This window comes from Rosa rugosa, chromosome 2, assembly GCF_958449725.1.
Source record: "Rosa rugosa chromosome 2, drRosRugo1.1, whole genome shotgun sequence".
NCBI classification, from domain to species: domain Eukaryota; kingdom Viridiplantae; phylum Streptophyta; class Magnoliopsida; order Rosales; family Rosaceae; genus Rosa; species Rosa rugosa.
Genome location: NC_084821.1, coordinates 50,536,644 through 50,662,312, shown reverse-complemented (window position 1 = coordinate 50,662,312; position 125,669 = coordinate 50,536,644). Strand labels below are relative to the sequence as shown.

At 38.5% G+C, this 125,669-nt stretch overlaps 13 protein-coding genes, 1 long non-coding RNA gene and 1 pseudogene across 37 annotated transcripts; 10 read left to right on the top strand and 5 right to left on the bottom strand.

Annotated features, from left to right (window-relative positions):
* The first annotated feature begins 16,588 nt into the window (after positions 1-16,588).
* Positions 16,589-23,600, top strand: LOC133730930 (putative B3 domain-containing protein At5g66980). The gene is made up of 5 exons (XM_062158429.1): positions 16,589-16,657; positions 16,941-17,337; positions 17,408-17,544; positions 17,784-18,077; positions 23,295-23,600. The coding sequence occupies exons 1-5, from the start codon at positions 16,589-16,591 to the stop codon at positions 23,598-23,600; spliced, it is 1,203 nt and encodes a 400-aa protein (XP_062014413.1).
* Positions 23,601-23,824: 224 nt separating this feature from the next.
* On the bottom strand, positions 23,825-26,949 carry LOC133732588 (protein DETOXIFICATION 18-like). 3 transcript variants are annotated; one of them, XM_062160170.1, is made up of 9 exons: positions 26,672-26,949; positions 26,122-26,364; positions 25,466-26,010; positions 25,126-25,212; positions 24,977-25,033; positions 24,627-24,877; positions 24,411-24,529; positions 24,159-24,326; positions 23,825-24,059 (listed from the first exon to the last, which is right to left on the bottom strand). In XM_062160170.1, the coding sequence occupies exons 1-8, from the start codon at positions 26,744-26,746 to the stop codon at positions 24,177-24,179; spliced, it is 1,527 nt and encodes a 508-aa protein (XP_062016154.1). In that variant the 5' UTR covers positions 26,747-26,949; the 3' UTR covers positions 23,825-24,059; positions 24,159-24,176. The 3 variants fall into 3 exon arrangements, with proteins under 3 accessions (XP_062016154.1, XP_062016153.1, XP_062016155.1); XM_062160169.1 differs by lacking the exon at positions 23,825-24,059 and having other exon boundaries at positions 24,104-24,326; XM_062160171.1 differs by lacking the exon at positions 23,825-24,059 and having other exon boundaries at positions 24,104-24,326; positions 26,122-26,360.
* A 2,983-nt stretch (positions 26,950-29,932) lies between these two features.
* Positions 29,933-33,061, top strand: LOC133728029 (probable tetraacyldisaccharide 4'-kinase, mitochondrial). Its single transcript, XM_062155448.1, has 8 exons — positions 29,933-30,174; positions 30,387-30,510; positions 30,652-30,873; positions 31,282-31,431; positions 31,540-31,749; positions 31,927-31,986; positions 32,270-32,350; positions 32,591-33,061. Exons 1-8 carry the CDS (start codon positions 29,963-29,965, stop codon positions 32,729-32,731), a joined length of 1,200 nt encoding a protein of 399 aa, XP_062011432.1. The 5' UTR covers positions 29,933-29,962; the 3' UTR covers positions 32,732-33,061.
* Positions 33,062-33,064: 3 nt separating this feature from the next.
* Positions 33,065-35,924, bottom strand: LOC133728030 (lactoylglutathione lyase GLX1-like). Of its 7 annotated transcripts, none has more exons than XM_062155454.1 (9): positions 35,702-35,924; positions 35,114-35,239; positions 34,876-35,003; positions 34,691-34,755; positions 34,384-34,599; positions 34,212-34,262; positions 33,998-34,108; positions 33,696-33,848; positions 33,067-33,352 (listed from the first exon to the last, which is right to left on the bottom strand). In XM_062155454.1, the coding sequence occupies exons 2-9, from the start codon at positions 35,221-35,223 to the stop codon at positions 33,296-33,298; spliced, it is 891 nt and encodes a 296-aa protein (XP_062011438.1). In that variant the 5' UTR covers positions 35,224-35,239; positions 35,702-35,924; the 3' UTR covers positions 33,067-33,295. The 7 variants fall into 7 exon arrangements, with proteins under 7 accessions (XP_062011439.1, XP_062011438.1, XP_062011436.1 ...); XM_062155452.1 differs by having other exon boundaries at positions 35,114-35,251; positions 35,702-35,923; XM_062155453.1 differs by having other exon boundaries at positions 35,746-35,923.
* Positions 35,925-36,854: 930 nt separating this feature from the next.
* Positions 36,855-41,702, top strand: LOC133728028 (uncharacterized). Of its 14 annotated transcripts, none has more exons than XR_009855521.1 (10): positions 36,855-37,155; positions 37,357-37,575; positions 37,696-38,248; positions 38,512-38,589; positions 38,692-38,745; positions 38,874-38,952; positions 39,060-39,136; positions 39,251-39,354; positions 39,878-40,685; positions 41,121-41,425. It is a non-coding gene; the product is annotated as an uncharacterized LOC133728028 (long non-coding RNA). The 14 variants fall into 14 exon arrangements; XR_009855517.1 differs by lacking the exon at positions 37,357-37,575 and adding an exon at positions 41,520-41,702 and having other exon boundaries at positions 36,860-37,155; positions 41,121-41,342; XR_009855527.1 differs by lacking the exon at positions 37,357-37,575 and having other exon boundaries at positions 36,860-37,155; positions 37,696-37,839; positions 38,196-38,248; positions 41,121-41,424.
* Positions 41,703-42,804: 1,102 nt separating this feature from the next.
* On the top strand, positions 42,805-45,545 carry LOC133728027 (GDSL esterase/lipase At5g55050-like). The gene is made up of 5 exons (XM_062155447.1): positions 42,805-43,194; positions 44,114-44,253; positions 44,490-44,714; positions 44,811-45,060; positions 45,173-45,545. Exons 1-5 carry the CDS (start codon positions 42,939-42,941, stop codon positions 45,391-45,393), a joined length of 1,092 nt encoding a protein of 363 aa, XP_062011431.1. The 5' UTR covers positions 42,805-42,938; the 3' UTR covers positions 45,394-45,545.
* Positions 45,546-47,335: 1,790 nt separating this feature from the next.
* Positions 47,336-49,400, top strand: LOC133732072 (GDSL esterase/lipase At5g55050-like). Its single transcript, XM_062159532.1, has 5 exons — positions 47,336-47,644; positions 48,049-48,188; positions 48,292-48,525; positions 48,630-48,873; positions 49,103-49,400. The coding sequence occupies exons 1-5, from the start codon at positions 47,383-47,385 to the stop codon at positions 49,318-49,320; spliced, it is 1,098 nt and encodes a 365-aa protein (XP_062015516.1). The 5' UTR covers positions 47,336-47,382; the 3' UTR covers positions 49,321-49,400.
* Positions 49,401-52,404: 3,004 nt separating this feature from the next.
* Positions 52,405-59,243, top strand: LOC133728026 (uncharacterized). Its single transcript, XM_062155446.1, has 10 exons — positions 52,405-52,645; positions 53,178-53,334; positions 53,427-53,610; positions 54,643-54,713; positions 55,402-55,539; positions 55,628-55,719; positions 56,938-57,209; positions 57,451-57,536; positions 57,713-57,814; positions 58,814-59,243. The coding sequence occupies exons 1-10, from the start codon at positions 52,536-52,538 to the stop codon at positions 58,976-58,978; spliced, it is 1,377 nt and encodes a 458-aa protein (XP_062011430.1). The 5' UTR covers positions 52,405-52,535; the 3' UTR covers positions 58,979-59,243.
* Positions 59,244-60,154: 911 nt separating this feature from the next.
* On the top strand, positions 60,155-61,604 carry LOC133732071 (early nodulin-like protein 4). The gene is made up of 2 exons (XM_062159531.1): positions 60,155-60,458; positions 60,709-61,604. The coding sequence occupies exons 1-2, from the start codon at positions 60,287-60,289 to the stop codon at positions 61,410-61,412; spliced, it is 876 nt and encodes a 291-aa protein (XP_062015515.1). The 5' UTR covers positions 60,155-60,286; the 3' UTR covers positions 61,413-61,604.
* A 2,102-nt stretch (positions 61,605-63,706) lies between these two features.
* Positions 63,707-71,521, bottom strand: LOC133728025 (uncharacterized). The gene is made up of 12 exons (XM_062155445.1): positions 71,226-71,521; positions 70,771-70,835; positions 70,111-70,209; positions 69,345-69,477; positions 68,829-68,888; positions 67,831-67,890; positions 67,203-67,325; positions 66,797-66,868; positions 66,134-66,271; positions 65,857-66,012; positions 65,235-65,339; positions 63,707-64,446 (listed from the first exon to the last, which is right to left on the bottom strand). Exons 1-12 carry the CDS (start codon positions 71,442-71,444, stop codon positions 64,414-64,416), a joined length of 1,263 nt encoding a protein of 420 aa, XP_062011429.1. The 5' UTR covers positions 71,445-71,521; the 3' UTR covers positions 63,707-64,413.
* Positions 71,522-81,556: 10,035 nt separating this feature from the next.
* On the top strand, positions 81,557-91,419 carry LOC133732668 (uncharacterized). Its single transcript, XM_062160248.1, has 8 exons — positions 81,557-82,379; positions 82,940-83,166; positions 83,440-83,517; positions 84,491-84,518; positions 85,156-85,268; positions 90,910-90,951; positions 91,032-91,109; positions 91,200-91,419. The coding sequence occupies exons 1-8, from the start codon at positions 82,256-82,258 to the stop codon at positions 91,254-91,256; spliced, it is 747 nt and encodes a 248-aa protein (XP_062016232.1). The 5' UTR covers positions 81,557-82,255; the 3' UTR covers positions 91,257-91,419.
* Positions 91,420-92,286: 867 nt separating this feature from the next.
* Positions 92,287-94,807, bottom strand: LOC133734334 (early nodulin-like protein 4; annotated as a pseudogene).
* A 4,331-nt stretch (positions 94,808-99,138) lies between these two features.
* On the top strand, positions 99,139-100,642 carry LOC133732452 (MDIS1-interacting receptor like kinase 2-like). The gene is made up of 2 exons (XM_062160003.1): positions 99,139-100,040; positions 100,134-100,642. Exons 1-2 carry the CDS (start codon positions 99,317-99,319, stop codon positions 100,559-100,561), a joined length of 1,152 nt encoding a protein of 383 aa, XP_062015987.1. The 5' UTR covers positions 99,139-99,316; the 3' UTR covers positions 100,562-100,642.
* A 12,112-nt stretch (positions 100,643-112,754) lies between these two features.
* LOC133728024 (probable bifunctional methylthioribulose-1-phosphate dehydratase/enolase-phosphatase E1 1) lies at positions 112,755-119,349 on the top strand. 2 transcript variants are annotated; one of them, XM_062155443.1, is made up of 13 exons: positions 112,755-113,100; positions 113,617-113,753; positions 114,248-114,307; positions 115,114-115,209; positions 115,843-115,962; positions 116,424-116,513; positions 116,908-117,075; positions 117,257-117,412; positions 117,989-118,138; positions 118,216-118,317; positions 118,461-118,570; positions 118,689-118,807; positions 119,166-119,349. In XM_062155443.1, exons 1-13 carry the CDS (start codon positions 112,884-112,886, stop codon positions 119,255-119,257), a joined length of 1,617 nt encoding a protein of 538 aa, XP_062011427.1. In that variant the 5' UTR covers positions 112,755-112,883; the 3' UTR covers positions 119,258-119,349. The 2 variants fall into 2 exon arrangements, with proteins under 2 accessions (XP_062011427.1, XP_062011428.1); XM_062155444.1 differs by lacking the exon at positions 114,248-114,307 and having other exon boundaries at positions 112,757-113,100.
* A 2,881-nt stretch (positions 119,350-122,230) lies between these two features.
* On the bottom strand, positions 122,231-124,337 carry LOC133728021 (VQ motif-containing protein 4-like). 2 transcript variants are annotated; one of them, XR_009855511.1, is made up of 2 exons: positions 122,976-124,337; positions 122,231-122,765 (listed from the first exon to the last, which is right to left on the bottom strand). XR_009855511.1 is itself a non-coding variant. In XM_062155442.1 (1 exon), the coding sequence occupies exon 1, from the start codon at positions 123,842-123,844 to the stop codon at positions 123,083-123,085; it is 762 nt and encodes a 253-aa protein (XP_062011426.1). In that variant the 5' UTR covers positions 123,845-124,337; the 3' UTR covers positions 122,888-123,082. The 2 variants fall into 2 exon arrangements, 1 of the variants encoding a protein (XP_062011426.1); XM_062155442.1 differs by lacking the exon at positions 122,231-122,765 and having other exon boundaries at positions 122,888-124,337.
* Positions 124,338-125,669: the final 1,332 nt, after the last annotated feature.

Here is a 125,669-nt window from a genome sequence, read left to right as displayed (position 1 = left end):
TACCCGAATCTTATAAGGGCTCGTTTTCCTTATGGACTCTGGAATGGGCGAAGCTGTAACCCAAAACCAGGTAGGCTTTTGGAACCAAAAGTAATTCACTTTCCCTGCGTTTTCATGACAAGTTCTGGATTTGCAATTGTCACGGTTTATGTTGATAAACATAATTGGAACCCTTGAGAGTTAAGGGAAACCGCTGAACACCTGAAATCCGAGTTTGAGATGAAGGACCTTGGGAGAACACGGTTTTGTCTAGATTTAGAACTTGTATACCGTGTCAATAAATGCTTTGCATTTTGATAAAGTCAAAGATGCACTCCCATGGTCGTCCGTAGTCTTGACCCTAAGAGCGATATGTTTCATCCCAGGGATGATGACAAAGACGTATTAATTGGCAGAAGTGTCTTACCTAAGTGCAATAGGCGCATTATTGTACTTAACACAATACAAGACCGGACACCTCATTTTTTATGAACTTGTTGGCTAGATGTAGCTCTGCGCCAACGCAACGCCATTGGACTGGTATAAAGACAATCTTTCGTTACTTAAAATGTACGATAGATATGGGCTTGTTCTATCCCTGCAGAGAGAAAAGAATGACGGAAGAATGAGAACGGATCTCATTAGCCCAAGTGGCACCGTCCAAGACGCCGTGATCGGCAAAGCCGCCGGCCACCCATCCTCCTCCCTTACATCAAAACGATGATGATGTTTTGATGGATTTTGCTGATGTAGGGTATCTCTCTGACCCTCACAAAGGTCGCTCCCAAACGGGTTATGTCTTTACCATGGGAAGCACTGCGATATCTTGGAGGTCTACAAAGCAGACCTTTGTTGCTACTTCCTCAAATCATGCAGAGATCATTGCTCTACATGAAGCCGTGCAAGAATGCATATGGCTAAGGTCTATAGTTAGACACATTCGAGGAACTTGTGGTTTGAAGTCTACCACATATGAACCTACATGCATTTATGAAGATAATGCAGCTTGTATTGAACGAATGAAATTAGGTTTCATCAAGGGCGACAATACCAATCATATATCGCCTAAGTTCTTTTACAATCAGCAACAACAGGCACTTCTAAATATTGAAGTGAACCAAATCCGATCTGAGGATAATGTAGCGGACTTATTTACTAAGTCGTTACCTAAATCCACCTTCAAGAAACATGTGAAGAGCATCGGATTAAGAAAGTTATCCGAACTCCCATGATTGTAGCAATCAGGGGGAGATATTGACATCAGGGGGAGGTATGATGTCTACATGTTCGATCTCGAAGAGTGAATGACGTGTTGTGCTCTTTTTGTCCTTCGACCAGGGTTATTTTTATCCCACAGGGTTTTTGTTACCTGGCAAGGTTTTTAGTGAGGCAACAATCAAAGCGTCATCACCAAGTTTGAGCGGCACAAGGGGGAGTGTTGAAGGATGTCGACATAATGTGTGCCTCTACAAACTAAGGTTTAGAGGTGTAATAGGAGAAGGTTCTAGGTATTCAATGTATTCGGATTCTATTACCTTTTGTGTACTTTGTAACTCCATATATAAAGGGCTCCTATTATCAATAATAAACACACAATTCCCTACAACACTTTTTTTTTTTTTATCAAATAAGAACTTCATTAATAATGAACTGCTTACAACGAGTTTTTGGCGACATCTCTGACTCAGAAATGGCCACTAGACATCCCACTGGAAACCTATATACAGACTCTAAACTTGCACTACAACTGTATGACAAAGACAACAAGGGCAGGAGCAGTAAATCCTTGACATCTCATCTCTCGTCCAGCTAGTAAGAACTCTAAAACTAGAAAACTCACTTGTGTCGACACTAACTCACCAACCAGAGTCCTCCTAACCAGCTTTTGATCGACCAAGCCAACACTCGTTGTGACCTAAACTTGACCAAAAGGATTGCCGGACATTCAAACCTGGGACTAAAACACCAACACCATCACCTCCCTATTATCAACACCATCCATCCACCAGACAGGAAGGACCCACTAGAAGGCCAAGGATGATTGTCTATGCCAGACTTTTCGCCACCGCTGCTAACCCAACTCCAGAACAGGAACGACCCCCAAGACTGCGAAAAGAAGATTGTCTCTGCCACACCTTTAGTAGCGACATATTACCGACAATAAAATAAAACCAAACCCTAAACTAACAAACAAACCAAAAAACAAACCCTAAATTAAAACTGGATCAAAAAACTAGAGAGCCCAGTCCTGGCCCAAAAAGATGGACCAAACCCGAGCTTTGACCCAGGAGAGAGGACGACCCCAAGAAGCCTGCCATGCCTCGCATCCCCGCCCCAGCCTCCGTCGCCAGACCACCGCACCACACCGCATTCGCAGGACCGCCGACTTGAACCCACTGCCTTTCCCGACGAACCATGAATAATCACCGCCCCAAGCAGACGAACCCAATCCCAGGCCGGATCCAAGGGTTCCAACCCAGAACGGATTGATCCGATTGGCAGAAAGCTGTACCTCCAAGCCATGCCACCACCGACCAACCTCCGAACGGTACGACAACACGCCACCACAAGCATGTCACCGTCAGACCTCCGATCCCCCAACACCGAACTAGTCCGCCGCTGAAACCATCGAATGGTGAAACCAAGCCTGAGAACTACTGTGATCTCCTCCTTCCCCATTGCAGCAACTGCTACCTCGACCCACACTCAGTCAACTAAAGCCCGTCCGACGACGGCGCCAGGGCTCGCCGCCGGACAGGGATGGAACGCGAGAGAGAGAGAGAGAGAGAGAGAGAGAGAGAGAGAGAGAGAGAGAGAGAGAGAGAGAGAGAGAGAGAGTTTTTAGAGTTAGGTCTAGAATCAATCCTAAACTACAGTAATTCCCTACAACATTTGGTGACTTTTCTAAGCATCTGGTAATAAATTAACATCGATCCTGCTTTTTTATTTTTTATTTGCATAGTATTCTTAGTTTTCTCTGCATGTTGATCTGTAAGTTAAATCAATCAATATTCATGTATACATGTTTGATTTGTTGTTCTTAATAAGTATATCTGCAAAATTGTGGTGATAAGTCGAAGAAAAAGTAAAAACTCTATTAGTTTCACTGACATTTGAGAGGTGTTTCCAAAGATTTGATTCAATTGTTTCCAACTTAATTTGAAAGTATTTGCTCCTAGTTATGTCGATCTATAAGTACGTCTATGTATTGAAGATTAAATACCGTGTTCAAGGTTAATGCATGTTTGGATGTAATCCGCTAGTTTTTCAGAGAAACTGGGGTTTGGTTTGTTCTTAGAAGTATATATGTTTGTGGAAAGTTTATTGATCTTCCACCAACAAGTAATGGGAAATAAAATCACCTAATCCTCTATTTATTAAAAAAAAAAAAACTAAAATACGTGTTTTAAAAAAATGAATTGCAAGTGTTAAATCTTGTACTTTGATATATAAATATATATATATATATATATATATATATATATATATATATATATATATATATATACAGATTTTATCCAGAGCGGAGCTCCGCTTTGAAATTAACGTGTGAAGTTCGAGTTTTGGGTCACTTTTCGGTCGCATATCCACATCTCGACCGTTCAGTTTTTAGGTACTACTGTGTAGATCATCTCTGCAAATTTTCAGTCAAATTGATTATCGTTAAGGTATCTAACTCACTTAAACCAATGGATGGACTGAATCTGTCAACATGAACCGTACTAGCTTTAAGGAAGTTACCAATGCCTTAACGATCATCATTTTGGCTGAAAATTTGCAGAGATGATCTATACACTAGTACCTAAAAAATGAACGGTCGAGATGTGGATGTGCGACCGAAAAGTGACCCAAAACTCGAACTTCACACCGTTAATTTCAAAGCGGAGCTCCGCTCTGGATAGGATCTGTATATATATATATATATATATATATATATATATATATATATATATATATTATAAAGCATGTTAGACAATCTAAAATCTGTACATTATAAAAAAAACCCTAGAGAGAGAAAAAGTGAGCGTTCCCGTCCCTGTCCGGTGGCGAGCCTTGCGCCATCGTCGGACGGGTTTTGTCCACTCTGTGTGAGTCTGGTGTGTTCGAGGTGGCTATTTGGAAGAGGAAGGCCGAGTTGGGAGTCGGAGTTTGGTTCTGGACTTGCGGTGCTTGTCGACGGCGTGGATCGGTGGGGGGTTGTTGGCTTCGATCAATGGGGTTTGGATCGATGCGGAGTGGATTGGAACGAGTTGGATCGGCGCGATATCGGAGATTGACTGGAGGCCTCGAATCCGTGGCGGCGCGGGGTAGTTCGGATCAGATCTGGTTCTTCATGGATCAGATCTGGGATGCGCGATGGGCGATCTATCGTTGGAGGCGGCCGTGATGAGGCTGGTGCGAGGTGGTGGAGGGGGTGGGGCTTGTATTTTGTCGGGGCTTGGCCGACGATGCCTGGTTGATGGTAGTCGGGGTCTGATGGCGGGGGTGGGCAGTGACAGAACCTCCTCCTCGCTTATGTCGGGTGTAGTGGTACACCGGTGGAGGCGCTGCGGTCGTGGTGGAACGATGGTAGGGACGAAAGGGCAGAGCAGGTTTTGCTAATGGGCTGGAGCAGTCCGTATGGGGTCTGGGCTTGGTCTTGGGCCTGGATTCAGGTATTGGGCTGCTTTTTGTTTGATTGGTTGTTAGGTGGGTATCGTGGTGGATGGGGCGCCGCTGGTGGTGGTGCGATGGTGGATCGGGTTTGCTATGGTGGCGGGCTTGGCTGTTAGTAGTGTTTTCGGGTCTGGTTTTATTTTATTGTTGGTAATAAGACACTACTAAAGGTGTGGCAAAGACGATCTTCTCTGTCGCGGTCTCGGGGATCGTTCCAGTTCTGGAGTTGGGTCAGCAGCGATGGCAACAATCATCCTTGGCCTTCTAGTGGGTCCTTCCTATCTGGGATCGGGTCAGAGGCGATGGCGTTTTGGAGCAGTGGTGGATGGATGGTGTCGACAATATGGTGGTGATGGTGTTGGGTTTTCTTTAGTCCCAGGTCTGTAAGTCCGGCAATCCTTTTGGTTGAGTTTAGGTCACAATGAGTGTTGGCTTGGTCGATCAAAAGCTGGTCAGGAGAACTCTGGTGGGTGAGTTTAGTGTCGACACAAGTGAGTTGTCTAGTTTTAGAGTTCTTACTGGCTGGACGAGAGGTGAGATGTCAAGGGCTCACTGCTCCTGCGCTTTTTGTCTTGTCATACAGTTGTAGTGCAAGTTTAGAGTCAGTATTTAGAGTTCTAGTGGGAAGTCTAGAGGCCATTTTTGGGTAAGAGATGTATCCTAAAACTCGGTGTAAGCAATTCATTATTAATGAAGTTCTTATTTGATCAAAAAAAAAAATCTGTACATTATTGAACAATGTTATAGAGGATACCACCTAAGTTTTCCAAGAACCACATTCGACCATCACTTGGAAAATGTGGTCTTAGAGGCCCTAGTGGAAAATGCTGGAATGTGGAACTGGAAAGAACAGAGAATGGCTTGTTCTTCCTCAATGATGGTTGGCAGACTTTTGTGAAGGATCACCTTTTACAAGTTGGGGACTTTTTGGTTTTCCGTTACGACGGTGAATCAAATTTTGAGGTTACATTATATGATAGAACTTGTTGTGAGAAAGATGTTGAAGTACCCAAGAGGAGAAGGGGACGTCCTGCGGCGAATGAAAGAAACTCAGCTCAAATTAGTAACCTTGAAACCGAAAACTACAACAAAAAAGCTGGAAAGAAAACCAGCATTGATGGCAGAAGAAGTCGTAAGTCACCAAGTTGTACTAAATACGTTTTGGCTTGTTAATTTGCTCTTTTCTTCTTAAATTATGTCTAATGTATTTGGCACTTCATAGGAAATTATGTCATGCCAGGGAAGGGGATTAGATGTGAGGGTGTGAATCAAACATCAAATGGATCCATCTTGTTCAAATCGGAGAATTCATATTTGAAACTAACTTTGAAGAGAAAGGCTCAACAATATGTGGTGGTAAGGATGACTTGGCTACCCATAATTACTTACTTTCTTAGAGTTAAACCAATTATGTTTGAAATTCTTTTCTTACTTCACCGGCCGAGGAATATGTAAATGACATATTTCCAATACCTATGGATGCCTGAAGAATATAAAACGTAATAGGGAGTGAACTGTAAGTACATTAAACTTCGTTTTAGTCTAGGCAATTGAGTACAAGTTTTGGATTTATTCATGTGAAATATATATATATATGATTATCTTAGATTTTGCTCAGTTTCGTCCTCTTGATATACTTGATGGTCCAAATCGCAGGCAATTCCAAAGGAAGTAGCCATAACTGAAGGTCTTATGCATAAGAAGACTGTAGAAATTCAAGACCCAACTGGCAGATCATGGCCTACTAAACTTGTGACAGTTACATGTAAACAACAGTACCGTTGGAGTAATGATCGCTTGGACATGTCAACTGGTTGGAGTGAATGTTGTAAAGCTAACAAGATTTCTGTTGGGGACACTGTCATTTTTGAGTTTGTCAAGCAAGGTGTGATGCGACTTCATATTTTCAGAAAAGGCCTGGGAAGAAGGTAATAGGCCGGCCTTCTATGGTAATTGATGCCCCCAACATCAAGAATTAAGGCTAGACCACTCTATAGTTTTAGGCTCGATCACTGATCAGGCGTTTGATGAAGATGGTGTGGCGGTAAAACCACTTTTGCCTCTTACTTCTTGCGTAAGTTCTTGAGAAGTCAAAAATGGTGGCTATTTTTCCAGCATATGATAGTTGTAATGCTGCAATTACAACTCACCTATAGCTAAGATTCTTAGGCTTTAAGAAGCTAGTTGTAACCGCCTCTATCTAGTATAAATAGAGGACCTATGTTATAGAGTGGTGATTCCATGTTGTGAGTGAAAACAGAGAAAGAGAGAGAGGAGTTTAGAGAGAAAATAGAGATTTCTCCTAAAACTCAATTGTCTTTCCTTTGTTAGAGTGTATTTCCTCCTGTTATAAGAGAGAGGGTATTGTCAATTGTGCTCTCCTTATTGCAGAATAGAAATTGTTGTATCCTTTTGCTATAGTAAAATCCTTCTACAATTTGCCTATCATCTTGTGCTCCACTCATTTTCATAGTTTCTACTTCAATTGAAATTAGGTGCCCCATACCACAACATATCAGAGCGCCGGATTTATAGCCGGTTTTTGTGCTACAGTCAGATCCAATTAGTGGAAAGGAGACATCTTCAACAATGGCGACGAAGTACGAAATAGAAAAGTTCAATGGGAACAATTTCTCATTGTGGAAAATGAGAATTAAAGCATTTTTGAGAAAAGATAACTGCTTGGCAGCAATTGGAGATAGGCCTGAGGAGATCACTGACGATGGCAAGTGGAACAAGAAGGATGGCAATGCTATTGCTAATCTGCACCTAGCACTAGCCAATGAAGTATTGTCAAGTGTGGCAAAGAAGAAGACGGCAAAAGAGATATGAGATACACTAACAAAATTGTACGAGGCCAAATCACTACACAACAAAATCTTCTTGAAGAGAAAGATTTACACCCTTCAAATGATGGAGTCGACTATGATGACAAACCACATCAACACCCTCAACACCTTATTTTCACAGCTCACAGCAATGGGGCATAACATAGAGACGAGTGAACGTGCTAAAATTCTACTTCAAAGTCTACCTGATTCGTATCAACTCATCATCAACTTAACCAACAATTTAGAAATACTAGTCTTCGATGATATTGCAGTTGCGGTTCTTGAAGAAGAAAGTCGGTGCAAGAGTAAAGAAGATAGATTTGAAGGCTCACAGCACGCCGAAGCTTTGATGATAACGAAAGGGAGATCAATAGAACGTGGCCCCAGTGGGAGTCAAAATCAGAGTAGATCGACCAAAATCCAGAAGTAAGACGAATGTCAAGTGTCATCACTGTGGCAAGAAAGGGCACTATAAACTGGAGTGTTGGCATCTCAAGAAGAAAGAAGAAACCAAAGGAAAAGGTCCTGAGTCGTCAAAAGCTCAGGTTTGTGTAGCAAGCACCTCAGATGATGGTGAAATTTTATACAGCGAGGCAACAATAGTTACTGAAGGCAGGAGAAAATTTAATGATACCTGGCTTATGGACTCAAGAGCAACATGGCATATGAGCCCCCGGAGAGAATGGTTCCACCAATATGAACCTATCTCAAGAGGATATGTGTTCATGAGAGATGATTATCCCTATGAGATTGCTGGTATTGGTACCATCAAAGTGAAGATGTATGATGATACAGTTCCCACTATTCAGGAGGTATGGCATGTGAAAGGCCTGAAGAAAAATCTATTGTCTTTGGGACAATTAGATAGTGGTGGGTACAAAATCTATGGTCAACATGGGATCATGAAAATAGTTAAAGGTGTGCTTGTGGTGATGAAAGCGGAAAAGTAGCTGCAAATCTGTACATGCTTAAAGGAGAAACACAACAAGAAGGAGAAGTGTCTATTGCGTCAATAAGTTCTTTAGAAGAATCAACGATTATGTGGCACCGTAAGCTTGGCCACATGTCGAAACGGGGTTTGAAGATTCTCACTGAACAAAAGGTTCTTCTAGGGCTCAAAAAGGTTTCATTACCCTTTTGTGATCATTGTGTTACTGGTAAGCAGCACAGATTAAAGTTCAACAGATCTATTGCTAAAAGCAAACCTATCTTAGAACTGATCCATTCCGATGTTTGGCAAGCACCACTTCTATCCCTAAGAGGTGCAAGATACTTTGTGTCTTTTATTGATGATTACTCCAGGAGATGTTGGGTATATCCAATCAAGAGGAAGGCGAACGTGTTCCCAGTTTTCAAAATATTCAAAGCGCTTGTGGAGCTTGAATTTGAAAAGAAGATCAAGTGTTTAAGGATGGATAATGGAGGAGAATATAACTGTAATAAATCTGATAACTTCTGTTTGGACCCAAAATGAACATTTTGGCCTGACAAGGCATGTGTTGGAGAAATTGAGCCAATGTCAGTGGCTCAAACTATATATTGTCGACAAGTTCGAAATATATATTTAGAGGCTAAATAAAGCCTACTATGAAAGCATGGAAGCATGGAAACATGAAAAGTCAACTTTAGCACATTTTCCTACTTCGGCTAGGAGAAACCGAGCTAAACAAGGAAGGAGGGGCGGCAGACTGACCAAATGAACTTGAAATGAGCTGAAACTCTGCATATCCATTCTAGACATCCCAAGGATCATTTCTTATGAAGAGTTCCAGAGATTTTTTTGAGTGGAAGGCCTTCAAACAATCAGTCCAATTTTCTACAGAAGCAAAACTGGAAAACTGGACCTGTAAGAGGTCCAGCAGCATTTCCAGCCCAACCGCATGGAATAAAGCTCTGAAAATTTGTCAGGATGATCTACACTCATAGTGAAACATTTCATATGAAGAAGTCGAAGGCATATAATGAAGTCTTGTTGGAGAAATAATTGAAGGAATAAAGGGGCAGAAACTGACCTAAAACCAGCTCAATATTCACATGTTCATGTTTCCTACCCACATGAAGAAAGCTAGATGCTTTTCTCTTTTTCCTTGGATATATTTTTCTTCTACAATCTCTTTAATAGATCATCACCACTTCCATGTTGCTGCACCTTCATGCTTTGCTTTCATTTCATCTTTTCTCTATCTTTTTCATATTTTACAAGTGAACTTAGATCTACTTTCATTATTTTTCTTCCACTCATCATTTCACTCTTCTTTTTCTTCCCTATATAAACACCTTCTCCTCTCATTCTAAGACACATTCACATTCAACAACAACATCTCTAAGATGATCTAAGTTCTCTCTAGAGCAAACCTCTCTAAGAGCAACTCCTCTCCCTCTCTTTCTCTTTCTCTTACCGGTGATCACACTCCTAGTCCTAGTCTTCTCAGAAGCCGACTTTCAGTGCCACCAAACCCTCTGTCAACGTGCTTCGGTTCTAGTCTCCTCGGGAGCCGACGGTAGTGCCGCGACCACAACGGTTACAGAACCAGCCAAGCAAGGGTAACGCCCTAGCAACCCAGCCAAGCTAAAGTCACGCTTTAGCAAGATCTCAACATTTCCCGGTGATTGTCGCTCTGCTCGATCTACAATATTGAGTATCGATTGTGTTAACAAGAAGAAACTTCAACAAAGTCCTCACCACGAGGCACAAAGAATCCCGCGACGAGGTTGGTGCTCTCCTAGTCTACAATCGCTTGAAAGAAGTCAGGTCAAGGGACACCCCCGACGACCGCACCCGAACGGTGCTGGCACGCCCGCGCAAGAAAAGAGACTGTTGACCAGCTGCAGCAAAATTGGAGCCAAACATTTTGGCACGCCCAGTGGGACCACATTAGAAGTTTTTTCTCTTGAAGCACATTCAACCACCGGGCTTCAAAACAAACATTTTGGCACGCCCAGTGGGACAAGGTTAGAATTTTTTTTCTTTTCTTAAAGACATTCAACCACCGGGCTTCAAAACAAACATTTTGGCACACCCGGTGGGACCTACTGTAGAAGTTTTTCTCTTGAAGCACATTCAACCACCGGGCTTCAAAACAAACATTTTGGCACGCCCAGTGGGACAAGGTTAGAATTTTTTTTTCTTTTCTTGAAGACATTCAACCACCGGGCTTCAAAACAAACATTTTGGCACGCCCAGTGGGACTACATCAGAATTTTTTTTCTTGAAGCACATTCAACCACCGGCCTTCAAAACAAACATTTTGGCACACCCGGTGGGACTACATTAGAAGTTTTTTCTCTTAAAGCACATTCAACCACCGGGCTTCAAAACAAACATTTTGGCACGCCCAGTGGGACAAGGTTAGAATTTTTTTTTTCTTTTTTCTTGAAGACATTCAACCACCGGGCTTCAAAACAAACATTTTGGCACGCCCAGTGGGACAAGAGGAAAATCTTTACCAAAAGAAATTCCTGAAATCATGCCTGTCTTCGTGCGCATACCTGTCCCGGAGAATGCGAGCATAGAGGAGCGACTTGCTATCTTTCAACAGAACACTACTTCGTATTATGCGAATTTGAAAAAGGTCCTGGCGGCACAGCAGAAGAGGATGGATGAACTTTTTCAATCGGCCCAACAAGGGCCGTGGCAGACTTGGGAGCAGCTGGCCGACGTGACCCAACCAGCCCAAGAAAACCACCAGCAGTCGATGAATGTCGTCGCGACCCAGCACAAACAGACCTCATCGGAGTCCGCGACCATGCACAAGAATGACGCCAATCTGACTGCAACTCATGTGGATTCGCAACATGGGGAGGTTGACGCCATCAACACAAAGCAAGAGAGCTCCTTGAAAAGTCAAGAAGCGGCGCGCGAAGATGGTGTTACCAAAATTGAATTGCCTATAAGAGGCGATCAATTTAAAAGCAAAAACCTTCCTCTCGACCAGCCCATCGCAGAAGAAGAAAGTAGCTTGCCCATTGTTGAATCACAGCCTTACATAGAGGCTGCTTATGGAGAAGATGGTCCACAAGATTGTTCTTCTGACAAGAAAATTGTCTCTGAACAAATATGTGATTTCTCCACTGATCAAGCCAAATACGTGGCCACTGATCAGATGCATGGGGGGCAAGATATGGCCCATGATCATCCCTTTGATCAAAAGAAGCAAGTTCATGATCATTTTAATTGTGACTCTGCTACTGGACGTCTTGGTGAAGGTGATCAAAATCAGAGCCAACTTAATTATCAATTAAGTTGTGGTCTACAGAAGCCAATTTGTGGCTTTATTAATCAATTCAACTTGAAGTTCTTCATATATTCTTCAAAGCCAAGCGGTGGCTTTGATATATGTGGAGGGCACATCTATAACCCACGTTGCATGAATGGCCAGAACAATTATTCTAGTGGCCAAGTTGTCATTCGCAACTGTAAATTTGAGTATCATCAATACAAGTTAACTCTTGTTTATAATTATCCAACAAGTGAAGCTCTTGATGTGGAGAATTCAGACCAGCAAGTGGTCGTCTATAATGGCCAATCTGTGGCTAATCCTGAAGACACCATGTTCTATGACATGGTAGTTGGCAACAAAGCCGATCTTGGAACATCTTCATCGCCAAAGGTGCAATTGAAGATCATGTTTCGCCAACCAACAAAGATACTTGGGGGGCAAGATTACTCCTCCTATGAGCCAAATTTTTCCCAAGTTTTCGATGAGAAGTATCTTTGTTCTTTTCCTACAAGCTCTCACAGGAGGGATTTTTACCCTACAAATTTTGATACATCGGAGCTTGGAATGAAGCATAGATGGCCTCCCCCGTGGTTTTCTAGAGGTTAGCCAAACATGGTGTTGCTAGCTTCTTTCTTTCTTTGCTTTTATTTTTCTGTTACTTTTTCGTTTTCTTTTCATTAAAAAAAAAAAAAAAAAAGGTTGAATTTGGTAAAGGGGTTGTGAATCATAACGGAATAGGTGAAGTCTCTTTTGTTAATATTGGCCTAAACTCCTTATTGGTGCCTAGTTCAGGTCCCTTAAGGTTAAGGGCGGCTTTTATTAACACTTGTTGAACTGTCTTCACACTTATGACCTTTCTCATCTTAGTAAGTATAGCCTATGTGAAATGGTGTCTAGAAAGGGGACAACGTTCATGACAGGTTCTTGAATCCAAAAGTGCATGCAAATGGGCCTAAACCACTATGTGGGAGTAGCTCATGCCAAAATGGATTCTGCCTCTCTTGTTCGCCCTCCCCCATCTGGCCATTTCAGTAAGGTTGCCCAAAGGATTTGAAAGAAAATTTGTGTCTAGACGACTATAATTGGGCCGCATGTCTAAACCTTGATTCACAATGTCTTATTAAAAAATATATATATATATATATATATATATATATATATATATATATATATATATATATATATATATATACAAAAATACAAAAAGAGTTTCAAATTTGTGCGTCGCGGAGGATGCAAAAAATTGTGTTCTTGCCTAATAGCGGCTGGAACTTGCTAATATACTTAAGAGGCCATTGGTATTGGTTTGGGCACATATACAAGAGGCATTTAATATGCCTAGTATGGTATTAGCAGTGGAGGAGGTCAAATCAATATTTTTGCCAATAATTGTGGCGAAAGCTGGGTTGCGAATTGTTGGCAGCGAAGTGGTTTTAATTACATGGCCTCGCAAAGGATGGTTTGCGAAGGAAGACTGGCGATTAATATATGTATGCTCACTATGTATAATTAAGAGGGAGAGAGGCTACTGTTCAAGTAATTTTAGTCAAGCCAATACAAGTGGCTTTGGAGCAATGACATTATAAGAGCAGTGCTGATTCAAGACCTCTTCAGTCAAGACGAAGACCTTTTGACTTCGAGGTCTGGGGGGCAATGTTTGGACCCAAAATGAACATTTTGGCCTGACAAGGCATGTGTTGGAGAAATTGAGCCAATGTCAGTGGCTCAAGCTATATATTGTCGACAAGTTCGAAATATATATTTAGAGGCTAAATAAAGCCTACTATGAAAGCATGGAAGCATGGAAACATGAAAAGTCAACTTTAGCACATTTTCCTACTTCGGCTAGGAGAAACCGAGCTAAACAAGGAAGGAGGGGCGGAAGACTGACCAAATGAACCTGAAATGAGCTGAAACTCTGCAGATCCATTCTAGACAGCCCAAGGATCATTTCTTATGAAGAGTGCCAGAGATGTTTTTGAGTGGAAGGCCTTCAAACAATCAGTCCAATTTTCTACAGAAGCAAAACTGGAAAACTGGACCTGTAAGAGGTCCAGCAGCATTTCCAGCCCAACCGCATGGAATAAAGCTCTGAAAATTTGTCAGGATGATCTACACTCATAGTGGAACATTTCATATGAAGAAGTCGAAGGCATATAATGAAGTCTTGTTGGAGAAATAATTGAAGGAATAAAGGGGCAGAAACTGACCTAAAACCAGCTCAATATTCACATGTTCATGTTTCCTACCCACATGAAGAAAGCTAGATGCTTTTCTCTTTTTCCTTGGATATATTTTTCTTCTACAATCTCTTTAATAGATCATCACCACTTCCATGTTGCTGCACCTTCATGCTTTGCTTTCATTTCATCTTTTCTCTATCTTTTCCATATTTTACAAGTGAACTTAGATCTACTTTCATTATTTTTCTTCCACTCATCATTTCACTCTTCTTTTTCTTCCCTATATAAACACCTTCTCCTCTCATTCTAAGACACATTCACATTCAACAACAACATCTCTAAGATGATCTAAGTTCTCCCTAGAGCAAACCTCTCTAAGAGCAACTCCTCTCCCTCTCTTTCTCTTTCTCTTACCGGTGATCACACTCCTAGTCCTAGTCTTCTCAGAAGCCGACTTTTAGTGCCACCAAACCCTCTGTCAACGTGCTTCGGTCCTAGTCTCCTCGGGAGCCGACGGTAGTGCCGCGACCACAACGGTTACAGAACCAGCCAAGCAAGGGTAACGCCCTAGCAACCCAGCCAAGCTAAAGTCACGCTTTAGCAAGATCTCAACATTTCCCGGTGATTGTCGCTCTGCTCGATCTACAATATTGAGTATCGATTGTGTTAACAAGAAGAAACTTCAACAAAGTCCTCATCACGAGGCACAAAGAATCCCGCGACGAGGTTGGTGCTCTCCTCGTCTACAATCGCTTGAAAGAAGTCAGGTCAAGGGACACCCCCGACGACCGCACCCGAACGGTGCTGGCACGCCCGCGCAAGAAAAGAGACTGTTGACCAGCTGCAGCAAAATTGGAGCCAAACAACTTCTGTCAAAAAGAAGATATCAAGAGGCAGTTCACAGTGGCATACACTCCACAACAAAATGGAGTAGCAGAGCGGATGAACAGAATCTTGTTAGAACGTACAAGAGCGATGTTGAGAATTGCGGGGATGGCCAAGTCATTTTGGGCAGAAGCAGTAAAGACCGCCTGTTTTGTGATCAATAAATCACCATCAACCACAATTGATCTAAAGACACTGATGGAGAAGTGGACTAGTAAGCCAGCTGATTATTCTCGCTTACATACATTTGGAAGTCCTGTATATGTTATGTACAATGCCAAGAAACATAAAAACTGGATTCAAAATCTAGAAAATGCATTTTCTTAGGGTATATTGATGGAGTTAAGGGGTACCGCATGTGGGATTCCACTACCCACAAGGTGATAATCAGCAGAGATGTAATATTTATAGAAGACAAGGTACAAGGAAAAGAACATGATAACACTTCAAAAGAGAAACCAGAAACTATTACAGTTCAAGTTGAAGATATACAAGAACAAAAAGTTCCAGATTCTTCTGAAGCTTAAGATCGACTTCTAGTCTCCGTCCGGCAAGAGCCGCGCCGCAGTCGGAGCCTAATCACGGCAGAAGCATGGACGTCCGCACTTTTGCGGCACTGCAGACGTCCGCTTCTAATCCTCTCTAGGTCTCGCTCTAAAATTAAAGTGCGCTTTTAGAGTTTATGGTCACTTTTCGGTCACATATCCACATCTCGACAGTTCAATTTTTAGGTACTAATGTATAGATCATCTTTGCAAAATTTTTGCCAAATTGATGGTCGTTAAGGCATTGATAACTGCCTTAAAGCTAGTACATTTCAGGTTGGACAGATTCAGTTTGTCCATTGATTTAAGCGAGTTAGATACATTAACGATCATCAATTTTGCTAAAAATTTGCAGAGATGATCTATACATTAGTACCTAAAAACTGAACGGTCAAGATGTGGAATGAGACCGAAAAGTTACCCTAAACTCTAACATCGCTCTTTAATTTCAGAGCGAGGCCTCGCTCTGGATAACTATTATATATATATATATATATATATATATAGATTCTACCCAAAGCGGAGCTCCGAAATTAAAGTGAGGATTTAGAGTTTATGGTCATTTTTCGGTCGCATATCCACATCTCGACCGTTTAGTTTTTAGGTATTAATGTATAGATCATCTCTGCAAATTTTTAGCCAAATTGATGATCGTTAATGTATCTAACTTGCTTAAACCAATGGACGACCTGAATTTGTCCAACCTGAACCGTTTTAGCTTTAAGGCAGTTATCAATGCCTTAATGATCATCAATTTAGCTGAAAATTTGTAGAGATGATCTATACATTAGTATCTAAAAACTGAACGGTCAAGATGTGGATATGCGACCGAAAAGTGATCTAAACTCATCCGCACTCTAATTTCAAAGCAGAGCTCCGCTCTAGATAGAATATGTGTGTGTGTATATATTTATAAAAAAACTTATTCATATATATATTTTTGGTCAAAACTGGAATTTATGGTTTTCTTCTCAAACTGGCTTAAGCATTAACTCTATAATTCATTAATGGATGTTACACCACATGGCAGACAAACCAAGCTGAATTTGTATTCCCAAACTAGCTGACTTTATTACGTTCTCTTTGCTTTAGTCAAATGAAGTCAGACGATTTCATTTTCTCAGAGAAAAGCTGACCTGGACTTGTAAGTTCCTGCATGTAACACAGATGGAAGCATTTAACTGAGAAAAGCAGAAAGTCTAGCACTGAATTCTGTTCATTGTTTCCCCTACCCCTAAACTTACAAAGGTTCGACTTTGGACATTATTCAAGTTAAGCAGAAGGTAGCAATGGGTAGGAAGCCAACTAAGAAAAAATCCTTTTTCAAGGTCCTGCTTGGTGACTTCTCTAATCATCTGGTAACACCACCCCATTTTGACAACTGTATAAGATCTTAATTTTCTGCCTGTCAATCTATAATTGAAGTACTACAGTTCATCTCAGTTGAGGGCTAGTAATACTCCTGTTCATCGTTCATGCGTGTTTGAATACTTAATTTTTGATTTGACAACAACTGCTTTGATTCAATTAGTTTCAAATTTCAAGTGTTGGATCGATATATTTTGATTATTTTCTGTAAGTTGTATTATGATGCATGCATGTTATAGAAGCTAAATTTTGTATGTTGAATACTTTTTGTAGCGTATACCGCCCAAGTTTACCAAGAACCACATCCAACCATCACTTTGCAAATGTGTTCTTAGAGGCCCTAGTGGACAACGATGTGATGTGGAACTGGAAAGGAGAGAGAATGGCTTGTTCTTCCACAATCATGGTTGGCATCGCTTTGTGAAGGATCATCGTCTACAATTTGGGGACTTTCTGGTTTTCCGTTATGATGGTGAATCGAAGTTTAAGGTTAAAATATATGATAGAACTTGTTGTGAGATAGATGTTGAAGTAGCCAAGAGGAGAAATGGCCTTCCTGCTGCTCCCTCGGCGAATGAAGGCTACCAATTAGCTTGGGTAAAAGATGAAATTGTTGACCTGAAAACCGAATACTACAACAGAGACGATACTGAAAATGCTGACAAGAGAAGTAGTACTCAATTTTTACTTGTTTAGTTGTTTCTTCTAAAATTGTGTCTCATCTATATGGCAATGTATAGGAAATAATCATATGTCTGGAAAGCCGCCGAGAGTTGAGGATGGTAATAAAGAAACATCAACTGGATCCATCATCTTCAAATCGGAGTATTCATGTTTTAAAGCAACTTTGAAGACAAGGTGTTCACGATATAGGATGGTGAGTACTTGCTTAATTGATTAATCAGCAGTTAATGAAGCCCATTATGACATGCATTCGATCGGATACCTCTGGATGACGTACTCAAATTGAGGGACTCGGTCGACTGAGAATCAATTGTCTTACCCTTTAAAAGAAAATGTAATCAGTCTTCTAATCATTATAGATGTTTTTCTTTGAATTGATTAATTTTTTGTCAGTTTTTGCTCTCTTGATGTACTTGATGTTCCAAAATGCAGACGATTCCAAAGGATCTAGCCGTGACCAAAGGTCTTATGAGTAAGAAGACTATAGAAATTGAAGACTCAACTGGGAGATTGTGGCCTGCTAAACTTGTGAGTCTCACGTCTAAAGAGAACAATAAGACTTGCAGCTTGGCCATGTCAACAGGTTGGGGAGAATGTTCTAAAGCCAACAAGATTGCAGTTGGGGACACCGTTGTTTTTGAGTTTGTTAAACAAAGTGTAATTGGACTTCATATTTTTAGAAAAGGTCTAGGAACAAGAGGAGGCAATAATAGGCCTAACTCTGTGGTACTTGATGCCCCCAACATCAAGAACTAAAGCTAGCTTGGCGACTCTATGCATATTTTGAGAGTCGATTCGATCTAATTAAAGCTAGGCGTTCTGTATTGGCATTACTATCTTCTTGAAGATATTTTGACTAGTCCTCCTTCATTTTGGGTAAATATATGGTCCTCTTGTACAATATAATGTTACTTTTCAGTCTCCTGCAGCCGCTCCTGTGTTAATTACTGTTTAGCCCTAGTGAAATGTTTACTACCGTTTTGTAGTAGCTTGACTATTATGTGATTCTGATGACTTGAACTGAGAGACTGAGTTTATTGAAGTTGACTCAAACAGTGTGTATTGAAGGTCTTATGTTGTTGTTGATGTGATTTAAATATATATTTCAAGAAGCAAACTTCACTACACACTGTTTGGTCAAGACTGTCTTGAGATTGCCTTTGGTTTGGCTAGAAACTTATGTTAATTCTTCAAACTACGTACTCAAAAGATAGCTTAATTTGTTTCCTTTCCGAAAAAAAAAAAAATGCTAGCTTTGTGTTTCCGGTTTCTCAAACATAACATATCCAAAGTCCTAATGCACGCACTATACACAAAACAAGCTGAACTAACCTGTTAACTAATTTGTATTTCCCAAACAATATATTTTATGCTCTTTTGTTCTGGTCAAATGAATGCATGCATGCTATTGAGAAAGCTTACTATTGACTATTGACTATTGACTTTAAGGTGCATGTTATACAGATGGAAGCATCAGACTGAGAAAAGTAGAAAGAGCAGTCACTCCTTTAAAGCTCTGAAGCATAAACAGAAGGTCCATGCAAGTTTAGATTTTTTTTTCTTTTTTTTTTCCCTCAAGTTAATTAACACAAGGTTCATATGGGTTGGAAGCCAATAAAGCGTTTTCCAAAGAAACAATCATTTTTCAAGGTTCTGCTCGGTGACTTCTCTAAGCATGTGGTAAAATCCTATCATGTTTTGGACTTTGATTGCATTGCTTCTTTCTGTTTAGGTCATATGGTTGAGTAAGATCGTATTTGATCAATACATAAGATTCTGATTGATGCCCAAGAATTTCATGAGCTGACAGTGAATAATACCCTCTTCACAGTTTATGCACGTCTATTAATGGTCTAATCAATATGCCTAATTAGTATTTCTTGTTCTTAAGAGAAAAGCGGATGATTCTCAAGGCAAGATGTGATCATCATATTAGTCTTAATCTTACATTTGTAAAAGTATTTAATTATATTTTTTTAAATAAAGGGTGCGGCTGCCCTCAAGTCTTGATTAATGAAACTATCGAAAACAAAATGGGGACATTGAGCCTAAACTCCTTATTACAATAAGCATCTAGAGATCGTCCCAAAATAATATCATGAGACAAAATTCTCTACAAAATACATGTATTCTAACAAGCACCAATTAGCAAAGAGTGCACTACTGGCTACTCCATTTGCTTTGACATGACGGTGACATACCGGAAAGATAACTCGATTACAACGAAGATAATTACTAAAATCACAGCTTTCCTAGTCTGTTGCTGTCAGAAAGTAATTCCAACGACACTCGGTTTCACCCTGCCACCAGGAAGTTGTGACAATTTAACAATGGATCGACGCCTCTTTAGACCAAACAAAGCACTTAGAGTGCATACACAAGCATTTAGCCCGACTAGCCCTACAAGATATATGTAGAGACTTATTAGTTATTACACGCCAAAAGTGTGACAATACTAACCAGCTAAAATAAATAAAAACAACCAGCCCAGGCAGGGCCCAAGCCCAATCCTCATCTGTGGTCTCTTCCTTAATTTATGAAGGAAGCAATTTTTACGATTCGGGCCCAAAGCCCGTTTTACATCCAATAGGGACCGACCCGTTTCATTTTGGGCCGGGTTTCCGGGCTTTTGGGCCCAAAATACATGTGTTTTTTTTTCTTTTCTTTTTCTTTTTCTTTCTAGATCTCAGCCCTCTTCCAGCCTTCCTCTTGCTCTTTGGTGGTCTGGGAGGACGAGCACATGTCGGAGTCGACCTTCCCATCAGCAGCCATGGTACGATCTTAACAGGGAGAAGAAAAAATTATATCAGAAACACCCAAATGAACTGAAAATTCTATATCAATTTCGTGAAGACGAAGATGTGAACTGAAAACGAAGACAAACTCATCTGAGATGAAGTATGGAGATGAAGACGATGCAATTCAATTTACATCGTCACTTACCCATCTGAGATGAAGACAAAATTAGACGAATACGATGTGAACTCTCTCCGGTGAAGACGAAGACGAAGAGTCGAAGACGATGCGAACTCAGATGAAGATGAACTCGGACTAAATTCTCTCCGGTCGGCAACGGTCTTAGTCCCCCCGGTCGGCACCTTCGAACTCAGACTCGGACGAACTCGGACTAAACTCTCTCTGAGACTCGAACGAACTCGGACTAAACTCTCTCAGAGACTCGGACGAACTCGGACTAAACTCTCTCTGGTCGGCAATGATCTTAGCCTCTCCGGTCGGCGTCTTCGATTTTGGGAATTAAGGATTTAGGGCTAATTGTGAATTGGGAATTAAGAATTTGAGTCGCGGATTCTGATTTGGGAGCTAAATGGATGTTGTATGAAACTTCGATTCACTGTGATCAAGTATATGAAAAGGGTTTTGAGCCCTTCACTACTGCCAATCATATGAAAACACATGGCTCTTGTTAATCAATACGGGCCTGACAGGCTTTTTTCTTTGTAAATTTCAAGGTCTGGGCCCGAACCGTTTTTTGAATACCAAGGCCTGGGCCCGAACCGTTTAACAAAAAAAAATTTGGACCCGGACCGTACGGGCCGGTGCGGGCTTTCGGGATAAAATGCCCAGCCCTACTTTTAGAGGTCGGGGATTTTTTTGGTTTTCAGTTATGATGGTAAATCGAAATTCGAAGTCAAAATCTATGATAGAACTGGTTGCGAGAATTTGGTGTGTTTGGGGAGCTTTTATGCTCCTGTGCTTATAAGCAAAGCACCATGCCATCAGGTGTTTGGTAAAGCATGAAATGACCGGCTTTGCTTAAAAGCAACGGCTTTTTCAGAGCAAAAGCAGAAGTCAGACATTCGTTACTTTTAGAAGCAGAAGTCGCGGTGTTCACTGTAGCGGAGATCTCTGTAGATTAAAAATCTTTCAAAATATCAATTTTTATCCTTCCTTCCTTGAAGAAATTACATAAAGCCAGACGCACTCTTCCTGTCTTCTCCCTCAACTCTCTCTCTCTCTCTTTTTGGATCATTGGCCATAGTTCGTACTCTTCACACACAGACGCCCTAGCTCGCACCTCCGAACAAATCGACCCCAAATTGAAATTCGGAGGTAACGTTTTTTGGGGTGAATTGCCTAATCGTATTGCTTCGGCTCTGTTGTTGCGCTCTTTCTATGTTTTGTGGTCTGATTTTGTGTAATTCAGCTCGGTTTGACTAAAAAGAACATTGCTTTTTGTTCGGTTTGATCCCTCTGCTATTAAAGGAAATCATGCTCGAGTGTAAGAAAAGATTATTGACCTTGAAACTGAAAACTGCAACAAAGACAATGCAAATTAACAAAAGCACCATCTCTGACAGAAGAAGTCTCAAGTTATTATTATTATTTTTTTAATAAAGGGCTGGTGCGGCTGCCCTCAAGCCTTGATTAATGAAACTGTTGAATACAAGGGGGGACATTGAGCCTAAACCTCTGATTACAATAAGCATCTAGAGTTTTTTCCGAAATAATATCAGAAATCTCTACAGGAGACTTGTATTCTAACAAGCACCAACTAGCAAAGAGTGGACAATTAGCTACTCCATTTACTTTAACATAGCAGTGACATAGCGGAAAGATAACTTGATATGTAACCCGATTACAACATAGCATAATTACCAGCTTTCCTCTGATGTTGCCGCCGAAAAATAAATCCGACGACACTTAGTCTCATCCTGCCACTAGGCAGTAGCGACCATTTGACAAAGCAAAAAAACTGCCGCCTACCTAGAGCAGACAAACCTACCTAGAGCAGACAAGGCACATTGAGTGCATACACAGGCACAAGACCCGACTAGTCCTACACAACAAGTGTAGAGATTTATTGCACGCCAAAGACGCAACATAATGAAACAGCTGCTGCAAATAAAGCTAACAACAAAAATAAAATAGGTAGCCCAGACCGGGCCCAGAAAGGGAGCCCTAGCCCAAGCCTTAATACAGGAAGCAAGAGAATTGCACATTGCTAGCCAAGCCTGGCCCAATCCACCACCGGCCGCCGCCGGCAAATGACCACCAGCGCCGCCTCGCCGGAAACTCCAGACTGCCACCACCAGCATGCCGGAAACACCCTTGCGCCATGGATGCACACTACTATCAACCAGCCCTTTCACCAGATCAAATCCAATAGATCCGATCCAGATCGAACCAGATCGATCAGTGCAACGTCGCGCCGCCACAAGCCCTCCACCACCCAGCAGCCTCCGGAGTCGCGCCGCCCATCCCCTCCGCTGACGAGGCCAGCGATGAACAGCCCAAATCTCGACAGCCACCGTGATTTCCCCTTGCCCCAATCTGCACACTACCACCAAAGACCCCCGATACAGACAAGGATGTCGATCGAGAGATCCGGCTTACTCCAGACCCTCAAGGGCTGACGAGGCCCGTCCGACGACGACGAGAAGGCACGCCGCCAGACAGGGATGGAAGATCGACTCGTGCTCTCAGACGGCTATTGTCGCTCGTGCTCTCAGTTATATCAATACAATTTTTATTTCTAGGCGAAATGCCTAGAAAATGTTCTCTAAGAAATTAAAACACGAAAAAAAAAAATCAATCCCTTGTTCGAAGTCGCAAGTTAATTTAGTTGTACTAAGAATTACTTCATCACTTATTTACAGCATTGGAAATTTTTGTATGTTTTCACTGTTTTATTCTAATAATTGTGTCTCATTCTCATCAGTTCGGCGCTGTAAATACAGGTGACTGTAGTATGGAAAGAGACCGGCAATTGTTGATGTGAAAGAAACATCGACAACGGGATCCATTTTGTTCAAATCTGCGAATTCATGTTTTAAATAAGAAAAAAAAATGTTTTAAAGTAATTTTCAATCAGTCTTTAGGATATTGGGTGGTACTTCACTTTTCAAACCAATGGTTTACCTATTACAAAGTCTTCCCCTGTTGCATGAAATGCTGATCTTTAAAGTACGTTTTAAATTGCAGAGGATTCCAAACAAATTAGTCATGGTTAAAGGACTTACGAGTAAGAAGACTGAGAAGATTCAAGATCCCACCGGGAGATCATGGCTCGTTAAACTTCCTCTAGAAAGGTATGAATCCAAAGGGTACAGATCTAGTTACGATCGCTATCACATGGGAAGAGGTTGGAAAGATTGTCGCAAAGCCAACCAGATATATCGCATGGGAACAACCTCATTTTTTGAGTTTGTCAAGAACAGCATAGTGCAACTTCATATCTTCAAGAATTGGCATTCTGTGGTACTTGATGCTCCCAACTTCAAAGCATAATGCTTACTAAGGACCCCCTCATTTTTAAGTTTCAGATTGCATTGCTTTGTGAAATGTCTTGACGTACTGGAAATATTCGATGTGCATCTTGTACTTTAGGGTATAATGTTACTTTTCAGTCTCTAGAGCCATGTCTTGTACATATAGTTGGTTACTTCCATCTAAACCTTTGACCTTCGCTCTTCATAATAACATTATTCTTTGCTTGATTATTTCATATTTTATTTTACAATTTGATGAATGCTCTACATTTGAGGGACTTTTAAGGCATAGTATCCCAACATTTTACGATTTATGATGTATAGATCTATGCCACACTTATCTAGCTAGGCTCCAAAATTGGTATTTTGTTTCTTTAGGATTTTGAGAGAAATCATATGTCCATTTCTTGAGCTGTATAATCAACAACAGTGTGCTTGCTTGACAGGAGAGACCACAGACTAAACCAATCCACAAGCCCTGCACCCAAATTAAACCAAAAAAGCAACCAAAAAAATATTGAATTGAACTGTGAACTAAAAAAAACAACTTTTAAAGCATAGTAACTCAACATTTTACAATTTATGAGGCATAGATCTATGCCACACTTATGTAGCTAGGCTCCAAAATTGGTTCTCTTTCTTTGGGATTTTGAGAGAAATCAGATGTCCATTTCTTGAGCTGTGTAATCAACAACAGTGTGCTTGCTTGACAGAAGAGACCACAGATTAAACCAATCCATAAGCCCTGCACCCCAATTAAACCACAAAAAAAAAATGAATTGAACTCTGAAACAAAAGAAGAATGAACTTGCTATATAAATTTGATTACCTTGGCATAAAGTTTGAACTCAAATCCAAGAAGACCAGCAATTGTCATGCCAATAAAGTAGAATGTTCCCAAGTTCACATACACAGCCAAGTGCTGCCACCCACATCCTCTTGCCACACCTGAATATAACCATAACCACTAAATCTACACCAAGAAATAACCAGAAAACTAAAGAAAACAAAGCTCAAATAGAAAATCTCGAATGTTGATCTTCACCTGAAAAGACACCTTGCAAGGAATCAAGAATTATTGAAACTGCAAGAAGTGGTGTCATAGAAGCAAAGTCCTCTATCAGTACTGAATAATTTGAACTGCTGTCAATGAAGAAGCGTGCCCAGATATTGTGACCAAATGTCAAAGCCAGAACAATTGTGAAAGAAAGAATCAGTGAGAGCTTAAGAGTCACAAGCATTGCATTCTTTGCTCGACCCGGGTTGCCTGCCCCCAATTCATTTGACACCCTTGTACTGCTACCACAATATGTGAACTCTGTTATATCTGGAAAACAATGTATATATCGTAAAACTGGAAGGAATTGAAGAACTTGGGAGTTTTACTCCACTTACCTAGCAGTAACACTGAGGCCATATGTAACCATGTAACCAATTTCTTGTGTGTTCACACTGACGAATAATAAAAAAGTGGCTATTTGAGTTAGACAGAACTAACAGGCTGAAGCAATAAAAACCTACAGAAAAATGTAATTGAAGCTGACCACATTGCAAGTAGTGAAGTTGTTCTCGTCGAGTTTGGCATCAATCCTCCCATAAACACAAGAATCTCGAAAGCCCACTCCTCCAAACTAAAGAGATAAAAGAACAGAAAATGTAATCTTATTTAAACGTCAAGCACTAGTAACAGATGCAATGTTCACAAACAGATACAGTTTCAAATGTTATGTTGCTATACTATCAATAGGCTTTATTGATGATCATGTAGAATCTTGTTTGCATTTCCAATTTTGAATCCCAATACTTGTCATATATGATATAGTGAAATCGAGTTTATTACTCGATCAAGATAAAGTAATGAAACATATAAGGAGGTGCACTTACCATTCCATTGTTGCAGAGGGAAGGGCAAGTTTCAAACCAGTCATGATATATTGGAATGGTTCTAATGAAAATCCTTCCCATGTATGCTCAAAATTCTTTGCAAAACTAACATGGAAGGCCAACATAAGAACCGATATCCACAGAGTAACTGAAGCTGCTAGTGGAGCTCCCTTGAAACCAAGAGATGTCCAATGTACTAAACCATAAGTGATGGCAATATGAATTACAATGGAGATCATGGAGAAGACCATTGGTATGACATAGATGGATTGTGTCTGAAGAAATCTCAAGATGTTTTGCAGGAGGCCATATGCAAATAATCCGGGAATTAGAAATTTCAAGAAAAGCGCTGCAGATTTTGCAATTTGAGGATCTTGATGGAGGAAAATAAGTATTGGTTCTGTATACAACCAAATTACAGATATGATGGAGCAGAATAGCAAAGATATGATACAAGAAGCTTGCAGATAAATCCCCAACATTCTATATGACTTTGCACCAAACCCTTGCCCACAAAGTGTCTCAAGAGCTCCACTTAATCCAACCTACACCAAGAAGTGATACACAAATAAAAATAGGTATGTCTCTTGCTAAACGTTGTGTCATGTTAAGTGGTCAAACTGTCTAGCAAGAGAACATTTCAACTGAGAATTTACCACAAATGCAAAACCTGTAACATTGGCCCATGAATTGGCCAAGGTTGCACCAGCTAAGGGAAGCTCACCAAGGTGGCCAGCAAACATGACAGACACCAATGTGATCAAGGAGAAGAATAAATTGGTGAGAATTGCTGGCAACGAAAACAAGACCTGTTCCTTAGCCTCCTCAACGTCTAATAGTATCTTACAACATGTTCCTGTTGATGTTCCTTCTCCTTGGCCTTCTTCGTTGACACCTGCCTATAGTATAGGTGCATTAGTAATGTCTTCAAATTGAAACTTTTGCATACGAATTCCCAGAATACAAAAATTCGTCATTTTCCAATTTCCAATTTTTATTTGAACATATTGGTGCAGCAATTCAAAAACAACAATGCCGACCATGTATTTTTACCCAACTAGGGTTTCGATGTGTATGTCTATAGGATGCATGCAATTACGTGCAACGGTTGTAGTTGGGTCACAAAAACCAACTCAAATACTTGAAAAGACAAAAAGCAAACAAACAGAGTTAGAAGATGGCTCAGATTTTGTGGGGAAGTCTCACTAGTTTAGTATAACGAACTCCATGCAGAAACTGGAAAACTTCCCCGATCATCGATGAAATCAGAAGAGGCGCCATGTTGTTCGATCAAGTCTCCTGGGAATGGATTCTCCGTGTAGCGAATTGAGATGCTCACGAAGCGGCCGCGCTTGCCAATCGGATGGCGGGTCTTAACAGATGGGACAATAGGCCATCACCGTCCGTGACTCTGGTGCTCCGGAACGATGGCCTTCCTTGTCCTATTGAGCTGGGGAACCAGCTGTTTTTATTTCTGTTTTTGGTTGTTATTATAGATGGTGTCACGGTGATAAAACAAAACCTTTCTATTTGCTTCGTTGTATCTGGGCCTTTGTAGTGTTGGGCTCTATTTGGGCTTTGCCCTTTAATGAAATGCTTCTTTCATCCAAAAAAAACTCCATGCATCAACGCAGCTATAGCCGACTAATATGTATGGAGTTTATTTTTTATTTTTATTTTTTTCCTTCTTTTTCTGCTACAAACATATAAGGAGATTTCGATAATATCATCCTTACAGATCATATCCTAAATATACCGAGTATATGTAGGATAGCAACGCTTAATCTATTGCCAGAGGTCCTTTTGTTTCATGGTGATTGTGACGTGATTAACAATACAAAAAAAAAAAAAATTAAAAAAAAAACAAATAAGGAGATGATTTACCAGTTAACAGTATAAACATATATGGGTGGAAATTTTTTAAGAGTTCTGAAATTGAAAGACGATTAGAGAGAGAGAAAGAGAGCTTTGGGTTGTCTATGGAGCATAAAACTCTAGAAACAATGGCACAATATTTGCACAAAAATACATGCGCCACTCTTAAATCGTATGATTAATTTCTCTACATGTATAGTCTTTTACCATTAAACTTCGTCACATATCTGCAGTAATAGTACTTACAGAACTTCATAGACTTTAAATGTGATAAACAATCACAAAACCTTTGGCAAGCCAAAGAGGCAGCGGTGGATTTCTTTCCCTAGTATATGTTATGCAAAAATTTCCAATGCTATTCTGTAAGCTTTTTGAATTTTGAGAAAAATAATTTAAAGCTGATTAATGAATAATAATTTAAATCTTTTGATAGCAAAAAAAATGCTTAAATCTTCTTGGCACAATATAGCTAGCAATAGTACCTATAGTTGTATTATGCACTTGGTCTAAATGCTAGAATAGAAAAGGTGGTAATATAGAACAAAGAAGTACCAAAGCAAAGGCTGGAATCTCACTTACATCAGGAATCATTTTCTTCCACTTAATTAGAAATTTCAATAGAAATATGATAAAAGTTACTAATAATTTAATAAAACAGCGGAGTTGCGGACGAAAATCGAGAAGGTAATATTGTTGATACAAACTAAATAGTCGAAATGGGGAGGAAGAGGTTCTTCAACTATAGACTTTTGATTGCTACTTAATAATCTCGTCATATACCCTTGTTTTTGTAGGGAGTTTAACAGTCGACTTTAATTTGGTAAGAACTTCAATCACAAACTTTCTTTATTTCCGGTACAAATATATACTTCAATCAAGATTGTCCTTTTTTTTTCTTTTGGCGAAAGGGATACACAGAAAGAAAACAGAAATAGAACAAAGGAAACTACTGAGCACTAGCAGATCTACACCCTGCACATCAAAACCAAAAGAAGCTAATCCTTCAAAAAAAAAAAAAAAAAGAAGAAGAAGAAGCTAAGGGAGCCGGGACAGGGAGCCCATCATACAATAGAACACTTAGGAAAGAGGAAGGAGGGTTAACCTCTCTAGACGACAACCAACATTGTGATTTTGGGTACACATTTCAATCCTAGAGTATTTTGATTATATAAACTATGGTATTCCTAGACTCTTTTTTCTTGGGTACATACATCAATCCCATACTCTTTTCTTTTTCGGTACATTCTCCGCTCCTAGACATTTTGCTATACATAGTTGAATAGAAGAATTTGGTCCTAATGTTTGGCAAAGCATGATGTTACGTCTGTGCCATTGGTGAGAGGCTAGGAGAGAAGGAAGTCGATTATTGTGGATAGCCAATGGGTACCTATTAGACACTTTTATCATCTTACCAATATACCAAAATAAAGTTTATACAATTATACCTAATAACCATGCAATTATATATCTTTTCAATAACTATATTGTTATGGAATTTTATGACACGTTTACTTACTTGAAATTGAAAAAATTATGAATAAGAAACAACTGGAATTAGAGAAGGAAAGAATCGGTATGAGAATATCTCATTTCCATTAAGCTGTTTGTTACCATATGGAATTAGAATACAAATGCAACTGATTATAATTGATGTTTACTAATGTTCATGAATCGAAATTAAAACTAGTTCTATTACTAAAATATCTCTACAAAAATAAATGTTCATGAGAGAGAACAGAGAGGTATATATATTTCTAGAGTTATTGGTAATTTGGAGTTATTGAAAATACATAGGATATTTTGGGTCGAAAAAATGCATTCCTGAAGCTTTCATGCCTCTTGGTTATCAAACTCCGAGTTATTCAGAAACCGATTTCTGACAATGAGGTGAAACCCACACAAATTCCAATACCTATATATGTTAATAAACGCAGGAAAACTCATACACTTGAATCATTCTCTTCATTTCTATTTTCGCTCTAAGTAAGTAAACATGGCATTATTATTCATTCGGTCATGTCGGTAAATTACTTAAATGAAAATAATATTTGATGTTTTGCATGACACATGTCTCACAATTGGTGGTACTTTTCATTTCCATGAGTGAGAAGAAGAAGCTTGATCTCACCTTGTTTTGTTTGGCCAATTGTCTTTACTTTAGTTTATTTGAGACAATTTGTCAAACATCAGCATCAATATTTTTGTCTATACCTAAAATTTCTTCAAATATTTTAACAGACATTTTACTTTTACACCCTTAATAGAATAATTGAAGATGAAAGTCACCGAAGATAATTGTTCAATACTTTAATAAATACACAAATCTTCTGTCAGAGCAAGTTCACTCGTTGGGTCACCGAGTCACCTATTATTCATTACTTTTTAGTGTATATTTTCATTCTCTGTGTCACGAAATACACTGTGCCCGTGACCCAGGGCACGAAATACACTGTGCAGGTCACTATGGTGACCCAGAACACTGTACAGGGTGACCCAGGGCACGAAATACACTGTGCTCATGACCTAGAAGGTGAAATTAACACTAAAAAACAGTGAATAGTGGGTGACCTGATGACCCAACGGGTGAATTTGCTCTTAGCGGTGCCGGGGTGGTTGCCTTCCATGACCATCTTTGTTAACTGGTGCAGTCTTTGCTCTTCAATGGAGAAACTGAGAAAAGCCGTGAATGAAATGGCGTATACTCAACACCACGCTAAGCTCTCTCATCTTCAACTCTCTCTAATCCCCGTCCTCTTCTTCGCTTCCTCTCTCTACAAGGCCGCTCTCTCTCTCCGCCGCGCTCTCTACCATTCCGGCCTCTTAAGAAAGCACCGGTAACACCTCTCCTCCAATCTCCACCTCATTCCTTCTCTGTTTTTTTGGGTGCTTGGAAAAATAGAAAAAGATCAAAACTTGAACTTTAGTTGCTACAAAAGTAAGAGTCTTTGACTGAATTGAGAAAATTTATGTGCTCAAAGTTGGAATCTTTATAGGTGTAGCTGTTTGTTTCGATTTGCTTTAATTTGAAAACATGATTGGATTGAAGGTTGCCGGTGCCGGTGATCAGTGTTGGCAATTTGACATGGGGAGGCAATGGGAAAACTCCAATGGTGGAGTTCATTGCGAACTATTTAGCTGATTCAGGGATTTCACCTCTCATTCTGACCAGGGTACTTTATGTCTTTGTTGATTTTGCTTTTGAATGTGTGGATCGTTTTCGTGTTGATTTTGCAATGTCAATGGAGGTTGAGCTTTTATGTGATAGTTCTTCTGTTGGTTGATTGGAGATGTTGGTGTGATGTCTCTGGCAGGGTTATGCTGGTGGGGATGAGGCCAAGATGCTTCATAGGCATTTCCTTGGAAGGCCTGTTAAGATCGGTGTGGGTGCAAAGCGAGCAGCTGTTGCTGCTAGTTTTTTCGAAAGATATGGTCATGTTGAACCTAGCTCTAGTAAACTCTGCCATGGTCAGAAAGTGGGGAGTCATCTTAGTTCAGAAAAGATTGGCACTGTAATTCTTGATGATGGAATGCAGGTAGAATTATATGCTTTCAACATTTTTTTTCCATTTTGGATGTATGGTTTGGAAATAGGATGCAGTTTCTGCTTGAGTCTTTAAGTATAACATAGACATTGTGCTATATGATTAATGTGGGACAGCAAAGGAGGCTTCTTCTAGGGTTATTGATTGTGAAGTTTAGGGGACATGCCAATTTAGGTCAAAATCAAACTTAAACAGACTTCAAATTTAATAAAGGGGTTTGTATTTGTAAAGCTCCTTCTCTGCCACTCTTTTTATCTTGAAAGCTGAGCTAGAGAAGTTGTGATCCGAATCCTGATTGCAGTTAGGCTTATAGCCTCATGATGGTCTCATGAAACACATTTACTTTGCTCGTTAAGGTGCTGTACTCTTATTTTATGTTATTAAATATATGGAAGGCAGCACTGGAGCTTGCAGCGGAATCTGGAGATTGTTATGATTAATGGATTAACATTATGGGGCAACTGTCACTCAATCCCACGTGGACCGTTGAGGGAACCTCTCAGTGCACTTAAACGGGCAGATGTTGTTGTACTCCATCACGCAGATTTGGTATATAATTGACCTTTTCCTTTGTAGTTGAAAAAGTAGTTTAAAGACTTCTGCATCAGCCGTCAATCGAAGTCTTCGACTGACATATAAGTTTATGTTGTCTCGCAGGTTCCAGAACAAAATCTCAAAGATACTGACTTAATGCTAAGAGAAGTTAACAAGTCTGTTCCTGTTTTCTTCACAAAAATGGATCCTTGCTATTTCTTCGACGTGGGAAATGCCACCTCTAGAAAACATGTAGGAGATTTGTCTAACACTATTGTATTATGTGTTACTGCCATTGGTTCTGCAAATGCATTTGCAAAGGGAATAGAGAAGGTATCGTTCTCGCCCTAAACTCGATCTTGTGCGCAGATGTGTGTGTGTGTGTGTGCACGCGCGTGTGTCATCTGTTCAATTAAGTTTTAAATGTATTTGTTGGAGTTTTCTATGAAGCTTCATACATGTCCTTTTCTGCTGAGAATCTCATGTCCTAATGGTAATGACTATCTGCAGATTGGAGCATTTTATGTTGATCGACTTGAATTCAGTGACCACCACAAATTTCTGGCAAAGGTAGAGTTAGTTTTCTGCTTGCTCTTTGACATGAGATTCTTGTCATGTGCAGTCTGTTCTGTGTTAAACCAAATCATTGCACAGGCACCTTTTATGCCCTATATGTTATATGCTTACTGCAAAAAACATGTAAAATGCAAATGTCCTTTGTTATTGCCGTCCAATCTCATCAATATAGTTTAATTTGAATCTGCCGATAAAAGAAATGCTTGGTCAAAATTTTGCTTTAGATGCTAATTGTGGCATGTCAAGCTTCTCATTTTTCTTGTTGTTGTGAACATAGGATATTGAGATGATCAAAAGGAGGCTACGAGAACTGGAGGACAGGTTTAGTTCCAAGCCGGTTGTTATAGTAACAGAAAAGGTGAGGAGATAATGAACCTGATGTTCTCAATTGGCTTAAGCACATCATTCTTTTTTCTTGTAAGTTTAAGTTACGAGGGGTGCTGATGATTTCATTATTCTGCATTATGAAATCACATGCAGTGTTCAGATATATGAGAGTCGTCCATATCTCAATCGATATAGGGGGATGAAGTGTTGAAAATATGAATTGTTGTGGCTACAATGTTTCTTCTTTTTAATTCAACTTTGATGGCATCAGGATTATGATCGAGACCCATATATTTTCAAGCACTTGGATCCTTTTGAAGTTCTGGCACTCTGCTCTGAATTGAAGATCATACCTAACAGAGGATGCACTGAAGAAAGCTTCAAAAAGTTGTTGAAGGAGGTTTGCACATGAATTAAACATGTGAACTCAAGTTGAGGGCGTCTAAGTCACAAATACTGGCAAACCTAACAAGAATGCAGAGAAACATGGTTGGTAAGTCAATCTGGTATTAAATGGATATCCCTATCAATTCTTTGGCCTTGTTGTTAATAGTCTAACATTATTACCAATGCTTTTTGGTTTAATAGTGGTGCAATATCTTTCTATAACATTAGAAACTTAGAACATTGATGATTTGATATTCGAGGGAGGCTTACTTTGAGGATTTATGAAAGTCAGAAAGGGATGTACATTTTTTTATTCAAACAGAAAAGGAGTAAATGCTTGACATACATTTGTGTACGGACTTCATTTTGTTATTTGTAACAGGACACTTATTTGTACCTCAAAAAAAAAAAAAAAAACAGGACACTTATTTGTGGAATTACCAAATATGGCACCCAAAGATGGTCTCATACTCTATTACAAAGATGGTATTTCCGTAACTTTTGGCAAAATGCCATATTTGAAAGTCCCCCTTTATTTAATAGAAACATATGAGCAACACCCCAAATAAATTCTAGGCATTTCGCTTCATCACTCATCCTTTGATTTTCCAAGAAAGCCAACATAGTCTTGATTGTCCACCAATACCTAGAGAGATTACCATCAAATAATGTAAGCTTGTACTGCCCAGAAAGAATTATAAAATGTGCATACAAGTTTGGTTGGGTTGACTTGAACCCTAAGAAAGTCAACTTATTGGATTGTTGACCAGATCACTGATTAGGAAATTGATTAACAATTTTGTCCGAGGATGTTCGTAACCAAAACAAGATACTAATTCCAATAATTTTTTTTTTTGTGTGATACTAATTCGAGCTATACGTCGTGTGTGGTTGCGTAAATCTTTACCGAAATTTTACCTTTGTTACTGTGATGTGTGAATATAATGAAAGAAACCAATAAGAAAAGAAAAGAGAAGGGGTTTAATTACCGATTCAAACCCATGAGAATCAAGGAAGCAGGTGATTTTGGTGTTGGTTTTGGGGTTTACAGCCGGGTGTCGAATTATTTCCCCTCCAAGTTCCTTGTTAACCAGTTCAACAGCTGCTCCGCTCTTGTATACGTCATCAGTGCCGATAGCAAGCTAGAGAATTCAATTTAAAACACTTTAGATAGAGACATCGATGAAAAAGGACCGATTTGAGTTATTCAACGATATCCCAGGAAAATAAAAATCGAGTCAAGTTCAACAAAATATTTGCTGAATTAATCAAAACATGAAACTGAACTCACCATTGCATAACCATTTCCTTTGGTATACTCTGTCACATTATAGTTATATTTCAACTCGATAATCGTCGTCTGAGTAAAATCGGAACCATAACCCACCATCGCTATAGTATACTGCACGCAGGAGTAAATATCAACACCAAGTCTTAGGGTTAGAGCAATACGTAACTATTGGGTTTACACTAGAACAAGTATTAGCTAATCAATTAGTTTTTACCTGGAACTGAGAAGCGTCGTACTTTGGCAATAGTAGGTTCATTCCCAATGCCTGCATGGTTTGAAAAGCAAAAAGAAATAGATCGAGTTATATATGCAATAACGTACAATACGTCGAGCTCAATATAATCGGTGTGTAGAATGAATCAAATACTATTAGAAATCTATGCTACCTTTTGGTAGAATTCAATTGAACGATCAATATCAGTCACATTAAGACATATTTGACACAGTGGTTCTGGAGTTGGGGGCCTGCGGAGGAGCTCAAAACTGTAGCCGTCGGGATCGTTCACGAAGGCAAAGATGGTCCTCCCACCCTCTGCAATTGGCCCTGGTTCACGTGTGATCACTCCACCTGCCGCTCGGATTTTTTCAACCGTTCCATAAACCTGAACATTAATTACCATACGCCAACCCTAATTAGAAACCTCGAAATTGCTACATATCACGAAAGTTCATCAGACAGAGAGTGATACAAACATCTTGGGTTGCAAGTCCAAAATGATTGAAGGCTGTTCCGATGTCTAACTTGTCCGCTGCATCGTCTGTCAATTAAGTAGAAAAGCGCAAGAAAAAGATAGAAAAATTAGTCGCAGAACTGAAGGGTTCTCTTTTAGGTTTAACTTGCAACAAATATTAACTAGTTAAGAGGATAGCTATCATACGGTGGTGTGTGAGTCCTAGAACAAAATGAGTCTCTTCGGGTCCATACGCAACGACTGCAGTTGAGTATTTTTGTTCTGGGAAATCTTGCCTGCTCAACACTTTCATCCCAAAAAATTCTGTGTAAAACCTGACCATATAATTATGAGAACAAATAAATCAACTTTCTTAATGATATGTAGACCGTAGACCTATATAAAGGAAACTTGATCCAAGATCGATTTTGCCAAAATTATGTACTTAATAGTTCGATCAAGATCACCAACTCGGATATTGGCGCGTAGGAAACGACGATTATCTTTTTGCACCCATTCCAACACATCGTCATGGGGATTATTTGGAGCTGCCATGCTTAACTGATCCAATCTGATGATCGAGCTTTGAGATTAGGGATGAAATGATCAGTCAAAAATCGTGATTAGTCTTGGAGACTAAATTTGCATGACTGCATACATTCATATGTGTGTGTGTGTGTGTGAATTTTATGGATCAGTACTAGTATATTCTAACAATCACACCTAAATTAAGGAAATTTATTGTTTACAAGTACATCGAATCTGATAACTATCGGTCAAAATTGAAACACATTTCTGTTTTCATCTCAAGGCATACGCCTAGTTGGCAGACTTAAATTAACAAGATCTATATATCTAACAACGGGTCGAATTTTTCTTTAGGCATTATAACTAGAACAGAAACACAAAAGGGGTTAGAACAACCAAGCACCTATTAATTATAAGAAGATGGGTATGAATCTTTTTGGTTTCAAAACATGGCAGAATAGTAGATGATCCTAACAACATGCCAACTATAAATACACCCACGTACTTGTATATAGATTCGGAGCTGGTTATAAACCACAAAGAGCTTACCAAAGAGAGAAACACAAAACAATACAATAGACCAAGTGCGTAGTACGCTGTTACTTTGATCACCAATTTTATAGGCCTGGATCGTCTTTTCTAATTGATGCTGAGCAAAGCTTAGGAAGAAAATCACTGGTAGAATAGTATTAACAATTCTAGCTTTTGCGTATGTCCTAGAAATGCGCCTGGAGCCTATTTATAATTCTTCGCTCCTTCTGACTTTGATCAATACACTTAAGTTGTGGCTCATATTGTATTTTCCATTCCGTGGTCGAATTCTTGACTTAATCAAACTCCATGCATATCCAAGTTCCTTGGTCCAACAGTATACTAATTAACTCTTCTTCGTTTTGGTAATTAAACGTTGGACTTTAGCTTGATCTAGTACCCATTTTCTCTGGAGTAATTAGTTGATGATGGTGGATGATGTATATTTTGATCTAGAAGATGATCGATTCTCTTTTCTTTCGAAGAATAATGATGATGGATGATGTATATTTTGATAGAGATGATCGATTTTCTTTTCTTTGGAACAATATATTGTAACTAATTGAAAGAATGGCAAATGGCATTGGACAATTCTACAAAGCATGGTCGATTTGCGAGGACTAATCCACGCGTTGTACAATTCTACGCCCCAAAAGTTAGAACTGTTATGATGCCAATTAAAGTGAAGATGACTGCACAGCTGCACTATGATTTATATAACTCTGCTAGCAATGAGTCAATTATGTTAAAATAATTGAAGCACCTGATCTGGATGGTAAGAGAAATTCATTCATATATAATTAAAAGCCATCATTAGTAGTTTTGGAGAAAATTAGCAATAAGAAGTCAGATTGAAAAACAATGGATAGTTTCTCCTTGGTACTAATTAAAAGCCATCATTAGTAGTTTTGGAGAAAATTAGCAATAAGAAGTCAGATTGAAAAACAATGGATAGTTTCTCCTTGGTACTAATTATACAGCCTTGGTTTGATGATATTTGACTCCTCCCTTCATACTATCATCATGTAATAGTGACCGTTTAGGTCTTTCACCATATCGTTTTCGCTAGTTTTGTTTTCTTGTTTGTTTGTTATTACTCACTAGAGATGTATTGACTTTGTCTCACTCTCTTTGCATCACTTTTATTTTTTTTCAAATAAACTTTGGGGAGATAAGGAGATTTATTGCCTCTTATATCCCTCTGTTGAGCCAAAAAAGAAATGGATAGTATCTCCTTTAAGATAAATCTCCGAATATTTTTCTTCAATATTTTTTTTTTTTTTTTGTTGATAGCTCATGACAGTGGAGCATATATTTTGCTCGAAATAAGGCAAAACTTTTGGTCTCGGGTGGAATCAGGAATGGCGTCGAGTGTGGTGAAATCCCTAATCAAATCATCATCTTCCTCACACCGCCAAATGGATGCAGGTTTCTTTTCTCAGCTTTACCCAATTGTTTTTCGTTTCAAGTATTGCAATGATTTACGACCATCTCTATATTTCGCTTTTCGTATTCAATTCTGCGCATAGCAAATATGGATGATTGATTACTCAATTAGACTTTCCTTGGATGCTATAATCCAAAGAGGCTTTTCAGAAAATCCAACACACCTACAAATCGAGTTTTCAGGAACTGATCATTGAACATAGATTTTTCGGGAGCATAAGCCAATTAGACTACAATGAGAAACCAAATGTAACACTATTCTAGGTAGCCTGCATTTCAATCAAGTTCCTTGTCAGTGAAACTCTGAGCACATTTTACTAGTCAACACACTGTGTTGGTTCAGATGGTGTTCGTGTTGTCATCTTAGCTTTACAACAATGAGTGTTCTGCATAAGAGAATAGGTTACCTCTTCTTCTTTCACACTTTTGCACCTTCTCATTTGCTTTTGATTTTGTCTTGTTTTCCGATACCTTGTATGGTTGCCGATGAGGAAAATTGAAACGGGGCATTTTTGTGTTCAGAGTGCTTGTAGTATGAGGCTGGAGGACACGATGGAGCTGCTGGAGAAGAAGCTAGCGTCAGATGAGCTTAGAGGAGGCACTCACTCTCGCTCGTGTTTTCAGCCATTACCTCAATTTGATGGGCGTTGCTGAAGTTCATCACAGGTCACTCAACGACTTGATCTCTCTGTATTATTTTTTTTAATACTAAATCTTTTGTTTTTTGATATGTGCTGTGTGTGTTTATACTTGTTTGGAAATGAAATATGAAGCACCAGAGCTTCAGGAAATAGTAGTGCTTATCAAGGATTGACTTCTAACTTTGGTTCTACGGTTAAAATTGTGACATTCTTAGCTTCCGAAAAGATAACATGAAAAAACAAAAATTGGTTGAAATTCTTTCAGCTGTGAATTTTATAAGCATTTTGGTTAATTTAGAGAAAGTTGTTGATTTGTGCAGGGTTCGTAGACAAAAGAATGTGGCATCCCTATCAAAATCTTGTGATGATATTTTTAATCAGCTTCTCAGCATGGTGTTTCCCCAGACCAGCTTTACGATACCGTTTGCAAGCAGGTTGGTTCTTTTCCTTCTATCCTTTGTCTTGATTTGTATGCCTAGACAGAAAATAGTGGGGAAAATATATCACTCATGTTGTTTAGGTTTCTATAAAAGATAAAACTCAACCAATTAAATGATCTTGTTTTAATGAGCTCAAGTTGTTGCTTCCTCGTTTTATCAGCACACTGTTGAACATAAGATGTGTGTGTGTGTGTATTGCTACTGTTGTTGAGTCATTTAGATGTCTTGTTCTCAACCTTAAGTTCTTCTTGCTGCAGGAGGTCAAGATTGTTCTTACTGCACATCCTACACAAATTAATCGCGGAACCTTACAATACAAACATATCAGACTTTCTGTGAGTGGCTAGTGACTTTGCTCAATTTTTAGGATGTTGAACATTATGATTAAAAGACATGTTGAAAATTTGTTTAGACTAATAATATCAAGTTACTTGCAGCATCTTTTAAATTTAAGAGACCGACCTGATCTTACTAGTAAAGACAAAGATATGGTGATTCCCTTATTCTCTTCTTCCAAAACCACTTTGCTGGGGTGAGGGGGATTGCATCTTAATGACATTGATATAGCGGATATTCTCTAATTTTCCTTGTGTTTTACATTTTACTCTTGGTTTTATAGGTGCGAGAGATAACTTTTGTATGGCAAACAGATGAGCTTAGACACCATAAACCCACACCAGTTGATGAAGCTAGGGCACGTAAACCACTTCAACATTAGATTCATTGATATTCACATGCTTTGGCTCTTTGAAATCGTGTGTATCACTTACAGACAAAATAAAATCGTATATATTGCTTACAACAGTTTTGAACATTGTGGAGCAGCCCCTTTGGAAAGTTGTACCTCATTATTTACGTCGTGTCAGCAATGCTTTAAAGAAGGTTTGTCTTCAAATTCATTTCTGGTATTGATCTGTTTCCAGTTCTTTATATGCAGATACTACCTTCTGTCTTTCTATACTTCTTGTCATAATGTTTTCTTAATTTATTTATCAGCACACTGGGAAACTGGAAAACCACTTCCTTTGAAATGCACACCAATCAGGTTTGGGTCTTGGATAGGGGTTGATCAAGATGGAAATCCCAATGTGACAGCAAAGGTACTCGTGGGTCTTATTGATATTTTATTCATAAATCTTCTCCTAATGGTATTATTTACTCTCTTAAATCTAGGAGAGGCCTTTCATGTCAACAAAAGACCTGAAGCATGAACTAATCATAACTTTGGGATATATTAGATCTGTGTTATACATAACTTAGTTTACTGTATTGGTAATGGTCTTGGTAATTCATGGGGCAGTAAATCATGTTTTGAGGGGAATAAAGCAAGCCCTCGTACTTAGAATCAATTACTTAACTGTACGGAGACATTGATGGATAAGCATGACTTAGTTGTGTAAAGTTTTAGACCATCAGTTTAACCTTCATTTCTGCTATCCCTTCCTGTTCTTTTTTTTTGGGGTATGAGAGAGGAGGTTTCAGTTTTAAGGATTCCAGTTTGCTGCCATAATTCATGATTATATTGCAAACTTAAGATTATTGTTTATGTAGAATTTATAATGCTGTCAGACTGTCTAGCTCTTCTACACAATTATGTCAACTTGCCTCTTTCTATTGCTTCAGGTCACAAAAGATGTCTCGCTTTTATCTAGGTGGATGACTATTGATCTCTATATTAGAGAAGTGGATAGCCTGAAATTTGAACTATCCATGAATTAGTGCAGCGATAGCTTGTCAAAACTGGCACAAGAGATTCTAGAGCACGGTATGACATATTGCAGTTATTTTCAGTGGTCATTAATATTGGCTGCTTGGTATCATGTAGAGACTACCAAAGCATAGCTTCCATTGTTTTTCTTTGACAATTTCCTTAACAGATTACTCCTATGTTTCTGATTTTTTTTTTTTTTATTGCTTGAACTTTAGTTTGAGGGGCTGGGATTATGTTGTTCTGAGACTCGGATCTTATTAATAGAACAATTTAAATCTCTAGATCACTTCTGTGTATGCAGAATAAAAAACGTTGAAAGGCAGATGAACGCTCTTACTTTATGTTCTGCCAAGCAGGTAGACCAGATGGTTAATTAGTGAAAGTAATTGAGTGAAAAAACTGGAGTCATAGTTTACAAAATTCTTTGTGTTTTATGGACCTATGGGAATTTGACTTCTCTTACCCCATCTCTTCTATGCGTAAGTACACACTGGTCATCCCTCCTGGTTTCTTAAGGTTTCAATTTATTTTTAATAGATGATGAATATTCTTGTGAATCAATTTATAATGTTAACGTAATTGAGATTCTCTCATCAGAATCTGCATCTGAGGATCACCAGAGTTGGGATCATCAGTGTTATAATAGGAATCAGGTAAAGTAACAACCTGCAGCACTTCCAACACAACTTCCAGCTAGAGCTGATCAACCGTCTTGCACTGGTGAACATCCGATTATCCTCTTAAAACTACTTTTTTAAGAAAAAAATTATAGAAAAATTGAGGATCTCAGAAGCTGTGTTACTTTTATATTATTTTCATATGCTGCCATCCCTTATTGCATAAATGAGAACTTGCTCAAGTATGTTACAAAGAGAACTGACATCAGTTCCAAAAAAGGCAGTGTGTATCACATGAGCCCTTGTAGTTATTTCCTTTTCAAATATGGAGGGAATCAATTTTCATAAATAAAATCTTAATTTAGTTGTACAATAGTGAGCTAGAGCTTTCTTTCCACCTAGAATCTCTATTAGCAGTAACTTTTTTTCTCTTTGATTGTTTGCCTTCCTGAAGTGTTTATTTACTAGCACCTAATGTATTCTATGACCAATGGTACTCATGGTTTCTCAGTTCTTTTAAACTTGCCTCTTCATGCAGAATGCAATGTTGTTCATCTTCACTATCCCAGAATTGAAATGTTGGTCATTTTAACTGAAGATTGCATTGGGGCAGGAATCTGGTAGACATGCTGAAACACTTAATGAAATTACCAAATATTTGGATATGGGCACATACAGTGAGTGGGATGAAGAAAAGAAACTGGAATTTCTAACAAGAGAGTTCAAAGGAAAAAGACCGCTAGTCCCACCTAGCATGGAGGTAAAGTAGTAGTGTTAGGACTTAGGATTACTATGCTCCAAAGTTCAGAATAAGTTACTTCTACCCGAATTTTTCAAAAAAAAAAAAAAAAATCTGACAAGAATTCTTTGCTATATATCTAATGTCTCTTCATTACAACAATTAAATGAATTTATGGTAGTCATTATTTACCTACAGGGAATGAACTTTAAATAAGCACAAGTTGATCTAGCATGATGGAGTTGTTTACTATTCCCAAAAGTTTAAGCTGTTAGGATTAAGGTCAACAATTTGTTTTATACTCTCAAACTCACTTCATAGCATGCGTTCAACTTAATTGGGAGGTTTTGCAATTGCAAGAATTCCAACCCAGGATCTTCTTTCCTGAAGAGAAAGTCTTGGTTTACCACTATTGGCCAAAATCTTAATTGGCAGAGCCGGCTGACGTCAGTGGGCCTGTGGGCTACTGGGCTGGTTGTTTGGGCCGCCTCCTTCTTTCTTTCTTTCTTCTCTCTGCCGGTTCAAGGTGCAGCAGCAGTCAGGTGGTCGGTTCACATGCTTTTAGGCTGGTTTCGGGGAAAAAAAATTCCGGTTCCCGGATTCTGGGATTGAAGCACTGCTGCTGGCAAAATTTGGTAGCAATCAGAGGTCCGAAAGGTGGTGAACCAGTGGAGTATTTGTTGCGGGTGATTTGGAGTTTCCAGTGGCCTGTTCGGTGGATTTTCGGCCGGTTCTGGTTGTTCTGCAGCCGGTTCTGGACTCCTGGGATCAAGCTCTTTAATGTGTGAGGTGGAGGCAGGAAAGGCTTCAAGGTTTTGTATTCGAATTTAGGGTTTTCGCTTCTTGAATCAGGGTTTGGCTATTTGTTTCAGGGTTAGGCTTCGTGCTGATAACGTGTTTAAGGAAAACTGAATTGGGAGAGAATTGAGTCGTACTTTCATTGATAATAGGGGCCTCTTTATATAGAGGATTACAAGACATAAAATCAGAGTTGTACAAAGAAAGATAATCGTACAATTAATTGGATATCTATGAATATCTCCCAGAATATCTGTAATTCAAAACCCTATTACATCTAAGTCAAGTAACCTAGAATTTGGGTCATACACATATTCTAGATTTACTTGAACAAGATTGACATTATGGTGTTTATCATCATTTAAGCAAGTTAAAGAGAATAGCCTCATAGAGTAATAATTCTTGTTGGTTTACCACTACTAATTCTTAACAACTAAAGCTTCATGCCCTATAGCCAGTTAGCTAACATTATATGACGAGCGATCTCAAGCAATGAATGCAAAAGCAATCCCTATCTAACAAGATCAATGGGAATATGGGATGCCATCCACAAAGTGATAACATTACTAGGATGAGAATTAATTTCCAAACAGCTGCATCTGCATCTTATTATGATCGAATTTATGATGGAGCCCCAAATGACCAGTCGTCCAGTCAAATTATACTGTCTTTTCAGTTTTCACACACAGAAGGGCACAGTGTACACGCTCATTTACTATCCTCTTTATGCATAAACCAAACTCACCACCGCCTCACAGAGGCTGCAAATAGAAATAGCATACGTTGGCTGTGAATGAGATCACAAACTTCATCTATACAATGGCCTGCAATTCCTTCCTTCCAAGTTTCTGCGTCTTCTTGCTTTTCTTGCTGTACGGGGTTTCGTATACAGTTACGGAGGCTCGTGTGATTCCGGCCATGTTTGTTTTCGGAGACTCCCTAGTAGATGTGGGCAACAACAATTACCTCAGGTATTCATTTGCCAAAGCAAACTTTCCTCACAATGGGATCGACTTTCCGACTAGAAAACCAACCGGCAGGTTCGGCAATGGCAAGAATGCTGCAGATCTTATTGGTAAGTGATCACTATACGTCTTTCTAATTTATGGCCAATTTCTATCTCCCTAGTTTAAGTTCAGAAATTTTAGTTGGTAATTAATTTAACACTGCTAGCACTAGCATGCTTAGCTTCAGTTTGTCATTCCAAACTCAGAATCTAGTTGTAAATTGAACATACAGAAAGTTGGAGGCAATATCTTTTAGTCTCAGAAGCCAAATCCAACTTGAACTGGAGGTCTTTGTAGTCACATAAAAATCAATATAGGTTCCCAATACTAGTATCAAAATAGTACCGAACAAGAAGATATTGGGTTAGGCAGTCGGACCATCCAATGATCAAATGGTAAGGGCAGTCCAATAGAAAAATGATGGATGGCAATAGGTATTGTATTTCCTTTTTTTTTTTTTAGGATAACAGAAAAAAAGATTATAACGAAAAAAAAAAATCACGAACTACTCTCTTTCCCGGCTAATTTAAATGAAACACTGGGCACAGAGAAATTGAAAGACAATAAAATCAAATTTTAGAATTCTAATGATTATTAGCTAAAGATTGCCAGGAGTATAACTTTTTTTGTATATTGACATGTGCAGTGTTTGTATAGTCTTTTTAATTGGTCGGTCAAGCAAATTGACATGAGATATTTTTCACACACACGATCACACAAAGTTAAAAACTAACAATCAAATTCTCAATAATATAGTGGGTCCCAAAAATAATGAAATGCCATCCAAATTGTGGCAACTGGAGTACTGAATAATAAATGCTTCTGTGCACTTACTGCTTAATAATTAGGTGTTAAGCAGTTGGTGGATAATTAAAGAGCTTAATTAGTTGGAAAATTCAAAATTCTGATAGCCGAATCCGTAGGTGGGTGGATAAGGGGTCTTATCTAACTAATTAATTACTTTGTTTTGAATTTTCGCCTCGGCAGCTGAGAAAATGGGGTTGCCGACGATACCACCATATCTCTCCATGTCATCCAAATCAAACAAGAGCATTACACAGTTCCTAAACGGCGTTAACTTTGCATCTGGAGCTTCCAAAATCTTAAACGACATAGATCCACAATATGTAAGTGAAACTATTTATATTCTAGTGAATTGTTTCTACACTATCTGCTTGATTATGTTACATTGTGAGAACATTTATTTATTTTGACCACTGTATGTCATGAAGATTTATAATTTTTTAAATTTCGCATGTTAAGATAAACCTTATCGATTATCTTTCAAAATACAAAACTATGGACATTAGCTAACGGATCCATTTTTCTCTCTGTGAATATTTGTACGTTTTGTCTAAGCTAGCCCTTTTCCATACCTTTGGAAAAACAAGTAGAGTACTATTTGGCAGTGCATAAAGACCTAGTGCAAGGGCTAGGAGCCTCCAGAGCACAAATTTATTTATCAAAATCTCTCTTCCTCATTATCACGGGAAGCAATGACATCTACAACTACTTTGACTCGTTAAGTAACAGCACACAACAGCAGTATGTGAACTCCATTGTTCTCATCTTCAAAGAACAAGTGAAGGTAACGAAATTATACCAAGTGTTTTCTCTAGTTAACAAAATGTCACGACTCGTATGATTAATACTTCCGATATTAAGTCATTGCTCGGTTTTGCAGCGGCTGTATGATTATGGTGCACGCAAGTTTTCGATTGTTGGGGTTGGGGTTATCGGATGCACACCATCAGAAAGGAATGAGCAGGCGGACAGAAAATGCAATGAAGATACAAATCGATTGTCACTCGAGTACAATCAAGCACTCGTGTCGATATTGAAGAATTTGGCATCAGAGCTCAGAGGCATAAACTACTCCTACTTTGATGGTTACAGCGTCATGGAGAACTTCATCCAAAAACCAACAGCTTATGGTAACATCGATCCCTTTTTGAAAAGAAATTGAATTAGATAATAGCAAAAGATTCCTAGCTAATACGAGTGATAATATATATATATATATATATATATATATATGTAATTCAGGATTTTCTGAGGTTAAAGCTGCTTGCTGTGGTCTTGGGAAGCTCAATGCCGATGCTCCTTGCCTGCCATTTGCGACTTACTGCACCAACAGAAGCAACCATCTGTTCTGGGACAGAACGCATCCTACTGAGGCAGCTCATCGCAAGCTTGTGGATTATATGCTTTATGGTCCTTTACAATACACATTTCCACTCAATGTGAAAAAGCTAGTAGCCATATAGTTAAGAATAAGTCTTAGTATGAACACCTTATTGAGGATGTGAAGGAGCCAGCTTGTCTATCATACGAAGTGCATGGTTGCTCATTTTATAGTTAAGTGGTACAACCATGTAAAATAAAATAATTTTTATCATTAATCTAATTAAAGTAAGAAATATGATCCTACTAAATAGTAAGAGCTAATAGTAATAAGATGCCAAAAAAATAATAAAAAAGAAAAATATATACCGATTGATCTTCAAAATTTACAAATGGAGAAAATGGTAAACCTTTTAGAATTATTAATCAGATAATTAAGATATCTTTTCAAGAACTATTGTATTTCTTCACGGAGTGTCGGAGTGTTATCTGCCTCTCTATTGATCTTCAAATTTTACAAATGGGGAAAATGGTAAACCTTTTAGACTTACTAATCATTCGAAGACTATTGTATTTTTCCATGGAGTACTAGTGTATATGTCCTCACGGAATTGTACATTTCCAGTCAAAGAGATACGTGAGGTTCACTGAGTTTCTCAGTTTAATTGAGTTTCGAAGCCCAAACTAATAATCACGTAATTAAATTTACTATGTTATGTGGTTCAATTTACTATGTCAATTATCCATGCATTATCACAAGACGAACATAAATGCACAATGCATACTTAGATTTACGTAACCAGGTATGGTAAATAAGTTGATCCCATGCATAACGGAAATATGGATGGAAAGTGCTGATTTGACAAAGACAAGGCAATTTTTGTCAGCTAGACTGTATCCATTTTAACAATTATAAATTCGACGGTGAAAATCGATCGTTGTGAAGAAGCATTTTAACAATTAAGCCAAAGTTGACAATGGCAAACGGAATCAAACTGAAATATATAATCCTAATAATAAGAAGACAAAACATATCCATTAAAAGAAAGGTCATATAGAAGGGGACAAAGTTTGCAATCCAAAATTGCTTCTCACTTGGTGGCGCAAAATGGTCGGATGCTTATACCGACGTGTAAGGCTCCAGTATATTTTTCTTGTCAATTGGTTCGCTATACCGACTGTAATTGCTTGAAATTTTTTGTCTTAGTAGCATTCTTTTGTTCACTTATGTCCATATCGTTATCATTGATGTTCCAGAGCACCAAAATAATAGTAAACCCATCCCCATTTCCATTCCGACGGAACCAGATGGAGTGACACTGACCACTCGGGATCTTAGTGGAGCTCAAAGCCTCAAACTCAGAAGAACTTGAATCTATCATTGGTAGGTAGCCATGCATAATCTGTTTCTTTTACGGTACACCGATTTTTCTTAGAAGCATAATTTGAAGAAAAAGTTTAATAACTTGTTGCGAATGACATAATAAGTAATGATTGGTTAATTAAATACGTTATTATACATTATCACGTTTTATATCAGATATAAAATTAAAGAAGTAATCGCACAATAATATTAACATGCAATATCCAATATTGCAAGTGAAAAAAGAAGGGTAACTTCCGAGCTCATCGACTTTAACGGAGCACATGAAGCTACTTCTTTTATGGGATAATTATTCCAATAACATTCTCTGGTTGAGCACATGTTCACATGGTCACACTTCCAAATTCTAGTTTACGTTTTGATATGGTTAATTACACAAAAACTATGTCCAGAATATGAATCAATTACAAGTGCTTAATTATCCAAGAACCACAGAAAGTGCTTGTCTCGAGGGTTTTTAGAAGTATCTGATACCTCACTTTTGTCTATTCCCATTGAACTATATTGAACAAAATAAATTAGTTGTCCACAAACACTTTAGTTACTGGCAAAAGTACAAAACTGATTTCGTTATTTCAAAATAAGAGCTTTCAGGAGTAGTGTGCTTGAGCCCACACGGCTAAAACGTCTTCTGTTCACACACGTCAGCCTATATTCATCAGAACTTATCCCCCCACTATAAGAACTGCCAATTGCTCCACTTATTCATTCAACAACCACAAGTATATCTCATACCAAATTCGGAACCATGACCATGGAAGCTTGCAGTGTTTCTCCTACGATTTTCTTCACCATCTTCTCCATTATCGTTTCTGTGTTCATCGCTTTCTCAAATGCCCAGACGGTTCCGGCCATTTACATATTTGGAGACTCCCTATTGGATGTTGGTAACAACAATTACCTTACCATCTCTGTGGCCAAGGCAAATTTTCCTCACAACGGTATCGATTTTCCGACCAAGAAAGCAACCGGGAGGTTTTGCAATGGCAAGAATGCTGCAGATTTTCTGGGTAGGTTGATTCTCTTATACTCATTACATCGTGAGACTCATGATACTAAATAAGTATATATCTGCATGTTGATTGATGAAATTATATATGCTTATTTATCTGTCACAGTCACACCATGTATCATGCATATTGTGTCATTAAAATGAACGTTCTTAAAGTTACTGGAGCTTCTCTCCATCTATAATGTGAATGCTTTTCGAGTGGAATTAAAGTTCACTTTTAGGAGTGTCGATATATAACAGTTCCCTGCCTATATTAACCGATACATATACAATAATAATTCTGTTATTTGGGCGGTACATATTATAGTGGTGGCCGGGCTGATCAAATACTATATTCGTGTGCTCCGATTTGTAAAGATAATCAGATATTGTAAGTTAATAACAGTTGCTTTTAATGAGCAGCTGAGAAAGTAGGATTGCCAACTTCCCCACCATATCTGTCGCTTGTATCAAAATCTAATAAGCAAAAGGGGTCCTTCGAAGCTGGAGTAAGCTTCGCCTCTGGAGGGGCTGGAATCTTCAACGGCACCGATGATGAATATGTAAGTAATACTTGAAATCAAAGATATTTTTCACAGTGATGTGAAAGGCAGCTGATAGAATAACTGATGTTCTAAATACTTCTACTTGTATATTGTTATACAGCGTCAGTCACTACCTTTGACAAAACAAATAGGCTACTATTCACAAGTGTGTGAAGAACTTCGGCAACAATTAGGAGCTCAAGCTGCCCAAGACCATCTATCGAAATCTCTACATGTCGTTCTTATTGGAAGCAATGACGTTTTCGGCTACTTAGATTCATCCAGCACCCAAAAGCAATACACACCGGACCAGTATGTGGATTTGATGCTGTCTACTCTTAAACAACACTTACAGGTAACAGAAATAAATTTAGCTTGATCAGCTCCATATTTGCGTAGTTTGATATTGTGATACTTAATTTCAGTGCTCATCATTGTCCTCTCTTCTTTTGTTGGCAGAGAATACACAGTCTTGGTGCACGAAAATTTGTAATTCTCGGGACTGGACCCGTTGGATGTTGTCCAGCACGAAGGGATGATAAAACAGGAGAGTGCAATGAAGTAGGAAACTCCATCTCTGCAAAGTATAGTGATGGCCTCAAGTCAATGATGCAGCAATTGAAACCGGCACTGGGCATAAACTACTCCTTCTTCGAGACTTATGGCATCTTCCGTAACATCGACCAGAATCCATCAACTTACGGTACTCATATATATCTCCTTATAAGCAGAATGTTCTATTTCCATATGGTCTATCATGTTATACTACCAGACTGTTCGTTTGGATATTCATGATGATCACATTATCAAGCATTGCTTTATTTCTTATTTTTATTATCAGTCGATCGGACAACATAACAATTAAGCTCGATATTTCGTAACAGAGTGTGACCCTTGAATGAAGGCTAATCACATTTGGTACTTCGTTTCAGGATTTAATGAGACTAAAGCTGCATGCTGTGGCCTCGGGTATCTTAACGCAAAGGCTCCTTGTATACCAGTTTCATCCTACTGCTCCAATAGAAGGGACCATATGTTCTGGGATTTTTACCATCCTACAGAGGCAACTCACAAAATCTTGGTGGAACATCTTTTTGAGGGTTCCACATACACAGTCCCAATGAATGTGAAGAATTTAGTTTCTCTCTGAAACCTCAAGAACCCCTTATGTAATCAGAATGTACAGAAAGAAAGAAAGATATATAAGATTTGGAAACCACCTTATACTAATCACATATATACATAATTCTAAAAAAGGAATTAAAAAAAAAAGGAAAAAAGACTACATTTGTTTTGCCTGAGAAGAAAGTTGAGAACAAGCCGTGGAAGAAAAAGAGTCCTTACCTGGTAGGCTACAAGTGGAGCAGACGCTGCAAGTGGGGCAGACGCTGCAGGACTTCTCCTGGTAATAGGGGGTCTCTGGTCCGAATCCCAACTTGTGAAAAACATCTCTTAGGGAGGGGTCATACCCAAGTTGCTCCCGACCCCGAAGTGGTAGCTCACCCGGCCACCATTTTAGCTTACCCAAAAAATAAAAAAGAGTCCTTTTTTTTTTTTTGTCTGATGGAATAACATATGTTTGAGAAAAAACAATAAAAATCCTCTTACCTGATGTGGCAATTTCTTTGGGGAGAGGATCCTCTCCTAAGATCCTTATCTACCTAACCTGCCTAACTTTTTAATGATAAAGCAACACGTGTATAAAAGCGGATCCAACGGCTTATACTGATTTTTGAAATTACCTACTTATTTATCTATTTTTTTATTCCCTACTGTGGCAAAAAGTAAGTCATATATGGTCCCTCTCTCTCTCTCTCTCTCTCTCTCTTGTTTCTTCTTTGCCAGTTTCCAGATCTTGTTTCTCCCTTTGGAATGAAATTTGTTATGCTTGAAATCTTCAATTCCATTAACCTTTGAAGTGTGTACAATTTGGTTCAATTGTACAGTCCCATCATGAACCCATCTTGCTGGGATGGAAACCAAACCTTTGAATTTCTATAAGCTTTATAGCCAATTTTCTATAAGCTTTCTTCAATTCATCGTCTGTGGGCTCTTCTCGACCGGTAAAAGCTTGTAGTAATCCACACCCATGTCTTCTTCTTCCTGATTCTCGTCAAAGTTTGAATCTTTCTGTAATTAACTGGTTGCTTAAATCAATGGAGGCTATGTTAAATCCTCATTCAATCCAAATAAACAACGATTAAAAACGTACATCAAATAATAACAAGAAAGAAAAGTAAAGGCAAGAATGACCATGTTTTAGATGAGGATGATACATTTGTGTGGAGGGGTTGGGTCTTGACTTCGTAGTACGCTATTTGCCTATTTGTTAAGTCGGGGATAGCTAAGTCCAGTATGAACCTCGCACTGGCCCAAACACCATGTGAGGCTCACATGCCTCACCAGGGGTCCATCCGGAACTGACAAAAGGCTCTCTCATGGGTCTGAGCGTGTGGTGACCCATCAATATGAGTTAGCTCCTACCTCAGGACGCCGTACGATGTACCCTCACGGCTAAACAATTAGAGAACCCAGCAAACATCAGTTAGCTCTCCATGGATGCCAAGTCCATTAGGGTTTCAACCCCTAAGATCCTTTATATAAAGCATTCTCATGCTTTAAATTGCTTCCTGGTAACCAAGCTGTTACAAGCAAAACCCTAGAATTCACTCCGCCACAACATTAAATGATAGGGTGGCAATAGCCGCACCCTACTAATTATCACTACTTAATACTTAACTATCAATCCTCTCACAAGCTGAGGGTTTCTCTTTCTTTATATTTGTGCATAATGAAGAACCAAAAATTACATGATGCTATTCTTTATTTTTTTTCATTTAGTGTTAAAAACCCGCTAAAATTAACTTTATATATTGAAAATCCTAAAATGTCACTGTCAACATGATTTTTTGAACCAAAGAATGAAATATGAATATTAATTACTTAACTTATGATCTAATCTAATCTTAACTCAATTCCCAACCCCCCCTCACCACTTGGACTAACTTCAAGGGTATTTTATCAATTTCATTGATGCTATAAAGAACTTTCTTTTCCTACAAATTAAAAATTTCTCCATCAAGTAGAAAATAATTAAATAAATAAAGAGTTTTTGTTAGTGTTTCTATAAATCAATGGCAGAGGTAATAATAAAGACTGCATATAGCCAGCATGGAGAAAATTGGGAGTGTAAAATTACATCTGGTGATATTGATGATGGTTATAATTGTCTCTACACTTGCACTCACCTTATTAGTGGTTGTAGAAGCGCGCTAATCAAGGTGTTTTTCATTTCTCTTCAAATTCCCGACACACTATATCTTCATTTTGCTTCTAATTCTATTGAAGATGTTAAGATTCGAAATGTCCAATTTTTATACTTAAAAAGTCTCAGCCCTCTTACCGCCGCCACAAAGCGCTGCAAACCTGCGGCACCACAACTCGAGTCGAGTGCGGCCCGGCTCGACGCCATCAAAGCCAACGTCTCCAGCCGCCCAAACTCGGCCAACCGACGCCGCCACCACAACACAGAGCCAGATTGCCTCGAAACCTGCAGGCGCCGACACCAACGTTGCAGCTCCGATACGATTCGCCAAACCGTGTCCAAAAAACCACCCTCAGCTAAGAATCACCTCGACCGGAGCCTTCAAGAACCTTGGTCGAGATCCCCCGATGCAGTTACAGAAGAAACCACGGTCTCTCTAAGCCCACACTGCCATCGTCTCGCCTCTGCCGGGTCTGGAGAGAACAAGACTCACCATCGCCATCATGAAATCGAAATTTCGCCTTACCGGGTCTCTCCTCAAGTGTCGGAGGCCCTCGCTCCATTGTAAGTTGAGCCTTAAGTATTAAATTCAAACATTTATATTAAACATATAATTTTAAGACGTAATAATTTCAGCTTTTTTCTTTTAATTCTTAACACACCCATCACCATATATCATTTTGTTTTTTCAACAAAAATTTGTTCTCATAGAAACAAATAATGATTTTAGTCTGAATGATGTGCCAAAGGCACATGACAATTTTGACTAAAGTTGTAACAAATCATATTCATCTCACAACAGTCATCATTCTAACACGTGAAGTGAAACTTAGCTAAAGTTGAATCAAACACAGTTTTATATGACACAAAATTAAAATACAGTAAAATGAATGAAATATATACACCCAAAATGTGAAAAAAAGAAAAAAGGGAAAAGCAAAACAAGCCTGGAGCACGAACTGGTTCGATTTATTTATCTGTGAATTAGAAAAAAGGTTTCTTTTATATTTTGGTTTCCTGTATTTCTCTGGGTAAGCTCTGAGAGAAAAGGACCAAACCAAACACAAAAGAAAAACCATGATCTCATTTTAGAGCAAACCATGAGGAACAACAACAACAACAACAAGAGCAATCAAAGCTCTGGCGGAGAAGAGCATCACTCCCAAACCCCTGAATCAAGATTCAACCAGACCCTCAGAAATGTTCAAGGGTACCCAATTTTCATCTCACTTCTCATTTCTTACTCATTTTGGGTTTGCTCTTCATCAGATTTGAAAACCCATTTCGATAAAAAGCTTCTGTCTTTTGTATAATTAGAATGTCCAGCACCCTAAAGCATAGATTTTTGATTTCCAAAATTCCAAGAGGTTGAGACAATTGTTGATTTGGAATGTATTAGATAACAATCAGTGGAAAAAATTCATTTGATTTGCGAAATGTTTGTACTTGATTGGAGAAATTGAGTGCTCTGCTCTTTTCTGGTTTGGTGGGAAAATGTGGCAATACAGAAGCAATCAGGCAATGTAAATCTAGAGTTTGATTTTATTGGTGCAATGTAAAATTGATGTCATATAGCAAGAATTCGGTGATGGTAGATTCGATTCGATGATACTAGATTTGAGTTTATAAACTGGATAGCAGCTATCGAATTAGTTTTTTGCTGAACAAAATCAAATGTGTTGTTTGTAATGTTAGCTTAATATTTATTTATTTATTTGATTGTATTTTTTCTGCTGTTCTAGGTTGCTCAAAGGTCGCAGTATGCCGGGGAAAGTGTTACTGACTAGGAGATCAGAGCTGGTAGATCATTCAAACTCACAAGAACCAGCGCTAAATTATGAGAGGAGCTTCTCATACAATGATGCTGAAACAAGTGATAGCATATCTAAGGCATTGGAGGTTTAATATTGATATGCTTTTTGTCTAATAAATTTTGAAAAACATAGGAATTTGATCAGAGTGCAAAAATTGATTCTTTACTTCTAAACTAGGAAGCATTTGAGAGCCCAAGTGAGCCGAACACCAATGAAAATGTAAATAAGTTGAAATCATCAGCCTCGAATGTTGAGAATACTTCCAAAGGAGCTCAGAAATCCGTTATTGGTGCTAGAGCAACTGATTCTGCTCGAGTTATGAAGTTCACAAAGGTCCTTTCTGGGACAACAGTCATATTAGGTATGACGACATTTTCTTTACACTTGTCTGTCATTTCTTTCTCCCTCATATATATTGATATAAAGGTAAAATGTTTTTGCTGGGTATCTTCTGGGTGGTACTTGGATACTGGTTATTGTGTGTCCTTTTATTTATTAATTGCTATGATATATTGAAGTATACTTCTTTGAGAAGTTTTAAGCACAGATGAATTACATTTCAGCTGCTGCTTCCATAAAAGTCTTGTCTCAAACTTTAAAAACAATGGAAAAGATGATGATCATTATTTTCATCCTCCCTCTTTGCATGTAGACTAACATTTCCCCTCCTTTTAATTGTCTAACAAGTATTACTCTGCCATAATCCATAATCCAAATAAATATCCTTACACAGTACTTTAGCCTTCCAAATCAGGTGATATAGGTTCAAAAATGGGAGGGAGTTGAAAGACGACTCATCAATCTACCTACTTATAATAAGATCTACACAAAGGGCCAAAACCTGAAGTTTCCAGTACTATTGTTTTCCAACTTTTAATTGTCCACTCTCAATCAAAGAGAGTAAAGAAGAAGGAGCCCCTTGGTTCTAGTCATTCACATATGGATAGATATTAAAGTTCCAGCTTTTTGGAAAAGAAAAAAAAGGGAGACTTAAAGAGTTATTGACAATTGATATCTTATTGATACTTTATGAGAGCTAGATAATCTATAAACGCATGCCAAATCCCCTTAAACCACCAGACTTCCCAAACCTAATATGCTCCCCACCTCCTGCAGTCCTACTGCTAGACAAACATAAGCAGAGATATAAGTGATACCCTGAGATCTCGGGTTTTGTGTGTTGCATTTTAGACCATTTTCTGTATTGTCCTAACACTGTGATCTGTGGGCTCATAAACTTAATTCTCAATTCCTACGCTTGTTAATTATTCTGGTATAATGAAGCATTTGATTTTGGTTTCCCAGGTTACTCTTTTGATAAATCTATTTCCTCAGCAAATTGCCTTTTAGTGCTGATGGAACTGTGGTGTTCTTTTTTGATTATTTGGTGTAGAGAAGTTGCATGAGTTGGCTTGGAGTGGCATACCACCATATATGCGACCTGATGTGTGGAGGCTTCTTTTGGTAAGCTCGATGCTTTGACACTCCTAGAAGCAATATGAAAAGATCTGGATTTATGGAACTTCGATACATATTTAGCTTTTTTAGACGACAAAAATATAGAACTATTGACTATTTAGCTGGTAGAAGAAGGACAAATAGCAAGCGGGTCAGCAATACACGTGAACAGTAATATACTCTTTTTATGGCTCCATTTGGTATACTAGGCTTGTGAAAGGCCTGAAGGCTAGTAAAGCTCCCTAATCTGGAATCTGATAAAAGAAATTGGTTCTGTACTCACCAGGTGATAGGGAGCATTAATGATATAGAACGTGCAAGGTTGTCCTTGTGGCCCCATTATATTTGCTGGCTTTTGTGATTTCTTAATGCAATATCAGTTTATGTGTTACAACATCCATGTGCAATGGGGACATATATGTTTGGTTCCATTCAGTTGTATCCAATGTTCAGCCATGCTTTGAACCTGAGGTCTTATGAATATGTGACTTCCTTCCTTCACTTTTCTGTTAATTTTTTTTATTTCTTATAAAAAAATGTTTGGGTAATTGGCATTGAAATTCCTAAATTTGTATTGAAATTAGCATCTGGTCTTAAGAAGAGGCTAATTTTATTTGACCTTTTGTTAACCTGGGTTGCCTTTATCTGTTCGATGTTGTTGCTTGTTTGAAATTAAAATATGAACTTACAACAGGGATATGCACCATCTAATTCAGATAGAAGGGAGGGAGTTCTAAGAAGGAAGCGCCTTGAGTATCTTGACAGTGTTTCTCAGTATTATGACATTCCGGATACTGAGCGTTCAGATGATGAGATAAACATGCTTCGTCAGGTGCTTATTTAATGTATAATTATTAACCTTGCTTGATGCAAATATGCTCTTTCCTGGTTTTGACAATTACAGTTTTTATCCTTGTTAGATTGCTGTTGATTGCCCAAGAACCGTGCCAGATGTGTCTTTTTTTCAGCAAGAACAAGTCCAGAAATCCTTGGAGCGCATCCTTTACACATGGTTACCTACTTCTTCTCACTTGCTTTCTTGTTTTCATTCAAGGTTGCATAAATTTTGCATGTAACTGGTTGTGCTATGCTTTCATCCATTTGGTGTGCTGATAACTAAGAATAAAGTGTAAATTCTGCTACTGTTTAACGGGGTATGGTTTATGTAGGAATTCCAGACCAATTCTCATATTTGTAGGGTTCATCCAAACAGCTTTGGTACATTAGAATATAAGACACATTTTCTTTCTGCATCATTGCCCTTTTCAGTGCCTTGCATCAGCCTGAAAACCAGTGCATTTCCATGTCAATAATGCTTAACAGCTCTCATTTTCAGATGTTTTTTAATTACGTGTCAAATGTCAAGGACAATCTCTTTATGTGCCCTATAGGGTACCAAAGTAGTTCTAGCCTCAAACTGTCTCTGCCTGTGCTAGTACTGCTAAGTTGATAGTGACTTGTTTGGGTTTACATGTACCACAAACTCTATTCCCTATATATTGGGAGGTTTAATGTTGTTGACATTGTACATTAAGAGGACTGCTAGGGGGTATGATTCTCATACTGTAATTCTGACTTATGCCAACATATTTAATGATGCCAAAAATTGGACCAACTAGGGATTTTATGGAGAAGGAAGATTACTATCACAGTGCTAGTTAATTACATGGTTCTCCCTTAATTGGGCTACGTCCACTGAATGGTCTAATATTGTTACTATAATTCTAGATGCTTTGTGTTACAATGGGTGTGGCCGGTTGTAGGTGTGAACCATGCATGCATAAATCGTGAGTAGTAACAGACCTCTTGTACTCTAATGACGAGCCTCAGTTAAGTGAAGATCTTTTTTGGCCCTCATTTTCCCCAAATTGAGAGCCTTAGCCAGCCTATAAATCCTGGTACCTTGATAATTAGTCTGTTCTAGTTCTCTATATAATTTAGGATTACTATAGGACAACAATGTGTACCACGTGCGTTATTCCTGTGTCCAAGTTCATTATGCAATGCTAATTATATATAAATAAACTGTTATGTGCGTAAAAGATAATGCCAATATATACTATGCTTTCTTGATTAATGTTTTGAGCATCTATTGGACTCCAATAATGATTTATATATGGAATATGATTTCCAGATGCCATCATATAGAATTTTTTTTCTTTTGTATATTTATTTAACTCTTATGATTATGGGTTATGTCTGTAAACCTACTTCTCCTAATGTCTTTCAGGGCCATTCGACATCCTGCAAGTGGCTATGTTCAGGGAATAAATGATCTAGTTACTCCCTTTCTTGTGGTTTTCTTGTCAGAATACTTGGACGGTAGTGTGGATAGTTGGTCAATCTCCGATCTGTCTACCGATCAAATATGTATAGTAGAAGCTGATTGCTATTGGTGCCTATCAAAGCTACTTGATGGTATGCAAGACCATTACACATTTGCTCAGCCAGGGATCCAGAGGCTTGTGTTTAAGTTAAAGGAATTGGTCAGGCGGATTGATGGTAAACCCCTTTTTTTTCCTTTTTGTTTGTTCTGCTTCTTTCACCCTTTCTCTTGCATGAATATTTTAAGATGCTGGTGTTGTTAAAGGACAGACCAACTCTTGCTTATATAATACAGACTTTCATGTATAATATCTTCAAGAAATGGCAATTCCTCAAACTCTGCGATGCAAGAAACATGTCAAAATTCTTTTATCAGCTTTCATGTGTTTACTCTTTATCTTTTCCCTTGTTGCACTAGAACCTGTATCTAGACATGTGGAGGAGCAAGGGCTGGAATTTCTTCAGTTTGCTTTCCGGTGGTTCAACTGTCTTTTAATACGTGAGGTTTGTTTCTAGAGATTTATTCTCTGTAGTTTTCTCTATCTTCAATAATTCATTTGCTGTGTACAAAGTGATAATAAATTTGGTTAGTTTGTGTGATTGAAATTTGGCCAGGACCTTGTGCTTTCATCATTTATTGCACAGTGCTAACGGCATTTTTTTTTTCTTGCCCTGTTTAGATTCCCTTCCATCTTATTTCCCGTCTGTGGGATACATATCTTGCTGAAGGAGATGCATTGCCAGATTTCCTTGTGTATATTTTTGCCAGTTTTCTTTTAACGGTAAGATCAAATGTTACTCGGGTATAATTTCCTTGTGTACATGTTTATATATATTAGTTGCAACATAAAGAAATCTGTCTATTTATCAGACTTTTATTGAAATGTGTCTATTGTTAGGCTTTAATAAGAAAGAGTGTCTATGAATTTATTTTTCCATCAACAATGTGTTTTCTGTGCCTATTTGATAAATGGTGGTGGGAGGGTGGCATGTTTGGCAGCAATGCTTTATTCATGGAAAAAAATTAATAAAAGGCTCTCACCATAGATGATAAAAACAATCTCAGTTTTAAGTCCCTGTATAGAAGGTTTTGAAGAATTCTTTTATATGCAGTCACAGCATGCAGTATGTTCAACACTGTAGACCACTTTTATTTTAACACATACAGCAGACATCCATTCTTTCTTCTTAAGTGAACCTGCCCTTTTACCTCTCGTTTCTTTTGGTTGGTTGTATTTATAACCCCAGACTTGCTCAGTTAGTCCCACTTATTTGTTTCTCTATATATTTTAACCTGCTGATGCAATCTATCCCTTTATTTGGATAGATGGGAACCCAAAGGGCTCAAAGTGCAATCTATCCCTTTGAAGAAAAAAATATGTAGTATTTTCCTCTGTGGCACCGTTAATTCTTTGATTGCCATAGCCAACTACCTGTGCTGGTTTTTTTTTTTTTTTTTCCATGCCATTCAGCATATTATAGGGCATTCTGAACGTCAAAATGTTAATGGCTAAAAATGTCATCGGAGGAACTGAAGAAAATTGATGGACCTGATGAGTAAATTTGTGGCTTGGCTTCTAATGAAAAGATCCTATTTTTCTGATGGTAAAATTGCCATCTAAGCAAGGGTACTAAACTGTATTATTTGGCCATATATCCCTTTTTCTGTTACTGTCATAAATCCATGGTCTGCTTAATTTGCATTAGATTTTGATTTGGCAATGGGGGAATGGATGTCAAATGTCAATAACTTACTTTTAATGCGCTGTGATTTGATTCAGTGGTCAGAGGAGCTCAAGAAGCTTGATTTCCAAGAATTGGTCATGTTTCTTCAACACCTACCAACTAATAACTGGACGGACCAGGAACTCGAGATGGTGCTTTCAAGAGCTTTCATGTGGCACAGTATGTTCAACAGCTCTCCCAGACATTTAGCCACCGGCTGAAAAGGAACTCATATACTCTTATCTATCATCAGTTTTCGAGATTTTTTGTCCCTTCCAGTTTCTGTTCTTTTTCCTTCCCAACAATCGTTTTCTGTTCCCATGATATTGCGAATCATGTGTCTGTAATATTTGTATTTTCGAGCATTTCTTGTAGATTTCTTTGACAAATGGTGAAACAGAAATATGAATGATATATTCTTATTTCTTTGAATGGAGCTGTGGGAATTTGTAATTTGTAATCCAATATTTCGCACAATTGTTTATATATGTTTCCCCGAGTCCTTTGTTATAGTAAACTGAAATATCGTAGCTACCTTTTGGAGCCATCAATATGTACAGGTTCTGAGTTCTTAACATGGAAGTTTATGCACTATCTACTTTATTTATTAAAAAAATTGATCATGTGAAATTTGGAAGTAAAGGAACAAATATAAACAGTAAGTTTTAAAGAAATTTGAGATGAGTAGTTTGTAGTTTAGTAGTGGTATGCAGAGACGACAGAGTGCTGCTACCCTTCTTAACCCAACTCCTGACTCTAATACTGTGCAACTTATTTTAAGGTCATCTGCTTTGTGTGGCTTCCTAACACTAGCTGGTTTTAAGGTTTTGTACATTTTGCAAACTTAATTTACCTTTTATTTATATTCTCACAAAACTTGAGTTGCTTAAAACAGATAATTTGAACCATTTACGTGATAATGTAGATTTGACATGCTCTTTTGTTGTACTCACAAAAAGTAATGATAAAGGTTCGAATCCTAACTTATCCTAAACCATTTCTTAATGTCATAACAATATGGGAAAAAAAAACAAATTTCTCCAACGAAATATACTTGATAGATCATACTTTTACCACAACAAGAAACGAGAAACATGCAAAGGAAACTGTAACCCTCTTGCAATCAAACTCAATCCTTCCTCATCAACTTTGAGCTTCTTCAACAACTCATACAGTACACACCCCCATTAAGTTTCCAATACAACCGTTTTTTTGAAATTAAAAATTAAACAAAATACGACCGTTAGGTCGCTATGATCATGCCACTTGTAAGTTTTATACAGCATGCAATCAAGCCACCTAAATTTTAAACGTACGTCCCTTATCATGTTCACACAGGCTTTTCGCAACGGTAAAAGTCCTTGTGCCAAGTCTTTATAACCCAAGCCACCCCCAACTTCAGTTTCCAATCTCTAATTTTCTTTCTCTGTGAGTCTGCATCAAATTCTATCACTTTCACTGCAGATATAACACTTCTTTGATCATATTAGTCCTGTGATCTAGCTTGGTTCGGTTTCTGATTTTCTCTCATGGAGTTGGGGAGATTTCTATGCCTGTTCTTGGTTTGCTTGACGTGTTTTCTCTCTGCAACAGAAGGATCCAAGTTTTACGTTGGTGGGAGAGACGGGTGGGTTTTGAAACCATCTGAGAGTTACAACCACTGGGCTGAGAGGAATAGGTTCCTAGTCAATGACACTCTCTGTAAGATACGCTTAACTCTCTCTCTCTCTCTCTCAATTCTTCTTTGCGACTTATGAGTCCGATCATGTATTTATGTCTAAAATGAAAACTTTTTCTTATTTTCATACTGTGGTTCTTCGGCTAAATTTAGTTCGTTGAATAGTCAGCTCATGTTGTGTTGATATTGTGCTTATGTCCCGCGACCTTTGGATTAATTTGGTTTGTTCAATTTTGTAATTATTGTTTTGATGGACGAAAATATATGTGACAGATTTCAAGTACAACAAAGGATCGGACTCGGTTCTGGTGGTGAACAAGGACAGTTTCTACAACTGCAACACAAGCAACCCTATTCAGAAACTGGATGACGGCAATTCCGAGTTCAAGTTTGATAGGTCTGGACCATTCTATTTCATCAGTGGACAAGATGGTAACTGCGCAAAGGGTCAGAAACTAATTATCATAGTTCTCGCCGTCAGGCACCGCCAAACTCCTCCGGCTCAGCCTCCTATGGCGGCGCCACCACAAGGCTCAGCGCCAGCACCTGTACCATCAAAAGGCTCAGCCCCAGCTGCCGCACCATCAGGTCCAGCATCAACACCCTCACATGCGCCAAGTACTACCCCAATAACAACTCCAGTTCCAGCTCCATCAAAAGGCTCAACCCCAGCTGCCGCACCATCAGGTCCATCATCATCACCCTCACTTGCGCCAAGTACTACCCCAATAACATCTCCAGTTCCAGCTCCGGCCGCCGCTACTACTCCAACCTCGTCTCCTCCTAGCCCGGTGGGGCCCGAACCGACACCGTCCGGAGCTGCTCCTTCCGGGGAAGTGACGTCACCTCCACCGGGGTCGAACCAGGCATCGACAGCACCGAATCAAAACGGAGCGTATGGTGTAACGGCATCGAGCGTGTTGGTGTCTTCGGTTGTTGTTTTGGTCAGTTTGGCTCTTATGAGCAGCTTTTATTAGGTCAAATAAATGGAATAAATTTAGTTCTTAAATTTTAGTGGCATTTTTTTTCATTCCATTAGGATTGTTTTTTGTTTGCTGGGATCATATCTGTGTGTTGAGAGGTGTGAGAGAGGATTATTTTGGGTCCATTATTATTTGTTTATTGTTGTACAAGTTATCAATGGACATGGGATTTGGTTTTATCGATCACTTTTATGTATATTTGTACAAGTTATCATTTCGTTCCATTTGGATTTGGTTTTATCGATCACTTTTATGTATATTTGTACAAGTTATCATTTCGTTCCATTTGGATTTGGTTTTATCGATCACTTTTATGTATACTTTTATGTCTTTTCATTATCCTATTGATACTTCATTAAATTTGACAAGGACTAGAAAGAAAAGCGTAGTCCTTTACACAACTTGTGACGAGGCATAGTTCCACATCATATAGAATACAGAAGATAACATAATTAAAACGGTTGCAATTATATTTGTAACAAACAAATTAATACAGGCAGGGTAGACTTGTCCCTCACAATTTCTTAAAAACTGTCTCTTAAGTGAGCTGTAGCCTCACAATGAGGGAGGGTGAAAATATTTTTTAGGGTTTTCATTACATATACTCCAAGATAAATTGCATCTTAATTAGTAAAACAATTCACGTTATTTATTTTGTTTCATGTATTTCTTGCTAGTGTTAATCATGTATTTATGATCTTGACCAAATGAGCAGTTAGTTTTTATGTAATGATTTTTTTTTTTGCATGGTCCCAAAATTGAATCACCCTCCCTTATGAGACCAAAAAAATTAATTATGAAAAAAAATCTCTCCTGAAAGTTAAACATATTTGGGTTAAATGAAATTTGATCGGTGGCCGAGGTCGACTTTTCATGATCATTATTCTAGTTCCGTCGTTTGATCCTAAATTTAATTAGTGGCCAGTGTTGGTGATTCTTGGTACTTTGGTAGATATTGCTTTTAGCATGAGTTTCCAACTCAAATTATTTTATAATTGATGATGGCCTTGTTTTTCTTATTAGGAGTGAAAGCTGAAAATGCGTGAGTTAAAATGGTTTAAATACGACATTTAGGTGAGAATTTTTTATTCCATAGAAAGAGCGTTATGTGTAGGTCTCAAAAGCTAAAGCACCAAATGGAGATGAAACTAGATTTCGTGAATCAATCAAAAAAGGAAAGCGAAGGGGTAAATTAAGGTGGAAAAAGCAGATAAAAAGTGGCTTTGGGGAATAAGGGAATTATTGAAGAGAGGCTGGGTCTAATAAATATTTATTATAGCTGCCTAATAATATATTATGCATGGATGCCTCAATCAGTGACACCTGATCGAAAACCATCAGTCTTTGACTGAAAGATTTGCCCCTCTCCTAGTCTTGCACTCAGTCATTGCAGACTTTCCAATCATACAAAACTAAGGTGCGTGGCATATGGTGAGGCCATATCCTATGATGCCTTTTCAATTTCTAAAAGTATACACATTTTTTACGCGGACTGTCGGAAAGACCAACTGTATTAGTCTCCGGATAATCTTTTAATAATCAGAGGATTTTTGGCCGACAATAGTAAAAAAGAATTTTATTATTCGTTAGAAATATATTAAAACTTGAGACTTTATCCAATGTTATAGAGGGAAGCTTTTTAATTTAAACGTGCGACGACACCATAATATATATTAGTTTGATCCATTGGATAACTGGATAACGGATAGAAACATTATCCTAACAGTCTAACTAGGATTTCATTATAATGGAACAGGCTAGTGATTCTAACTAGCCTGGCTTTCGTTTTCGAAGAGTAGTACGTTAAAGCTTTCGTTTTCGAAGAGTAGACCGTGCTAGGGTGTGATTCATTTGCTCTATGTCGGCAAGAACTACCCAAATTATGAATATACACGTGGTACATATATGCTTTAATTAAATGCTTTTCTAATTAGAAACCATAGACGGGTAGGCCAAGTCTATAGAGATCGATTCCAACCAATAACTCTTCCTCCATCTACGCGAGAGAGAGAGAGAGAGTAACTTGGACAAACGTTTCTAAAACCTAAGTAGTTTTGTTGTAACCTATATACAATTAAATGCAAACATATATGGCTCATCTGTATCACATTTTGATTGAGGAATGCAATTTGTCTAGAATCTCTATCCTGAATTTGCAACCCAAGTAATTGTGCTTATATTTTCTGTGCTGATATTATATTAAATGTTATATTATATTTTTTGCAATTGTGTTCATCTGACAGTGATCACAAACTTTAATATAAATTATATACCAAGTGATGATCAAATTGATTTTCTTCTTCAACATGCAACATGGCATTTTCGATAAAATGTCAAATCAATTTTATGAGCTGTGCGTAAATCCAAAAATTATTCTGAACACCTTGATAATGTAAGGAAAGTTCCTGATATGTTTCCAGTTGCATATTCCTCAAGGAAACCCCTATTCAACAAGACAATGATATTCATCAAATAAACAATCTCGTGGGAAGTCTCTGACATTCTGAAGTTCGACCGAGAAAGCTTTCGAAAGGCCAATAGACCTAATACACATGGCATGTGTACACACACCTGCTATGCTCTTTGAGTCTCAACCCTTGTGATTGCTGAACCTCCGAGGCATTTCACTTGATTGACTATGTGATCCTTTCTGTTTCAAAAGAAAGTTTGGGATCCAATAGTGTTGTGCCATGTTGATAAGGCATTAAGGCATTGGACTGGACTTCCATATTTGAATTTGAACTATTCGAAGATTTTCTTTCTTACAAATTCTGAGACGCACCGTCACTTTGACAAGATAGTTATTTGCTTCTCATTTACATCAATCAATGTCCCACTAGCCTCAAAATTGGAACAGATTAAGAAGAGCTGTATGGAGGGAAATGAACTAAACAATACACACAAGCAGGAAAAATGTAGTTCAACCAAATTATACGTAATAACAGCAAGAAGAGCCGATCCACGTTTTTCAGTCACAAAAATAGCTGGAAGATCATTAAAAGAACCACCATCTCCGTTGTCGGCTCCTCTGCAAGAAAAAGGGAAAGTTAGCAGTGCTGGATAAGTACATATTCATATTTCCATAAGGCGAGTAATTAAGTATGAAATTTGTATACTATTTTCATGCGTTAAAATGTGGGTCTTAGGTTGAGCATTCATGAACCAAGTATACAAAAGCTAACCATCAGTATTTGAAAAGATGCCAACCATTAAATTCTAGAATATTTGACCAAAGGAATTTTCTAGAATAGAGCGCTCAGTTGGACGTTCAGACATAGAGAATTCCAAAAGGGAGCACTGGAATACAATGAAAGGAGGTTCTTCACATAACATGATTCGACGTACAAGACTTTCTTAAACATAGTTTACACTTTCAATGTTACATGTCAAGTCAAATTCACCCTAGTAGTAAAGTCCAAAGTCCAAGAGAGATTACTTAGGGAAGTGGAATGAGAAAAGAAATTTAAAAGAAGCAATCAATCCCTAAAATGATTAACATTAGGAGGCAGGGTCATAGTGGAGCAATAGCTTAAAGATGATGAGCCGAGCCATAACTAAATGAGCAAGAAGTTGAACGTCGTAAGAATTGATAAATAGATATAATCTACACATTCTCTATTACTATAAGTAATAATAAACAATATATTATGATGTTGTGTGTGTGTGTGTTTTCAAAGATACCTAGTAATAGGATTCTTTCTTAGTTTTTTTTACAGTAATAGAGTTCTCTATATAAGCATTTTTGCAATGTATATTCAGAATAAGTTAATGCTTGCCAAGAGTTAATATAAGAATGATAAGAAAAAGTGATAAAACCTTCTGATTCTGTTCTTGTGGTGGTAGTATAATAGGCTGAGAGAGGGTCCCACTGTCGATCTTCTGCATGTATGGCCGTACCTTCTCCGCCAACATCTCATTCAACTGACCATCAAAATGAATATATAAGGTCATTTTACTGAAGAATAACAGCTAACAAATAAACAATCACTAGAGAAAAGACGGAGCTTCCATAGAAATTAAGGGCAGTATTTGTTAAAATGAGTTCAGGCATGTGCAATGTACATAGTTTGTGTGATTCTGATCCTCTAGATTTCTTGACCTGTAGTTTCATTCTCTCAATACTTCCAGGTCATTATCTATTACGAAATCTTTTTCTTATATATATCTCAAAAACTCTTCATGCCAGGAGTCCATTGGTCATTGCTTGGCACTTGCATTTCCCACCCAGATTATTCGTGCGAGTGTTGGGAGATACAAGATAATGTTACTACATTTGCATGACTAAAACAGTATAGTAGTGCATGCCTCATTCCAATTTTTGCAGTGGATACTATTTTTGCTTCGATTCCTATGTATCTCTTGAGCTCCTTAAGGAAGAGGAAAAAGGAAAAGCAAGTCCATTAACTTCCATTAGTACATAAGACTGAAAGTTACAAACCTTTTCTTGACGCCATTTAGTCTCCCATTGTGCATCCAAAATTTTGTCAGCGATTTCTCGCTGAGCATTAAGAAGAACGGTCATTTCATAAAACTTTCCAGGATCTTTGAGATCCTCCTTGCTCCAGGAAGATGCATCCAATGGAAGGTCCAGTTCCTGTTAATGCTCTAACAGTTAGTTCATAACTATCCACATTAGGTTATGCATCTTCCTCTTCTTTCTGCCTGACAGATAAAAGAATAAAATCCAATATGTAGTCATAGGATAGGTTACGTACACCCCAATTTTGTGGCCTTGCTGGAGGATTTAGTTTCATGACTTCTGCTTCAAGTGCCTTCTTCGCTTTATAGAAAGGGATATTTTTTACAATAACAGGATCATCCCTTGCACGAGCAGGATCTATGGAGATCAAGGCCTATCAAGTAATTATATATCAAGGAACTTTCTCAAATGAAAAGCAAAGAATAAAAAATGAAATAAAAATTTATAGGAAACTGCAGAAACTATGCATTTTTAAAATGTATGAATTCAATTATCAACGTATCTAGTTTTGACTAAATCAAAAAGTACACACCAGATGGCTATAAGATATTGCCTCACCACCAAATTATGAAAGAGATCTATAAAGGACATTGGAGCTGTAGCTTAGAGAGAGAAATCTTTTATAAAATTAAGAAGAAAAGGCAAGAGGAGCTGATAAAATGGGGCCAAGGCCAATAAGATATCAAGTTTTCTTCGTGAATTTCCACTAACTATATGTCAGCCATATTAACTTGATATCTATCCAACAAATTTTTCAATTGGACCATGGATCGCATTTTCAGTCACTATAGTAAATTCTGCCAAAAAAGGTAAGTACACCTTAAATCATGCAGAAAGATCAAGCTCATATTCAAAAGAATGTGCGACTAAAAGTTCCATTATACAGTAAATTTCTTACTTCCTGCAAGTGCTCCCAGCCAGGTTTTCGCTTGGCCACCACATCACGAAGTTGATCATACCGCATAGATTCCTAACCGAGACGCAGAAACAAGGTAATAGAGTAAGGCAATATCACAATTTTGTTTTAATGAACTACTGAAACAATGACAAATGCCTGTGGAAAACGGGATATTATCAAGGCAAAGCTTACAAGAATTGGGTTTTCCTTTTTATTTTATTTTTAAGAAAAGAGGCATAATCTTCTTCAAACCAAGGGAAAGCTTACATTTTGTAAGTATCTTTAATTATCATTTATAAGGCAACTGAATTTTCCCATCACAATATGATAAGAAACAAGATAATAGTCATGATACTAGGTTGTGTATCAAAAACTATTAGATATACAACATTTATGAATCAAAAACCTTGTATTGCCACCAAAGTTTTTGTTTGACATCATCATCATAGTCGTAACCACCCACAACCCGAGGCAAGGTAAATAGCCAAAATGCAGCAATGCTGGGATCTTTCATGCTGTCAACTATATGCTGAAACAGATCAATAACAGAATATCAGATAAGATCAGGATGTCAAAGTTGATTTTTCGTTGCAGCATCATACTAACATTAATTCTATTCCTTTCTATGCATAAAAACAGAAATTATAAGAAGTTTCATTTACTTAGCATATACAAAGTATTTATACATATATACACACCAAAATTATATAGAGACTAGAAAAGAAGGCCAACAATAGTAACTGGAGGAATACAAAACATTGATCTTCAAACATATATGTCCTTGATATTTCTAAGACTGTTAGCAGCTAACAACCATAACAACAAAAAAGTAATACCGTATTTGAAGACTATTATAACCACCCTTGATGACATGGATCTCTTAAACAATAGAAGACAGGATGACACAGGCAACGGCTAAATTCCTTCATGGATACTAAACTTTGCTATGCTAGTAAATATTCTAGCTACTAATTATACACATCAAAACAGAAACACTTCTCACTAAAAATAATAGCGGATGATATGATACTAGCCTCATAAGGGTAGTCCATCTTCTTCATAACATTGTAGGCTTTCCAGGGAGGCTCCATTATCTGCAAGTATACAGAAAACAACAAACAAGGGTATAAGGATGGAAGCATTACTGAAGATTCATGGATGAAATAAGAGAACATGATATATAATTTACCCCAAATGCTTTGAACTGAACTTCCTTTTTCCATAAAACAAATTTTTGTTAATTTAAATTTTAAAATACATATGGAATGACACATCCACAAAGGGGCACAGGCCCTCCTTCCTGCATACTACACATCATTTTTTACTGAAGGCTAGATATAATCAGCTGCCAAAGAAATTGCTGTAGAATAATAATTTTGATTGATCAATGTAATGCAGTAGTACCCTTTTTGGAAACCCAAGAATAAGCAAAGATGTAATTTAATAGTCCAAGTCAGCAAAAGTAGAGTGTTTCCAAGATTTGATGTTAAATTTGATTAAGAATACTTATTTGACTCTAGCGTTTTTAACAAAAATCTAAGAAGTCTTAATGTCTTTCAGTTCTCCAAGGGTCCATAGTTATTTAATGAGTCTGTCTGAGATGTATTTGAAGCCTATACATGCTTTGTAGATGGAATGAACAAAAACAGGATGTTGTTCAAGGCTCCTCCTACCTTGTTCTCTCCTCCATTTGTTATCTATTTACTTTAGTTCTCTGAAACTACGGCAACCAAAACCTTCTCTGTCTTTTCTATTTCTTAAATTTTCTATCTTTCTATGCCCTCCATAACCATCCTCAAAGCCACCCTTGACTTACCCTACACCAGATTGAAAGAGGTTTGCTCGAAAATAACACATTGCCCTTGTATAACATATGAAATCAATCTCCAAATAGACAGCAGACAGTAAATTATAAGAGTAAATTATTCAATGTAGACAACTGTAGTAATTGGTAACCAATCAATCTTGTTCCTTGTTCTGGACTTGAAAACAATATAACTACAATGCACTTGAAAATCCTAAATCAACTCACATCATCTGCAGAGATTCTGACTTGTAATTTGTTTTTGCACTCAGGACAGCTCATTACACCCTGTAACACAATAAATATCTCATGTCATGTCTAAAGCCAGCACTCAGAAGCTGAAAGACTGGAAGAGAAGTACGATTTTACACAGAGACAAGCATATAGCATTGTGCCTAGATCACAATGAGCAATTCTAAAAAAGGAATTGTAAACTTTATAGAAGGTTGGGTTACCCACTTTTAAATCACACGAGTGTAAAATAGTTAGAAGTGTTTATCTCTGTCACACATGCTGGCGTGTGCAAACACACATTAATAGTCAAAGCACAGAGTACCAAGCTACCATTCGTTAACTGTGGCACATCACATCACCCTATTTTACGTAGGAGGCTATATTATGGAGTGCAGCCTCCTCAGTTTCTGAAATGATAGCCCCAATGGTTTGGATAAAAATACTGAATTCGATTCAAAACAGTGGAAAATTTGTGCAACTAATCAACTGTTCTTGGAGCAAATGTTTTACCGTGCCATCACAGGTCAGGCAGTCTTTAGACGGCAATGGTGTATGAAGATTTATGGCAGATGGAAGATGAACCAACTCAGCACGACTGTCAGCAATAGCATCTGCAACACATTCAGCCGTTTCCCTCTCCCCACTGCATGAGTATTCATTGGAGAAATAAGATGCTAGGCAAATATCAGAGCTTTAGCAAAACACTAGATATTTTTGCTTATTTGTGGGGCTACACATTCTATTTAAACATTATACCAGAAATTAGAATTTTTCCCTCACATATTTTGGCTAGTTGAGACTTAAAAAAAATCATAAAATACCGTTGGAAGTTGAATCATATAGCCTTAACATACTGGAGGAAGAATTATCAGTTTTTGACTGTTATCTCCACAAGTTCTGGGAAAGGGGGTACACGTGGTACGCCACATACACTAATACACTATAAACTAAACTCCTAAAGTGATTACTATGCCAAATGAGGCTACTTGCACAGCTGAGAATTCTAAGATATCAATTATTACAATACATTACTAAACAAATTCTCACACAGGCAGAGTTTATTAGCCATATTCCCTGTCTGCACAAGATTAAGAAATGCCCATAAAAATAAGTGCCAACCTTTTCAAGATTCAGCATACATTTGAAAGCCAAAAAGCTAAATATCTGGAAAATCTAAAGCTTTAAAATCTTTTAATTTTCTGATAAATGAGAGGATGTTATAGCTCATAGAGTTCCATGGTTTCAGACTTGGGAACTAAATTGAAGATAAGCTTACCTTTTCAATGTGTAATTTTTCACTTGGTAGTGCACCCTCCCTGATCCTTTGCACAAGGTACACCGCAATGCCTGCCAACCGTTGCAGGTTTCACAGTTCCTACACTTCAAAACCGTACTTGAGCAATTATGGACCATCAACTAAACTATAAAAGCCCCCCAATTAAAAACACAGGACAATATTCACTGCTAAGACCATTTTAAGTCTGATTTGTCAAATTAGGAGAACTAGATTTTGAATATAAACATGGTTTTCCACATTCACACCGAAACTCTCTAGCTGTGTACAAATTACTCCTGAATTATAAATCGCACGATGGTGACTAGTACAATGACAGAAAAAAAAAAATAGAAAGGCAGCACTAACAAAAATATATATACATATACACATACTATAATAGTTTTTATTTATTTAATTTTTTTTTTTTACCATATAGTTATTTTTACAGCATTGATCATGTTAATATCGTCTGAATGTGCAGTTTGATCAACAGTCTGGCACTCTATCGTTACAATATATGTAATGAATATACATATGATATACATTTACATATAGTAAAGAATAGGCTATACAGTGTTAGATATCATAATCTCAAGCTGAGAATATGACCATAATGAAAGACAAAGATAACCATGACAATTGAAAGACACTGAACAGTACCTCTGGCATATCACCTTCTTTCCCATCTCTAGCGCTATGTCATAAGTCCCTAGAGTAGCTACTACCTGAAATCAACCATTCCAACCATGACGAAAACCGAAACAGACTTCACCACTCAATATCAGACAACTTCCAAAGGCAGAAACAAATTGAAACCCACTTGACTGACTTACAAATACATTTCAACTAGCCCATAAACATATATAGACACCAATTCAACATCATTTCACACTAACCCAATATCCATTGACAAAAACCTATAGACCCAAAGAACCACATGAAACTAAAAGCAGCAAAATTTTCAGAATTCTATACCAAATCCATTCTCTCATCCCAAACTCACAAACCCATTAACGCATTTCCACTCAGAAGTGAAAAACCACTGTAAATTCCCAAACTTTTCACACAAAGCAAAACCCCCACACGATAAAGCTCGGAGCTTTACAAGAACTCACAAATATTGAGGCGTAAGAGAGCTTGGAAATCAACTCGGGCACGCCGAAGCCACGTTGGGCGGAGCCGGCAACGTCAATGGCGATAGTGAAAGGAGAGAGCACAAGCTTTACAGGGAACTCGAAAATGTCGATGAGCTGCTGACCATAGCGAGCTGTGAAGAGCTTGTATTGGACATCAGCAAACTTCTTGACGCTCTTTACGAGGCGGTCTTTTGACATTGTTGGAAGAGCGAGCGAGCGAGAGAGAGAGAGAGAGAGAGAGAGTGGCTTTCTAATTTGCAGAGGTGAGTGAGAGAGTTGGAATGTTGGATAATGTATTGAACTAGAGAGAAAGAGTGGATAGTCACTGATGTACTTGTGCCCAAACACTCGGCTTCAACATATTGGGCCTAGTGGCGATCTTCTCATTCCTTTCGGGCATATGACTACTAAAAATACCTTCCGGCCCACTTTTTTTTTTTTTTTTTTTTAGCGATATCGTCGCTGGTCTATACAATTATTAAGAGATAAAATACTGGGGTCCTTGAGCCATAAGAACTAATATAGGGAAAACATTCATCACTAGTCCAACAAGAAAAACAGGCTTCCTCTCGGTCTATTTATTTCAATAACAAACTAAATTATCATTTCGTTATATACTCAATTAATAAATTATAAGACCCTTGAGAGCGAAAGCTCTCGCTACCCTAGCGCCGCCAACGACAGACGGCAGAGATGTGAACCTTCCAAGCCTTCTAGCTAGCGGTTGTATCATCGACCGAGCACAGCGGCGACTCCTGCGACCGCTCCTACCTGTTTTCAGCCGAGATTTCTCAAACGCGGGGAGTCCTTGTGGGGATGGTTGATGGTGATTATTAGGCTGGGTGACTTCTGGCCACGGCCTAGGTGTGGCCGTCTTCGGCATCGATGTTTGGGCGGCCTTTGGCTCCTCCTGTGGTGGCTGTGGGAGCTGCGCTGGGTTGTGATGGGTCCTGAACTGCAGGTTGTCGTGGTCACGACTATGAAGACAGGTGGTTATGGCTGGGTGTCCAGATCCACTAGAACATGGTTGTTACCGCTGGGATCCATTTGGCTCTGTCTTGAAGAAGGCTGCAAGAGTTTTTTTCTGGTGGCGGTGATGGGTGCAGATGGTGCAGGGGTTGGGAGAAGGACGACGGTCAACCAGACTCTGGGTGTCCAAAACAATCCGGGCTTTTAGGTGTTTGGGCCGATGTGGGGTCCAAACCACTATCCTGTTGGGCCAAATCTCCTTAAGGGTCTGGATTTGGGATCCAGGAGGCTTTCTGTATATTTTGTTCAGTTTTGATGCTTTCTCTTGTTCGGGTGTGCTGATTTCACCATCAGGTAGCCGACTCAATTCTACATTCTATGAGAATTCCCAATATAATCACGTTGTGAGTACCAGAATTGCGTGCCTTGGCGAGCAGTGTTCTTTATGTTGGGACGAGTTTAGTTTTGGGTGGTTTGTCATTTCTTTGCATGCCCTAGTAGCAGGTTCTGACGGTTGGATCTACAAATCTCAAGGTCGTGACAATGGTTTTATTGTTGGTAATTATCTTGAGGAGTCTGAGGATTTGCTTTCGGTTCTTGCTAGTTTTTCTTCTAGTTTTATTGTTACTTCTTCTATTAGTGTTCATGAGCAGCGCCTTATTGTAAAAGGACAACTGGTTGGTGTAGTACTCCTTCCAATTTGTTCTTCTTTAGCTCTTGGGTCAGCTTACCTTTGGCCTCTGTATGCTCCCCGTTGGGATGCCCCCATAAGCGATTTCTATCGCTGATTCAATGAAAGTTCCCTTTTAAAAAAAAAAAAATTAATAAATTATAAGACTACCACTGTATCAGTTTTACCACTACATTCCGACACCCTCTCTCTCTCTCCTCCCCACTCTGATGATCGTCTACGCCCTCGTCCTCCACACTCAGGACCGTGTAACCAGGTCGGTCTGCCTAGCTAGAGGCCCAAGAGGATTGACAAATCCTAAATGCACCGTCGTTAACCACTGCACCTTCAACATAGATGGCAATTCTGACCACCACCACTCGACCATTAGTCACCACAATAACCTCGTTGACATTGGCAAAATCTCAGAGAATAGACGAGGTTGGGTGGTCCAAGAGAGATATCTCCATCCTCTGTTATATCTCCATGACTAGCGTCCACCATAGCCACCACAGCAAGCGCTGCACTACACCTTGTTGCAATGTCGCCGCCCTGCCATGACTCTATCTCCTTCAGCCAGACTGCAACATCACCGCCGCCATATTCTGGGACATCGTCATCGCGTCGAAACCGGGTTGCAACATGCTTCCCCTCAAAACCAAGTTCGGGGATCCGAAAGTCAGGCTGCCATCGAATATCCGTGACCTGAGTAGAAAGTTGCCCACCTAAGAGGACAGTCATTCCATTGACTGTTCATTACCAACAAAGGCAGATGGAAGGAAGAGGATTAGACCCAAAAGCTTTAGGCTTGGAAGCCGGCTGGAACAACCATGTACAAGGTCGATACAAGGCGCCGACGCTACTGTTAGTGCGAGAACAAGCACTGCTAAAGAGAATAGGGCTTTCAAAATAACTATCATAAAGATTTACACCAAAAAAAATAAAAAAGGCCTTGACCCGTAACCCATTTTTAAGAGACAACATTCCCTTTCACCCCACTAACAGAATAATATTCTCACTCACCCCATTTAGCCTAGAATTTACCTTTCTATCCTACACACAATTAATAAATTACAGAATGTCATTGTCTCTTTCTCTCTCCATCACGCTCAGACTGTTGTGAGCTTCTCTCCGGCGTCGAAGCTCAAGCTTCGGCTTCCCAGCTCCAGTCGCCACACCTGTTTGAACTTCGGCCTCCTCTGCTCTCTAATTTTGTATTATGATGATATGTTAGCATCTTGTCTCACTCTCACTAGCCTCACTGCCAACGACCTCAATGACGTGATCTCTCTCTCTCTCTTATATTTTTGGTTTCGATCAAGTCTAGCTTACCTGGTCTGAATTCGACGACGAGGACTCTAAAGCAGATCTGTGGTGCAGCTCGCCGCCCACTGCCCCCTCTCTCTCTCACCAATCTCACCCACTCCGAACAACAAGAACACTACCACCTAAAAGACGTCGCTCAGCTCGCTGGATCTGCTTCTTGAGATTCACGCCCACGTCAAGTTTCTCGACTCCACCCTCTACCTCTGACGTCGACTGCGCCGCTGCCAAGGCCCAGAGGCCTAAACCCCGACGAACAGGGGTAGGTTGTCGCCGTGCCATGGTCGTGGCCCGCCCAGTTCCCGGGTCTGCAATCGGAAAGAAGGGAAAAGTGGACGTAGGTGCCCAAATCAATTTTTTTTTTTTTTGGAAATTGTGGACAAAAGGAAAGAAAAAAAAAACTTTTTATTATCTCGTAATACAGGGCTATTAGAGGGTAATAGATGTCTGTTAAAGGTCTATTGGGGGCAATAGACGTCTATTGGGTGGCATTAAATGTTTTGAATTGATGTAATCTTCTCATTTTTTCCTTAATTAAAGTTTTATTTGTCTAATTTTATTGAGATTAGTTCCCATTCCGGCAACCGAAAGTTCTATTGGGGGAAAATAGACGTCTTTTGGCAGGGCCAATAAACCTCTCCGGCCCTATATGAGATCTCCAACAACTTCTTTGGAGACTTCCGGCTAGGTTTCATAAACCTCTATTGTCCTCTAATAAAGGTCTATTGGGGGCAATAGAGGTTTATTGCCCCTTTATTGGGGGGCAATAAATGTCTATTTAGGGGCAATAAACTTTTTCCGCTATCTATGAGATCTCCGATGACCTCTTTAAGGACCTCAGGCAAGGTTTTCAGAGAAATCCGGTGGATGGCTACCGGTGACCGGGTTCCGACGGCCAGTGACTATAATCCAGCGACCGGATTCCGACGGCCGGTGACGGGACTCTGATGAAGTCTATCTTATGGCTTCTCTCTCTTCAATTCTCTCTCTCTCTCTCTCTCTCTCTCTCTCTATGTAACAAAAGGGTGAGAGTAAAATAGTCTTAAAAAAAAAAAAATTGGATATTACGGAAGACCTTATTAGAGTCTTCATGGGTAAGGGGAAATTAAAAAAACTTAATGGGATAAGTGGAAAAAAAATTCCTAAAATTAGGGTAAATAGAAAAAAACCCAAAAAAAAAGCTTAAGAAAAAGTATACGTACATTCCTAATATTTGTACGATATATTTTGCATGATTATTTTCCTAAACGATATAGGGAAGCTAGCTAGTAGCTATCTCCTACAAATATCACATAATACCTTTGACAACGCCCTAATAGTAGTTCCTGAGCTGCGCAGTGTAACTGCTTGTATACGTCTTACGAAGGTCTGTCTGAACTCTGAACCCTACCGAATACTTTTCTATTTTCGTTGTCAATTATAATATCCGGTGATTTTGAAATTACTTGTCTAGCTAGTTTCAAGTGTAATGAATTATTTCAAGTTAATTAATTAGTTAGATTTCTCAGTTTTGATTTCAGCTTTGAAGAAAGAAGAGGGGAATTATGTGGATAATTGGTTATGATATAAGGAACTTGCTTCGGGAAAAGAATATAATTTTATTGAAACTTGGTCGTTTGGATTATTATCAGTTCGGAGGAAGATATATTTACTAGTTTTATTAAGTTAGGTTTCGTAGCTATCGATCTATCTATTCTTCGTATTATTATGTTTCCTAATTTGATTTATAGTTATTTAGCTTTCTATAAATGCGAGAACACTACAACAACACACACAAATGAAGAGCCGCCCCCATTTTATATATTCTGAAGGGAACTTGGAATTGTTGGAAAAAGAACTTCATGAGAAGGCCTTACAGAAAAGCACGATGAGCGGCGTACTCGTTACAAAAACAACTTCGAGAAGAAGTAGACAAGTACTGATAGTGCGTATGATACATATATATTAATTACAAAAGCATGCAAGAACCATTTTTTTTTTCTCCTTTCGTTTCTAGCCATCTAGGTCCGTATTGTTATAACTAATTATATACAGTTATACACTATTGGGTTTAAAACTATAAACTACTAGTATCTGGGTTTGGTCATGAGCTCAATCTTGAATCTTAGCTTGCTTTCTTTTATGTTTGTAGGCGTACAATGTGTGGCGGCTTTCTCATAAAAAACATAAAAAAAAAGTGTGGCGGCTTGACCATTGACAATTTATTGCTTTCATTGATTTGTTATGTTGGTGTTCATTATTAGTTTCTTGAATTAGCATGTATTGAAACCAAACTATTTTTTTCTTTGTTGTAACGTCGAATCAAAGTTGATGCCCCTATATCGGCCATACTCGCTCGGTCGCGCTTGCGATTTTGGAGCATCATGCATATTTGCTGAAGCACATTTATCATACAATTTTCTCTTTTCGTTTTAGATTACCGACTTTTTTTTTCATCTAATATCATTTAATTTAGTGGCATTAATCTCTCATTTGTATGTGAAAAACTTTGAGTTCAACTCATAGATTAGTTGATATGTAATCCAAAAAACTAAATTCCTTCTTCAACTAACTCAACTTTAAACTTGAACAGCAAATCCCGAATTTATTACTTTATGTAGTTGCCTGCCTATCTCTCTTTGTCTAATATCATTTACTTTAGTGACATTAGTCTCTCCTTTATATGTGAGAAGTTCTGAATTTGACTTACGGACTAACTGTTATGTAATCTGAAAAAAAAAAAATTACATTTCTTCGATTAACTCAACTTTATACTTGAGCAGCAGGCCTAACCTTACAAACATTCCCTTAATTTTACCCTGAAAATGTGGAACTGAAAGATAAGGGGACAATCGGTTTTGTTGGGCCCGCCGGGTACGTTGCAGAATGCAGAGGCATGTTACATGCTTCTCCCAGAAATGGCGTTCATGGTTCATGACCATCTATTTTTCTTGACACAGAAAAAAAAAAAAAAAAAAAAAAAAAACGTTCACTGAGGATATCTCAGGGATAATAAAGTAATATCATGGAAATATTCGGGTCCGTATATAAACCGAAGCAAATTTTGGAACACAAAATCAAAATCCCACATTTGGGTATCATCGTACGCTCCAAAAGGTTGGGCTGTTTGGTTAGTGGCTAAGTGAAGTGAAGCATAATTTCATTTTTCGATTATGGGTGGGTTTTGATTTAATTCCGATGATATGGAAAAGAAATTTATTTGAAGCTTTTTGTGTTTGGGTTTGTAAATTCCATGGTCTGCTTTAGCAAGAATAAAATGTTGCCCTGAGATACAGTCTAGTGTAGTGTAGGGATTAATTGGAAGCTAGGGAACAGGGAAAGAACTAATTAAGGCTTGAGGGGTATTAATAATATATATGATGATGTATCATCTTATATTCTCGGCGCGCAGACAAGGGAAATATCGGAATCACAGATAGGGCTTTGCAACTCATTTCCGGTAAGTAGGTTTGGTTCTATAAAGTGCCATCAGTGATTCTATTTTGCATTGTATTCGTTCAATTTCACTGTTTTTTTCTATGGTTAGACTTTCTTTGATTTAATTCTTTACTCCTTTTCTTTTCTAAGGTAAGGTAATTTCTGTATAAGAAATTGGAGAGCTGGGAAAGAAAGAAGCAGAGAACTGGTATGTTTATCATTTTGTTGTTTGTTTGAAATCTTTCCAGCTTCATACTAGGGTTGCACTCAGACAATTCACTTTGAAAGATAGTCAGATGCCTGTTTTTGCTTATTGCTTATATGATCATTTACAATATTATATTATGCTTCAGGTTGGGATCCATTTAACCTTTTGCAGCATCTAAGGTATATCTGTAGCATTTCTAGGTGTAGAAATTTGCTTTTCAATTTTTTATTTTATTTATTTATTGTTTTTATATCTAAGATTACAGTTGGTATGGTTTTGATGCAGTTAGCTACCATTTGATTGGATCCACTGGATTACTATTTGATAGAGCACAAGGATTCCTCTGCTGGTAATTTTTTTCATCAACAATGTCTGATTTTTCAGAGGCCTAGCTTTTTTTGGTTTGATTCCCTGTTAGCACATTTTGATTTGTGGGACAGAGACTGTTTAATGTATACAAAACACATAGAAAATCTTCTGTGATTTGTGTTAAAAGAGATGTGTATACCAATTTAGACTTGGAATAATAAACGGCTGATAGTTTTGTTTTCTGTAATGATTAAATGAAGAACATCCTCTATGAATCGCACCGTTGATTGATATATTGAGTTGAATACTATTTGGTATGATTGAAATAGCTTAATTACTATTTAGAAGTGCCTCAGCAGTTTTTTTTTTTCTTTTCTTTAATGGCATTTATAGATAGTAGGGTCTTGCTTTTTGTTTATTCATGTTGACATATTGGGTTTGGAATGGAGTTTTTTTTCTTCCTTTCTTTCTTTCTGGTGGGTTTTGGGTCTTGGCTAGATGGTTATACATGTAATAGAGCTTGGTAGCTGAAATTATCTGCGGGTATTATTAGAAATATACTGATTTGATAGTGAGGTTTTTTTACTTTATGCTACTTCCAACTGTCATTGGTGTTAATCTCAGGGCTCAAGGCGGTAATTCCTATTACATGCCTGTAATTTTTTCAAGGTGACTCACTGATGTATTAAAGTAAATCACCTTAGTTACTCAGGTGAAATTATGATTAACTAATCAGACTCGCTGTCTCTTCAATCTGACTTTTAAGTCTTTGATCTTTTTTGTTTTGTTTTTGCTTTTGGTTCTCCTAACAGCAACTTTGTGTTCAAATTAGATTTGGTAGTTTTATGATTAAATTCAGCATTTCGTTGTTGTTTGGCTTTTGTAGATCCTATGCAAAAAAGTCTGCCTCATTCTCCTGCTGCTGGTCCTCTGTTTGTTGTTTTTCACTTATTACACAAAATCATAAATTTAAGATATTCATCTAATTTACTATTACTATAAATTTAAGATATTCATCTAATTGTAGTTGTTATTGTTTAGTTACTGATCAATTTTAAAATCCCATTGTTGTTTTGTTTGTGCTTTCTAGATTTTATGCAAAAAGGTGTACGCATCATCCTCCAGCCGCTGTTCCTTTGCACCTTCATTGGCATTATTTTAACGTACGTTGTCTTCTTCTTCTTTAGGTATGTGATTTTTAAAATGCACCTGGCTTCTTCCTTTTACAAACTATCTGATCTGATTTTATTTGCCAGCTGTGATTCAAGTTCAATCAGCTTTTTTATTATGCTGTTTTCTGTTTTAAAGTTTCCTACAAATGAAATGCATTTTGAACAAAGAATTAGTTTGTTTAGCGAGTGTAAAGTTTTGGATTACTGACTCACTTTGTTTTGTGATAATTAGTTTCTTTTCTATATTGTTTCAGTTTTGTCAGGTAGTTTTTGTTTCTTTTCTAAGACTAGACAACTTAAGAAGCCAATAATATATTCCTCAAAAAAAAAAAAAAAAAAAAATCTTTGCCTACGTGTCCTCTCTCTTGGGTACGTACTTGTTCCAATTTGAAGCAAGCTTCAGTACTTGATCGTTCTCTGTTTCTCTCAAAGCTGTAGCACCCAGTGTGACAGACTCACAGAGCATCAAGCTTCCATCGAACGGTGCGTTTTGAACTCCCAACCATGAAAGGCAAGGGGACGGTGACGCCTCTCTCCTCCTCCGTCTTCTCAGTGGAAGACACACAGGCAGGACACGATCGCCCAGAAGGACCTGGAGCTCGACCACCTCCGTGGCTTCGCCGCCGACAACACTGACCTCATTAACCTCGTCTCCCGACTCCCCGAACACCTCCACCACGACATTATGGTAAGCTCCCCCACCTCACCCAATCAATCCCCATTTTTTTTGGAAATTTGAATTTGAAGTAACCAATTTCTGTTATATAACTGTAGGTTCCGTTTGGGAAGGCAGCATTTTTCCCAGGGCGTTTGGTGCACACCAATGAGTTTATCAATGCCAAATGGATGCTATAATTTTGCCAGGTTCTACTGGGAGAAAGTTACTATGCCGAAAGGACCTCGAAGCAAACAGTAGATATTTTGAACAGGAGGGGCAAGGTATTGGAGTCCCAAGTCGATTCACTTAAGGCCATGGTTCAGGATCTCAAAGCTGAGGCTTCCTTTTTCAATGCTACTGCCTCCGAAGCGGCCTTAATTTTGGTTCATACACTGCTCAAGGAGATTTAATTTGTTTATGGATTTCATTCATGTCAAGTTACTTGCTCCCCGACAGACTCTAGTTGTGCATATAGTTTTGTTTCAAGTACGCGCATCTTCACAACATGTGAAAGCATATAAATTAATTTAATGTGTATTAAGGAAATTCTTTCTATTTGGTCTGATTTGTTGGGGTTTTGGATATTTGGTTAAAAATTTTACTTCCATAAAACTTCATCTTATTACACAGGTTTATTTCTGTATATTTGAACTTGATATTGCTGTAAAACTTGTAAAACAGGAGGGCCTTGTAGAGATAATGGAAGATTATGAGGAGGAAAGTTCTTCTGATAGAGAATCCTCAGTAATTTAGATTTTACTGTTAAATTTGTGTAGCCAGTTTCTTACTCTCTGTTCTACATTTGTTTAAACTTGCTGGTAGTTTACATTGTGGACCTCCCCTTTTCAGCATGTAATTTAATGGACAGAACCATTGATTTCTTTGTTACCTCTGCAAGAGTCATTCTCATTTTAGTTTTATCCGACGGAACATATTTGTCTGCCCTCTTTGGATCACTAAATGGTTTTTGGTTTGGCTAATTTTTTAAACTAGTGATCCTTGCAATGAACTTAAAGAATGAACTATTTTTGAGAATGGAATCAAATAAGTAGTTGCTGGAAAGAGGGAGGTCTGCAAATCGCCGTCTTAGAATTGGCTTATATCTGCGCATATGAGACCAACTAGCTTCCATTCTTTTTCTAGTCAGCTTGGTTTAAACTACCTTTATACACATGGCTTCAAGATAACTTATGCAATTTAACAGGAATATGAAAACTTGAAAAGAGTCCACTTTTAGTTATTCGAATTGATATATACCTCATGTAGTTTTTGGGACCACCAGACTTTCTCACCAAGTACCAAATCATGTGTCCGGAGATCCCAAACTAAAGTCATTGATCTTTGATGTTTATATTGTCAATTTCACATATACATATGAGTTCTTTAATATTTATCTTTGAAATTATTTGATTCACAATGAATAGAATGAAGTTTGAATGGACTAATTTAAGACCAACCTAGGATCTAAATACGTAAGTGATCCCTGCTTTGAATTATCAGTAGTCTTTATATTTCCTGTGGCATTAATTGGGCTTTTGTTTGAATATAAAGGACTTATTCTCGCATGTGGTCTGGGAATCAAACCCCCTCGTGGTACCTACCTAGCTATTTTCTAGAGAATCCTGTCATAAATTGTGCTCCTTTTGTATATCAATCCTCTGTTTACTACTAATACTTTGATTTCCCTCAATTGCAACAACTCATGAGTTTCTTCAGTCAGAGAAGAATTTTAATTGATGGAAGGGTAGGGAGTTTTCCTCTTTGTTGGTTTCGCTAGAAAGACTACAATTGTAAATCTAAAATGTATGAAAGGAAAGCTGGAGACTTCTGGAAAATTTCTTATGCTAGTCCTTCAGCAGATTTTCATTTGATGCTAATTGTGATCAAGTATTTCCTGCAGCAAGGTTTGTATAGAAAGCTAAGATTCCCCCCAAGGTCAGGGTTTTGGGATGTCTTGTAGCAAATAGGAGGGTGAACGCATGTTATTCACTTCAGCGGAGGAGACCAAGCTGTTGCTTATCTCCCCGTGTTTGTGTTGTGCAAGTCACAGGGGACTGTTCATCATTTTTTCTGTGCAGTATGGCGTATTGTGTGGCCAAAGCTGTTGAGGGAGGCTGGCGTGGATTATATAAGCTCAACTGGGACAATAACTCTATATTAACTGAAAAGGATTCTGCTTGACAATGAAAAAATGGCCACAGTTCTTTGTCGTTGCAGTGTGATAGCTGTGTGCATTGGATTGAAAGAAATTAAAGGCTTTTTGAAGTCTATATAGGTGCAGTAATGGAAAAGCTTTGGGAGAGAATTGGGTTCTGGGAAACTTTTTTAGGCTTCTGTTTCTGGGGAACTTCAAACCTACACTCTTTCTTCTATAATCTTTTCTTGCAAAAGCAGCTGTATTTTATAGGTTGTTGCTTGATTAGGCTCATCTGCTGCCAGTTTCTCTTGTCTTGTTTCTTGTCTTTCTTCCTCCTATTGTGATGTGTTCCTGCAGGGTCCTTGTTCACTTGTTGTATCATGTTTGATCAGTAAAAGCTGTTTCTATTAAAAAAGAAGAAGAAGAAGAAATTTGTCGCACCTTTAGATGCATCATCATTTAGATTGAAAATTCTTGGATGTTATTCATGTCTAGTAGATAGGTTTGATGTTTTATTTAGAAGGTTTATTATAGATTTTTGGGTTTTATTTTTACATTTCTTTTACATGGAGTGTTTTATTTTGTCTTATTTGCCTGTATATGCCATACTTTGAGCATTTTTGTTGGATACATAATGATCGATATATGTAGGAACAACTGACCGATGTCTTGTCACCTCTATGTATGTGTGTGTGTGTGTGTGTCTTTATACACACACACACACCAGTGAATCTGGTGTTTCATCTAAATCTGTCGTTATTTCTCTTGGTTTATGCTCTTTTGTTCTATGTTGCTCCAATTCAAATTAAAAGTGGGATAAATTGTTTCAGGTTCACTCAAGCAAGATTCTCCTGATAATTCTGGAGCTGTAATTGCAAAACCTGCTGATGAAGATGAAGAATTTGCTCGTATGATGGCCAGGATGGATGAACTTGAGAAAGAAGAACGTGAAGCTGAAAGTCAGATGGCACAAGGTGATGAGGATGAGCAAGTTCAGCATGGTTTGCATCAGCTTTCTGATCAGAAATCTCTCCATGGGAATCTCAAAATTTCGGAGGTAATGTGTTAGCTTTTTAGGCATTTCTTGAGGTGTCAAAGAAATGATTAAAGACACTTTTGGATTTGTAATGGACAATTACAATTCCAAGCCAAGAAAGGGTTAAATGCTCAATTTCAATCACTGGTCAAATAGCAGTACCAGTCAAGGAAACCTCCAGAGCAGACAAAAGATGGAGTTACTTCTAATGAAGATAGTTTTACTGATGCTCAATTTCAATTCCAAGCCAAGAAAGGGTTAAATGCTCAATTTCAATCACTGGTCAAATAGCAGTACCAGTCAAGGAAACCTCCAGAGCAGACAAAAGATGGAGTTACTTCTAATGAAGATAGTTTTACTGATGTGCCAAGTGTAAGTGACGTCATCTTATTGTTTACTTTCTTCAGCTTCCAGTCTATTTTTTTTTTTTTTAATCCAGAGGAAGCATATGGAGCGAGTGTTGAAAATCTTTTTCAAAAATGTATGGTCACTCTTTTTTGAAATCATATCATCTCATCCTCATGAGCTATTTCAACTCTTTCTCTAACTATAAAGTATAAACAGTGTTCTTAGAAAATAAATTTTAAATGTTAAGTATGAATACAAAAAATGAATAACAAAAAGGCTTATATGACTGGACGAAGCTTGTTATGTCATAAATAGTCATTGTTGAAATATATGAAATTGGTAGTATCAGGAAAAGAGAGTAATTTAGCAATATAATATCACCATGTTATATTATATATGAGTTGCCTTGTGGAAAGAAGTCTTTTCATTTTTTCAATCTGCATATAATCATATATACTTGAAGCTTCCCCCCCCCCCGCCCAAAAAAAAAAAGAAAAGAGTTGTCTGGATGTCTTAGATGCTATGTTTTACCTTTATTTTATCAGTCCAATTGCTCTTTTGATTTTGTAAAAAAAAAAAAAATCTCTTTATCAATATACTGCCTTCTTCAACACATTTATCTCTACCCCGTAAAGGGGAATAGCTAATAGTTAGGACTCATAAGAAATTTCTAATCCACTCATCGGAAAAGTTTTTCCCGCATTAAGCACTAATATAGTTTTAACGTCTAATTAGACGGGGTAATCATTCAAAAATTGCTTTACATACTTTGAGATTTCTTTTTTAGTTTAAAAATGCTAACATAAATCTTTTATCAGGCTAATTGGAGATACCAGCCAAATGGATAACGGTTTACAAAATGATAATTTATAGGATAAATTAATAGAAAGCATTCCGTAAAATGTTTCAGATATTGTTGGTCTCTTTAAAAGACAGATTTATTTATTGGTATATTCCCCTTCATTAAATCATCTTTTGGTTAAATTTGAATATGCAGTGTTCGGGTCTGGAATCTATATCTGACGGTTAGTTCTAAAATCTCTCTCTCTCTCTCCCTCTCTCTCTCTCTCTCTCTCACACACACACACACACACACAAGTATTATTTTGGTTGTCAGTACACCATGCTGTCAATGAGGGCCTTGCATGTTTACTTGTTGGATTGCATCGGCCTTACACAAAAGATTGCAATAACATGCTGTAGATGCCTGCTTATTTGTATCATTGTAGCTTTGAACATTCTATTTTGTAAGCTAAATAGGCGCAGACATTTTTTTTCCCCAAATTTATTAAAACAAGTATTTAGTGCCTCGGAGCTTTCCTTAGGAGAATATAGAATATGGCTTCATATTTGTTTTCTTTCCCCCTGTTCTCTCAATCAGGCATAGAATAAGCCCTTTCTCCATTGTCATTTGTTTATCTACTTTCTTTATATAAACTCTTAAACATCACTTGATACATCCATAGCCAATGCATTTTTTTTTTCCTTTCTCAGCTGTATACCCAAGGCTTCCTATGATGTTATGTATTGATAGGACAAGCTTGTGGTGTATTATTTTTTAGATTCTGCTATGAAGAGATATATTCCCCAATTATTTTAATGCCATCTCAACTTCAGTTTACTGTTTATTTATTTATTTTATTTTTTTGGTGTCTTACTCAGATAAAGTATCACCTGAAAATATATTGGGCCGTGATGTAAAAAGTGTTGCTGAGAAAGATTTGGCATCTCCAGTAGTTGAGAATGTTCAGACTGTGCCTTTATCAAGAAGTCAGGTATATAATGCTTCTCTTACATTCTCCATCAATTCTCCTGCTTTTCACGTAGGTCTTGGCAGTTGGCATGCTGTCTTGCCAACATAGCAGCAAAGTGAATAGTCAACTCCTATTGGTGCCTACATGCTGCATATAGTGGGAAACTGGGAATAGGCTTCCACAGAAAACAATTATTTAAAAAAGATAATAAGAAACAACTAAAACAGGATGGTACAATGCAGTGGATGATATTTCCACAGAAGATTATAAACTACACCAAAGAACACCAGCTAAACACTAAACTTTATCCACTGTGAAGAAATTGATTTTCATTGATTTGTGCAATTGCACTCTATACAATATATAGCAGTATACATGGTTATATTTACAGAAAGCATTCAATTGGAATTACAACAATATCAAACTGCTCAATCCTAGCCTTGTAACAGATGCTAAACTCTAGCCATAACATATCCTTGACAGTAGCAATATCAAGCTGTAGATAAATCAATTAATGAAAGAGATTTGTTTGTGGCTTGAGTTGAGGAAGAGAGATGCAAAGAATCTGTGGTTCTAACATCCCCCTTCAAACTTGAGGGTCCTGGACGCACAAGTTTGGTTGACAGTAAAGAATGACGATGCTTATGCAAAGGCTTGGTGAGCAGATCAGCCGGTTGATCCACGGAAGGAATGAAACATACCCTATGACTCCCGAGGGCAACTTTTTCCCGGACATAGTGATAGTCAAGTTCAATGTGTTTTGTACGGGCATGAAAAATGGGATTGGAAGCCATGTATGTTGTGCTCAAATTATCACAATGCAATAACACAGGAAAATGAATATTAGCGCCAAGTTCATATAGAAGATAGCCTAACCACATTGTGTCAGCACAAGCATGAGCAAGGGAGCGGTATTCAGACTCGGCACTAGAACGAGCTATAGTGGGCTGCTTTTTAGAGCACCAAGAAATAAGATTGGAGCCAAGATACACGAGATAGCCAGAAGTGGAACGCCTAATGGTTGGACAACCAGCCCAATCAGCATCAGAATAAGCCAAGAGGGTGACAGGCTGGCGTTGAGGTGTAAACTGTAAGCCATGTCCAAGAGTACCTTTAACATAACGAAGAATGCGTTTGGCAGCAACCAGATGTGGAGCACGCGGCTGACTCATGAACTGAGAAACCATGTTGACCGCAAAGGCAATGTCTGGACGAGTGATAGTAAGGTACTGCAATGAGCCAACCAATTCTCAAAAAATTGTAGGATTGTCAAGAAGGGGCCCATCAGTAGTAGTAAGAGCAGTCTTAGCAGACATGGGTGTACTGAAGGGTTTGCTAAATAAAAGATCATGCTTAGAAAGAATATCATGAGCGTATTTAAGCTGATTGATGTGCAGCCCATGAGGATGGGTAGTAACATGTAAGCCAAGAAAATAATGAAGAGGACCTAGGTCCTTGATGTCAAAACCTCGCCCAAGACATTGGATAAAGCTCTGTAGGAGACTGGCATCACTCCCAGTTACCACAATGTCATCAACATATAATAGAAAATAGATAATATGGGACCCATGGCGATAAATAAAGAGAGATGGGTCTGCAATACTCTGAGTGAAGCCAGCGGATAATAGAAATGTGCTCATACGATGAAACCAAGCACGTGGTGCCTGTTTTAATCCATAAAGTGCTTTGTTAAGTTTGCAGACATGGTGAGGTTTTGAGGGATCAACAAAGCCAGGAGGTTGGATCATGAAGACATCTTCCTTAAGAATGCCATGAAGGAAGGCATTCTTTACATCTAATTGCCGGAGCGGCCAACCGCGGGAAACAGCAATAGCAAGCACAGTACGAATAGTGGCAGGCTTAATAACAGGACTAAATGTTTCATCATAATCAATACCTTGCTGTTGATGGAAGCCTTTGGCAACAAGGCGGGCTTTATACCTTTCAATAGAGTTATCTGACTTCCACTTGATACGAAAGACCCATTTGCAACCAATTGGATGCTGAGAAGAAGAAGGAGGCACAAGGGTCCATGTGTTGTTTTTGAGTAAAGCATTGATTTCTTCTGTCATCGCCGCACGCCATTCTGATTTTTGGGAAGCTTGAGAGTAACATGTAGGTTCAGCAAGGTCCACCAAGGATAGGAGAGCACGAGGGACAGGATAACGAACTGTGCCATCAGTCCGTTGTCGGGGCTGAATAAGCCCGTGACTGAGACGAGTAACGACGCCTGGACGGTGAGGAGGGGCTGCTGAGGAAACGACGGCAGTTGGATCGGATGCCGGCGGTGGAGGATGGACCTGCTGCAGAGGGTCGTGCGGCTGAGGAATCGAGTCAGGCGCGACCTGAGTCTCGGAGGAGGCAACTGGAACCTGATGCGCAGAGGATTGACCGGAGGCCGGGACGACATCTGTAAAGGTGGATGGAGCAGACAGAGTCGCCGGCGCGGGACGGCGGCGAGCATACTGGAGAATCGGACGGGCAGGTGAAGAAGAGGAGAGCACGGGCTCATGAGGGACAGGCGAGACGGAGGGCGGCTGGGCATGTGGAACTGGCGAGTGGTGCGAGGTCGGAGGCACTAGTGTCGTGGAGATGGGAGTGGGAAGGGTAACCCGATCAGATCCAGAAGATGTGTGCTGCTGGGAGGGGACCACGTCAAATGGGGATGACAATGGGCTCGGCAGGTGGGCCTGCGGAGGAAAAGGGCTTGATATTAGGACAAAATCAAGCGGATCAGTTGGAGATTGAAGCTGCAAGTCTTTATATGGAAAAGAATTTTCGTTAAATAAAACATGACGCGACACGTAGACTCGACCCGTTTGGGGGTGAAGACACCGATAGCCCTTATGATGAGAACTATACCCTAAAAAGACACACTGGAGACTTTTACTGGACAATTTATTGGAAATATAAGATCCTAAATGAGGAAAACAAGAACAACCAAAGACACGGAGGGAAGAGTATGATGGAGAAGTGCCATAAAGACGAAAATGAGGAGTTGACCAATTGAGAACGGGAGTAGGAAGTAGATTAATAAGATGAACGGAGGTTAAGGCTGCTTCTACCCATAGATTTTGAGGAGCCCCAGATGTAAGAAGAAGAGTGCGGGTCATGGTGGCAATGTGACGATGTTTGCGTTCAGCCAGGCCATTTTGTTGTGGTGTATGAGGACAGGAAAAACGTTGTTGTATTCCCAAAGTTTGACAGAAATGAGAGAAAGCGTGATTCACATATTCTGTACCATTATCACTCTGAAGGAATTTAATAGTCCCATTAAAAATATTGCGGATCATGGCAACAAGAGTTTGAAAATGGGAGAGGACCTCATTTTTGTGACGCATTGGGTATATCCATGTATAGCGTGAGAATTCATCGGTGAACACAACATAGTATTTAAAACCACTAACTGACAACACAGGAGACATCCACACATCACTATGAATAATATGGAAAAGATCCGAAGCAAATACATTATTGGAAGAAAAGGGTAATTGATGTGATTTGCCAAGAGCACAATCACGACAAAAATCACGAAACTTAGAAGGGGAACCGAGAGTGGATTGTAACGAATCTAAGACAGCAGAAGAAGGGTGGCCCAGACGATTGTGCCATAGAGAGGAATGGACGGTTGTAAGAGCATGAGGAATAGCGGGGTTGGACGACAAAAGGAGTGGATACAGCCCATCTTTACAGGGGCCCTGAAACAGGAGACAGCCAGTACGTAAGCAACGAATTTGATAAAAATTAGGAGCAAATAAGAAATAGACAAGATTATCCTGAGTGAAACGGGCAACAGATAAGAGATTTTTACGAATGGAAGGGATACGTAAGACATTTGCTAAGGAGAATTTAGAATTGCCTAAAGAGAGCGGAAGGGTACCAGAATGAGTCACTGGCATAGAATCACCGTTACCCATATAGACATTAGAAGGACCACCATAAGCTTGAGAATTCTGAAGGGGCATCGCTGTCATGTGATGGGTTGCGCCAGTGTCAGGAAACCAAGTTGGATCACCCAAAAAATGTGCACCGGCAAAAGGAGGGGCGGTGGATGGACCGGAGAAACGGTGAGGACAATGAGAGAGTTGATGTTGATTGGTGTGGCAATTAGGACACCACTGCGGAGCTGGGCCTAAAAGCCCATTCTGCCAGGGAGGTCGTGATGTCCAGGAAGGACCATATCCGTGCGGGGAAAAGACAGGCTGCGAGGACGAAGGAGAAAAGAACCCGCGCCCACCCCCTCGACGCCGCTGGTAGGTGCGGCCACCGGAGAAGGCGCGTCGGCCGTCTCGGCGGGGTGGTGGACCGCGGGGCAGAGGATCCGAAGCCGAACGGGGCTGGGTGTCGCCAAAAGCGCCACGGGGCTGGGCGGCGGGGATGGAACCATGGTGAAGTAAGGCCGTGGCATGAGCATCAGAGGAGCGGGCATGGTGTTGGGCATCAAAAGCCAAGATACGGGCACGGAGATCAGAAAAGTCAAGGAGGGTAGATTGGGCAAGCGCAGTACGCAGCATGAGGTAGTCTGGACCAAGGCCATGGAGGGTAGCGACGACAAGATCGGCATCAGAAACCGGTTGATTAATGGAGGCCAGAGAGTCAGCGATGGATTTGGCTTGTTGGAGATACGCATCAACAGATTGAGTGCCCTTTTGGAGGTCAAAGAGCTGAAGCTTGAGAGCTGTAGCACTGGCTGCAGACTTTTGAGCAAAATGACGCGACAAGCAATCCCAGATGCTTTTAGAAGTGTCAAACCCAACGGTTAGGCGAGCTATATTTTCAGTGAGTGAGGTATTGAGAATGCTCACAATTTGTTGATCCACTGTAACCCAATTGTCATGCTCCGGATTGGAAACAGTTTTGGCAGGAGTGTCAGTGGTAGCAGGAGTGGAGATGGTGACTGCTGGCTCTGGAATGGTCCCATCAACATACCCCCAGAGATTAGCACCACGGAGGTAAGGTTTGATCTGTCGTAGCCACACTAAGTAATTGGTTTCATGAAGTTTGAGGAATTGAGAAGCGTTTTGGGTGGGGGCTGGGGTGTTGGAGGAGGAGGAAGGAGCCATTGAGGAAGAGGAAAGAAGAGAAGACGAGATAACACAGGTGAGAACCAGAAACCTAGGCTGATACCATGAAGAAATTGATTTTCATTGATTTGTGCAATTGCACTCTATACAATATATAGCAGTATACATGGTTATATTTACAGAAAGCATTCAATTGGAATTACAACAATATCAAACTGCTCAATCCTAGCCTTGTAACAGATGCTAAACTCTAGCCATAACATATCCTTGACAGTAGCAATATCAAGCTGTAGATAAATCAATTAATGAAAGAGATTTGTTTGTGGCTTGAGTTGAGGAAGAGAGATGCAAAGAATCTGTGGTTCTAACACACTGTCTACATTAGCAGCTTAAAGTCGCCACAGCTCCACAAATCCTAGCCTATTTTAGCTCAATATTTGTCTAAATTTACAATAATACTTTTGGCTTCACCTCAATTTTAACTAGGCACGAGTGATTTACCGACTTATGCTTGCGGAATTTATAGAGCTTCACTGCAAACTATGAGTGACTTCTCTATGTGGCCATGGCACACGTGTGCATTGTCACTTACTAACTCGCACTTAAATCCTGCTTATAGTTATCCTTTGGTTTTACAGGTTTCTCTTGAAAGTTCAAAACCAAAATTTGACCGGGAGAAAGTATGTAATTCAAAGCCTTTTAAATGACTTGCTAAATTATTGTTTCAGTTGGTACTAAATTTACTGCTCCACCTATGTAGGCTTTTACAGGTTCTATTGTTGAGCACACTGACAATCTTCAGATAAAATCAAGGGAAAGAACTACGACTACATCACAGGTAGATTTAATGTTACTTTAATATACTTATTAAGATTTTGGTTTTGGTGCCCTCTTTTTGATTAAGTAATGACGCGTTTGACTGTTGCAGTCCTCTGCTTCTCAAGTTTCAAAACCGGTTTCAAGATTCAAGATGCAGAGAAAGTAGTTGCCTATAATGTTAGAGATGTAATTGTGGAAGTGGCCACAATTCAAGGGTCATTTTGAATCCAACTGTAGCCTAGATACTAGGTTAAATAGTTTACCTTTGTTGAAAATGATATAGATTCATCCTTTTAGTTCATATATATACCAATGAAATGTTTGCAGTTGACCGGTGGTGGTTTATATAGTTAAGAAGCCTATGAATTTTGTTGGGCTTTCTTTGAAGTGTCTTAATTTTGAATGTTTCTACACCAAGTTTTAAAATTGTCATTTTGGCTTCTCAACTTTGTATTTCAACATTCATTTTGGTACCCAAGTCAACACCGTTTAAGTTTGCGGTTAAGTTCAAGGTTATTTTTGCAAAATGTAAAGGTACCATGCAAATAAACAAAACATTCTCAAACAAGAACTAGCTTCAACATGGGATCCAAGTGATTTGTCCTCGGACAACAAGATTCAAGTTTATATGATTAAATTGGGAAAGATTTTTGACTGTGTTCGGAGTTTACTTTAATTATGTCAGTTACTAGTTACTTTAATTAGAGCTTTACTCTAGGATAATGTTATGTTAGTTTATGATTTTTTACCTTATGATTTTCTAGTCATTATTTAATTTTGTCGTAACTCAGCTTTTCGTAGGAATCATTGTGTAATGTTACCTTTATTTATTATTAATGAATTGACACTTTATTTTTTTCATTTTTTTTAAAAGGTTCTTTTTAGAAATGGTGTATAAACAAGTTACTCTTTATTTAGTTAAAATGAACCCTAAAAATGAAGAAAAGTAGGAAGCCCTTATAATAGGACCCTTGTACAAAGGGGATTCCCCTTGGGCCACCCCAAGGCAAAAATTGCTGAAATTAGAAACAGAAACATTGCTTCCAGTGAACCACTATATATTGAAATTGAGTAAATAAAACCAAGCCTACAAAATGCAAACAAACACCTGACACATAGCTATAAACTTTCCTACTGCGAAAAAAAAAAAAAAGTTACAAACCTTCCGTTCTTTCAAACCCTAAAGTTACTAAAAATCATACTCGTACCAATCCAACATCTGATCCTTTAGAACGGAGCACTGACTCCGAATTCTCCTTCAGTGGTGGAGTTGGTTTGTTGTTTAAATCCGATGGATTACTACCAGAGTTAGGAGAAGCCACCGGAGAAGGAGAGGGTAGCAGTGGAGCATCGCCGTGGTCAGATTTGTGTCTTAGGGCCAAAACTACTACTATCAGTTTCTGACCATTTTGGCAATCGTTGGCATTGCCGCTGATGAAAAAGAATGGACCGGAGCGTTCAAATCTGAACACGGAGTCACCATCTGTTAAGGACTGTATTGGGTTTTTTGTTGTTGCACGAGTAGTAGTCTTCTTTTGCTACAACCATGACAGAGTTTGAGCCCTTTTTGTACTTGAAAACTGCATCAAAAAAAAAAAAAAGAAGGAAGATGAAAAAACAGCTTAGTTAAGTTCATATGGTAATCGTATGATTGTATCAATTCCAACTGTTTCTTTATTAATAGACGAGTCAATTTGTTTGAACAACAATGCTATGCCAGATAATCTAACATGCATGTTTTGCATAGAATAAAACAAGTAATCTGGAAGAGAGAGAGAGAGAGAGAGAGAGAGAGAGAGAGAGAGAGAGAGAGGCTTACAGAGCGTACGTATCATTGACTTGAAACCTATGCCCTTCGGCCCAGTGATTGAAGTTCTCAGACGGGTTCACTATCCACCCATCTTTGCCACCCACAAAGAACTTGTTACTTGTATGCTTGAGAATAGCTAACCAACGCCATGAAAATGACAACCAAAACGCTCATACATCTTTTAGACCCCATTGCGAGAGAAAAACCAACAAAAGCTCTCAAGAAGCACACTTAGCTAATTACGTACTATACTGAGACACAGAGAGAGAGAGAGAGAGGTCATTGGATTGAGTATTACACACTTCAGCTAGCTAGCTGCTATGACTGTGAGGAGGTACCGTACCGTACTGTACCGCACCGTACATATATAAAGAGAGTGACGAGGAGGTTACCGTTTAGGGTTTAGGAGGTGACCGTTTTATGCAAAAATATTGGAAGCTGTTCTTTTCCAAGTTTAACACTTTAACGTAATTAGGATGTCAGGTTAAACGGTCAATTAATGCATTATGTTTCACATATATACGGTCAAACAAATCAAATGTGCACTTGATTATGTGTATTACTATTGAGTGACCAATCCTTGATGATGTCCATGAGCATGCATGGCCATCCTTATGTTAAGCATAACTATCAACCGTGCGATAACCGAGGATAAATCAATGTACTAGATTTTTTTATTTTTTATTTTTTACTTTGTCAAAGGGAACCCAAATGCTTCCTAGGCTCAAGATAAACCCCTTCGGCGCATGTAAAATGCTCCAACTGTGCATTGCAGCACAGTGCCTCGCCACTTTGATAGCTTCGGGGTTCGAACTTAGGTTGGGGAGCACACCCAACTAGGCAAGAACCACTAGGCCACTTGCAGTGGTTAAATCAATGTACTAGATGAATCTTCAAGCTAGCTAGCTAGTAGTTAGCTAAATTTGAATGTTTTTTTTTTCTAATAAAAAAAAGGGTTAAATACTGTTTAGTCCCTAACTTTCAGGGAAAAAACAGTTCAATCCCTCCCTTTTTAATTTCACACGTTTACTCCCTCATCTCTCAATTTTAGATCCAAAAGGTCCATTCTGTCAGTCTTCATTGAAAAATTCTGTTAGTTGCTGACGTGGCAGTTTCTTCTGCGTCAAAATGTCTATCATACCCTCTCTCTTTTAAAAAATAATAATAATTTAATTTAATTTTTCTTTTCCTATTTATCTCTTTTTTTTTTTTTTTGATCGAGGAAATTGCTCTCTTCTTCCCGATCTTTGCCGAACCCTAATCTTTTCCCCTCTTCTTCTTCTTCAAGCCGCATTTACTCCACTCCTCCCTCTCTCTCTCTCTCTCGCTCTCTCAGCTGTGCAACCAAAATTACCCAAAGTCTTCAATCGTTGTCCTCTGAGACTGAGAAAGATTGAGAATTTAATCTAGGATTTCGAAGCTTAAGCACGGCGAGTGAATTGTGAAGGCGGTGTTGGTTGTCTAGGTCGCCGATGTTTATGGGTTGCTGATGTCGGATGTCTGGGTCGTTGATGTCGGCGTCAAAAGATGGTTCACAATCTGGTCGCTGATGTTGGCATCACTGATGGGTCATGTTGGCGTCGCTGATGTTGACTGCAACAGATCGATCTTCTGCTGCTTCCAGCTGCTATCCACCGTATGCTGCACCACCATGTGATCGGCGGCAATACAATACACTTAATCAGCAAAAGATCCAATCTCCGATGTCTCGAGGTCCGGGAGTTGAGCTCAATCGGAGCTGAAGTCTCATTTTCTCCAACAAGTTCGCAGCCATTGTTTGATGGATAGATTGGATGGCTGCGATCAGATTACAGCAAAACTAGATCTTAGAGGTCTAAGATCTCAGTGTGCTTCGAACCCAGAAACCCATAAGCAAGAAATGGATGAAGAAGAATACCCATGTCCATGTCTGTGCTCCTCAATAGTGGGTTCTCTGTAAATTTTGCTTCTTTGCTTTGGTTTTCTGTGTTCTGTTATTGTGTTAGGAGAGGGCGGTGGAGTTGAAAGATCGAGGAGATGGTTGATGTGAAGGGTTTTGAGTCGGACCCGGTTGTGTATCATTATCTGATGGTGGGGTGTGTGAGGAATTCGGATTCGGATGGGGTGAAGGAGAAGTTGGGAGGGGAGGTGGAGGATGGAGTTGTGGTTTAGGATCCACCCAATCCCATCGGCGGTAGAAGAGGAAGAAGAGAGAGAGAGAGAGAGAGAGAGAGAGGAAAAAAAAAACAAATTAATTAAAAAAAAAAAAGAATTGAGGGGTATATGAGACATTTTGACGTGGAAGGGATAACCACAACAGTGACTTAACCGAGAAATTGGACGGAATGGACCTATTGGTCCAAAATTGAGAGATGAGAGAGTAAACGTGTGAAATTAAAAAGGGAGGGACTGAACTGTTTTTTCCCTGAAAGTTCAGGGAGTAAACAGTATTTAACCCTAAAAAAAATTAAACACATCAGAGCCACTCCAGCGACATTATCTAAAATTTTCTTATTTTGTTTAAAGTATACTAAAAATTATTTTACCTAATCATTTTTGAAAACTCAGTCCAACAATGTTATTTACAATTTAGTTGAATTGGAATACTAATCGCAACTACAATCTAAAAGGTTGTGTCTTGTGTTGGTTCAAGGCTTTGAGCTTTTGAGGAAATGGGTGAAGCAACTCCAACAGCTTCCCCATATTTTGATTTTTTTTTTTCTTTCTATTTTAGAGAAAATGAGCATCTTTTATTCCAACAAATTCCCAATAACTATCTCTGTTTAAGGGATAGTGGGGAAAGAGAAAATAAAATTTCCTAAATTTATAGCAATCTCTAAAAATTTAAGGAAGAATTATAGAGAGTCTAGAGATTGCTATGAAATAGGAAATCTGTTGGAGTTAGAGGAGAAAAATTGCCTATTGCTTTGACTTTTGCTTCCCTATAATACAAAAATTATAAAGAAATTGTTAGAGTTGCTCCTGGAGATTTGAGTTTGGTTGCGAGTCCTAACCCAGTGGATGCAACTATAAAGTTAATTATAAAATCCACTTGTTGTCTGATAAGACAATCATTATTACTTTCCTCGCTAATTAAACAACGTGATCATCCTCAATCAGTGGCACCTGATCGAAAACCATCAACTATTGACTGAAAGATTTGCCCCTCTCCTAGTCTTGCACTCAGTCATTGCGGACTTACCATTATACCAATCATACAAAACTAGGGTTTGTGCCTGTGTGGCATATAGTTAGGGCATATCCTATAATGCTTTTTCACTTTCTAAAAGTATACGCATTTTCTACACGGACTGCTGGAAAGACTAACTGTATCAGTCTCTGGATAACCCTTTAATAATCGGAGGATTTTTGGCCGACAATACTAGACAAGAATTTTACTATTCGTTAGAAATAAATTAAAACCTGAGACTTTATCCAATGTTTATAGAGGGAAGTTTTTTAATTTAAATGCGCGACGACACCACAATATATATTAGTTTGATCCATCGGATAATTGGATAACGGATAGAAACATTATCCTAACAGTCTAACTAGGATTTCATTATAGTTAAAGACCAATAACTACAAAATGACACTATTATTTACCAATAGCAGAGTCTAAAACTAATATCTCATGCGACCAACAATTGCAACGACCCGTCAGCCCATCGTAAAGAAAAACACTCAAATATTACAAAAATTACCAAACATGCCACTCTCCCAAAATCAGAACGGTTCCAAAATCGAAACCGTCCCAAAATCCAAATCCTCCCTAAATCAATCTAGGGCTTCGGCGAAACTAGACGGCTAAGCAGCCGGCGAAGCGAGGCTGCAAAGCTAGGCGGCGAAGCGAGAGGTGAAGAGAGGCGGCAAAGCAGCCGGCAAAGCGAGGGCGCGACCCCAGTGGCGAGGCTTCTGCGAAGCTAGGGCTTGAAGGTCAGTAAAGAAATTTGTAGTTGCTGAAGGTCAATAGCTAGAGTCTGATTATACATTCAACACTGTCGAATTTTGATTATGCTTAGTAGCTTTAGCTAGCTGAGAAATTTTGGTTGAGAAATTCTGAGGGTCAGTACCTTCAACCTCGTGTTGTCACAGGTTTTGGGTAAGCTATAATGGACTGTGTGTTGTTTATTTGTTTTGCAATTTGGTGGAGTTGTACTGATCTTAATTTGTTTGTTATTTCTGCACGACTTAGCAACATTTCGTTTGCAGGTCAGTAACTATAGTATGATTATCAGTTTGGTATTGAGGGTCAGTAGCTTTAGTTTTGTGTTTATGTTAGTTTCTTATGGGATTGGTGGTGTTGTGTAATGCTTTAGTTTTGTGTTTATGTTAGTTTGACAAAACATTTGTTGCTTTTTTTGGTTATGTGTTCTTGCAAATTCATGGATTAGTTGCAAAATTTGCTGCTTGTATCTTCTACTTCCTTTTGTTTTTTCTTTTCCAATTTTTATCTCGGAAAGAAATGGAAGAAACTATAGAGATTAGGCTCCAAGTTTAGTGACAGTTCTTATGTGTTTGAATGCTATGATTTATGAAGAGAAAGGATTAGAGTTGTTTCAACATATTTGAAGAGAAAGGATTAGAGTTGTAATCACCAAAGCATTTTTGGGCACACTTTGTCATCCCTTAAGCTCTTAATTTGTTGCCGGTTGACTTGCAGGATGGAGCTAATGAAAGCAATGTTGAGGCGAGCAAACACGAGAAACTATTGGGGGTTAGTATACTATTGAGGGTCAGTATACTACTGGGGCTAGTATATTACTGGGGGTCAGTATACTACTGAGGGTCAGTACTCCAGGAAATCCTGCTGGAGAAACTTCTTCACCATGAGAAGAGGTGAAATTCAAAGCAACTTGTATGTGAAAAGCAGCAAAGCTAGAGATAAATGATATAGTGTTCAAGTTTCATACTGTGATATATATAAATAGTTTTTGGGATTATTAAATAAATGAGTTTTTTCTAAGAAAAACAAAGATGGAATGTAGAAATATTCTTTCTTCATAATGCTACTGACATTCAGCCGTGTTCAGGGCCGGTCCTGAGGTTCTTCATGCCTAGGGAAAAATTTCTTTTGGTGCCCAGGATCGGTCTTGAGATATTTTTTTTTTAACAATTATGAGATTAATTCAACTTCGAAAAATTACGAATTAATAACAAGTTTTTAGAATAATCAACAAAATCACAAAAAACAAGCAACAGAACTTCTAATATCCAAAATTTTAAAATAAAAAAAAAACACTCAATATCTATTTTGATCTATACCTCAACCTGCATCATGAAATGTCAAAAAATATGTCTGCTCACTTTAGAATAACAGAATAATAGAGAGGAGAAAGATTATTGGGAGATGAAAAGCAGATAGGAGAAAAATTGAAAATGACAGATGATGCAAGTGAAGAATTGAGGGATTTAATAACCATTAAATGAAATCCCAAATTTAATGAGAAATTTTTTTGATTTCTAGGTTTTGGAGAGAGTGAAAGACTACTATAATGATGCTTGACTTTTTACAGTTCTCGATGACTCAAAAATCAAAATGTTAAAAAAGAAGAAGAAGAAAACACCCAATTAGTGTTCTCTAGAATTCTGAAATAAAATATTCTTTTTTTACACGTTCCATAGCTGTTTATATATAAGTACATAAAATATATATATATATAACCTTATATTCAAAATTGTGCCCTACCTTCCCTTGGTCCCTGGGCTGTTGCCAAGGCTTCCCTTGGTCCCTGGGCTGTTGCCAAGGCTGCCCTTGGGCAAGGCCGGGCCTGGCCGTGTTAATTCACATTATCCAAACCACACGGGCAGTTTTGTAATTTACTTGTCAATAGAAACAATTCAAAAAAGGAAGGAATCTGACCGCAGTAAGGTATAAATTCACATTATTCAAACCACAAGGACAGTTTCATAATTTACTTGTCAATAGAAACAATTTAAAAAGGGAAGGAATCTGACGCCAAGGTATTATACCTTTTGCACATGGGCCTTGCACACTAGCGCATGGGAATTCAAAAAAAAAAAAGGCCTGCTGATGATAATTTATGGGCTAAAAATGTATGTAGTGGTAATTTACTATTCATTATAATGGAACAGGCTAGTTACTAACTAGCCTGGCTTTCGTTTTCAACTACTCTCGCTTTCGTCTGTACGTTATTCATCTGTATTGTGCCAAGCCTAATCCACAAGTCAACAACGCATTTGTTTCATTTTAAGCAATACAAGTCTAGGCCAAGTCAAGTCAATGCCATACCATAAAAGAGTAATATATCCCCTGATTTCCATATAGCTAGGTTCTGAACAATTCAACTTCTCTCTCTTCCCAAACTAGTTCTTCTTCAACTTCGTGGGAATCGTCTCAGCGGTAGCATCCCATATGACATAGGTACTCTTCCTAAATCCTCTATTCTTCTCCATCCAATTCTAGTAGCATAAACATGCTGCTGCACATGAAAATCTTTGTTTATGGCACCATCATCTTAGCTGTTTTCTGTTTCGGGTATTTAGTTGTGATTCTATGTCAACGCGCTAGGAAAAACCAATATGATTTCAGACTAGCACCAAAGAATGGTGATTTATTCTCAATATGGAATTTTGATGGGAGAATTGCATATGAGGATATCATTGAAGCAACAGAGGAGTTTGACATCAAGTTCTGTATTGGAACCGGAACTTACGGTAGTGTTTACAAAGCACAGCTACCAAGCGGCAAAGTAGTTGCCTTGAAGAAGCTTCAGCATTGGGAAGCTGAGGAGCCAGCTCTGTTCAAATGTTTCAGCAATGAAATAAGAATGTTATCAGAGATCAGACATCGAAACATTGTGAAGCTTCATGGTTTTTGTTTGCACAAGCGTTGTATGTTCTTGGTCTATGAATACAAGGAAAGAGGAAGCTTATATAGTGTTCTAAGCAACGATATTGAAGCTGCAGAATTGGATTGGACCAAGAGAGTACATATCATTGAAGGCCTAGCACATGCATTATCATACATGCATCAAAACTGCACTATACCAATCATTCACCGAAATGTGACAAGCAGCAATATTCTTCTCAACTCTGAGATGATGGGATCTTTATCCGACTTTGGCACAGCCCGACTCTTATATCCTAATTTCTCAAATAGAACAATGTTAGCTGGCACGCCTGGATATGTTGCTCCAGGTGAACTTGTCTTTCTCAGCTTCTCTGCCTCACTTGTTTCTCATTCTTTTATGTTTCCATGCTTCTTAATATTTGTTGTTTTTGGTAAACCAGAACTTGCATTCACCATGGCCGTGACTGAGAAATGCGATGTTTATGGTTTTGGAGTGGTGGCCCTAGAAATAATCATGGGAAGACATCCTGGAGAACTGATTTCCTTGATTGCAACATCTTCCTTGATGTCGACAAAGTCACCCTCGGTTTTACAAATTATGCTGAAAGATGTGTTGGATCCACGGCTATCTCCTCCCAGAATTCAACCGGTAGCTTCTAGTGTGGTTATGCTAACCACATTAGCCTTGGCATGCCTACAGTCCAAACCAAAATGTAGGCCAACGATGGAACATGTGTCGAAGGAGCTTCTGAATCGTACTCCTCGATTGTCCAAGCCTCTTCATGAAATTTCCATACAGGAACTTATGAATCAAGAAATTAGTTCAGAAAAGAAAAAAGCAGCTCATGTGCAGTATGTTACAGCATAAGGAAAATGTAATGACTAGCTGCTTCAGAAAGCAGAATGTATTACAAAAATTGATAAGGTTGAAACACAGTTGAAGAATAAACACCATTGCCTTCACAGTGTTAGGCAAATCATGTATTGCAAATTGCCCACAAAATATGCTAGTTGGGAAAAATGTATGCTCCTTTGGTGATACAAAATTTGGTAAGTAATTAGTTAACATTATTACATATTTGGTACAAGTCCTATTAGAATACAAGTGAGGGTGAGTATTAGGATACAAGTCTCACACATACTTCTCCTTAACCCCTCCTTATTAGCATGTATCTACTGATAGTTTTGGTACAAGTACTATTAGGATGCAATTGAGGGGGAGTATTAGGATACAGGTCTCACACATACTTCCCCTCAATTGTATCCTATTCCGAATGCTTATTTTGTAGGTGACACCACAATAATGTATATCTTCACATTGGCCAAAGGGAGTTGACAGCATAGGATGTGCTTACAGTGAATCCTGCTAAAATGATTCAATATGGTTGCTCACACAGATTATTAAAATGATTTTGCCTCCTGAAGAAGCTGTAGATTGGTTGCCAAGGGATGAAAAACTGGTAAATGAGGGAGAACAGTCAGCACCTCGTGACTTTTTGTTGTTTAATCTATTGTATGGTTCCACCATTAAGTTTTTGTGACTTTTGAATGGATATATTGTAGTTGGAACCAAAAAATGAGTTTACACATACGTTACATTCAGTCCTTGTATAGTTCTCTCTGATATGTTAACGGCATGGTACGGTCATAAATATTTGTTAAAAAGATACAAAACATGGGCTCCCTCGAACCAGCCAAAACAAGAAATTATTTGTGTTATGTGGATATTGGTTTATGCCTCATGGAGTAATGGTTATCTTGGCATGAACACTGTAAGGAAGTCCATTTGTATAGCTGATGGGTTGAAGACAAGCTGCTCCTTTTCTTTTTCCTAATAACATAATGGATAGGAATCATTTGTAAGCAGAACAAAAGGGAAAATAAAGCAAGAAAGAAACATTTATATGAAGTCACTGCAGAACGGATCATTTATTTACCTTGAAGAGTTACAATTAACAAAGTAATGCTATTGCCTTGACATCTTTACAAATCATCTGTTTCCTTGAATAGTTACACCAAAGCATTTCCTTAAGACACCCCCAGAAAGGCAGAAACCAACACAAGAGCACTTCATCCGAAATGTGCATAAACAAAGAATTAAACAAGGAAATAAAGGGCAGTAACTACAGCTGATAAGCACTGAAGCTGTGTAAGCTTCATCTAAAAAGAATTACTGTGCAAAGAACTAGAGCTTCATCTGAATTCCAAAACGGTATGAACTGAAAACCAGATAAGGCAGAGAAACCAAAGAATGGTGAGTCCTATTAGTCAAGTCAATAGTGAAATCGATTCCAACCAATGACTCTTCCTCCATCTACGAGAGAGAGGGAGAGAGAAACTTGGACAAACGTTTCTAAAACCTATGTAGTTTTGTTGTAACCTATATACAATTAAATGCAAACATAAGTGGCTCATCTGCCTCTGCATCTGTATCACCTTTTGATTGAGGAATGCAATTTGTCTAGAATCTCTATCCTGACTTTGCAACCCAAGTAATTGTGCTTATATTCTCTGTGCTGATATTATATTATATTCTTTTAATTGTGTTCATCTAATCACTGAGTGATCACAAACTTTAATATAAATTATATACCAAGTGATGATCAAATTGATTTTCTTTTTCAACATGCAACATGGCATTTTCGATAAAATGTCAAATCAATTTTATGAGCTGTGCGTAAATCCAAAATTATTCTGAACACCTTGATAATGTAAGGAAAGTTTCTGATATGTTTCCAGTTGCTTATTCCTCAAGGAAACCCTTAATCAACAAGAATATCATCAAATAAACAATCTCCTGGGAAGTCTGTAACATTTTGAAATTCCGAAGAGACACCGAGAATGCCTTCGAAAGAAAATACCAAAACGCCAATACACCAAATACACATGGCATGTGTACAGACACCTGCTATGCTCTTTGAGTCTCTAACTCCTGTGATTGCTGAACCTCAAGGCATTTCACTTGATTGACTATGTGATCCTTTGTGTTTCAAAAGAAAATTTGGGATCCAATAGTACTGTTGTGCCATGTTGAAACGGCATTGGACTAGACTTCCATATTTGAATTTGAACTATTCGAAGATTTTCTTTCTTACAAATTCTGAGCTGCTGACCATAGAGAGAGAGTGGATAGTCACTGATGTACTTGTGCCCAAACACTCGGCTTCAACATATTGGGCCTAGTGGAGAACTTCTCATTCCTTTTGGGCATATGACTACTAAAAAATACCTCTTATCATTCCGGCCCACTTTTTTTTTTCTCTTTAGCAAAATCGTCGCTTATATTAACTTATTAAGAGTGAAAAATACTGGGGTCCTTGAGCCATAAGAACTAGTATAGGCCTATAGGGAAAACATTCATCACTAGTCCAACAAGAAAAACAGGCTTCCTCTCAGGTCCATTTATTTCAAAAACTGACTAAATTATCATTTTGTTATATACTCATAATATATATTAATTAAGACTACCACTGTATCAGTTTTACCACTACATTCTGACACACTCTCTCTCTGCTCCCCACTCCGATGACCATCTACGCCCTTGTCCTCCACACCCAGGACCATGTTACCGGGTCGGTTCTCCTAGCTAGAGGCCCAAGAGGCCTGACTTAATGCACCATCGTTAACCATCGCGCCTTCAACATAGATGGCAATTCTGACTGCCACCGCTCGACCATCAGCCACCACAATAATCTCATTGACGTGGGCAAAATCTCAGAGAATAGACGAGGTTGGGAGGTCCAAGAGATGCCTCCATCCTCAGTTATATCTCCATGACTAGCGTCCACCATAGCCACCACAGCAAGCATTGCACTGCACCTGGTTGCAATGTCGCCGCGCGCCCTGCCACGACTCTATCTTCTTTAGCCAGACTGCAACATCACTGTCGCCATATTCTGGGACATTGTCGTCACGTCGAAACCAGGTTGCAACATGCTTCCCCTCAAAACCAAGTTCGGGGATCTGGAAAGTCAGGCTGCCATTGAACAGCCGTGACTTGAGTAGAAAGTTGCCCGCCCAAGAGGACGGTCCTTCCATTGACTGTTCATCACTAACAAAGGCAGATGGGAGGAAGAGGATTAGACCTAAAAGCTTTGGGCTTGGAAGCCGGCCGGAACCGCCATGTACAAGGTCGATACAAGGCGCCGACGCTAGTGTTACCGCGAGAACAAGCACTGCTAGAGAGAATAGAGCTTTCAAAATAACTATCACAAAGATTTATTTATTTATTTATTTATTAAGCTTAAGAAAAAGTGAAGAAAAAGTATACGTACATTCCTAATATTTGTATGATATATTTTGCATGATTATTTTCCTAAACGATATATGGAAGCTATTTATCTCTTACGTACAAATATCACATAATACCTTTGACAACGCCCTAATTAACTACTTCTATAGTTCCTAAGCTGCGCAGTGTAACTGCTTGTGTCTTACGAAGGTATGTCTGAACCCTACCGAATACTTTCTATTTTCGTTGTCAACTATAATATCCTGTGATTTTGAAATTACTTGTCTAGCTAGTTTCAAGTGTAATGAATTATTTTAAGTTAATTAATTAGCTATATTTTTGAAATTGATTTTTCAAAAACACCAATGCTTCAGCCTTCATGTTTCTACACACAAATAACAGTTGCCTTGAAACTCACTTAAGAGAATGACATTCCAACATAATCAAACAAATGCTGAGCAATCCTGCTAAGATGAAGTTCATCTCAGGTGTGCTGAACCAGAGAACTCCAGAACCTTTCCTATCATGCTTCCAATGGTACACTCTGGGAATCTGAAAACCGAAAAACTTTTAACCGGCATACCCACATGTACTCAACCTTTATTCATAACAAACTACTAGGTAAATTGAAATTACAAATCTAACCAGACTTTACATATAAGTTACAAAATAGAAAAAAGAAAATAAAAATCGAAGTCCATGAAGTTGAGGTTTGCCATACATCGTGAAGTTTGACCAAAAATCACCAAGAAAATTCTGGTTTGGTGATTGGATCGCACCCAAACTAGGTTCCGATCTAATTCTTTCCATGACTGAGGAGCGAGGTCGACTACCGGAAGTGCTGTCATGGCAGAAGCCGTGTGCGTCGGGATAGCGGCGGCTCCGGTGAGCTCATAAGGGCTCCGGTACTCTCTTGTCCGAATTGCAGAGTGAGGGCTGTGGGAATTGGGCTGGACGCTTGGGTTTTAGCCCACTTTCTCTCCTCTCTCTGATTTGGGCTAGAGTTGCCTCAACATGACCCTAAAGCAAGGTTGTTCACTGCTGTAACGGGTGGAGGGGTACACTAAGATGGTCTCTAGGCCCCAAGCTAATCATTGCAGATGCGGAGAGTTAGGGTTGTTTTAGAATAAATTTAGTTGTTAGTTTCTTTGCATTTTCCTTTTGGATTTTAGTCGTTGCATTTTTCTTTTTGGATTTTAGTTTTTAGCAGCTTCCTTTTGGATGCTAGTCTGACTCTTTGTGCAGTCAGTTGAGCAGTGAATGTGATGGGTGATCTTCGCATTCCCTAACTTGACCTTGTATAGTCGTATGATCTTTCGATCACAGGAATATATCTTCATTTCCCCTAAAAAAAAAAAAAAGGTGAGGTATGGTACAGACAAATAGGATTATTTAGTAAGATCATTTAAGTAACACAACAGGATTCGAGGGTATCTTCTGTTTGATCATCAGATGGGCTAGTGGCTTCGTCTTTCTGAGTTGGCGACTGAGAAAGTTGATGCTGGAGTCGTTTTGGCTCAGTTGTATGCAGGCTTCAGGGTCTGTGCTATGAATTACTTGGCAGGATGGGTAGAGTTGGCGCTGCAGCGGCGACAGAAAGGAAAAATTTGCTGGAATGGCTGCTAGGGTACCACCCCCTTTGGGCTTGGGCTTTGATATGTTTTCTAGGTCTGGGTTTGGGCCTTTTTGGGTGGATCAGGGCAATGGGCCCAGGGCTTATTAAGGCTTGGATCAGGATTTGGAACCCTGGTGGATATTTTATAAAAATTTGGGACCCATGATGAATTCCGTTTCAGTACCTAACTTTTTATTTTGATTTGGATCAATACCCGCGAGGAACTGCAGAGATTATTGGTCTGAGGTTGTCTACGGAAAAAATTTATTGTCAGTTTATTTTTAGTTTAACCCCGTTGAGCTGCACTCAATAGGTGGAGTGATATTGCGTTATTTTATGGCCCCACTGAGGCGGGTCACTGTATAATATAATTTTTTTCATATTGAATAAAAATAGCTGACCTCCTTCTATTAAAAAAAAATGGATTAAATACTTGTTACTCCTCAAACTTTTGCCTGAAAAACAGTTTAGTCCCTCGCCTTTCAAATTAAACTGGATAGTCCTTATTCTCTCTAATTCTCATATAACAAGTCCAAAATGATCCGAAATGACTATTATGCCCCTCATTTTCTATTTTTATTATTATTTTAATTTTTTTCTCTATTTTTTTAATTTTTTTCCCCTTTTTTTATACTCTCTCTCTCTCCCTCCCTCTCTCCCTCTCTCCTGGCCGCACGGTCTCTCTCTCTCCCTCGACCTCTCTTCTTCTTCTTAAACTCCACTCCCCCTTTTCCACATGCATCAATCACCGCATTGTAAGTAACCAAATTCGGCTTCAAGCCCGAATCTTTCATGGACTCGAGCACTCGAATAGCCTCATCGCAATACCTGCTGCGCCCATAAGCACTAATCAAAGCCGAATACGTATAAACAATCTTGCCATAACCCTCATTGACAGCAGTCTGAAACACATTCTTGGCAAGCTCAACCTTCCCCAACCTACCAAGAGTACTAATCATAGAGCTAGCTAATTTCCCCTGCTCAGTTCTCCTTCTCTCCCTCCTCACCGCAAACTCGAAACACCTTATAGCCTTCCAACACTCACCTCTATTCCCAAGCTCTCTAAGCAAAAAAGTGTAATCATCCGACCCACAAAGCCTAGACTCGAAACTAAGCAAAACATCATCAAGGGCCAAATCGTCCTTACCGAACTGGATTGCGCTCTGCAGGGCCTCCTCCGCCAGCGAGGAGTGGCAGGACCCCACCGTGGTTTTGGGCCGGCCGAAGTGCATTTTGGACACGAACCAGGTCGAGCGGCTGCCCGAGAAGGCGGCGATGAGGTCGGACTTGGGCGGAGGGCAGAGAGAGGAAAAGGAGGTCGGACTGGGAGCGGCGGCGGGTTTGGGGGCCGTGCGCGGCGGTTGGGGAGGTAAAGGTAGTGTTTTTTGGCCGGGGACAGCGCCGGCGGAAACATAGCGCACCACGTGGCGATCAGAGCGAGCGGGCACGAGTTTCGGGATCTGAAGGTGGTCGGGATCTTGGCGATTCAGCCGTTTTTCGGAGGAGAGGAGTGGACGGAATCGGAGACGAGACTGAAGAGTGTGCCGCTGGTGAACGTAGAGCGGACGGACTGGGTGTGGAGGGCGTTTTTTGCCAGAGGGGTCGGCGCGGTGAGGGTGAGGCCGGCCTGGCCCACTGTGGTGAGATGGTGGCCGGAAGTGGTGGTCTCCGGTGATGGCAGAGGAAGAGAAGAAGAAGAGAGGTCGAGGGAGAGAGAGAGACCGTGCGGCCAGGAGAGAGGGAGAGAGGGAGGGAGGGAGAGAGAGAGAGAGAGAGATAGAGAGAGAGTATAAAAAAAGGGGAGAAAAATTAAAAAAATAGAGAAAAAAATTAAAATAATAATAAAAATAGAAAATGAGGGGCATAATAGTTATTTCGGATCATTTTGGACTTGTTATATGAGAATTAGAGAGAATAAGGACTATCCAGTTTAATTTGAAAGGCGAGGGACTAAACTGTTTTTCAGGCAAAAGTTTGAGGAGTAACAAGTATTTGTATACATACATTCCTAATATTTGTATATTTTTGCATGATTATTTTCGGCCATTATTTTCCTGAACGATATAGGGAAGCTAGCTATCACCCACCCTTATAAATATCACATAATACCTTTGACAACGCCCTAATTAACAACTTCTACAGTTCCTGAGCTACGCAGTGTAATTGACTAACTGCTTGTGTCTTACGAAGGTATGTCTGCACAAAGACTATCTTCTTTGTCGATTATAATACCCCGTGATTTTGAAATTACTTGTCTAGCTAGTTTCAAGTGTAATGGATTATTTCAAGTTAATTAATTAGCTAGATTTCTCGGTTTTGATTTCAGCTTTGAAGCAAGTAGAGGGGAATTTTGTGGATAATTGGTTATGATATAGGGAACTTGCTTTGGGAAAAGTTTTATTGAAACTCGGTCGTCTGGATTATTATCAGTTTGGAGGAAGGAAAAAAAAACTCTGGAGATATTTATTAGTTTTATTAAGGGCTAAAGTCTGTTTAGTCCCTGTACTATGCCTCTCTCATCGTTTCAGTCCCTGACATTCCAATTTAATCTGAAAAGTCCCTGAGGTCTCAATTTCCGTCTAATAGGTCATTTCCGCGGGAAATTAGGAATTGGCCTTGGGTGAAATGTCCAATATACCCCTCAGTTTTTTTCTTTTCTTTTTTTTTTTCCTTTTTATTTTTTTTTTCTTTTTTCTTTTTCCTTTTCAATTTCATTTTTCCTTTTTTATTTTTATTTTTTTCCTTTTTCCATTTTAATTTCTTTTTTTTTCTTTTTTCTTTTTTCTTTTTAATTTCTTTTTTTTCTTGTTTCTTTTTTCTTTTTCCTTTTTAATTTCTTTTTTTTCTTTTTCCTTTTATTTTTCTTTTTTTCCTTTTTCCATTTTAATTTCTTTTTTCTTTTTTCTTTTTTCTTTTTAATTTCTTTTTTCCTTTTTTTATTTTTCTTTTTTCCTTTTTAATATCTTTTTTCCTTTTTTTTTTCTTTTTTCTTTTTAATGACCATCGTATTCTGCTGCATCAGTAGCGCCACGTCGGCGAACCAATCCAGATCGACCCGAAACCCCAATTCTTGTTCTCCACGCCAGCGGCCATTTTTCTTTTCCATCACTATTCTTCTTCTTCACTTTTGGTTTTTGTCAACTTGGCCATCAAAAACCACCATTTCAACCAAACCCAAAATCCAAATCACCATTTTGAGCAAGACCCAAAAACCTCAGAGTTTGAAAAAATGGTAGTTTTCAGTGAAAAGTTAAAAAATGGTAATTTTCAATGAAAAGTTTCCAAATTGAGGCTTGATGTGGAGAGAGAAAGTGGGATTTGAGTGGGAGAGATTGGTGGGTTGTGAAGTTTGATCGGAATGGGATTGGTGGGTTGAGGAAGTAGAAAGTAGGCAAAACGAAAAAGAAAAAAGAACTTAAAAAGGAAAAAAAATTTAAAAGGAACGAGAAAAAAAGAAGAAATAGCAAAAAAGAAATGAAAAAGGAAAAAAAGAAATTAAAAAGCAAAAAAGAAATGAAAAAGAAAAAAGAAAAAAGGAAAAAAAGAAATTAAAAAGGAAAAAAAAAGGAAAAAAAGAAATTAAAAAGGAAAAAAATTGAAAAAAAAAGAAATTAAAAAGGAAAAAGAAAAAAAAATTAAAAAGGAAAAAGAAAAAAGAAAAAAAAAGAAATTAAAATGGAAAAAGGAAAAAAATAAAAAAAAAGGAAAAATGAAATTAAAAGGAAAAAGAAAAAAGAAAAAAAAGAAATTAAAAAGGAAAAAGAAAAAAGAAAAAAAGGAAAAAAAATAAATTAAAAAGGAAAAAAAAGAAAAAAGAAATAACTTAGGGGTATATTGGACATTTCACCCAAGGCCAATTCCTAATTTCCCGCGGAAAGGACCTATTAGACAGAAATTGAGACCTCAGGGACTTTTCAGATTAAATTGGAATGTCAGGGACTGAAACGATGAGAGAGGCATAGTACAGGAACTAAATAGACTTTAGCCCTTTTATTAAGTTAGGTTTCGTAGCTATCGATCTATCTATACTTCCGTATTATTATGTTTCCTAATTTGATTTATAGTTATTTAGATTTCTATAAATGCAAGGTTATTACTTTTCTACAGTGATACATAGAAATACATATCCATCTTATAATCCAGTATTTCCAGTAGTGCTCATACTAGCTAGTTCTATTTTGTTTCAGAAAATTTGAATATGGCTTCATCCTCAACCTCAAGATGGACTTGTTGTATCCCTTTTCAAGCAAAGAAGGCTGACAAGAAAGATGATGAGCATAACAAGAGTGCTAGAGAGAACACTACAACAACACACACAAATGAGGAGCTGCCCCCAGTTTATTCTGAAGGGAACTTGGAATTGTTGGAAAAAGAACTTCATGAGAAGGCCTTACAGAAGAAGCACAATGAGCGGCGTACTCGTTACAAAAACAACTTCGAGAAGAAGTAGACTAGTAGTAATAGTGCCTACGATACTTATTACAAAAGCATGCAAGAAGCATTTTTTGTTTTTTTTTTTAGGGTTAAATACTTGTTACTCCTCAAACTTTTCCCTGAAAAACAGTTTAGTCCCTCACCTTTGAAATTAAACTGGATAGTCCTTATTCTCTCTAATTCTCGCACAACAAGTCCAAAATGATCCGAAATGACTATTATACCCCTCATTTTCTATTATTATTATTATTTTTATTTTTTTCTCTATTTTTTAAATTTTTCTCCCCTTTTTTTATACTCTCTCCCTCTCTCCTGGCCGCACGGTCTATAGGAATTTCCAGTTCTTACAGTCCCAATATCCAATCATAACTCAAGTAAGCATACCTGCATATGAAGATCGAGAAGATGAAGATTTGTAACAACAGCTCTAACAATACTTTCCCTAGCTGAAGCAAACTCTTGCCTATCCCAAAGTGTGAGAATTGCAATAATGGATTGCGAAGCCCACTCAGGCTTCCCACCAGGAACATCAGCCAAGTACATCATGTCAATCCCCACCTCAAAAATCAAAGCTGATCCAAAGACCAGGCCAAAAAGAGCACCAAATGCGTCACCACATTTGAAACTCCGACGAACCTCTCGGCATTACTATCCACAATAGTCGCATTAGAACCACCAGAAGACTTGGATAGCTTCCTTATGACCTCGATGGAGCCGGAGGCCACAGCCTTAACGGCATACACAATCGGAAGCACCGTGACCCTGAAACTCTCCACCGGCAAAACCAACGACCTCGCCATTAGAGCACTCCGCTTCTTCCAGACGAAGTCCACCATTGAAGAGACCCAATTGGATCGAATCGCAAGCGAATTCTCACTATCTATCAACTTATCTCCGGCGAGTCTGCTCATCCTTTTGGTATCGAACTCCTGAAACAACCGCCCCACCGACTCGAACCCGACCTTCGAAACGGCGTCGGAGCCGTCGAGCATGTTCTGGCCGATCCGGCCCCACCAGCCGAAGACCTTATCCAGCAGATTGACATTTTTCTCACACAGAGTCACGAGATTGTCACGTGCGAGAATGCACCCCATCGTCTCGGTGATCGCGAACCGAAGGTTATCAGACGGCGAGTCGAAGCAGTTGTTGATCTCCTTCTTGGTGTCGGAGATGAGCTTGGGGAGGCGGTAGGAGAGGATGGCGGCGAGGATCGAGACGGCGGCGGCGCTGACGTCAGGGTCGGGGAAGTCGAGATCGGTGAGGATGCCGGTGCAGACGGTGTCCCAGAGGTCGACGGTGAGGCGCGTGGAGCGGATGAGGTCGAAGGCGAGCTTCTTGCAGACGGCGGAGGTGGGGGAGGCGACTATCTCTTCGATGGCGGACTTGGCGATGACGGAGATGTCGCGGCCGGCGGCGGATTGCTGAAGGGAGAGAGAGAAGGACGCGCAGCCAGGAGAGAGGGAGAGAGAGAAAAAGTATAAAAAAAGGGGAGAAAAATTTAAAAAATAGAGAAAAAAAATAAAAATAGAAAATGAGGGGTATAATAGTCATTTCGGATCATTTTGGACTTGTTGTGCGAGAATTAGAGAGAATAAGGACTATCCAGTTTAATTTCAAAGGTGAGGGACTAAACTGTTTTTCAGGGAAAAGTTTGAGGAGTGACAAGTATTTAACTCTTTTTTTTATCTCCTTTCGTTTCTAGCCATCTAGGTCCGTATTGTTATACTTATATACACTATTAGGTTTAAAGTTTAAACTACTAGTATCTGGGTTTGGTCATAAGGTCAATCTTGAACCCTAGTATGCTTTCTTTTGAATGTTTGCAGGCGTACAATGTGTGGCGGCTTTCTCATAAAAAACAAAAAAAAAAGTGGGCGGCTTGACCATTGACAATTTATTGCTTACATTGATATGTTGTGTTGATGTTCATTATTAGTTTCTTGAAGTAGCGAGTGTTGAAACATTAGCATGAGCCGAAAATAGTGTCTATCAACCTAAATTACATTATATATCTAGAAAAAAACTTACATAAAACCAAACTATTTTTTTCTTTATCGTAAGATCGAACCAAAGTTGATGCCCCTATACCCGCCATACTCGCTCGGTGGTGCTTGCAATTTTGAAGCATCATGCATACTTGCTGAAGCACATTTGTCGTGCAAATTTGTCTTCTGATTTTAGATTAATTACCGACCTTTTTTTGTCCAATATCATTTAATTTAGTGACCTTAGTCCCTTTTTTTGTCCAATATCATTTAATTTAGTGACTTTAGTCTTTCCCTCTTTTATATGTGAGAGGTTCTTGAGTTCGACTTATGGACTAGTTGTTATGTAATCTGGAAAAAAAAAAAATTACTCTCTTCGATTAACTCAACTTTAAATTTGAGCAGCAAATCCAGAAATTCTCACATTGTTCTAGAAACTACCTACCTCTCTTTGCTCAATATCATTTAATTTAGTGTCATTAGTCTCTTCTTTGTATGTGAGAGGTTCTGAGTTTGACTCACGGATTAGTTGTTATGTAATTTTTTTTTAAAAAAAATTACATCTTTTCGATTAACTCAATTTTAAACTTGAGCAGCAAATTAAGAAATCCTCACATTTACGAACATTCCCTTGGTAAACTGAAAGATAAGGACAATCGGTTTTGTTGGGCCCGCCGAATATGTTGCAGAGGCATGTTGTTACATGCTTCTCCCAGAAGTAATGGCGTTCATGGTTCATGACCTTGACACAGAAAAACTAAAAAAATAAATAGAACTTTCAGTAGGGATAATAAAGTAATATCATGGAAATATTCGGGTCCGTAAAGCAAATTTTAGAAACAGAAAATATCAAAATCCACATTTGGGTAATCATCGTACACTCCAAAAAGGTTGAAGGTAGCCTAGTACTGAAGCGCAATCTCAGATGGCAGCAGTGGCACTGAACGGAGTGAAACTCGGAACGACGTCGCAGGCTTACTTGGAAAGCCAACCAGTCAACGACACCAAGGTTCTGATATCCGACCTGTGCCGCCAGTTCTACAACCTGGGATGGGTGTCGGGGACCGGTGGAAGCATCACAATCAAAGTCCACGATGAGTCTGTTCCTAAGCCTCAGCAACTCGTCATCATGTCTCCCTCTGGTAATTTCTGTTTCTCGGTATTCATGGTTTGTTCTCAATTTGTTTGTATGTGAGTTCAAGTTTGTGTCTTGTGTCTTGTTTTGGTTGTTTGGTTTCTGGGTGTGTGTAGTTTTGCTAAAGGTTAAGGCTTTGGGGATTTATGGTGTTGTTTAGCTTTGTGTTATTATAATTGAGTTATTGAAGTATTGGGTTTTAGATCTTTTTTTGTGTTTATTAAGTATCTGGGTTTGGTTATTTGAGCTCAATCTTGAGTCTTGCTTTGTTTTGGATTGTTTTTAGGTGTTAGGCATATGTGGGCTGTTTGATTATTGAGAGTTTATTGCTACCATGATTGGTTATGTGCATCTTTATTAGTTTGATGTTGTTATTTTACATCTTTCAAGCTTGAATGTGAATGCCTTTTCTTTTATGGTGAGTTTCTATGAACTGTGGGTATTGTTTTCAATGTGTGTCCTCTATTGTTTCGGGGGCACTTAAGAGTTCTCCACTCATTTTTTGTGTTTATGATGTGGGTAGGCGTTCAGAAGGAGAGAATGTTACCAGAGGACATGTATGTGTTATCTCCCACTGGGTCTGTCTTGAGTTCTCCGTCTCCGAAGCCCTATCCGAACAAGCCTCCCAAGTGTTCCGACTGTGGTCCACTCTTTATGAAGGTATCAGTGCTTTATACTTCATATAAATCGTGCAAAATTAGCTCCTACTATTTTTGATTTGATAAACCAGTCGGAATGTTCTATAGTTCTGAAATGATGTATCTGGTCAAGTTGTGTAAATTTACTATTGACGCTGCACCTGAGATGATTTGACTACATTTGCTCTGACAAGTATGGGTAATAACCTTGCTACAAGTATGGGAGTGATACTTTTAAGTCATTTCTTTTTAGTGGATATAGTATGCTCTTCACATGTTTAGACGCTCTGTCCTTGGTTGCCATGAACAAATTATGTAATAAGATAAAAAATTATGGCTTAGCTAAGCAAATGGTTGTGGTAGACTAAGCTAGGTGGAGCTTGTAACTCCTAACTCCCCAAATATATTGTAAGGGAAAAAAAAAAACTCGACATTATCGATTCCTATATTCCATTAGCGACCAAAATATTCACTCTTGAAGATTTTGATTGCTTATGACTATTGGATCCATATCAGAATGTAGGCAAGAGGCGATTGATTTCGCGGCGAAAAAGGTCATGGAATCTCAATTGCAAGGTACAATGCAGCCCAACTAGAAACTTAGATGATTTTGGATTTTATGATCCTGAAAACCCATTCGAGACGTTTCAATTGTTAGAAGTATGATAGTTAGTCATTGGTTGAAATTTGAAAGCTTTTTATCCAAAAACAGAAGTAAAAAAACGAGCAAGTCATGGTTTCACAACTTACATTGACAACCAAGGACATGATAGCTTTATATTACTCTAAGCAATATTCTCTATGCGTACATTATCAAATTTCACTATCACTGCATATAACAATGCTGTTAGTGGGTTAGTGTGTTTCCTATGTACCATGTTGGATCCTGATGCCGTTTCTTTTGTTTGTTATGTTGGTTAAATGTGCAAAGTAATGTTGAATTACAACTATTTTCCATACTTCTTTAGGCATCTCAATAGCTTCATACAGAGGTTTGATTAAAACATGGTTTTAACTGTGTAATGTGATCCCCTGATCCCATGTTTATGTGCTTTCCTACCAATGAGGGTTAGTAAGATTGGGTCAAGCCCATGGTTTGCTAGCATGTGGCCTGGGGTTCCAACCCCTCACACTACCCACCTAGCTACTTGCTGGAGTTTTCTGTCTCTTAAAGATTGTAGCCCATGGTCTTTGGTATGTACCTAGTTACAAAAAAAAAAAAAAGAAGAAGAATAGTTTATGTGTTTTGCCATTCCATTATAACATGTCCTGTATGTGGATGTTGGGGTGCATGGAGTACTTACCAATGGTCTAACTCTTTTCGGAAAGGCTGGCCCTCTCTTCAAAAAGCTGCAATTAACATTTACTTCCTTGTTTTCCAGGCATATGAGATGTGCAATGCGGGAGCTGTTATTCATAGTCATGGCATAGAATCTTGTCTTGTAACCATGATCAACCCATTATCCAAAGAATTTCGAGTAAGTTCTATTACTGGCATCTAGTATTCAGGACTTTTAACATGCTCACACATGCACTCAGTGACCTGTCTGCTGGTATATTTCTTTTCGCTTGTTATGTTTGCCTTACCTTTGTGTAAATAGGTGGATATACCTCCAATAGTCCAATGTATTGACATTCCCTCTTTCAAGATCCTTTGGAAAGTTAATGAGATTTAATTTGTCTAGTAGACACTCCCTCTTTCAACTGTTTGTCCCACAAAAGCTTTCTAAAACATAAAAAGAGGCGCGCACACACACACACACAAATTTCCGCATATTGGTTCTGATGCCACATTTAGTCAGAATCTTACCTGTAAATCAATTTAGACATTTCCCCTCAGCATATTACTATTTTGATAATATCACTGTTTTGATTCCGGATTCAGATATCTCTAAGATCAGATGCTTTGGAAACAGTATGGTTCCGCTTCTGCAAATAATAGCAGTACAAATGTCAAAATGTATTATAATGTTAGATTGCCAAGTGATAAATCAATTATTATTTTCTGATGGGGGCCAGTGGGATTGTTGCTCTTTCTCTGTGTCTCCTGCCTACTGTTTGTGGTTGTCTCTTTGATAACTTTCTCTTTCTTGTGGTGTAAAAATATGCAGATTACTCATATGGAGATGATAAAAGGAATCAAAGGGCATGGTTATTATGATGAACTTGTGGTCCCGATAATAGAGAATACCGCCTATGAGTATGAGCTCACCGAGTCCCTTGCCAAAGCTGTATGTCAATACTATATAAACTTAACTTGTAGTGATTCTATGAACTTTTTTTGCTTTTTTTATTTTCATAAAATTCTAGAACTCATAATGTTGATCTTGGATTGCTTAAAATGCTGTTAAAGAAAACAATATAATATTTTGATGGATTAGATCTCATTAACAATATGATCACACAGTTCTTTCTCGTTTGTGAGAATTTGTATGTTTTACAGATATGTAATAATTTCCATCTGTCACTTCACTTTACGAGTCTCTGATGTAAAAAAAATTTCTTGCCCCTGTTGTCCATGTAACTGCTTGGGTATAAATTAAGGGGCAATTTCCCAATAATTAGGAGTAGTGGACATTTCCCCTCTATGGAAAACCCAGGACAGCTCTTCCAGACCATATGAATGCCTTGTCTAGAACTAGGTTAAGATCTCCAGGTTTAATATTCCTTTTTTTTTCTTCATCTTATATAGATTGAAGCATACCCCAAAGCAACAGCTGTGCTTGTTCGTAACCATGGCATCTATGTATGGGGAGACTCTTGGATCAGTGCTAAGACTCAGGTGCGCTTCATGAGGGGTGATTGTTAATTTTTGTTTTTGATGATTATACTTATTCCTGCATACTGGTTACTTAAAGTGGCAAGCTCAGGTTGATTGCCCCTACAAGTGGTATTTCTATTAAGTAGCAACCTAATCCTAGGTGATAAAACAAAGATCACAATGCACAATGTTTTCATTTAGGCATGGATAATTTTCTAAAAGATAAAAAAAGAAAACAAGGGAAATAGGAAAAAAAGAAAAAGAAAAGTTGTGACCAATTGAATGCTAAGCTTTCTACCTGGATATATTGATAAGTATTGATCTGGAGTTCTGGAGCCTTTATATGGTCTCAAGGGTTTCAAATTTCATTTTACATGCTTTAAATTCAATTCTGATGACCTCTCTTCTTTTCCAGGCCGAATGTTATCACTATCTCTTTGATGCTGCTATCAAACTGAACCAGTTGGGTTTGGATTGGTCTACTCCACTCCATGGTCCTATACATTTAGGAAGTCGTAAGCACAGAGATATATCTACGAAGGCAGGGACTGTGGATTCAGATAACAAATATGAGCCAGCAAGGGTGAGTTTACATTCTTTGTTTTTCAGGGTGCTGAACTCTTGTCTAACTTTCTTTGCCTTAAGTTTCTGTGCATGTATATCTTTTCGTGGTTGAGAAATTTGAAATTATCAGGACTATATTGCTTCTGTTACAAATATTACGTTTATTTTTCCTCTTCTTTATGTATTTTGTTTTACTGCAGCGATGCATTGTTCTTGACATTGAGGGAACTACTACTCCCATATCATTTGTGACTGATGTTCTCTTTCCATATGCTCGCGATAATGTGGGGAGGCATTTGTCTGCAACATACGACGATGCAGAAACAAAGGATGACATAAAATTGTTGCGGTCCCAGGTGAGAATTTTGTTTAGTACTGCTCATATGTTGAAAGCTCACATGCAATGTCCAGTCCTTTTATTGGTCTTGAAATAATATGCACCTCTGTATTGACATTATTTGCATTTTAGCTGTTTAATGTGGTTAGTAGTTCACCACTGGATGCATGAATATAAACATCATGCTGTGCCATGTCAAAGAAACTCATAGACACGAAAGTATATGTGGAACTTCAGTTCACACACAAGTACTGCACCATTTTTCCTTAAATCTTGTTTTACCAATTTATCGGTTGGCCACTCTTTTTTGTTTTGGCCTAGTAGCTACGGCCATTTAGTTTCTAAAGCGGACTTGTTGGGGGTACATTGGGTACTTTGTAAAGAACAAGGAATTTCAATTATTCTGTACACTCATTCTTAAGGAAGTTGAGAATAGAATTCAAGTTTCAAGATCATAATGGTGGCAGTGACATGGACCGTTTTATCATACATGCTATATAATCATCAAGAACATACTACTTTATGGACTTTTTGGAATCCATATTATAGAAGTTGCTTGAAACTGGTAGTTAAAAGTTCTACATCCTTCTTCTAGGTTCAAGATGACCTGGAAAAAGGCGTTGTTGGTGCTGTTCCCATCCCCTCTGACGAAGCTGGGAAAGAGGAGGTTGTTGGAGCTTTGGTTGCTAATGTTGAATCAATGATAAAGGCTGATCGAAAGATCACTGCATTGAAACAATTGCAAGTAAGCAGTTCTGAATATTTAGAAGGAATTGCTTGCTAATGTTATGTTGGGGGTAGAGCTGACTTTCAGCTGTGCAGGGTCATATATGGCGAACTGGATTTGAAAAGAACGAATTAAAGGGTGTAGTGTTTGAGGATGTACCAGAAGCTCTGATGAAATGGCATGATCAGGGCATAAAGGTAATAATCCTATTTTTAATTTGTTTTCCATATAAATTTCAATCCCCTAGGATGGTATGTCTAGGTTTAGCTGGTAAAGCGATTATTTCCAATTTATTTGGTACAGTGCTATATCTTCACTATTGACATATTTTGTGTGCCAGGTGTACATATACTCCAGCGGTAGCAGGTTGGCTCAAAGGCTTTTATTTGGCTACTCAAACTATGGGGACCTGAGAAAATATTTGTCTGGATTTTTTGACACCACAGTGGGGTACATTTGAAACTCAATTGTCTATTTCTTTAATTTTTATCTGCATAAAGTTTTATCTGTTTCAAGATCTCCCAGTTCATTTGAAGCTAGCTAAAATGTCTTCATCTCTCTCTATCAGGAACAAAAAAGAAACCAGAAGTTATGCTGAAATCGCAGAATCTGTTGGAGTTGATAGGCCATCAGAGGTTTTGTTTGTGACGGACGTTTTTCAAGAAGCTGTAGCTGCAAAAGCGGCAGGTAATGAGATGCCCATGGTTTACCCAACTGCTCATCTGACTCTTGAGTCATTGGCAATCCACACTAGAATCCTCTCCACTTACCTTAACCATGATTAGGACTTCCTACCATCAGCCTCTGTTTTTAGTAGTTTTTAGGGAACTATTAAGTGCTCACTACTTGGCAAGAGTTCTGGGAAATGAGTATATGTGCAAAATGATGGTACCTGACCACCAAAATGTCCCTGCATTTATACGTCTTATAAAGCGCTTTAAAGATGTCACACCAGGCCTTGCAACACTTTTAGGAAGAAAAATGATCACGTACTAAGTAGATTTTTTTTTGACATTGATGTTTATCAACCGTTTTCATGTTTCAGGATTGGAAGTGATTGTTTCTATCAGACCAGGAAATGGGGCTCTTCCAGACTCTCATGGATTTAAGACAATCAATTCTTTCTCAGAGATCTGAATGTGCTTATGCTTATGTAACCATGTGAAACTTCCATATATACCCCGAATAAGTACTTGAATAAGATATACAGCTTTTCCGGTTTTGGAGCATATGATTTGGTTATGTGTTATCAGTTTGTTCCTTGGTTTTACCTTCCCACTATCATTTAAATTTGTACTTATATTCCTTGCACACTGGTTTCTTTTCTAGCTGGTCTAAGAAAGGATAAATGGTCCATGTTGCCAAGTGTTATCAGATTCTAATTGGCATCAAACATTACTTAGTTGACCAGTCTATTCAACTAGGTGGCAGACAAAATCACAGGTATTGAATTAGGCATATGATCATTTCAGTGAACGTACTAATGACATTGAATTTTAGGATCGAATCTCACTTTCATTATTGCAAGGATTTTATATGATTATGGCTTTTCTTTTCTTTACCTTTTTTTATAGTTAAAATGAGAATTAAGCGAGATTAGTTTCTATTAATCAATTGACACCTCTAATTAGTAATTACTGACCAACACCGTCTTTTTTTTTTTCTTGTCCACAAATTTCCATAAATCTCCTCAAATTTAAGCAGGATGTTCTTGATGAACGTTCAGATTCACAAATTTCCCAGACTGGTTGAACAGTTGAGCGGAAGTAAGAAATCTTTGACAAGTTACAATTGGCACTAAAAGATAATCAAGTTGCATAAAAATGCAAAAATATCTTGGTGGTTTGTCCAGTTCAACTCACCTACTGTTGGACACAGTCCAGAATCCAGATGCAAACAATGACAGATTGAAATGAGAGTTAAAAAAGGAAAAGAAAAAGTCTTCACATTTTATCTGCTTTTGTTAATTCAACTGTACATTTTTTTTTCTCCTTTCGTTCTCTCTGTCATAACAAAGTCCCACTTTCTGTTTCTTCTTTCCCCTTTCCCTGTGTACACCACACATTGAGAAAGATGCTATTCTCTCCAAGTCAAAAGAGTCTACATCACAATAAAACTCGATGGGGAAACCTTACAAAACTGGAGGAAGAATGTTTGAGTGTTTGAGCCCAGAAGATTTTCCCTCAGTTACATCCTTCTATTTTCATGTAAATTGACAAGAGATTTTAGGTCTTCCATATGTGAAGTACCATCAGGGGGTGAAACAATATATCATACAACTCTAGGACATCTCTATTCAAAAGTTTCTATATAAATATTTTGCTCAAACCATATCCTAAAAGCATCTCCAACAACACTCTCTAAAATGTAAAGTTTTCTTATTCAGTTCACTCATATACCTTAAAATATAATAATGAGCACTAACCATTGGAGTTGCTATAATAAAATTCCCTAAATTTATAGCAATCTCTAAAAATTCCCTAAATTTATAGCAATCTCTAAAAATTTAAGGAAGAATTATGGAGATTTTAGAAATTGTTGTATCATAGGGAATCTGTTGGAGTTGGAGGAGAAAAATTGCTTATTTCTTTGAGTTTTGCTTCCCTATAATACAAAAATTATAGAGAACCTGTTGAAGTTGCTCCTGGAGATTTGAGTTTGGTTGCGAGTCCTAACACAGTTGATGCAACTATAAAATTAATTGTAAGATCCACTTGTTGTCTGATAAGACAATCATTACTTTCCTCACTAATTAAACAACGTGATCATCCTCTATGAAGTAAAATAACCATATAAAGAAGAAACCAAGTGAATTAGCGGGTTATTCAGTGACACTTAGGCATATCCAATAGTAGAAGTTACTTTTTAGTTAAATTTAACTAAAGTTGTGAAATACAGCTATTAATTTAACAATTTTACTCCAATAATAATAGCTATTCGTAAGTGATGTGATATGTTTTATTCAATCATAAACTGACATGTAGACAAAAAGAGGAAATAGATATATAACATTGCTTTGGCTATTCATGATTCACTTGCTAAATATAGCTAGTTGTTTTAACTAAAGTTAAATTTAACTTAGCTATAGCTATTTTGTTGGAGTTGAATTTTGCTTCAAAAATAGTTATATATAGTTAAAAATCGAATTTCTCTTCAAAAAACAAAAAATTCGAATTTAGCTACTCTTGTTGGAGATAACCTTAAATAGGACGTCACAAGAAGCATTAAGTCATGATTTCATCTTTTTATTTGCTGGTTTCCAAATAGGTGTCTGTTATTTTTCGTGAATGTGCATGACAGGGAGTCAAAGATCAAATTACGGAGTTATTGACTTCTTCTTGTCCTGTCCTTCTTCGACGGGACACTACGTGTAATCTCATTCAATTTGAACAAAATTGACAACCTTTATTCAAAAAAAAAAAAAAAAGACAAAATTATATGATGAATTGTTGTTTTTCAATTTGTTTAAGAAAATCCAAGATTTGGAAAATTTGTTTTGTATCCCTTATGATGGATTGATGGTATGAAGAAAAATGAGGAAATGACAGAGACCAAAAAAATTGTGATACGTGGAATGTTTTGTACCAAAATTGATACAAAATGATATGATATGTGATGTATTAGTTACATTCATCACATCTAAAACTATTGTACTAGAATTCTAAAAGTGAGGAAAACATAATCTCTTTCTGAAAAAGTAGTCCAAGAATATTGTCGGTAAGCTGTGACTTGTTGATTATTGATATAATATTATGGAGGTTACATATTCGAATCTCACTGGCATTTAAGAATGGGTGGGGTTCAGATTTAAAAATATAGAAACGCCAAATTTTTTATTTTCCAAGTTTTTTTTTTATGTAAATAATGTGAAGACTACCGTTAGACCTTTGTCTACACTCCAATATAAAAAGTTACCATTTCAATTTTATTATAAGAAACAAGACATCCTTTCAAAAAAAAAAAAAAACATACAACTCGTATAGTATTTAACCACCCACCCACCCACCGGCCACATTCACAGAAGAAAAATAAAATAAAAAATTTCGACTCACGCCTTACTCTTTTTTGAATAAAGACAAATCGCATTTCCACACTACATGTCCTACTAAATCGAAGGCCATCAGATTTTATGGTAAAAATCCTCCTCTTAAGGTGGAGATATATAGTTACCAAGTTCTAGGAGGACAGTACAATATTAGCTCAACAAGTGCAACAACAGCTCACAAAGTAGTGCATCATGATTAGGTAAAAGTTTCATACTTGCTTGCTTATATATAGCACTACTGAATGCTGAATGCGAAATGTGGTCCTAAACTGAGGGGACCCTTGAGAACTAGTTGAATTTCACTCTCAAATATCAAGTAAATATATATACAGGAGAATATTGCATATAAATATGTTCTGAAGCAATTTGGTTTATGAGCAGTAAAAACTTGAAGCAAAAGTTTCCCATTGCTGATTCTCCACCACCCTCATCTTCTGAAAAGTCGTCTCCCACCACACAAACCCAAGTTGAGGAAAATATGGCATTTTTGTTCTAGCATAAAGATGTTAAACTAATGCCAGTTGGTAAAATGAAAATTTCATATTCCAATTTCATAACCCTGCAGATTCTACCTAGAAGAGTGAGGGATATATAGAGCACCTGATCAAAAAAGTATGTGAATTTAAGTGGGAATCCATGAAACTGAAACTGAAACTGGAAAATTGATTTTCTAATTTCCTTTGGGAGCTAGCTATATAGAGAAGAAAAAAGAAAAAAGGGAATAAGAAGAACAACAAAGGCCTGCTCTTTAATTTTCACCATTTTGTGGAAGAAGATATCAAATTGTACAATTAAACAAAAGATCAGTACCTGTGATTGAAAACCATCCATAACCCCATTACCCTTTTCCTTATGATTGATCCCAAACACTCATAGTTTACACTTCTCTCTCTCTCTCTCTTTTTCCTTGGATTGGATCAAGAAGACGACCCTGAAACTCTCGGCGAAGTGACCGGAAACAATGGCAAAAGCCGGGGCTCTGGCTCTCTGGGAGTACTGGTGCTCGTTCTCGGAGACGGGTGCAAGTAAAAACCCTTCTCGGCTATAGCCCGATCCTCCTCCGACGAAGAGTTCCCCAACGGCGACGACGCCGACTTGTCAAAATGGTCGTCGTTCAATGGGGTCACCGGGCTCAGCGTCAGCGACGGAAAGTCGAGCAGACTCGGCGACAAGATCTCGGCCGGGTGACGCGGCGAGAACCCAGAAGAGGCTTGGCTCCGGTGGTGGGCAAAATTGGGCATCAGGGTATTGATCATCAGGCTGTTCTTGAGGTTCTGGCTCCTCCTCTCGTAGAGCTTGAAGCCCTGCTGCTTCTTCGGCGCGGTCTTCACCGGAGGGATGGTGAAGTTCTTGGACGACAGTGGGGACGACGATGACTCCTGTGTGTGCTTGTTAGTTTGCTTCGTTGTGGTCTCCGATGAGCCGGTGAGCATTTGGACTACGTGCTTGAAGTTGGAGGAGTCGGCCTGGACGAAGGTGGTGGCGTAAGGGTTGGAGTCAGATCTGGGAGTCAGCTTTGGAGTTGTCGGAGTTTGAACTCCGGAGTTGTTGTTGTTGTTGCTGCTGCCATTGCTGGTGGGGGAGTTTAGTGGAGAATATGAAGCAGGCGGCTTCTGATGATGATGGTGAGGATGATGATGATCTCGGGTTTGTTCCTGAGGCCTTGATGTGTACTCCATTTAAAAGGGTGGGTCTTTTTCACCAGCAGAAGCAGAGAAAACCAGACCTGCCGGAACAAACAGATCAGAGATAAAAGAGAGAGGAGTGAAAAACAAGGGTTTGAGGAGCAGAGGAAAAAGGGGTTGGTGTTGCTTCTTATTTGCTACTTTGCTCCATGTTTTGTTTGCTTGTGGCTAGTTTCCTTGCTTTTTTCTCATTAGGCTAAAAAGAAGGAAGCAAGCAAAGTTTTGGGGACTCAATTGAGGACTTTCTTTTGAGTTTTTGGGTGGTGGGGTTGAGAGGGGAGAGGAAGGAGAAGAAGAAGAAGAAGGAGGTGATTGGGTGAGAGAGAGAGAGAGATAGAGAGAGCAGAGCAGAGATGCACCAACTGTTTGTTTTTTTGGGATTTATGAAAGGTAGGAGGTGATTGGTGGATTTAGGAATTTAAGGGTTGCATGGGGAAGTGTGCAACCCTAGGTGAGGGTAAGGAGGAGAGTGAGATGAAATAAAGAAAAGAGGGCATTGACTTCAGAGCCCTGAGAGACTGCAGAGAGACTCTTGTGTTGTGTCCTGTGTCATTTTGTGTGTGCGATGCGATTGCGATTGCGATGGGATTGGGGGACGGAGAGATGATGGAAGCATTTGATCAGAAAAACCCATGCTTTTCTTTAACATTTCAATTTCACTTGCCACATTCGGTCACGCTTCCGTATGGCGCGTTTCTTACCACGCTCTTTAAGGCCAAACATTCATTATTAAGTTGTTGAATCTTGAAAGTTTGAAAGTGTGTATTTTGCAATTTTGCAGACAATGGACAAACTGAAAAAAAACTATATATTAATTCATCAAGAAACCCAACATGCCCAATTATATATACGAATCATTCAACCTAAAATATTTTCTTAGATGAAAAATTATTATAGACGACGACAACTAATCTTAAAAGATCAAAAATATCTAATTCAAATTTAAAATTTGATTCAAATGAAATCCATATTTGTATTTGGAGCAGCATGAATCCTATATCTGGATTTGAACCTGGCTTAGATTCTAATTTAGGACCCGGACCACAAAACCTGGTTCCAAACCAATTCTGAATCCCAAATCGGTCGACATTGTAGGCTCAAAAACAAAAACCAACTTACCATCTTGACTATAATGAACACAAAACCAAAACCACCACTCTTCCCTCAACCTTTGATTAGATTAGAATTGATGACATGTGTTTGTAGTCTCCCACGATAACTTTTTGTGAGTCTATGATATTTCAGATCTTCTACATTTTATTTTATTTTATAATGTTTCTCCATGAGCCAATGAGATAAAAAAAAAAAAAAAAAAGAGTAGGTGGTATAGTTTTTGTAGAACACAATTATTGTCATTCAACTATATTTTGGAACTTACAGAAAAAAAAAAAAAAGTAAAGAAAAAGAAAGGGATAGAATTTCTTTTCTTACTTGTTTAAGGAGAATATTGAGGCTTTAAGTCAATTTGTTACTTCAGCATTTTATTTATGATGTCAAAAGCAAGATTTCTACAATTGTCAAAAAGAAATGATTCCATCATACACAAACATCATATAAGATATTTTAAACATGATAAGAATAAGAACCCGATATCAGATCCATTGCAGCTTGCTGCATCCAGCGGCAAACACAAGGAGAGGAGGTCGACGTACTCAACCAATTGTTTCATTGACAATGATACTATTCCTCGTTAGAGTAAGCTATGAGTTGTACATTTAGAAGAATTTTTTAGGGCTCAGTTAGTTTCTCTTGAGTTTGAGCTATGACTCGGAGCATAAATTTGAGTTTACATAGATAAGACTCTTTATGACATACCAGT

Excerpts from the sequence above, each read along its gene's own strand:
- LOC133730930 (XM_062158429.1), top strand. The coding sequence starts at position 16,589 with ATGGGTAGGAAGCCAACTAAGAAAAAATCCTTTTTCAAGGTCCTGCTT. Across the intron at positions 17,338-17,407 it reads TGAAAATGCTGACAAGAGAA|GAAATAATCATATGTCTGGA; the intron begins GTAGTACTCAAT and ends GGCAATGTATAG. Across the intron at positions 18,078-23,294 it reads ATAATAGGCCTAACTCTGTG|AGGATTCCAAACAAATTAGT; the intron begins GTACTTGATGCC and ends TTTAAATTGCAG.
- LOC133728026 (XM_062155446.1), top strand. The coding sequence starts at position 52,536 with ATGAGGAACAACAACAACAACAACAAGAGCAATCAAAGCTCTGGCGGA. Across the intron at positions 53,611-54,642 it reads TGGGACAACAGTCATATTAG|AGAAGTTGCATGAGTTGGCT; the intron begins GTATGACGACAT and ends TATTTGGTGTAG. Across the intron at positions 57,537-57,712 it reads ACTGTCTTTTAATACGTGAG|ATTCCCTTCCATCTTATTTC; the intron begins GTTTGTTTCTAG and ends TGCCCTGTTTAG.
- LOC133728029 (XM_062155448.1), top strand. The coding sequence starts at position 29,963 with ATGACCATCTTTGTTAACTGGTGCAGTCTTTGCTCTTCAATGGAGAAA. Across the intron at positions 30,175-30,386 it reads GGCCTCTTAAGAAAGCACCG|GTTGCCGGTGCCGGTGATCA; the intron begins GTAACACCTCTC and ends ATTGGATTGAAG. Across the intron at positions 31,987-32,269 it reads ACCACAAATTTCTGGCAAAG|GATATTGAGATGATCAAAAG; the intron begins GTAGAGTTAGTT and ends TTGTGAACATAG.
- LOC133728025 (XM_062155445.1), bottom strand. The coding sequence starts at position 71,444 with ATGTCAAAAGACCGCCTCGTAAAGAGCGTCAAGAAGTTTGCTGATGTC. Across the intron at positions 66,869-67,202 it reads AACTTTGGTGGCAATACAAG|GAATCTATGCGGTATGATCA; the intron begins GTTTTTGATTCA and ends CGTCTCGGTTAG. Across the intron at positions 64,447-65,234 it reads CACAAGAACAGAATCAGAAG|AGGAGCCGACAACGGAGATG; the intron begins GTTTTATCACTT and ends TTTTTCTTGCAG.
- LOC133732588 (XM_062160170.1), bottom strand. The coding sequence starts at position 26,746 with ATGGCGCCTCTTCTGATTTCATCGATGATCGGGGAAGTTTTCCAGTTT. Across the intron at positions 25,034-25,125 it reads ACTTCACTACTTGCAATGTG|TGTGAACACACAAGAAATTG; the intron begins GTCAGCTTCAAT and ends ATTATTCGTCAG. Across the intron at positions 24,878-24,976 it reads GGCCTCAGTGTTACTGCTAG|TACAAGGGTGTCAAATGAAT; the intron begins GTAAGTGGAGTA and ends TTGTGGTAGCAG.
- LOC133728027 (XM_062155447.1), top strand. The coding sequence starts at position 42,939 with ATGGCCTGCAATTCCTTCCTTCCAAGTTTCTGCGTCTTCTTGCTTTTC. Across the intron at positions 43,195-44,113 it reads GAATGCTGCAGATCTTATTG|CTGAGAAAATGGGGTTGCCG; the intron begins GTAAGTGATCAC and ends TCGCCTCGGCAG. Across the intron at positions 44,715-44,810 it reads TCTTCAAAGAACAAGTGAAG|CGGCTGTATGATTATGGTGC; the intron begins GTAACGAAATTA and ends TCGGTTTTGCAG.
- LOC133728024 (XM_062155443.1), top strand. The coding sequence starts at position 112,884 with ATGGCAGCAGTGGCACTGAACGGAGTGAAACTCGGAACGACGTCGCAG. Across the intron at positions 118,139-118,215 it reads CTGCATTGAAACAATTGCAA|GGTCATATATGGCGAACTGG; the intron begins GTAAGCAGTTCT and ends TCAGCTGTGCAG. Across the intron at positions 118,318-118,460 it reads GGCATGATCAGGGCATAAAG|GTGTACATATACTCCAGCGG; the intron begins GTAATAATCCTA and ends TTTGTGTGCCAG.
- LOC133732452 (XM_062160003.1), top strand. The coding sequence starts at position 99,317 with ATGCTGCTGCACATGAAAATCTTTGTTTATGGCACCATCATCTTAGCT. Across the intron at positions 100,041-100,133 it reads GCCTGGATATGTTGCTCCAG|AACTTGCATTCACCATGGCC; the intron begins GTGAACTTGTCT and ends TTGGTAAACCAG.
- LOC133728021 (XM_062155442.1), bottom strand. The coding sequence starts at position 123,844 with ATGGAGTACACATCAAGGCCTCAGGAACAAACCCGAGATCATCATCAT.
- LOC133728030 (XM_062155449.1), bottom strand. The coding sequence starts at position 35,676 with ATGTTGTTAGGATCATCTACTATTCTGCCATGTTTTGAAACCAAAAAG. Across the intron at positions 35,004-35,113 it reads GATCTTGATCGAACTATTAA|GTTTTACACAGAATTTTTTG; the intron begins GTACATAATTTT and ends TTATATGGTCAG. Across the intron at positions 33,353-33,695 it reads ATTCTCATGGGTTTGAATCG|GTATTGGTGGACAATCAAGA; the intron begins GTAATTAAACCC and ends TAATCTCTCTAG.
- LOC133732668 (XM_062160248.1), top strand. The coding sequence starts at position 82,256 with ATGGAAAAGCTTTGGGAGAGAATTGGGTTCTGGGAAACTTTTTTAGGC. Across the intron at positions 82,380-82,939 it reads AAAGCAGCTGTATTTTATAG|GTTCACTCAAGCAAGATTCT; the intron begins GTTGTTGCTTGA and ends AAATTGTTTCAG. Across the intron at positions 84,519-85,155 it reads TCTGGAATCTATATCTGACG|ATAAAGTATCACCTGAAAAT; the intron begins GTTAGTTCTAAA and ends TGTCTTACTCAG.
- LOC133732072 (XM_062159532.1), top strand. The coding sequence starts at position 47,383 with ATGACCATGGAAGCTTGCAGTGTTTCTCCTACGATTTTCTTCACCATC. Across the intron at positions 47,645-48,048 it reads GAATGCTGCAGATTTTCTGG|CTGAGAAAGTAGGATTGCCA; the intron begins GTAGGTTGATTC and ends TTTAATGAGCAG. Across the intron at positions 48,526-48,629 it reads CTCTTAAACAACACTTACAG|AGAATACACAGTCTTGGTGC; the intron begins GTAACAGAAATA and ends TTTTGTTGGCAG.
- LOC133732071 (XM_062159531.1), top strand. The coding sequence starts at position 60,287 with ATGGAGTTGGGGAGATTTCTATGCCTGTTCTTGGTTTGCTTGACGTGT. Across the intron at positions 60,459-60,708 it reads CCTAGTCAATGACACTCTCT|ATTTCAAGTACAACAAAGGA; the intron begins GTAAGATACGCT and ends TATATGTGACAG.